This window comes from Aythya ferina, assembly GCF_964211825.1.
Source record: "Aythya ferina genome assembly, chromosome: 5".
NCBI classification, from domain to species: Eukaryota; Metazoa; Chordata; class Aves; order Anseriformes; family Anatidae; genus Aythya; species Aythya ferina.
Window position 1 is genome coordinate 29,449,359 of NC_140301.1, and position 118,537 is coordinate 29,567,895.

Consider the following 118,537-nt stretch of genomic DNA (forward strand, 5'->3'; position numbering starts at 1 on the left):
TGTGGAAGTTACATGGCTAATGGAAAGCCGCCTCCCAATACACTATTAAGGAACAAAATCTCTCTGTATTTTCATCCGTCTATTGACTTTTAGGCACGAGGTGTGACCTACAAAGCATCTTGGCGCACCGACGCACCCAACCTACACCAAACCTCTCCAGTGCGTGCTGCAGACAGCGTGCTCAGCCTGCCAAAGCAGCGCTCCCTCTGTTATTCTGCGAGACCAGGGCCACTCCCCACCACTCCCCCAAAACCTAGAAACATCCCAGGCACCAGTAAGCACCAACCCATTTTCCCAAAGCACATGGGAAAAAGGGATTTGGGGGAAAAAGCAAAGTCCCTGCACAGCAGGTGCCAGGGGGCTGCTGAGTTGCTGGGCCCAGGCTCTCAAAACCCTCACGATGCAGGGACACAGGGTACACAAGGACACAGGGTCCGTGCCCCAAAACACCCTGCTGGGACCTGGGTGAGGTGAGGGAGGTGGGCAGTGGGGATGAGGGGGCAGCGATGCTGAGGGGGCAGCGGGGCTGAGGGGGGAAGCAGGATGGGCAGCGGGCTGAGAAGGGACACAGGGAGCCTGTTAGGGGCACTGGGAACCTGTTAGGGGCACAGGGGGCCGGGTAGGGACACCAAGGACCCGTCAGGCGCCCCGAGGCCCCGGCTGCCAGGCACCCTGAGGCAGGACGCTGCCCTCAGGCCCGCGCCCCTCGCGTGGGGCTGGCGGGGGGCGGCGGCGGCGCCCGCTGCGGGCGTTGGGGGCGGTCGGGGGCGGTCGCCCCGCGGTGGCGGAGGAGGAGGAGGAGGAGGAGGAGCGGCGGAGGGCGGCGGAGGGAGAGGGCGGCGGAGGATGGGAGCGGGCGGCGGAGCCGGGGCGCGGCGCGGGGGCACGGGCGGCGGCGCGGCGGCAGCGCCCGCGTAGGGCGGCGCGGGAGGCGGGCGGCGCCGCGGCCATGGAGAGGGCGAGCCCGGCGGCGGGGAAGCTGAACGCCGGCGGCCGCGGGGCGGGCGATGGGCACGGCCCCGCGGGGGGCAGCCAGCCCCGGGCCACGGCGGCGGCGGCGGCAGCGGGAGGAGGAGGAGGAGGAGGAGGAAGCGCGGAGCCGGGCGAGCTGATCGGGCGGGCGCTGGATTTCAAGAGCGAAGGGGCGCAGTGCTACAAGGACAAGAAATTCCGCGAGGCCATCGGCAAGTACCACCGCGCCCTGCTGGAGCTCAAGGCGCTGCTGCTGCTGCTGAGCCAGGAGCCGGGCGGGCAGCGCCCTGCCAGCGCCGGGCTGAGCGAGGAGCAGCGGCAGGCGGTGGAGGCCATCGAGGTCGACTGCTACAACAGCCTGGCAGGTCAGCGGGCACCCCCCTAACCCTCTCCTCCCGCAGCGCCTTCCATCTGCACCCCAGACCGGCGGCAGGGCCCGGCGGCGCCCCCCGGCCCTTCCCTTCCCTTCCCTTCCCTTTCCCTTCCCAGCCCTTCCCGGGGGCTTCCCCGCAGCCCCCGGTCCCCTCGGCACGGCAGGGGCTGGCACTGGCACCGCAAGGTGCTCCCGGCCTCCCGGCTGCAAAAGTTGCCAGCGGCCGGGGCGCTGCATCTTGGCAGGGGTTATTTTGGGTCCCAAGCGGTTTTTTCTTTTTTTATTTTTTTCTTTCCGAGCCCAAACGCAGCTCCGAAACAAAAAGTTGTGCCTACGTACGTAGAGGGTAAGGAGGGTTGTAACCTGGAGAAGGTGCACAAAATGCCACGGTAACGCGGCTCTGCTGCTTTGCACAAGGATGAAGGGTCACTCGCTTCCCTCGGGGGGGAAATGGCAAAAATCAGGGCGCTGGTGTGTCAGCTGTCACCATCGCTTGGCTTTTGGCTTTCGAGACACTTGGCTAGCTTTGCTTCCTGCTGTCTAGGGCTAAAAAGGATGCAGCATAAAGCAAATGGGGTTTGAAGCGCCAAGCCAGGATCTTCCCTTGGCTTAATCCATGCCAATCTCAATGTGGCTTTTGGGATGTAATGGAAGGCACGATTTTATCACGTTTTCAACTGTTCTTCCTTCAGAAGCCTGTCGAAATCCTGAGTAGGGAGAGGCAGGCGAGATCCCCGAGTGATAGCATAATTGCACAGCTGTAATTTCGTCTCTCTCAAAATTTCTGTTCGCAGGTTTATTAAAATCCATTGTATCTGGCAAGGCTCATTTAGGTTGGCAGGGTTATACAAAGAGCCCGCAATACGATGAACATTACCGCGTAGAGTGGTGCTGGGCTTGCACAAGTACTCGCAGGAAACGTCTCCGCCAGCCCCCGGTGCGGAGGTACAAATGGGACGTGGTAGAAGGTAAATGAGGAGGGAGGGAGGGATGGGCTGTGCTGCCGTGGCTCTTCCTGCTGCGTACACAAGTTCCACTTGCTGGAAATGTTTACACCCGTGGGGACAGAGCAGTCCTGCAGAATGGCCGCTGTCCACCGCGTTTATTTACTGCTGCTGCTTTGAGCAGGGAGCTTTTTTCGCTGTTGATTTGATCTTGCCGGCAGTAGCAGTCAGACAGCGTGAGAAACCTGCTCCATCTTCAACCTAGATGCGAACAGATTTTACCTAAATTTAACTGGTGTGAACACAAGAGGAGATGAATGTGATTAACCCTGGAGAGGCGAGCAGTGCTTCTCCTGAGATAACCTCAGAGCGGGTCAGGGTGTCATTCTGCACTCAGCTGTGTGTTTTCGGTAGATGGGCAGGCACAGAGCGGAGGACAGGATTGGTCTTGGAAATGTTTAGTTTTGTGTGTCTGCTGCTCTGTCTGCAAGCAATGTTAAAGCAATGCCCTGCTTGCTGAAGAAGGGAGCGTGCAGTTAAACAAACCGCAGCATTGCTCCTCCTAGCCCAGCTCCAGAGCTCCCATTCTAGCAGGAGGATCTGTGAATTAGCATCTGAAGGAGAGGAAACCGATGGGAGGGAGCTTCTCCACAACTGTCACAATAATTAGTACGCCTTTCTAATAGGAACTTCAAGGGGTGCAGCAGTGAGACTATTTTGTAACAGCGTGGTGCAGCAGAAGCCACCAGCTTCTCTACACGGTGGGCTCTAGCGCAGGCACCAGTGCCTGTTGTGGCAGCAGAAGTCAGCGATATTTGGCTGGGGAAGAGAAGAGATGCAGGGCGTTTGGCTTCCAAGCGCTGACTGGATGCCTAGAGCTGTCTTTAAAATAAATAAATCTGCATTGCCTAGTGCAGAGAGCATAACAGCCATGCATGTTAATTCTAGAGAAGGCAGTTTTTCACTGAGCTCTGATTTATACCCGATAGCATGAGCAGCTGTCATCTGAGTGTCCTTATTACCAAGTTCTTTTAGCACCTCCGCGTACTGCCTGAGCTTAGCATTTAGGAAGCCCACCTTGGTTTTGCACTGCCGTTTTCACGTGGCTGCCACACACGCACCTGTCAGAGGTGTTTTGCATGGCAAAGATAGAAGCGTGCACACAGTTACTTATTTAGATCCAGCCAGAGGAGCTCATCAACTCTAGTTAGCCGTGCACTTAGCCAAATAAGCAGGTAGGAAATACACACCCAAAGGGGATCTGGGGCAGTCTTACAGGTGAGGACTGTGCACACACTGAGTACAACTGGGGTTGGTTTTTGTTTTAATCTGACTGATGACATGAGTAAGAATGTGTGGACAAACACAGATCTGTTGTCAGTACATTTACCACCTTGCAGAACGTAAATTACAGCGCAGATTGGTTTTTAGCTCTGCTTCTTCTGTTTCAGCAGGCGATTCCCATACCACGAAGCAGGGTGGCTGACCCTTGTATTTACTCAGAGCCCCACAATATTCAGTGTATTTTCTAAAGTGAACTGTGTGGCACCCCCATGACCTAAACTATCCTTAGCCCATTGCAAAGGACTCTAGAACATGCTGGTTTTAAAATTCTTGTGATTTTTTTTATATATATTTTAAATCGGCCTAGGATTTTCACCGCTTGCCACTGGCAGTGTCACTCACATTTTTTTCGCTAAGCCACTAGCTGGGCTGCCGTGTAAGCTCCACGAGTTTTGCCTTAAAGGCACTCACCCTCACATCTGCAAAATCCAGCACTGCTATGTTCTTGCACAGGCGTGCCGATAGCCCTTCGTTTTGCCATTTTTGCCGTAAGCCCCTTTGACAAATGTCACCAGATGCAAGGGCAGCAGCGTGGCCTGGGCCCCCAGAAATTGCTGGGGCGGGCAGAGAAAAATCCTACCAGCAGCACAGAGCCTCGCAGAATGAATGCAGGGCTGTGAGGCAAACAGTCATTTCTTTATGACTCACTGACGGGCTCTGACCTTGAGGAAGTCACTTGACCTCCTTTTGCCTCTCTCAGCCCAATTGAAAAATAAAGAACAGGAACCACGAGCCGATCCCGATGGTGCATTCAACCGAGTTTTCCCAAGTCAGTGGTTTGTATTCTTTGAAAATAAAGATGAACGTAGGAACAATGCCTGCAGAAAAACAAGCGGGCCAAATACCACTCATGTCTTAGTCTCCTTTCCACTCATGTAACATCTTGGATCTAGATGAAGCTCAAATGCCTTATGAACTGCAAGCAGGTAGGGATCATCCACCTGCTACTAACGCAACCACTACCTTCATTAAATGCAATCATCATTTTATTCCAGCATTACTGCCTAAAAGTTTACAGGATCAAAAGGACTGTGCCTGCTCTGCAGAGAGAAGCAAGTCCTGGTCCTTCCAAAGCAGCAAAATGCCAAGGGTAAGCAGAGTTTCAAGCCTTTTTTTTTTTTTTTTTCTTATGAGGGAATGTTGCAGTGCGATAAGCAAACCTTTGTCAGTTTTCCTAAGCACGCAGAAATAGTAGAGCTAATCCTGGCAGGAAAAACAGAACCGGAGACAGAACCAGGGACGAGGAGTGATGCTGGGAGATAGAGATTTTTCATCCTGCCTCTCTGTGCTGACTAACTGTATTATCTTCACCAAATCTTTCATTCTTTGAACCTCAGTTTATTCGTCTGCGTTTCTGACCTCTTGGGAGTGCTGGAAGGCTTTGTTAATTACACAAATGTCAATTAAACGCAACACGTTTATATCCCCATTCAGACACGTGCAGTTTTGTACCTTGGCAGGAGGGCACACATACCTGCAGAGCCTTACAAAGCGTAGCTGTCCGTGGTAGATCTCAGCCTAAGCAGCACGGGTTGGCCTCGTGCCGTGGCAGAAGTTCACAACTACGCAAAGGTCACAGCCACAGCCCCACCACACGCAGCACTCCAGCTTGCTAACACCCTCGGGCTCTGGACGGGGTTGTAGGTGCTGCTCCCAACAGTCACCAGTTGTGTACAGACTTCAGTGAGTAGTTCCACTGAGACAAGGAGCCTTAATCCAAGTGAAAATATGACTAAATAGCAGAAAAGCTGCTAAAACTCGTCTCTGCTGACCACCCACTAGGACTCCTCAAAAGGAGTTTCTAAAATCCCATCCCAGTATATAGCAGTTAACAAGTACACACTCTACCAGGGCACATGGTGCTGTGGGTGTTAAAGCAGGCTTGGATTGTTGCTTGATGTGAAGTTGGTTTTTTTTTTTTTTTTTTTTTTTTTATGTGCTGCATCAACAAAAAACATGCTCTGTAAGGCTGCCATGCAATGGGAAAGAGAGACAGCAGCAGATGACAGCAGGACGGGGCCTGTGTTTTCACTAGCTGAGGTGGGAGCTTCCTGACACCCCTGTTTTAGATGCATCTGCCCAGCCACAGTGCATGGGAATGTTTTACAGGCCTGATGCTCCATGCACGTGCAGTTGCAGCAGAGAGTGAATGCAGGTGACCAAAGCATTTTAGCAATAGGCCCAATCCTCATTCGCATTGCCATCGCAATGAATTAGTCTGTAAAATACTCTGTATTTGCCTGTTCCCTTTTATTTTGGAGGACAAAGTTCATCAGCTGGAGAAGAAAGCTCATCACTGGAGGTGAAGCAGGAAGTATGAAAAATCAGAAAGCTTTTTCAAGAGCACAGAGTAGTGGTTAATCTGTTTACCTAAAGAGTATTGATTGTTCTCCGCCATGAGATTTGCACTGGTGTGCTTTCTGAGAGGTCTGTAGTAGCACCTCCCGCCAGCTTTACTCCATCCCCTTCTGATCTGCTGTTTTCATCAGAAAAAGTCCCACAGTGTGTCACAGCCTCTTACACCTCCCCATGTTCCCATCAGTGCTGTGCTGGAGATGGTTCAGGTGCTTCAGTAAAGCCTTGTGTGACAATCACAGCTGGTTCCCCATCTATTGCTAAATACACCCATGAGCCCCATGGTTACCTTATTTTTTTTTTTCCTGTGAGCTCTGCCACCTTTCCATGGTTCAGCAGGTGGAGCATCTTTCTCTTCCTCCTGTTCACTTGGGCTCAGACCCAGAAGTTTCTAGCCCGACTCCAGCCCTGCTTCTCCAGCCTTTCTCCTAGAGCTGCCTAACAATTCAGCAGCGCATCCCTGGTTTCCCCTCAGCATCCTGTGAGCAGTGGAATTGATGCTGCAAGTATGGAAGGTCATCAGAAGATTTCACATTGGGATTTTAGATCTATTGCACACCCAGTAAAGGAGATTGGTGTAAAGAATGAAACAGCAAAAGAAAAGGGTATAAATGAAAGGGGAGGTCTAAATGTTGCCAGATCCTGGTTTCTTCTTGACATCATGCCATCTTACAGAAAATAACATGACAGAGTATGACACTGAGGAAACAATTAAGATAGGGAGGAACTACATAATGAGGTTTTGAGGAAATTTACTGGCTTTTTTTTTTTCCTTCTGTCTTCTCTCATTTCATGGGTAAGAAACTGATGTAGAAGGAAGACAACTGTTTATTAGTCTTGATTTCAGCTTACTCAGGTAGCCGTGCCAGTGACTAATACTGAGGGTTAAGAATGTTTTGAAGAAGTCACTGTGAACCATCATTAACCAGGAAGCTGTTGCTCGCGGCTGCTCAGGAATCCATCTCCTTTTGTTCATTCCTGCTCTGCATCTTGGATGGGAAACAGTAAACATAAGACATTGATAGATGAATGCAGGTAAATCCTTTTGTGGTGGCTCAGAGTGTTACTGCTCCTCTTTCTTTAACCAGGACTGTAGAGTTGGTGTGGTTTCTGGGAGCCTGGCTGGAATTGCTGGCGGTACCTTCAGCTGGGGCACGCTCGCGTTGTGCAAGGCTAGGAGATGGCAGGAAGGCCCCGTGGCTGGCCCTGTTCTTGTACACTTACTTGCCTTGCTGGCCACTTGGCAGCCGTGTAAGCTGGGGTCACATCTTGCTACAGCCATTCTGAGCTTAGGACTGTGCTGGAAACCATACTAGGACAATTCATGGAGTGAATTCGGCGCGGTCACGTTTTCTCTCTGCAGTAACCCATGGCAGAAGGGCCAGCTGGGAGCGATGATTTTATCTGTCATAGTTTGATGTGCCAGAGCTCATCTGTTACTGTCCATAGGCAATAGCTAATGTCACGATCTTTACTTCAAAATGCACTCTGCTCTCCCCACTCTCCAAAATTCTTGACACGCCGTCACCCCGAGGCTCATCGGCTGCACAGCACCATCTGCTTCTCCTTGGCTTTGTCCTGTGTTCCCAGTTCCCCCATCGCATTTCTCAGCTCAGGAGCCGGGGCTGCTTACGCACTCGGTGCCTTTTCTGCTTGAGTTCCTCTGCTGGCTCCCCCAGTTGCACTGCAGCTGTGGCAGACTTTCTGACCTCCCAGGCAGAGTTGTGGCCCTTTGCAGGCCCCGTCTGTTCTGCCAGCATTGCCCTCTCATCCCCTGTGTTCTCAGGCTCTGCCCCACAGCATCTCGGTGCATCTGATTCATTGGAGCTGATTTTATTACCTGTTGTATATCAGTTCAGGCTGGACCTTTTCTCCTCCCTGGCTCTCCTTAGGACCCATCTCTGCTGTGACACCCTCTCTAGCACATCCATTTTTGACGGGTAAAACTTCTGCCTTACCAAAGCACATATTTCCCTAGCCACTGCTCAGTATTCCCGATCGTGCTTTAGTGGGAGCACTGTCTGTTGTGTCTCCTTGCTGCCAGTTTAGGGGGCTGTCACGTAGATTGTTCTGCATCAGCGGCAGCAGCACCTCCTTTCAGATCGGAGTGGCAGGCAGCAAAACTCCGCTAATCTAGCCGTCGATCTGGTTTCCTAGGAGCTGCTGGAAAGGAGCAGCTGGGTCAGCCAGCAAGCAGCCACCAAACTCGTTTTCCTCAAATTTTGATTCCAAATCTCCTCTGATGCCCTGATTACAGCTGTCAGTCTTCATGCTTCTGGTGTTAGCCTGGCCCGGCAACATCAGGGACTAAATGGCTCATTTCATACTCGAGGAAACTCAAGTGAGGTCTCTACCTTGCTGCAAGCCTCCTTGCTCTGTAAAGCAGGAGCGTTGGGGGCCCTCTTGGTAGAACCTCATCACGCAGTGGTGAAGATTTGCTGCCCATCTTACAGATCTGTGAGGCTCTGCCTAACATGCACAGGCTGATCTCAGGTCAGCCCAGCTGGATACTGCTTATCCTAGATCTTTTCCAACTCAAAAGACTTCACTCCCAACTCCAGGCAGCAGAATTGTTTACTGCTACCTGAAGCAGATGGAGGGAGAATAGAAGACATGCACTAGTGTATCTTTGTCCTGCACACTCCCCAGTGTGGTGTGTGGGAGAACAAACTTACTCCCGAAAGCAAATTAAAAGCAGAGGAGGTGTCTGGGACTTGAAAATTTATGTTAGACCCTTAGCACTTCCTTTGGCTATTCCTGGGCTGGTGTGACTAACCAACTTGTACCTCCAGCGTGCAGTGCCATCCCTGCAGTCACCATCTAACCCACCAATTCACCCCCTATGAACAGCATCTTTATGATAGAAAGAACAATCTTTCAATCAACTGCAGGGAAGAAGCAGTGAAAATTCATATTGTTTTGCCCCACTCCTGCTCCCAGAGGGGGGGAAAGGTCAAAGACCTACATTTCTTCCACTCTTTCAGAAAACAGGTGGGCTCCACGCAATAGCCATAGCCTCTCCCAAACAGGAGCTACCTGTGGAGGCCATCAGTTAACCTTGCAAAAGCAGAACCACGAGGGAAGGAGTCTGTTATTCTTGGATGATCATTGTAAGTCAGCACTAGCTGTTGCCCTGCAATAGCACCTTTTTTTCCCCACTCATATTTCTAAAAAACAAACAAAAAAAAGAGCTTCTGCCCCATGCCACTAGGAATGATTCTCTCATCAGACAGCATGGTGCAAATAAAGCCTCAGTGCTCTCTTCAGTCACCATATGTTTTAATACCAGCATAATTCAAATCCTAGATTACTAGCCTCTTAAATGATTTGCAGTGATTAATTGCTCAAGATGCAGTAGTGCATTCATGTTGCAAAGAAACCAGAGCAGCACAAGATCCTCACCTATGCTGCAAGTACAAAGTAAATACGCTCACTTTCCTTTGTATGTTCTCTAACAACTGTGATGGAGCTCAAACTGAGGCAGCTCAGGAGCTTTGCTCATGGGGTGGAGGGTAAATTAAATTAGTAGATGAATACAAAATAATTTTTAAAACCCAGGGCTGATTAACTTGGAGCGCAGTGCCAGAAGGTATCATGGAGTTAAAGACCCTAATAAGGTTAGAAAAGAAGGCTTAGACACATAACTAATCAGCACATTCACTGCTATATTAGATAGGATAAAAACTGTAAAGCAAATATTACATTTTCATGCTTGAGAACCACTGCTAACTGGTTTGGATTTATGAATAAACTTCTCAGAGATTTTAATTTCCCTGTCCACGGTCATGTCACATAAATGACTCAGTCATCCTGTGACCAACTAGCATATTCAGATCCTTTTCCTCTTTGGCTATTTCCAGCTCATGAGCTCACAAATTCTAGCAGAAATCCTTGCTTTAAATCCCAAAGAGTATGATTGTAAGTTTTGTGTTACTGATCTCCATCCCAAATAAATTTAACGCTGTCCACCAGGTGATGTAGCTCTTTTTATGACACTGCCATCCTTATCCTTTTTGAGGATACCTTCCAACTTCACAGTGTCAGTAGGTGCTCTTTCTTTTACATCAGGGCAATTAACAGAAGCATTAGACAAGTTCAATTGTGAAATTAATTCCTGCAGCATTCTTCTAGTGGTCTCTAACTGATATGTCTCTCAGCAGAACCCACTACAAATTCTTTAGCCATCACGTCATTCTTAGTATATCTTCATATCCTCTAGCTTAATTGAAAAGGCACAGTCGAGACAAGGAACTGCATCATTGGCCTGAATCATTACAATGATTCTCGTGCTCCTGGTCTGAAAACAAACTCCTTACCTGGGGTAAAGGTTCCCCTCCATATTCTTCAAATCAGACACACAGTCCTACCTCCTCCTTCCACTGCCAGCAGCACACTGCACTGACCTGGTTTATGGAAGGGTTGGGAATGATCTGAATGAACTTAACCTGAAGCACTTTGCCACAGCTTGTATTAAAGAGCAGTTATCTTATTAGAGGACCAGCTTAAGCTCCTGCACATTTCAAACCCTGGCCTTCTCAAGCAAATAATACACTGAATCATTACTCAGGTCTTCAGTTTATTTGTTTTCAGCCTGATTTCCAAAGGAAATGAGTCATAAGCAAGTATGTTTTCTGTAGTCAGCCCGTCAGTCCACTCTGGGTAACTTTCAAACCTGTTGACTAGTTGGATTTGATGGAGAGGCAGATATCTCAAAGGTACCAAGTTCATACGGTCTAACCGGAGGGCAGGAAAGAGGCAAGGACACCAGAAGCCCAGCCACACAAGAGGGCAAAGCTTAAGCCCAGTTTGCATTGGCAATCGGAGCTCAGCCAGGTGACACAGCCTGACACAACCAGGGTCAGTCAGCTCTGTGGCTGAAAAGTCACTCTTCTTTAGCGCATTTTTAATGCAAACAGTGTTTTCAGAGCTCTGATTAATACCTCTCACTCTTCAGTTAGTTAGAAAACAGTGACTTTGGCATCCTCTGCCTCTGATTCTGCCTGTTCTCGTTCTCTCCATCTCTCCCTCAGAGGCCATAAAGGCTGCTTTCTGTTTCAAAACATCATTAAAATGGAAGGGCTTTGGGCTATGCAGGACCTGGATAAAACACCTGATAGGGTTATTATTGTAATGAAGGAAATGTTCCTCCCTGCTCAGCCTCTCCCCTTCTTGCCAGTAAGAGTCTTCAACTAGGGAGAGCTCAGGAAAAGAAATACAAAAACCATTTCAGTCCCTATCAATTATACATGGGATGAGGACACGAGGCGGTGCCCTCAGCCAGCTCCCCACCCCGTAGCAGACTCTGCAGCTGTCAGCTCTTCCACGTGTCCTGGGAGGCGAGCCATGGCTCAGCACCGCGGGGCACAGCACACAGATGTTAGGCAGCCACGTCAGCCAGCCCTGCCGTGGCACAGGATAAAGCACTAGCTTTCATCCCGAACCGAGCACGCTGCAGTAAGCCAGGCTGGAGGCAATCGTGGCATGCACGACCGTCAGTGACTTCATCTGAGAGCCTCCAAGCTGCTCCAGCCGCATTTCACGCTCCCGCTGTCAGTTGTTTATTTGGTGAGCCCCCAAGCAGAGGCTTCACCCCTCAGCAGAGAAGCAGCTTGAGATCCAGCTCTTCCTCCAGAGCTTCTCCCTGCTCACAGAAATACCTTCCTGGTCGCAGACAGGGTTACAAAAGCCACCTTTCCACTGAGACCCAAATTTCACTGCATAGCATCTGATATTACTGATCTCTGAGACAGTTGTGTGCGCTTTTCCCCCATGCAAACGACCCAAGAGACCAGATTCCTCCTCTGGTGGGTGTCGATAGCAACAGAAGGCCAGAGGAGGAAAGATCCAACGTGGAGAGGGCACAGCAGTGCGAGGGCAAAGCAATGCAAGGTGAAAGGCACGACAAAAGCAAACAGCAAGGAAGGGGCGGTGGAATAAATAGCACCTGGAACAGCAGATCTGAAGGTCAGACATCTAAAGGCACATTGACTGGACCAGGCTGGGCCAGCTGAGTACTGATTCTAGAAGATAAAGGCAGGTCAAAGACCACTAGGTAAGTACAAAGCCAGAGCGGAGGAAACCTCCAGGGGATTTAACCTGGCAGATCCACAACAACAGCCTTGGCAAAAACAAACGGGACAGATTCCCAGCTCCCCTAACGCGGCTGCAGGAGGAGCAAGCATTTGTGGAGGTTGCAGAATCAAAACGATCCACGCATTAAAAGCTGACCGAAGCTCTTGTTCCACCACCGGTTTGCTAGGACTTTGCTCCTACATCTCCTGGCTGGGAAAATCAAAGGCATGGAGATCAGAAGGTGCAATATGGAGATCTCTTCATTTTAGTTGAATAAAGATTTGCTGATCCACAGCTGAGCATGGATTCTAGCTTCAGAAAACACTTCTTGTTTGCTTGACATCTAGGCTTCTAATACTTTAATTTTACCATTGCTAAGAATTTTCAGTAAGCCTCTCATTTTAATTTGAAGAACTGCAGGAACTAGGAGCTCAAAATACTCTTTTAAAACAGAAGTTATGATGATCAGATGAAAAATTGTCTGCAGGTCTTTGCTTCCCAAAGGTTTGTCCCTTTGAAGGAAAACTTCAGTGTTATATCACGGGATTTGTGACCAAAAAAAGCATAAATCACCACTAATTTGCCTTAAAGCAGCTTAGGAATCATTTAGAAATAATGAACACTCCTAAAGAACTGCACTCTAGAAAATTAGAAAAGAGTGAGATATGAGAACATAAACACAGCAAAGGCAGGAATCATTCATGCCTGCTGTTACTTAAGTGCTTATGTATTCAAATGCCTAGCCTGGGGATGTCACAGCAACGTCCTTCCACAGGACCTTCTGACAGGAATTTGCAGTAAATGGTGGCTCTCAGGGAGAGCCAAGGACCGTTCGTGCCCCGGGTGTTAGAGCACAATCAGTAAGGGGACTGCAGAGCTGGACAGGAATTCAGGAGTCTTCTATCCATACCACTGCATGGTACAAGGGTATAGATACTGTGTATCCCAGGCAGCATTTATTCAGGCTGTTCTTACACACTTCCAAAGCTAGGATCCTTCGCAACTTCCCCAAAGAGTCTACAGTGCTTCTGCCTTGTCGCTATTAGAAAGTTCTTCCTAGTAAGATTCTTCCCTGCTGAAGTTTAAGCCCTCTTCTGGTTTCCCCGAGCACAAGAACAGATTGCATTCTGGTTATGCCCTACTTTGTATGACAGGGTTTTTACTTTTTTTACATGTGAACTCTGTAAGCCTGCCTTCCCTCCCTGTCTTCTTCAGGGCTTACAGTCTGTGTTCTCCATTCTGCTCGTTATTGTCAGGGTCCTCCTGGCATGCATCCACATTTTCTTTCAAGACTAGGATCCAAAAATCAGACACAGTACTCACACTTCTTGCAAATTTCTTGTCATACATGCTAGCGCGCGTTTTCCTTCATTAACCAAGTAGCCTTGCTAACTTCATCTGGTGATCTACACTGCAACACAGATCATCTTCTGCAGAATTATTTCAGCCAACCATTCCTGCTCTCTATCAGTGGTTTTTGTTCATTTGTTTCCTGCCTAACTTCAGTACCTTTTACTTGCCCCTGCCAGATCACATCCTGTTTTTGTCAGGACACTGCTCCGGTCTGTGAGGACCCCTTGGAATTGCAGCCCTGCCTTCCAACATATCCCAGCTGCTCCCTGCATCGTGGTGTTACCTGCCAATGGACAGGCAGCCCACAGTCAGTCATTGAGGTCTTTATTGAGGATGCCAAATACCATGGGACCTAGGACAGATCAGTGCAGAACCCCACTTAATATTGCCTTCTGCTTTGATAACAGAGCTAAGCCTATTCATTTAGACTGTTCTCCCTCAATTTGCTTAAGAAAATGTCACTAGAATTTGTCATTTGACTATTGTAAAACCAAGATACGTAACGTCTACTGTTTCACCTTTATCTTCAGGATTGCTTGCCCTATCAGTCTGAAATTAAACTGATTTGTTTTGACAGCTCACATTATCTGTTAGGTATCTGCTTGTTGTCAACCCTGTGCTCTCCAAACCTCTAAAGGGGTGGCAACAGGAAGGGTCCCAGAGTGGGCTGTCAGCCACAAAAGGCCTCACAGAGGCTTAGCAGCTCCCCTAAAAGCTGCTAGATGCCTCTTAACATGCATGGTGGTGGAAGCATCAGCATAGTCACTACATCAGTGTCTCTGTCCTAGAAGTCAGGATCCTTTTCCTGGAAGAGGTGTGAAGGACAGGGGCAGCAGAGAACTGAAGGAGACCACACTGTGTATTGAAAGGAAAGCATGGCCAAGAAGGCAGAAAGGGGAGGAAAGGTTGGCATCTGTTTACAAGTTGGGAGTCAGGCTGAGAAGAAGGGGAAGGCAGCTTGGAAGAGGTGACACCTTGGGTTCTCCAAACATTTGTGGATCCACACCTCATTTAGCATTAATCCCTCCCTACAGAGAGGGGCAGCCTGTCATATAGTTTAGTTTTTAATTTTCCACACATTTCCCTGCAAGCAGAAACATACGGGCATATTTAAGTCTTTCTGGTACCTGGAGAGGAATAAATGAGGGCCGCTGACTGTAAAGTTGTGCTGTCATTCTGATATTCCCTTTTCATCCCATTAAGATTGTCCGGGAACTGGGAGTCAGCTGATCAGATTATTGCCAGACATTATCAAGCTGTCTATAATTAGCTTCTTATTGGTGAGAAGCCAGAAAATCCTCTTTGTTTGCAAGCTTGGACTATAGAGAAAAGAGAAATATTTCATGGAAGAGATTGTTTGGAAACTGCAGATCCTAATTAGTGTCTCAGCCCTGTAGTGAAACTGTACATGGCATTTCTCTGAAAAAAAAGATGCTTCCAAAAACCCCCTTTGGAGGGACACTGGGTTGCATTCTTGAAAGGCACAGCCCACAGGGGGCTCAGTGCAGATGTGGACGGTTTACAGTGTGTTCTGTTCCTTGGTTTAGGCTTCTTGCATTCCCTCACATGATACAGCTCCTGTCAGTGCCAATTAGGGAAATTTAACACAGGCTAAAAACTGTGCTGTGCCATCCTCTTCACCTGTGCAGTCTGCACCCGCTAGATGAGTAACTTCAACATCAGAGAAATTTGGATTGAAGTATTGCAATAGTCCACATCTTCTTATGCTGTACATGAAAATTCAAGTAGTTTAATTCCAAGGTGACTTTCAGTCTCAGGTAAACCTTTACATCCTCAGCATCATCTTATGACAGATATGTTACCTGATATTAGAAGTTAATTATAATCTAAATTACTAACACATGGCTGAAATTTCCAATGTCATTTAGTAATGGTATCCACTTTAATTCCGCCAGTGAACACCATATACTCCACATGCTTTTATAAAAACCAGTTACAGAGACTGCAGCACGCAGATTAATGGTACATCCATCAGGGGCATTATTAGAAGACTGCTGTCTATTCCAAAGCAAACCTTGTTTTTAAGAAAAAAAATCCCTGATTTTTTTTAGTTACGTCCTAACAATTTTTCTTCCCAAATGCTTAAACCAAGATTTATTGCTAGCATGTTTTTTCTTCTGAGAAAGAGCATCACTATAAAGGATGCCAAGCCTTCTGAAATAAAAGAAGTATTATGAGACTCTCGTAGTCTGCCCTATTATTTTGAGTCCTAAAGAAGTAAGAGGACGAAGCCTGCTCAATGATACATCAAGGTCTTAATCATATGTCTGAATAAAACCCTGAAGTAGTTATATCAAAGCATCAATCATGTGTTTTCCAAAATAGAACTAGAACAAGAATATGTTCCATCTTCCTGTGATTTAAACAGATTTTAAGTGAGCTGTTGGCTGCTATACTTGGGGTGAGATCATATCAGAAAGCAAAGTATTTTGCAGAGTTTAATCATGGCTATTTCTGGGAATGACACTGTCAGTTTGTGAAATACACGTCGAGTTCATAGTGGTTGGAGTACCTAGCACTCGTTAAGGAGTAATAATCCACACATAAGCTGTTAAACACCAATGTTAGAATCAAAAATAAATACATCAGGTTTGAACAGCAATGGGTTTAACTACTACTCCTTGCTGTTTTGAAACCAACCAAATCAATACAAGTTGGGTTTTAGGTGTTTTTTTTTTTTTTTTTTTTTTTTCCTGAACCAGTGGCTATCGTAGAACAGTCATTTATCCTGTTCACTTCATGGTAAACTCTTCAAAGTAGGTTAAATGCACTCACATTTTTTTGAAATATAATTCTAGTATTCCCTAGATTTTCATTTTAAGGAGTGGAAAACAAAGATCATTTGGATTCAGGCTCTTGCCTGAGCATATGAGTGGTTCAACCACAAGACCTACTATTAGCTCTTGCACAGGACACCTGTTCCAGACTCCAGGGGATATTGGCAAAGGCCAGCTTCAGGCACTGCAGATCAGTGTCCCTCAGTTTTGTATAATCAACAGAGAAAGAACTCTGAGCAGGAGTGCAAGGGTGGGTAAGTCATTTGCTAGAGGAGCTGCTGTCATGCACACCTAGCGAGACTACTCTCCTGTGCTTCAGTTTCATAATTAGAAATGTCACTCCTGCTCCTCAGGCTGGCTGCCCTGCACCTCTGTATTCCCAGCACCTCATCCCAAACTCTTAACTCCACTTCTGCCCTCAGACTTTGCCTCCTGGTAGACCTCAGCGCCCCACTCATACACCCCTCTCACCACCACAGCCGTTCTGCATCTTCATCCCCACACAGCTCTCAGCCCCGATCTCCTCTCCTTGCCAGCATCAGTCTCCTTGTCTTTCTGTCATAGGTAAGACAGCTCCTCTCAGCTTGATTTCCACTTTCCACTCCTCTTTCTTGTTGAGAGAGAGCAGGAAACTTCTCCTGTTGGCTCAAAGTTTCTAAAGTCCCACTTTTCCTAGACTGGGTTGTGCCCAAGGTAGACAAAATATTCAGTGGATTTGGGTACCAAATTCTAAGGCACCTCTTCTGAGTACTGTACACAGTACTATATTGGTTTTATTTTCAGAAAGTTATCAGTTGGCCGGCTCTGGATTACCCCAGGGATAACAGAAGGCACCTGCTTGACACAAATGATATCTGCCAGATTTCAGTTTGCAAAGCCAAACGTTGAGAGGACATGAGACAAATCCAAAGAGACAGTCACCAGAGATCTTTAACAAGGGAAAAATAAGATACATTTCCCTAGCCTGCTTTTCAAAAATACCTGAACAGTTTTGGCTGACATTTTCTAAAAGCAGACTTCAAAAGCAGACGTCGCATATGGAATATTTTAGTCCAAAAACTTAAAAGACCGAAGTTACAAGCAGTTGATTCGCCCCTAAAATGGAAGGGACGAGGCAGTCGTAAGAACAGGCAGTGCTACCAGCTTACCTGGGTGTCAGTGAACTGCAAACAAGACTGGACTTTGTGAAATACAAACTTGCAACCCAAGACATTCCTGAAGGGCCAGGGCAAGCTCATTCCCCAGAAAAGCTGTAAATGGCATTCCTGTTGTGACTAACGCCACGTGCTGAACCAAACGAGCGTGCCACAGGGAAGGAACGCGCTAACACTGCCTGCGTGGTGATTTGGCTTAGTTTTCTGTAGCGTGGATAGGTGCTGAGCCTTGCCTACAGTGGGACTTTGGCCACTGTTACAAAACTGTGTCTGCAGGAATGTTCCAGCACGCAGATTTACCCTTTGGCAAAAGTTTCCAGGTAGGCAAGGCTTCTCATATTGTTTGAAATTCCACATTAAAATCTATACACCCTACTTCCAGACTTAGATCTTGGTCCAGCCAAAATTAGAAGCCAAACGTTTGGGCCAAACTGAGCTATTTTCATAACCTGGAGAGGTTTGCACACAGGAGAGGTTTCCCTGGCAAGATGCTAACCAACAGCATTTTCAGCTGAATTTCATTTTGAAGGTTCACACAACAGCTATAGAAGTGATGAAAGCTGAGAAACGTGAGGTGTTTAGTAAGCAGCTCCAGGCACATCTTCGTGCAGGCTATTTAAGAGTTACCTCCCTAAAAGATATACTGGAACTCAGAATTAATTCAGGGTACAATAAACTAGTAGCCAAACCCCTGAACAGTCAAGAATTCAATTAAAACTTCCCACCACTGCTGTCCACAGCTAAGGGTTAAAGGAGTAGATGTATTTTGGCTCTACGGATGTTTTAATCTTTGTTTTGTCTAACCTGGTGCTAAGCAGGGTCACACAAGTTAGCTCTCACGGTACCATTTTCTAATGATAACAGAGCTGTGCTGCAGCTCTCAAATAGTTGTAACTCAGAGCTGGCTGGCATAGATTCAGTCCAGGAATTAAAATTTAGAAACCTGGATTTAATACTCTGAGGAAGAAGAAAAGCAGCCAGGCTACCTATTTCCTTGCTTAAACATCAGCAGTCAGCTGGGAAGTGAGATGGACAGGGATCCTCCACCAGAGCTAAAAGGAATAGCCTTCTCTGCTCCCCACAGCACATTTCACACAGGAGTTTCAGAACTGCTTGTTCTTACAGCAAATGGGGGCTCCTCATCACCATGTGACATACATAATTTTAAAAATTAGGAATTATTTGTTGCTCAAGCTGACACAGTACATCACTTGCCAAACTGAGAACAGTAACACTGAGACGCAACAGGACACCCTGAGGTCTGAGCTGGAGAGATGTAGCTGCTGGATGGATGCTGCGTTACGGGGTAAAACCCGCAGGGGCTGGGTGACTGGAGGTCTGCATCTGCTTGTGAAAGGCACTCTCCTAATTGCCAAAGAGCCACTAGAGATGGTGCTGCGTGGGATCAACCCCATTCTCCTTGAAGAAAGCAGAAGCTGGATAAACCTCTCTTGGTTTGGTCTTTGAGTTAGCTCTGTTCCTCAGAAGGATTCACTGGGGGCCTATTATGAACTGAGAAAGAGGGTGATAAGTGTTTGATGTGCTAAACAAACACTACCAGCCAGAGACACATGTCTGTTTAGGAAAGGGATGCATTTTCAGAACAACTCCTCTGACTGAACTGGCTAGGAAGTACAAGGGTACCACGTATCTTCCAGTTTTGAGAGCTGCATTACGAACCACCTCTGTATTCAGGGTGAATCACAACCACTAAGGTCATTTCAGTGCACGAAGAACCAAAAGCTCACACCTCTAAATATTTATAAGTGAGGTTCTCCCTCCAGGTTCCTTTGCAGCAGCCACTTCCAACGCTGGCTCTCCAAATGGCCAGCTCTTCCAGCAGAACTGTTACCTGCACATCCATCTGCTCGTTTTGTTCAGACAAACGCATCTCTCCTGCTAGCCCAGTGGTACTGACTTCTCTCTGCCACGTGCAGAGTTACAGCAGTGCCTTGCAGAGCCTTTGCTGTGAAAATGAGTCACAGAAAGAACCCAGCTGGATATCTGGAAGCCCATTTGGGCTTACCAATCAGCAGGATTTGGGATACTTTATAACCAATCCATGAAGCAAGTCCAATATGGAATTATGGAGTTAATATGCACGGTCTGACTGCCTGTCATTTTCAGGGTAATTTCTGTGACTATAGCTGGAAATACCAAGTAGTAAACAAACAGAGACCAAAAATCCCCCATCTAGTTGCTCTGCAAGGCATTTCCCCGGGACGTGAAAGGCCGGAGCAGATTGGCAGCATGCAGAAAGCTACTGCCACTGCTGTACCTGCTACTGGTCAGCAGACAAACAAAGCAATCCAGTTTCCAGGGCTGTGAAGCCAGCAGTAAATTTACACAGCCATCTTTTTAATAGCTTTGAAAAATAAAGGAAAACAAAGCACAGTCATTTCAAGCTCCATTAGAAACAGAGCGAGAAAAATCAATGTTTGACAAATAGGAGGGGACAAATTCTCGGTAAGGAAATGCTACGAAGCTTTTAGAAAGCTGCGTTTTTTAACTGGTGACCGAACAGCCAGATGCCTTTGTAATACCTATGCACTCCAGTGTCAGAATCTGTTAAAATTCCTAGGAAGTCCCTCATTACAGTAAATGGGACAAAGATCTGATTTGGAAGTGCTGTGTCACTTAACCAAACTCAGCAGCAGCGGGGCTGGATCTGCAGTCCTTGCCCAACACATCTGTACCGTGAATTCTTCACTGGCAGAAGGCTGTTTGTGGTCGGTTCCAGTTCGCTATTTAAGCTGTAAATGCACGCCTGGGTGAGGGATGCATTCTGCCCGTGTTAACTGATCAAAGGCTCAGACTAATTTAGGTTGGAAGGAATCTCTGGGGGTCAACTAAGCTGTCCTCCTGCCCATGAAATGTAAAGCAAGCTACAGAGAGGGTGCAGGGGAAGGGGACCAAGAACTGTCCTATTCCTGATCCAGCATCATACCCTCCCAGCAACAGTTACCATGCAAAAAATGAAGTCTGGCTGTTCATTGGTGACATCTGAACTGTGACTGCTTGGGTTTCCAGGAGCAGCGAGTCTCCTCCTTGCCAGAGACACACTGAGTAACACCACCTGCCATGGGAAGTTTCTCTCCATGCCCTGGCACTGGGCACTGCCTGCCCCTGAACAGATCCTTGCATAGCATCCTGCCTTCCTTCCCCTTCCCTCCTCCCCAAACCATGTCATTCCCAGGGTTGCCTTGGATTGTGGCACCAGAAGAGCTTGTGAATAGAACAGCTTTCTTCATTCCCCTTAAGACTGTGGCTGCAGCACGTTCTTTTCTCACCAGTGTTCCCTAAAACCTTTCTTAACACCCAGTAAGCCTAAAAAAAATTAGCCCAGAGTGCACACTACAGTCAGCCCCGGAGGCACATCCAGCACACCATCCACCCTAGCCCAGGAATTCCTGCCTCCCATTCAAGCTCACTGCCAGCAAAGGTGTTTCTGGTGCCTAAGTGAGGACAAATGTGGCTGTAAGGCATGTCTCAGGGATCTCCCCCTTGCTCCACACCTAGCTGTGGGAAACTCACTTTGGGGATTTTTGTCAGCTCCTTGACATTTATGCAGCAGTTGTCCTTGGGCACAGAGCCCTCAGCAGGCTGTTTCTTCACCGCTGTTTACCTTTTCCTTTGGGAAGTCAGCAGAACTGACCTCTGGTGCTGAACTTTTGCTGCAATACTTTGCAAAAAGCACGCAGCCTAGCACATTTTTTTACCCTGTGCTTTAGCTCCAGGTGCCTCTGGTTTGCTAACAGCGCATTCCAAGGGAGCACAGACCCCGGGTGCTTCCTACAGCAAAACTCCACACGGGACCTCCTGCATAAAAGGCAATACGTTATGTTTGTAAGTCCAGCACCTTTGGAGTATTAACCCCAATACAACATCTGGGCTAATTTAATTCCCCTGATAACTATTCCTTGACCATCTTTTTGTACTTTTCTGAGCCCTAGTCCTCAGCTGAGAGGTGATTTTACTACATTCACTACCATGGGATCATGTGGAGCTCCAGAGGGATGTTTACATTCTCGCTTTCCCCCCCAGCCCCCCAGAACAAACACAATCCCATCAGCTTGAAACGCCAGGAATAGAAGCACGGGCATTTAAATTGTGAACAATCAGATTTGGCAAACAATCTATAGGACTGCACCCGTTCTGAATCACGAGCCTGAGTCACTTCCCTCACCTAGGCTGCTCTCCTCGCCCGCGCGGATGCGGGAGCAGAAAGGCAGCAGTAACACTCCCGGCTCTGTCTCTCTCCCCTGCAGCCTGCCTGCTCCAGGCCGAGCTGGTCAACTACGAGCGCGTCAAGGAGTACTGCCTCAAGGTGCTGCAGAAAGAAGGAGAGAACTTCAAGGCACTCTACCGGTCGGGCGTCGCGTTTTACCACCTGGGTGACTACAACAAGGCACTCTACTACTTGAAAGAGGCAAGATCCCGCCAGCCAACAGGTACGGGGGGCAGGAGCCTGACCCAGTGCTGAGTGCTTGCACATTTCTTTTCACGAGACTTTGTCCCTGATTTGTTTTCATTGATTACCACAGGGATGAGCATGACCCCGCCCTTAGTCCTACTTCCCATCAAGGACTCTCCCCTAGGGCAGCAGGTTTGCAGTGACATTGCCTTAAGGCATTATCTGTTAACTAAATATTGCAGAGGCTACAGCACGAGCTGGGTGCTATCAGTGCTGCTGGAATCCTGTCTGTGGGGAAGGGATCCTGCCTCTTTCCCCTCCCATCTTATTTTTGGAGAAGGAAGCAGGATGAGGAAGAATACATCCCAACCATTAAACCATTATATTTTCTGGATCTGAGATGTTTTTCCGCTTAGCAAAATGAGTAGACTGTTTGTAGTTCCCAACAGCCATGCCTGCCACTATCTCAGTAAAGGAATAGTATCTTTCTGCAATAAAAAGACAGACATATACTCACAAAGCACTGAACAGGATGCTTCAATTTGTGCCATGAAGGCAGTCACATGCCTTGTTCAAGTACCTGCCATCCATATGGCAAAAACAAAAAGAATTCATTTCAGGCAGCAAAGAAATTGTGTATGCAAACAACTTAGCCCAGTCAGAGCAACCTCCTTCGTGCTAACCCACCCCAACTCGGAGGGCAAGTAGAAGGCCACAATGCAGTGCTTTGACTTTTTGAAAAATACTGCCTGATGAGATAAAATCCACACGGTTGTTCAGCCCATTCCTGTTAAAGGAACTTTACAATACATGCAGAAAAATTAAAGGACTGTGAGAAAGCCAAACAGAAGCCGCACACAAGGGGAACCCCACAGAGCAGCTCTTCCACCTGCACCTGTGTGTGCAGGGAGAGAAAGCTGGGCACGAAACAGGAGCAAAGACAGTGGGGTTGGCGTGCCTCAAGCTAGAGGAGGTGAGGGAGGTGGCCAGAGTGTGTAGTGTCCTGTAAGCACTGGGCTCCTGCAGTGACAGCGCCCCAGAGGGGCACCGGGATCGCGCTCCGCTCCCAGCTCCCATACAGGCGGCCGGTCCCATCTGCTGTGCCTGGCCCCGGGCAGTCTGACAGCACAGCTGCACACCCCACACTCGCTGAGCAAACGTGCCTAAAAGCTCAGTTCAGCCTGTTCAGCTTACAGTGCGCCCTTCTGCTTCCAGCCTGTGCCAGAACCAGGGAATGGCGAGACCTATGTAGAGAAAAACAGTTGGAGGCAAATAAGGAAATATCTTAACCTTGGGCTTCTGATGAGGCTCAGATGCGAAAAAGTCCTTTTAGCTCAACCACTTTGTTTCTATTTTTAAAATATGTATTTTTATGCTTTTTCCCCCCTCTCCCTCAGTGATACTATTTATTTGGTATCTCTCATTCCTTCCTGAAATAAATACTAATGTATTCAACAGCAAAAGCTTCAAATACTGCTGCTTACTGCAAAGACATACCAGAAACTGTCCCCAAAGGCCCTTAATGTATACAAAAAAAACAATTCTGGCCTTCAGCTCTGCATCAGAGGCTTCTGTCTGTTATTGTTAGACCATCCAAGGCCATTGTTGCACTGTTTTATTTATGATTATTGAGATCTTAAGGAAAGAAGCGAATGCGTGCAGCAAGAAAGGATGCGGCTGCTAAAACACAGCAGTAGGAATCAGGTGACACTAGCAAGAATTATTTTGTGACCTGGAATAACTCAGTGTCTCCATCTGCAAAATGCGATTGTTTTCTGTTATCCGAGGTTTTGCTAGGCTCACTGGTAAAGCACTAAGTTATTATTACAGTCATGCTCTGCCTTTTTTCTCCTTCTCTAAAAAGGAATGTTTTGGGCTCAAATCACTGTCTGTCTCTTTGCTGGGGGGAATTTTAAGTGGTAAAGAGGAATTAGTTAGGAAAGGGGCTTACAGCTCTACAGGTCTGTCACCACAACACGTTCCTTATGGCCATTTACTGTCTTTCAACAGTGAGGGTAGGGTCTGGCCCCAATTCTTCTACTACCTCCAAACAAAAACAACACAAAATCACAAAAGCAGGTGGAAATAATGCAAGATAACTGTACAGCACTCCTTACTGAGCAGGATCTTAGAAAGGAAGAGGAAAGCCACTGTTAAGGTTCCCACACTGCACAGAAGGAGCTGGCGTCCCAAATTCCCAGTCCTCAGGAATAAGACCCAGACCATGGTGCCTGCCCAGCAGATAAACAACCGGGCTCTGAAGCCACTGGGAGAAGCAGGAACAGCCTTCAGCGCAGCAGGAACACAGGAACACTCAAAAGAGCCAGGAGACACATTCCTTTGCAGCACTGCCAGCATCACTTACTGAGCTGTCCTTACCTGCCATTCCCACATCAGCACTTCCTCGCTGAAGGACCAGAGCCTTCTGCTCATTAACATTTAGCTTTGAAATACTTCTGCAGACAGAGCTGTGGTGACACAGTATCATTTTATGGAAAAGACTTGGAAAAGATAGGGCTCCTTCCACAAGCAAAGTGCCACTCACCACTCCTCTCTGGTGAAACAGCAGCCCTCAAAGAGAAGACCCCACATGCCCAAACCTGCCGGGAGATTTTTTGCTAACTTGCAATCAGAGTTTCTCCCGCCCCCTGTCAGCTGCACCTTGTTTTGCCCCTGGCTCCCCGTGCATGTGGCAATCTCCCAGGTGAGTGAAGCCGTGCCATCAGCAGCTCGCTGCCTCACCCTCAGGCCCAAGGCAGCTGGCAGCCTTCTGCTGCCCTCCTCGCACCGAGACCCACCTCCTCCTCCTCTGTCACTGTGCACACAGTCCCTGCAGGCCCGGGCAGGTGCAGTTTCCTACCATGCCTCCTCAGTTACTGCTTGTCACCTGCACCAGGCAGGCCTCCGACGTGAAAATGCAGCTGCAAGGACATTCACCTGTGCTGCAGCACATCAGGTGCTTGGAGGGTACAGAGCAGGGACATCAAAAATTCAAAGCCAGCCCCTCAGCTGAGTTGCTGCATTCCTGGAGGCTGTGCAGCTGAAACCATTTCTGGTACAAAAGGTTCCTTCAAAATTCATTAGGCTGGTTTGAAATGCTAGCACGTTACCAGTTCTGGATGCTGGTGCTCCTTGTTTAACACAAGTGAGAGCAGAACTCCTCGATTCACTAAAAATCCCCCAGATGGGGAAGTATCTTAATCACTGACTGCCACCCCCTGAAGGGACTAGGATGATACTACTGAACCTGCAGAAGACTTAGCAGGGAGACCTACCTCACCAGGGACAGCTTGGAAAATAACAAGAGCATTGCTACAACGTGTTTGTGCAGAGTTCTATGTGAAGGGAAGCTAAACCATCTCCCATTGCCTCCACTCCAGCTGATGGCATGACAGAGGCCTCCCCTTCTCATTTTTACAGGGAACTCTGCACCCACAGCTCCTCTAGTGGGGGCAATACCTGTGCTTTCTAGCAGTGGGCACGTGACCAGCAATGTACTCATCTTTTGGAAGCTCAGGCACCTACTTAATAGCTGGTGTGGGGCAATTTGGATGAGGAGGAGGTGAAATTGCTCCCTGACTGTGGGCAGAATGGATTGCTGTGTGCATCACATTGATTTTTGAATCTCTAATAACTTATAATGGACAAAGCTGGCCGTGGCTGGCCTTCTGAGCAAGGCTGTGAGTAAAGAACCATTTTAAAATTAATACATAAGTGAAAGCAGTTATTTTCTTATGCTTGCTTGCTTCTGATACCATATGGTGTTTTCCACCATGTTGACGCCGTGCTGGTGGGAAGTTGCCCTTGTGAAAGTAAATCAACACAATTTGAGAAAGGGGTGGCCGTGGCTGCAGGAGCACGGGGTCTGTCTGGAGACACACACTCATCGTGCACATCAACCTGTGCTTCAGGGTGAACGGGCTCCCTCCCTGCAAGGGCCTGGAAGTAAAGCAAAATTCACGTGTTGTGTGTGCACAGTGCTTGTACACTGAAATACTGGAAGGAAGAAGAGGGCTGAGCTTACTGCCTGCACAGGATTGGGGTCTCACAGCTCTGTACAGAGATGAAATGTGGTTCTCTGCCCCCAGGAACTTTGTTAGGATAGATAAGGCAGTGTGCAGCAGACAGTGAATGACAAAAATGCAGATACAGTGTCATTGTGGAAGGACTCCCAAACGTGAAACTTACGGAGAGCAAGGTTGCTGAAAGAACATGAACAGTGCTCTTCCCACATCAGCTCATCACAGAAAATTGTGAGAAGAGTGAAATAGGCTGTAAAATGAATAGGAAGATGAAAAAGAAGAGCATGTCTGTAGAGAAGGTGCCTTTAGAGTCTTGTATCCAAGCACTGAGGGCAGGGAAACCAGGGGAGATGTTGTTCCAGAGGAACAGGCAGGGATGAACTAGATGGCTTCACCTGTGTGAATTCAACTGTGGTGACCAAGAGTAGCCAAAGAGAAGGTAAAAACTGAGGCAAGATCGTGAGCAACAGGGATGGTGAGCCCAAATCAGAGCAGGTTCACCAAAACCAAATCAGCAGGGTTTGGTTCAGAGCCGCCTCCCACTGGGGCTGTTCCTGCAGGCAGGACCCGGAGGTGCACCACGGATGAAAGGTGCGGTGTGTCCATCTTTCCAGGGAGTTGTAACCACTGTGCATGTGTCTGTGTGCTCTTTCCCTGCAGATACCAATGTCATACGATATATCCAGCTGACAGAGATGAAGCTCAGCAGATGTTCCCAGAGAGAGAAGGAAGCCTTGTGAAAATGAAGCTGCTTCAGCTGAAGTGCCCAAAGGGGAACATTTCCTTCCTAGAAGCCCATTTGGTGGATTTTCCTGTTTGCTCTGCCTCATCCCCATCTCCTCATCCATCCACTTTCCCTCGCTCTTCATCGAATCCTGGTTTTGAAAAAAAAAGACTCAGACACTGGATATGGCTGCGGCAATTACCATTGCCAACCATGGTAATCCCCCTTCCCCATGGCAGGAGAGCACAATGGCTACGGCCAGCCTCGTTCCAAGGCAGCGTCACACACCTGGAGCAGGCAGCGCTGGGGGACCCCTCTGGTCCTGAGCTGCCTGCTTACAACCCGTAGGGAAGCAACCCCCAGACAACTACTTCCTGGCCAGGCAAGCTGGAGACAAGCAGTTTCCACTCCGGGTGATCACTGGAGCTTAGAAGAGCCAAGAAACCAAGAGAGCCACTGGTCATTTCACAGGGGATAGCAAATGCCTTTTCACCATCAGCTCCCCCTGCCTGCTTCTCCAGTGTGTGCTACCAGTCTCCAGTGAGAGCTCACATGCTCCCAGTCCAACGCCAGTGAAACTGTTTCTAAACATCCTCTTAACGAAAGCACAGAGCACCCTACGATACCCCCGAAGCTGTCCCAGTACCGGAGGAGAAGGCTGTGGGGTACCACAGAAGGCTGAACAGACTGTGAAAGCGTGGTGTACAGTATGAGGGAAAAACTGTGAAATAATTCATTAAAGGCAAATAAAAATTATTAATAGGCAACAAGTCCAGCCATTGCTTTTAGAAGGGACCTGTGGGTTCCCCGTATCCAGACAGGCAACATTGTCTAGTGGGGGCAGCATAGGGTGGGCAACAGAGACGTCTCCATTCGTGTATGGGCTCTGCCATGCCTTGCTGTGTGCTCTTGGGCAAGTCACTTAGCCTCTCTGTGCCTCGGTTTCCCCATCTGTACACTGGGGATAATAATACTTCCCTACCTCGCAGGGGTGTTGTGAGGATTTACCAGTTAATGTCTGTAAGTACCAGTACAGTGATGTACAGTGCAAAGTATTATTAGTACATTGGATTGAGGTCTCGATTCTCCCACCTCGTGTTGGTGCTTCCTGTGTCCTGTTTTCTTCTTTTTTTAGCAGAACGTGGTGCTGACAAACAGGGCAGGACCAACAGCTTTGGAGGCTATTTCAGCAGCCCATATGGCCTTTTAGACCTACTGCAGCAGTGTGATCAGTTCTGAGAGCTCGGGCTCCTTGGCTCAAGGATCCTTTTCTGGATCTGCCAGTAATGGGCTCAGTAAGCGCCACAAACACATCTCCAGTGGCCCACAGGGAACTGCTCCCAGCTGCAGGGTGAACATGTGTGCTTCTCATCCCACGGTGGTCAGTGTGAAGCTCATTGTACCCATAGTTCAATCAGCCCTTTTGGATGACATGTACAGATTGAAACACAGAAAGCTGAACATGTGAAGTTCAGTTGAGTGCTGTGTGCTCTGGTCCCAGCAGCTATGGCATCCATATTCCTGCTGTGGTACCTTGCCACAATTTTTTCCAGCCAAAATTTGGAAGAGTTGATAGAGAAACATCAAGGGAAAAGACAAATCTTTATCATTGTCTCAGAAAAAAAAAAGTGAATTTGTATTATTCACTCCCCATGTATTATATCACTCCTCTAGGAGTGACCTGAGGGTTCATCCTGCAGGCCATGCAAGGGGAGAGGACACCACCTACACAGTCTCTGTTGCAGGAACCTGCAGGTGAGCAGAGGCAGGCTTGTCACTCATGGCTGTAAAATAAGAGGAAAGGCATCTTCCAGTCACTGGAGATGGAGGTCCATGGCCCTGTCACTTTGTCTGGAAACAGTTTTAGCCCTTGAAATGGCTTCAATTGCGTACTGTCACCACGTCAGTCCCAAGCTTATGTTAGTATAAAGGCTGCACAGCACACTCCCAAGTACAGACTCCTCAGTTCTCAGCCACTTTTTCTCCAGGACTATCACAAAGTATGTGAAAAAGTAGGAAATTTGTGAATGTGCATATGAAAAAGATCTCCAAGAGCCTCCAGGTGCTACGCAAGAAGCTACTTTCTTCAGGAAGTGGTTGTCCCTATGTACCTTGACACTTGGTACCTCCAACCAGTGCACACACACCAGAAGCTAAAAGAAGGAAGTCAACAGAAAGAAAACAGAGTCAGGGACTGTTTTGCCAGCTACATAGCATCTGTGTGCTTCCACATAACATAGAGCTTGAGAGAAACATGCACAAAACTCCGTGTGGTAGCCCTGTGCATGTCAAGGAGGGAGAGAGCAGCACTGCCACCAAGGCCACAGAGCTCCTGTGGACTGCACTCTCCCCACAGCGGCCAGCTTTGCCTTGTAGAGTTTTTTCCAGTGCGCAGTCCTTACCTGCCAGCTGATGATGTATGGGCAGGAGCCACCCAACCCCACAAAAGTTTCCTACCCACAGCTGTAGGGAGTTGGTGACACCGTGAACAGACAACCTCTGCTGAAGGTTGCAATGTCTACTACAAGTTGATGGTATTTTTATGTTGAGCAGTCAAATGGCAATGTAGGAATACAAATCCCCAAAGCCAAAACAAGCAAACAACGCTCCAGCTCAGCCAGGTGGCATATGCAGATGTCCTCATCATGCAGTACATGGGGGAATGGACACAGGCCCCTCCAAGTACCCAGCAGGATTAAAATGTGTCCAGTGCAATAGGAAATGAGTCCATACACCCATCACATGTGAAAACAGCAGGAACAAAATGACATGGCAGGTGCCTGGCTGAACAGGAGGAAAGCGGAGAGCAAGCAAGAACTGAGGCTGAAATGGGAGAGGGCTGAGCTGATCATGAGATGCAAACTACAAGCCAAACCCAGGTTCATGGGCAGAATGAGAATGAAACTATTAAACAAAAAACAAAAACAAACAAAACGAAACAAAAAAACTACCAAAGGCTTAGCCACATTATTTGCAGTTAATAACAGGACCCAGTTTTAATTGGCAGGATACAGAGCAGGAAAAAGGACAGTAAGATTAGAGGTGATTTTCCAGCTGGAGGGGGCAACGAAGGGGGAGGCTTCCTTCCTCCAGCAAAATCATTTTTGAAACTGTGAGAAGACAAACATATGCTGGCTGCAGAATTTTTCCAAATATGTGTTAACCACACTGCAGTTGGAAAAAGTGGCCTGGACAGGGCAGAAGCCTTTGTTTAAATTAAGAAGAGGGTATGACTGGTTTTCAGGATTGATGGGAAGGCAAAGGTCTGGCTGTTCTGGCTTGCTGGAGAACCCAGGTGCCTGTAAAATGAAAATGAAGATCTTGAGCAGTGTATCTCCATTTCACTTTCCCAGAATTTCTCTGCAAGTTTCACCTGTGTGATTGATGTCCCCAAAATTCAGCCCAGCTGACTACAAAGTGGTTGTGTTCTTATGGTAGTTTATGTGAGATCTCCAGAGGCTTTGTCTGCCTTGTTTTCTTTATGCTGAATCCCTTGATTGTACCCTCTCTATTTCTGAGGGCAGGAGAAGGGAAGGGAATGGCTATGTGTGGGCAATGGGAATTCACACCAAATCCACACAGGACCTGCTGACTACCCCGCTTCTCCGCCTGTTTACTCAGCTTTGCTCCTGCATCCTGAAGCACTGATGTTCCTCCCGAGCTGCTTCTGTGAAGCTCCGTGCAGTGGTTGGGAGGCTCGGGCAGGAGTTATTTAAATAAAGAGGCACAGTGGTAGGCCAGTATGCCACCCATATGGGATGCTTGGGAGGGTGCAGTTAATTATAAGGTTCCTTAATACTATTCATGGATTTGCATAACCAATTAGTAGGACTTTGTATCACTGCAGCTGGTACGAGGAGGTTTCCAGAGGTTGTTCTGAGCGGATCTTTGATGAGCTCCTCAGCTGCTAAATGCTGCAGGCCGTGCTGCCACACCGGCAGCCTCCCTGCTGCCTCAGTGAAGGTGACGGAAAGGCAAGCTACCCTCCTGGCTGCATGAGTCCTCCCCCAGCTACAGCTTAGGGAAGGTACATTCACAGATAGCAGATAAGAACATGAGAGGAAACCTGTGTTAACACACGACTTAGAGGCAGTTAGCAGCCTGTGAGGCGGAAGGGGGTGTGAGTGGTCCCACAGGTGCAGGGAGGGGATAAGACTCTTTTTTTTTGCATCTCAGAGACCGATCTCCCTTTGTCACAGCGAGGGGCCAGCTCAAACTCGTTCAGCTCGGAAGGCTGTGCCTGCAGCAACTGTTTCCAGCAGTGGTTATGGTGGGGAATCAGGAAACAAATAGATTGCGTGGTGCCCAAGAAATTGCCTTGCTACCCTCGCTTCATTCCCACTCATTATCCTATGGAAAACATCTGTTGCGTTACATGGACAGATAAGAGAGCAAGGGGGAGGAGGGGAAATGAGGCAGGATGGAAAGAAACACAATACGCCTTTTTCTCTTTATTCTTAGGACAACTGTATAGCAGCAAACTCACTGAATGAATTCCCAAATCTTTTTCACCTGCTGATACAGGGACCGCTTTAACAAATTGTCCCTGCCGCCAGAAATGGGGAGCAGGAGAAATCCCTTCCGAATTTCCCCCTCCACTCTGCAACGAGCAGCACATGCCGGGGCTCACTCTGACAGAATTAGGTAGCAAAATTATTAGTGGTATTAGATGGGGAAAAATGTCGTGGCTGTAGCTGTGAGCCCCACATGCTGCGCTATCCAGCCACGGCAGGGGAAAAGGAAGCCGTGCTGCCAGAGAGGCTGGCTTCACAGGCCCGACCTACAGCCTTTCTCCTTCCTTCATCGCCAGCCAAGTTTTATAAATAGCGTCAGTCCTGCCGTAACTAACTTCCACAACCTCTGCTTCCTTCCAGAGGGCTCCCCTTCGCTCCCTTTGCCTGCCGGGGCCTGTGAACCCCTGCCAGCTGGTAGCGGCCCGCCACTGGTGAGGAAATCACCCGGAGCGCAGCCAGCTGGAGCTGGCGAGGGGATTCGGGGAGACGAAGGTGGACTTGGCTGGGACTGTGGATCCCACATGAATCCTCATATGATTCGTGCCACCAGATTTTCCCTGATTGCCCGTGCTCTGAGTCCTGTCACACACACAGGCCTTTGTCCCACGCTTGGGTGGGACTCGGGGGCGTCACACGCCCTGACAAGAGCTCCCTGGTGCCCACCGCAGCCTGCAGCAGGGAGGGAAGATGAGCTGAAGGAAGGGTGAATCACCACTGTGCTCTCCTCATTACGCTGTTTTCCCCTCAGAGCTGGGCTAACAGAAGCATCTGAGCATATGTTCTCTTGTCTATTGTCAGGTCTACAAATCAAAACTGTGATTCATATGAAACTGTACATTTTCTGTACCAGGCCCCAGCTTACCTCAGTGCTGTCAAAGGCTCGGTGTTGACTGCTGTGAAATGCTGACATCCATAATGCAAACTATGGGCACTGAAATGGCAGAAAAGCTTTACATAAACTCTGCCAAGAAAAAACAAAACAAAACAAAACAAAAAGCCTTATGAGGGAGAGGAAAAGACCTGGTTGCATGTAACTGAAACTAGATTTAATATGAACACATCTCACCCAACTACGTTGCTTCCATCACTTCTGGAGGCATTCCCCAGCCCATGTGTGTGTGGGGGCACAAGGTGGCTGTGGGCTCAGCCCTGCGGGCAGAGCTGCACAAGGCAGAGCGGGACCAGGCCTTGTGAGGCTGCCCAGCCCAGCCCACCACATGGTATTTTCTAACCAAGCTGGACCAGCTTGACAGCCAGAAATGTGCCCTTGATTCTTCTGTGTCTCCTACAACTTTTTATCTCACAAACACTGAGCAGACACCAGGCAGCAGGACACATCTCTTGCTGAGGGGTGGCAGCATCACAGACCCTCTGCTCTGCAGGGAGGACTGAGCCCAGCAGTCACCGCAAACAGATAAGGTCACTTTCTAAAATAAAAGGAGTATTTTTCAGGTAAATGGGGAAACAACAAAAATCTCAAGCTGAAATGCCATCCTGGCAAAGTCTTGAAGTGCAGGAAGTGTTATTGTTGTTTTGTTTTTTTGAAAGCTTTTCCGATGGGGGGTCATTGTTAGACATTAATATCCAGTCACCGACGTTTCCCCACAGTAACTGCTTTTTCATGTCCCAGAGGCCTACTGAGTTCTAAACCGGACAATTCAATGTGAATAGCCTTAGTCTCATCCTCTCTCTTTCCCAGACAAGGGAAATTTTGGAACAGGAGACTCAGCAGGGAGTAAAACACAAAAGAGAGAGGAAATAGGGAAGCAAAATATGGTAGAAAAAAATAAAAAGATGGAGCTGGTAGCAAGTCTTCCTGCCTGTGACACACTTACCCGCCAAGTAGGACTTGGTCATCCAGGCGACCAGACCCTACCATAGCTGAGACCCTGGAGTGAGACTGACTGACATCTTCCTGAGGACATGAGTAGGAGACCTCAGGCAGCAGCTGTCTGCTGGATCTTTACATGCTGAACCCTTCAACTGGCCTTTGTATTGCTTTTCACATGGTGAACCAAGAAGCAGACCAACTGGCCTCATCTTACTATATTTTTAAACACATTGCAGCAGCACTGGGGTGAGGAGATATGCAAAAGGTTGCTATTTTAAAACCTGTATTGTCTGGAAGTGGTAACCCACCTTTACTATCTGCTTTGAGGGCAGAATTGTTTGGGGACCTGAAACAAAACAAATGAGAGCTTTGTTTTTCAAGGCTGACAAGCAGTGTGATTTCCTTGATCACTTCAGCCCTTTTGCCAAAGTTGTCCATAAAGCTGGCTGCTGTTTCAGTCCACTGGGGAGAAAATTTTGCTGTCATTCCTGTTTCAGCAGTGATTCAAACTCAGATGCAGTCCCACCTCATTCCTTTTCTGCAGCAGTGTCTTCAGCTCTTGAACTAGACAGAAGCTGTTGCCATGCTTATCATACTCAATTAAAATGTGTTTTAGTGGTCACTAGGAAAAGTACACGTTCAGATTACCCAGAATGACACATATGGACTAAGCGTTTCTTTGATTGTGCTTATCCAAGACAGCTGGGGGATTTACAGCTGGGAACACGAGGATTTTCACTTCCTTTAAGCAACAATGGGTGGTTTGTAGCCAGCCTGGCTGCCAGAGTTATTCTCATTCAGTGATGGCAACCCAGAGAAGGCAGCTTAGCATAGCCTGCAGCAGGCTCAGGGGACAGTGACGGGCTGAAGGGACTGTAGCACCAGCTCCCCGAAAACGGCTGACAGAACTGCAGACTGCATCTTCCCTTCTCCTCACACAGTAGCAGTACTGTGCTACAGCAAATCTTTTGGCATCAGATAAAACCCAGCTGTCTCATACTGCTTCCTACAAACTCCTGGTTAGAAAAATGGCCACATGTAAATGGCATATTCCCTCACTCAGAGCTGGTCTCCTGAATCTTGCTGGGGCTGAATTAGATCCAGCCAACAGCTTGCTGACTTCAGTAGGTTATCTCTGAGGCTTGGCTGCCTGTTGGCAAGTTCTGAGCATTGACTCAGGGAGAAATCATAAGCCTGCTCCCTGAAATAAGCGTAGCAAACCAAACTGCAAGCCCTTTCACAGGGCTCTTTGAATCTCTGGTGAGGTCTGGATGCTCACAAAATGGGTCCAGAAGCTGGTGTCTGACACCAGCCCCACATGCTGGAGGGGTGGCTCAGAAAGCCGGGGTGACCTCTGGCTGCCATATCCCCATTGCTGACTCCCAATTCGTGACTCTCACAGTCTTTGGGACTACACAGCCATCCTGGGGTAGGAATAGGTCAATTTTTAGAGAAGTTCCTTAAATCTGAGTAGTAAGGGCTCTCCCTTATTTTCAGTGATCTGGGGCACCATTTCCTATTCCAACTGTTATTTGTCTAGAAACTGATGTGGAGCTCGAGGGATCCCAAATTTTTACATCTCTGTGATCCAATGTCAGATGGACTTAGTTAACTAATAAAGGAGGGCTCTCTAATAAAAGATGGAATCTCTCCTTTCACTCATCAGCAGTGTAATACAGATTCCCTGCAGGAATACCACAGCTCTGTTGATGATGTGCCAGCCAAGCCGTGTCATCTCACACCATAAAGCTGAGGCAATACTAACTCCGAAAATAGGACTGGAAAAGATCCTCAAGAGAGCATCTACATCACCCCATTGCCTTAAGGCAATTAGGTCAGATTAAGTTAATCTGCTCCTGAGAGATGTTTGTCTAACCTGTTCTTACACGCCTCCTGTGACAGAATATCACAGCCTTCAGAGATGGAAAGTTAAGAGACTTTTTACTAAAGCTTAAAATAAGTCTCCTTTGCAGTGACTTAAACCAATTAATTCCCGTTTTGGCTACAGCAAATACAACAAATGTATATTTTCTCTTTGCAGAAATCTCTGATATTTGTGAAAGACTCTTCTCTAGAACCCTGATCTTGCAGCTTTTCTCAACATTTCTTCAACTGAGCGAGTTTTCTGGCTCTCTGGTTGTTCTCCTGGCTTGCCTCTGGATTTCTTCCAGGTGGTTTCCATCTTTACTGGAGTGCGCTGCTGAGAACAGGACAGTCCTCCAGGTGGGGTCTTCCAGCACAAGACAGAGCAGAAGCATTATTTCAGATGTCCTGTATACGATAGGCCCACTTATACATTCCAGTAGGAAGTTTTGCATTCCTTGCAGTAGCAAGACTACTTTGGCTCACATTCAAGTCTCACCCCAAACTGCTTTTCTTATCCAGGTTTAATTCTGTCTTTAACACTCCTTACTGGGTTGCATCCTATTTGACTGAGAAACAATTACATTCCAGGAAATGCCAAATCACGATTCTTTTTCCACACAATGAACAGATCTGTATCTCTCTCTATTTTTAAAGGATACACATAGTTAAAGTTTAAGACAAAGCAAAAGTGAGATTCTGTCATAAAGTACCAGCTTTTGGGTGGGGTGGGGAGAATCAATATACCTGTTCCACTTTTGTGGTGTTGCTAAAAAGATCTGCACTTAAAAGGTCTCTGCAGTCCTTTAGCATTTAAGAAAAACACTGCTTGATGGCTGAGAGTCACAGTCTGTTGGGAACATCATTTGCAGTTGTCTTTCACCAGGCAAAGCAATTCCCACTGCTCTTTTAGATCACCTACAGAGCCAGGCACATTCAGATCATCCAGATCAAGCAGGACTAATAAAGCCTTAGCAAAATGTGAGCATTTAAGAATGGCACAAAAATCCAAAGGAATTGTGTTGTTCTGCAAGTTCTTTCCCCAGCATCTCCCAGTCAGACAAAAGATAGAAATTTAGGTCAAAAAACTTCTAAGTTGAAGGCACAGGCAGTGCGACCCACAGGTCTGAACCCCCAGCTCTCTTGGGTGTCTTGTTTTGTCAGCAGCTCATGCTCCTGATCACCAACAGAAAAACAGAAGGTGCCTGATAAAAGTGAAGATTAAGGGTAAAAAGTGGAAAAATGGGGAAACATTAATCAACATTTGTACAGATTCCAGTGAAGATTATGTTCTGCATCCTCTATTTTTCCTTCACAGATTTTTATTCCACACTCACAGGTAGTAAGTACCACAGACATTTGCTTGCAGTTTGCTCTTTTTCAACAACAGAAAGTGTGTACAGCTGAAGACTGGGCTTGGTACTCTGTAGGATTTGAATACACACATTCCAGCGTTTTCTTCTTTAAAAACACCAAAGGAATGTGCCATGCACAAGTCACAAGCAATGTGAGGTTTCTGAGGACTTTGATGTGATCTTAGTGATCTAATATCATTGAGTATCTTAAGCCCAGGGAAAAGCCAGCCTTGAATTGGATCTGATACTCTATAGGAGACCCATGGCAAGAACAAACTCAAACCTGTAGCCGCTTAGTTACATTGAACTGTGCTGTAGGATGCAGCCAGAACTCCCTACCCACTGCAGGCTCCATGCCTAGGTTCATGCTTAAAGGTGTTGATTGCTGAGTCCAGATCATTGCTTGCAGGGTAGTTAAGTCCCTGACTTTCCGTATCAGTGATGCTATAAAGCCCACTATGTCAGATCTTCAGGCAAGCATGAGATCTAAGAGTACCTCTGAAGTGCAGGTGAAGTGGCCAGGCACAAGCATGCATCATTCATCTTCACTGAACAACCTGCTGCACATGCAAACTCAGCCTGTCCTCATATGCCAGCTTGGTGGGGTTCAGCTTCTGCCCAGAGAGGAACTAATCCAAACACTCACCACTCTTGATGGCAGCAGTGAGCTAATGACATCTAAAAGATGTCAAGTTATCCATGGGAAGTCCATGGGACTTCAGCCTGAAAATGTGGGCTGGATGGATCCAGACAAAAGCTGCCATTTCCATGTGGCATCCAAGGCAATAACGCTGATTATACCAGCTGAGGATCTGGCTCATGACAACATTGCTGAAAAGTAGCTCAGAGGGGTAGAAAAACTGTGCAGAGCAGTAGAAGCTGGACTCTTCTCCTAGATCTGCAGCTCGCAGCGTTACTTGGCCCATGTCACAGAGCTGAGTCTCATTTCTCAGTGCACCGAGCTCACCCCATCTCACGTCGCTGCTTATGGAATTAATGCTTCCAGCACACTTCTGAAGGGACTCCATGAGCATGAAGTATTGTTGCTGCTGTTGTTAAAAACAAGAACACAGTCTGCTGCTGAATAATTCATTTGACGTGAGAAACAGCCAGCAAGTTGTTGAACAAAAAAGCAGCACAATGAGGCATAATTACAACGCGGTTCCGGGGAGCGGGATGCAGATGGAGCCCTCAGGTTGGCTGGCGGGGCTGTCACGCCACAGCCGGGAGTGAATGCACGTCGGGTTGCCTACCTCGTTCTCAGATTTATTGTAACACTTTGTCGTTAACCTCCGAGATCTCAAGGCGTGTAACAGACCGATTACATCCTCACAGCACCCCTGCAGGTTTTCAGTTCTGCTTCACAAATGAGCAAAGCCAAGGTCCAAAAGCCTAATGCATGTGGTGGTAGAGAGAGTTGCAGCGCAGAAAAGAAATATCAAACCCTGGCTCCTGCCCTAAGATCCTGAGCCTGTTCCCACTCACCATCCCTCCTCATGGCACATTTTAGGATTTCAGGGCATTGTTAAGCACTGAGTTGCTTTGCTTTCCTTCTCCATGCCTTACAACACACAGGCCAATTAGAGTCATCCCCAGGCTCCTTTCCCTGGCTGCCTCAGTCCCTATTGCTACCCACCTCTGTTCACGTTCTTACAGTAGACCTGTCACATTGCACTTACATCTTTATACTGTTGCAAAGTTAATATATTTGATCTCAGAACAGTTAAGGGAACAGCGGCACATCCATCAGCAACAGAAAGTTACGCTCTTCTCTCAAGCACCGCCTGACTTGGAGGGACCATCCCAGGTGGAGAAAGGGGTTTCAGTGTCCCCAGCATTTCTGGTACCTGATCTCTCTTGTAAGACTGTAGGAGACTGGTACTGCCTGGGAGGTACTGTCCTGTCCCATCAATATTGGCTTTCCTTATGGGAGAAATGGGGAGAGCAGACCATTCCCAACAAACACACCACATTGGGACACCACTGAGGACACCGTGTCATTTACGGGCACAGAGCTGTGGTGCCCCAATTCTCCTGTGAGGACCACAGAAGTGATCAGTGTAGCAGCAGAAAACAGACAAGAAAACAAAAACATTAATGGAGACCTACTTCAGCTCACTTGTCATCATGAAATAACTGTAAGACAGAGCTTCCAGATAGCACTGATGGATCCCAGCCTGCCTTAGGAGATGGAGAGGCAGAAGTCCCTCCCACATCCCAGTTCCCTGGTGACTTCTGGCCGGCGAGGCTGAGTGTGAGGGCTGGGCAGCCTGCGGGATGCAAGGGGCTTGGAGCCAGGGGAACAGAAGAGGCTCTAGCATGCATTTTCCATAGAATAGCCAAAATGCCCCTCTGTTCTTTCTCATATATCATAGAGAGAGCAGAACTGAAGTGTGAAGAACTGTTTAATGGATTTGGTAATAGTATTGATCTTCTGTCATTTAAAAAGGGACCAGGAGCTTAATCAGATCTGCAGAAGTGTCTCATTATTTACTTTGCCAACGGAAAGGATTAGATATCAGAGAAAGAAAAGGCCCTTCAGCGAGCATGGGTTTGCTCTGCAGGATGAAAATCCATCCATTTACTCTCACCCGTACACGCATTTAAACGGGAAGGAATCCAAACAACTCTCCGCGAGATGCTGCCTGCAGGAGCTAATACAGCAGCAATAAACAGAGGTAGCCTCAGCAATGCAGCAAAACTGCTCTTAGCTTTTCAACATCCTGATTTAGCTCTGTAATCTGGTCACCTAAGCCTGAACATTAGAAATCTTATTGCAGATAACAGTCAGAGGCAGATTGAACAGGTTTTCACTTTCTGAGTTGCCTTCCTGCTCAGATCCAAGGCAATGTTTACTTGCAAGCTGAACACATTTGATGGGGAAACGGCGCTGAGAAAGAATAAACAAGAAACCCTCGGATGGCATTTTTACAGCTAGATTCGAGACAACAGAAAATGAGCTCATCACCCTGTCGCCTGTAATGCCTGCTCAAGAAACATGGAGACTGTTTCATCTCCTTGTCTCCCGAAGCCATAACTCCCTGACCTGTCTTTCAGAGTGGTACAGAGGACATGGCTTGCTTTCACCTGTGCTGTGGCACTCCTCAGGTCGTGCTGCCAGGGCACAGAGGCTGGCCGCAGCAGAAGAGAGAAAATATTTCAGGCTGAACACAAACAGTGACTTTGCAATGAGAATTTTTCTGTTAAAATCTCAGAAATTGAGTGTATTATGGGATAGGCACGCACACACATATGCCTGATGAATAATCTGTTTTGATTTGGCTGGCAGGAGATACCTTAAACAGCTAATCCACTTCCAGGCAAATATTGAACTCCAAACCTCTGCACCAGTTTCTATTGCTGAATCCCACAAACAAGTGAGGGAATCCAGGAACCTCTGCATTTACCACCACTGGAAAGGTTTCTCATCATTTTTCGTCCATGTACTTTTGGGAGACTTTTTATTTAAAGCCTCTCACCATGTAATACAGGAAGATTGCAGGTGGTTTTGCTGCCTTGGATTGTGACCTACCTTGGCCAGCTCTGCTGCTGTGCTTGCTCACCCTGACCCATGCCTGCATGTTTTCGTGGGTTTGCCATTGTCCTGGCGGATCTGCAGGCACGATGATGGCATGTGAGAGATGATTATGGCCCGGAGGTTTGGGATATTCCATATCTCACAAACATGGACACGAGCAAAGGAAGCCGGACAAACCCAAGTGACCAAGAAGGGGTTAATCCCTTCATTTTGTGGCAGCTGGGACCTTCCTTCCCGAAGGTGAAGCAGGATATCTGCTCGGAATAGCTCACGCAGGACATCCAAACACGGTCTTCCAAGGGCAGGTTTATGGGCACGCTGCTCTGTGAATCAGAGGCAACCTCAGCACGGCAAGAAGAGCCACTTTGAAACTTTCCAAGCAGCCTGAAAGCGACCATCAAGCCTGCAGCCTGCTCAGCCCAGCCTGCTGTGTGAGCCCAGGAGCAGGCAGGAAGAGTGTAAATTTTTGCTCCTTGTATAACCAGTGGATTTCACCCAGGCATCACTGAAGGGTGATAAATTTAGCAGAAAAGGAGCACTATTTTTTTTTCTACTGTTCCTATTAAGAAGGTGACAGCATTGGAAAGATGTTATTTATTATTTACCTACGCTGCAGTATGTTACATACTTCAGGCTGACAATACAGTCCAGCATCTCAGATATTTTAAGCAGCCTGTACTTTTGAAATTCGGATGTAGATCCAGAAAGCTCAGAGGCAGGAGGATCCAGCTGCTACAAATGTATTTTCTGATTGCAGAAGTCCCAAGTGAAACGCAGCTTCATCTAAAAAGAGAACTTTCCCCTTATACCCAACCATCTATTTCAAACAATAATTGAATGTCTGCTGAAAAACCGTCTTGTCATCTGTTGCAATGAAGAGAATGTTTGATCATAATGTGGTTGTGCTTCCTGAAATGCTGCAGCCCGCTGAAAGGCTGACAACTTCCTTCCCAGAGCACCCTCGCTCACACAGAACCATCCCGATCCTCCTGCATGCTTTGCCTGCAGTGCCAGAGCCCTTTCTGTCCTAAGGCAGAGGTCTTCAAGCTCTCCTTCCGCTGCCAGAGCACTTCTTAGAGGGGTGCCTTGGGTTTTCTACCAGGTTTGTGAGCTCCTCCCCAGATTCCACGCTCTTATACCACAGTCACTAGCAAAAATAGATGGGATTTTTGGCTTCCAGTGTTCAGTCTGAGCCCTACTGACTGCAGGAGTGGGGCAGACGTGGTGAAATCATCTCCACTGGTCCAGTCTCTGCACTGCCCCTTTCCAGCTGTAGGAGGACCCACCATGTTATGGAAGCAAACTCCTGAAGCATGATCCAGAAAGCTGCTAAATCCTTTATTTCTTTTTTTTTTTTTTAATTCTTTTTTTTCCTGTTTGTCACCACATTTAATGTAAATGAAGTCTTACAGCCTGAAAACAGACATTCCCTAGAAGCGTAGAAAAAACAGCAAAAGTAAACTGCCTTTTTAGAATTGTATTCGATAACAAGAGCTGCTAAGAGTGCTAACATTATTAGGAATGAGGAATTTTGTTTTAATTCACGATGTGTTGATGTGTGATCTTTTGAAAAGCATAGCACAGTGGTTGTGGGTTGTTTTCTAGCAGCTGCTGTGACACCAGCTATAATGCTCTCTTGGAACCCACACAGAATTTCTGCTGTGAGCTAGGTGCAGATGCCTCCCCAACACACACACGCTGGTGTGCATATGTGGGAAAGGACGTGGATGCACAGGTACGTGCACACTTCCATGGTGTTTTATATATCCCTCAACCCTATTCTCTCTGCAAAAGGAAAGTGTTGAATCCTGCCTCTGCAGCTCAGTGTGCAGCTATCCCAGACTTTCCTTAGACATTTGCTCCCTCACTTCAGCTGATCTTAATTCTGCATCTGACTTCCCCTCACGTAGGTCAAGTTTCACGTTGATGGGTGTCACAGCAACACCACTAGGTCCCTGTGTTCCTGTACGTCCCAGAGCAGCAGGTGTCTCCTTGGCCAATTTTTCACCAGCTCAGTTATTTCCACTCTGCCCTCACTCGTACTCCAGGCAATGTTACTGGAGTGCCAAACCTTCTGCATTTTGCTGTTCTTTGATATGAGCCTGAGGTATTGGAGCGAGGCTCTGAATATCATCTGTCTCAGCAGAGAAGTCTTTATTGAAAGTACAAGGGGAAGAGAAGGCAATGGCATAGGCAGAAGAGAGCATGCTCAGGAAGAGAGGGAATCTCTTCTTCCTCTTACCATTCAAAATGAGATGTTTCTTTTCTCTCCTTTAAAGTTGTGCCTTGCTTCCCTCTTTCCTATCTACATCTGCAGTGGGAAAAGAGGATGCTACCTAGCACAACCACCACCTACCTGCTAGGGAAGGTGAGAAATTATTTTCCTCAAATAATACCCTCAGCTAAGGGTAACTTTTAGGAACATTTGGTTCCTCACAAAGTAAAGCCCATCTCCAATGTGCAGAAGAGCATTAAGGACCAGCTCCTGGGATAAAGACACTTCCAGGGTACACCATGTGCAAAAGCAAAAGCCCTTTTCATTCCCCAGGCACCTACCCCCTCACCCATTTCCCTGTTGGTGGCAGGCAATGTTCAACTTCAGCTTGCAACTTCAGTCCCCCGCTCCTGAAGCATTCACCTCCTTTAGCTGCTGAGTGTGGAGCTGCAGAACAGAATAGGATTTTCTTCCCCAGGTTATGCTCCTTTCTCCACCAAATGGTATTTTGACATTTCCACTTTTGTGTTAGTATTATTTGCTAATCCATGGGCAACTCTATTTCCAGCCTCAGATCCCTTTCAGAGGTTCTGCTTCTCAACCAGCATTTCCCTGCTCCTTTAATGTCTGTAAAGCTTATTCCTTCCCTCTGAATCAATACAGCTTTATTTAGGACGGCATCTTTCATAGAAACTGCATCCTCAAACGCCTGTGAATAACTCCAGACCATGGCCTGTATCTGGGACAAACTGCTGCAAGAGGTAAATATAGTACAGAGGGAAAACATTTGACCACTCAGTATTTATTTCACCAAACCTCATCTTATTGAGTCCATATCTTTTCTGCAGCTCATAGATTTTATATCTGCACACTTCTTCTCTCCCCTTGAAGAGTGGCATTACCAGCTTTGACCCTTAGCAGGTCTGATTACACTCACATGAAATGCTGAGAAAGGAAGATGCACTTAATCAAAGTATATGCCCAGCCTCTGCATGCAACAGGCCTTTGAGATGGCCAGCTTGGTAGCTCTCTGCCTCCCAGTATATCCAAACTCATTAGATCCGCCTAATTTATCTGAAGTATTTTTCAATCAGAAGGGGTTCTTGAGCACTGACCTCTGGATGTCGGTACTAAAGTGTGTGATGTGCTACTGTGAGCAGCGCGGGTATCACTCGCTGAAGGACTAGTACCTGCCCCCTCACATGCCCGTAACATCAGGCAGTCAGCCAAACCGGAGCAGGAGGAGGATGGAAAGCAAACAGGCAGCCTCTGGGTCAGAGATGCTACATGAAACGTACAGGACCTCTGAGGGATGCTGGCACTGGCTGGAGGTTTTAAGCTTTGACCGAGGGAAATGTTCACTCATCCTGCACTCACACCTGTCAGTAAGCTCTGTTTTATTAGCTGGAGACCACAAAAGTCAAAACAAACTGCTCAACTGATCCCAGGGGTAGAATGCAACATTTTCTTTGGAAACTATTATCAAAAACAGCCTCAACTTCTGTACATAATTTTTCTCCTTAATGGGCCATTAAAAGGCTGGTTCTTGTGCTCTATTACTCCATACCTAGCCATGGCATTCATCACTTTCCTGGTAGTGCTGCTCTTACTGGAGCATTGCATGCTTCCTTGCAGACCTCTAGAGATACCTAGCTGCTTTGTTTTAATATCATTATCCTTGCTAACAACTGAATGTAATTGTCCAAGCCTACTGTATCAAGCTTAATGTACCTCAACCAAAAAACCACTTGCAGAAGATCTAAGAAGAGAGCTGCCATCAGAGAAGAGAATTAAGAGGCAAGACTCCAAGGCACTACTTTCAGTTCTGCTTAGCACTTGCACCTTTGGAAAGGTTTTTACCTTCCTTTTGCCTGTTTCTGAATTGCAGAATGACCCACTTAGGAGGCTTATTTGGAATACTAAACAGTGTTTGCAAAGAGCCTGGATTTAAGGTGCTAAGTGCACGTACACACAGTAGAGTAGGTCTGCACTGCTTATGCCCCTTAATCACAACACTTCTATTCCCAAACGACCATTTTAACCATTTCCTTCACTTATCTTCCTTCCCCCAGTTTTAATTCTCATGAGTTTTTCCTCCTTTTTTGGTCGTTACTTGCACTTATTTAAGAGGTAGCCAAAGACATCCGTGATGGATACTCAAGAAAGCTATTCCAGCTGTAAAGACAGTGAGGTGATGATTGTTTTCCCCATCACATACTTTAAGGAAAGGAAATTAGCACCTAGAAACACCTGCCATGCACTTCTTCTGTGTAGCTGCCAGGTACTTCTGATCACCTAGCTACACGGCTGGGAAGGAGCTGAGGGCAGTGCAATCCCATGTTTCCACAGCCCCCTTTCTTGAAGGAAGGCAACTTGTTTCAGTGATCTGCACTTACCTGCCTCTCTCCTTGAATCTAGAGAAAACACAAGTTCTTGCTTTGGAAATGTGTTATGGCTTTACTATTTCAAAGATGTGCAATGGTAGCCTAATTACGGTTAATAGCTCATCAAAGTAATTTAGAAAATCAGAGAGGAAAAGCCATTACAGAATCAAAATTTAAGCAGGAGCCAGAGGAAAGCACAGTTCTGTGATGGTCATATGCTCACCTGGCTTATTATTTGGTACCTTGTTACCAGCTTGTGATTGGCTCCTATAAACACAAGGAGTAAGCTCAGATGGAAATAGATGTGGTCTGTAGCAATTAGTATCTCATCCACTAGAAAATAAAGGAAAAAGTACAGCTACGCAAGCTGCAAAACTGAATGACAGCAGATGATGCCCTGGAAATGCACTTGAGAAGGCACATAACAAGGTCAGGTGGGAATCAGGAAAATGATCACGCCCTCGTGGAAGCAAGAGGAGGAAAGGAAGGGCGTACAGGGAACACACAGGGAGCTCCTAGCTCGTGATGTTGGTGACAGGACACAGGGCTTCGTGGTGTCCAGGCACCAGATTGGGATGGGACCATTCACTCCTGACCTACGTGTAAGGTTGCTTTAGAAGTAAGAACAAGAAGCACCTAAAGCTCGGTGGAACCCAAGAAAGCTGGCACTTGGCAGCTCTTTGAAGGCAGTAGCTGCGTGCTGGCAAGCTGCCGAATGCCTGCTGTAAAAATTGAAGCTTTCTGTGAAATGCAATTTCCACACAAGTTGTACGCCCAGTGGTGAGAGGGCAGCAAGTGCTGAATCCCACTGCAGAGACAAAGTGCACACTCCTTTTCTGACCACCTGCTGGGGTGACACAGGTTGGGCCAGAGCTTATTTCTCCCCAGAATCCTTTATAACATCACCTTTCTCTGTAGAGCCCAGCTCCAGCATGATTCAGGCTGCAGAACCCAGATGGGAGCTCTGGATATTTCCCTTCCTACACACAGAAGCCCTTTTATCTTTCAGCTGCCAAAGATTCACAGGGATGCTGACAGGAAGACAATCAGCAAGTCTCTTTATCAGCCACAGACATCAGGGACACAGGCACACGGGAGCCTCACTCCTGTTTGCAGCCCTTATCTGCCCGCATGCAGCTGGGTGACCCTTTGAAGAGCCTGAGTTGTTCCCTCACCGAGGAACATCCCCACCGCGTGCTGTGTCCGGGGTGGAAGTCAGGGAACTGCTGTGAGACGACACACATGGTGTTGTCTCCTGCTGTTCAGAGGTGGTGCACACTCCTGGAGTTTTCAGCCCTAGGACAGACGTCTTCAGCCCCGTCCAGGCAGCCTGCTTCAGCACTGCCCAGGAGCAAGGCAATTTGCAGTAAAAAGAGCATGCAACCTGTTGTAATTACAAGGCACCATCACACCTACCAGCAAGGGAAAAGGACCGAGAGACAAGATACGCCTTGCTCCCAGAGAGCTCTCCATCCTCATGCATCTCCTGGGAGGGAGCAGGACTCCTCCTCCCCTCCCTTTTTTTTTTTTTTTTCCAGGGAGAAAAATTGATAGGCCAGTCTATCAATTACACCTGAAACAGGTGGTGGCTTCCGTGTTGTGGCTGACGCTCTGAGGGCTGGAGCACCTCTCCAATGGAGAGAGGCTGAGAGAGTTGGGGTTGTTCAGCCTGGAGAAGAGAAGGCTCCGGCGAGACCTTATTGTGGCCTTCCAGTACTTGAAGGGGGCCTGTAGGAGAGCTGGGGAGGGACTCTTTGTCAGGAAATGTAGCAGCAGGAGAAGGGGTAATGGCTTTAAAAAAGGGTAGATTTAAGTTAGTTATTTGGAAGAAATTCTTAGAGGGTGGTGAGGCCCTGGCACAGGCTGCCCAGAGAAGCTGTGGGTGCCCCATCCCTGGAGGTGCTCAAGGCCAGGCTGGATGGGGCTTTGGGCAACCTGGTCTGGTGGGAGGTGTCCTGCCCATGGCAGGGGGGTTGGAACTAGATGATCTCTAGGGTTGTTTCCAACCCAAACCACGGTGATTCTGTGTGCTGAAACCAAATGAGCATAGCACGCAGCCCCCCAGTGCTCGGTGCCCAAGAAGGATGGCTGCTTACCAGATGGCCTGAAGCAAATTAAAACCAATGACCTGCCTGAGTGAGGCTTCTTTTCACATTGTCTAATGCCCATGCAATAAAACAAACTGGTTTATTTTTGGCCTGTTACTGACTGAGCATAGTGCAGAAACATTGATGTGGTAAATTTTCTCCAGCATTAAAGTGACAAAATGAAAGAGTCATTGCAGCAAATTTTGTCCTTCAAGTTCTTAGTCAGGACACAGACCATCACAGCCTGAGTCATCCAGCCTCACAGCAGCACACACCTGCTGCCTGTCCCCTGGGTTGTCTTTTTCCACAGAAAATCCACCTCCTTACAAGCCTGCCACAGCACAAAGCAATTAATAATATTTCTGCACCAGTAGGAACATCCCCTACAGTTCGAGGATGCAAACAATTTCTTCCTGGCAATCTACAGCTGCCAGAGGCTACCAATCCAAGCCAGAGCCTCAGTGTTATTTTAAGCCCTGTTCCTAGCTGCAGCAGCATAATGTTCACCAAAAACCTTCTTACTAGAAAGGAAGAAAACTATGGAGGCAGGATGGTGAATTTCAGGGAGATCTAGTGCTGACTCTTTCCTAGTGCGTCACGAGCATGAAATTTTATCACAGATAATGAATCCTGTACACCCTGCATGTTCAAGACAATATATTTTGTCTGTCCCTCTAGCTATAAAATGCTTAATGCACATACCTTCAACTCCAGCCTGATGTCAGGATGCAGATTAAACCCTTGTTCACTCCTTGCACAGGGCAAATAAGTAGCACTGTCACTGATCTGTATCAAAAATCAAAGGCAGGGACACACCTGTAATTGCAGATGGAGGGGATCTTTGAGGGATATGAGCTAGGTGTGAGACTCAGGAAGGCCACCAAGGGGAATTTGCACATTTGATTCACCTGTGGCTAGGCAGCCATCCCCCTGCACACCTGCATGGACCCAGCCATCAGCCTCAGAGTCATTTCCCAGTCACGTCACTTTCCTGATGAGAACTCGGGCCCAGGCTGGGCAGTCTGGACAGCCAGAGGGAGCAGGCATCTGGTTGTGGCAGGCAGGGGGAGCACAGGCTGTGAGCACTGCTCCAGCAGCCCCAGCTGCAGAGCCTCCACACCTATTAATGTGCATGGTCTCAGGAGGCTACTAGAAGTTTCATCAAGGTGTGCGGTGGGCTTCTAAAGCACCACTTCCATGTGCTGTTCCCAGCACGTCATCAAGGAATATTGTAACACAACGTGATGATTTGCTCAATTGGGTTTATATACATACACAGCTAAAGGCCAACTAAAATCTGTGCCATAGAATCTGTATACCCAACCCTCGCCTACATATCAACAAAAGAAAATCTAAGTTACTCAGCCTAAAACATCTGCTGGCATGTTTATTTTGGATCTGTGCTGACCGTGGCAGCTTTCATTTAGGATCCTCACTTTCTACAAGAAGTGGTTAGATTCATCTACTGAGAAAACTTTATTTTTATGTTCTGCTGCACTGCTTAGTGTTCCTGCTGTTCTCTACAGAAGATGCATTCGGTAGCAGAAATTTATCTGCCATGATGCATCCAGATTTTTGTTCCTGATGAGGTCAGCCTGAACATTACAACAACCTCATGGTTGTGACAGGCGAGCAAATCCAGCTAGAAAATCTGATTCTTTTACAACAGAAATGCATTGTGCAAACATTACAGAAGGTAGAAATACCAGTCTTAGACTGAAGCATTCAGGAATTGGAGGGGAGGAGGGAATGCTTGAAACCATCTATTGCAGGACACACTTGTTAAAATGAGTGAAAAGGCAACTCATTTTGCACGTCATTATTTTCAACTAAACTTAATTGACAGCCTGTCCACTCTCTTCTCAGCCTATGACAAAAACCACCACTCTAGCACTTTGAATAGAATACAGGCAGTGATACTATCTATGCATTGTTCCAGTCTCCATACCTGCTGGAAGGTTGTCGGATTTCTTGCACATAATCACATTAGAGAAAAATCTCTTCTCAAAGGAAATTATGAAACACAGGCTCTTGTAGTGCATAGCCCTTCATCAGTGCAGCTACGTTCCTTAAAAAAGAGAAAGTTAAATGATGGTTTTGTATCAGACAACAGCACATAATCCAGGACTCAAACACACAACCTCGGAATCAAAACCATGTAGTCTTTCACACTGGCAGTAAATGAAAGATCTTGAAGGGGTGCTGGTTCCAGCAACAGAGCCTTATTCAGTAAGGTGGCAAGGACAAAGGCATTGCATCAGAAGTGAATCTGAACCATCTGTTAAATGTCATCATGCAAAAAATGTGTTACTGCATTCGCCCCAGATCCAGGCATTCAGATACATCTTCTGGCTGTGATGCTAAATACAGAGTACGAAAATCTTAAACTAACAGAACAGAAATATTAACCTTAATTAAAATGGTATGCAATTAATTACCCTGTTCAGAGCTAGAAGTGTGTTAGCAGACAGGTACTGTGTGCCAAGTCTGATATTACACTGTGTGGGGTTTAGCACAAACAGGGCTGGAACAGCCCATCAGAACCAAGATGACTAGCAAAAAAAATAAGCCTGTGCTGGCACTAGGAAAAGAAGGTGTTCCTCGTAGCAAGGTAATGACACCATTGTTCTAAATACCTGTTCAAAATTATCCGAAGCACAAAGACAAGAACTCCAGACCTAAAGATGATCACTTTTATAACAGTTTTATTCAAGTCTGTGTGCTCTAGTGTTGAGACAAGGCCTAGATCAGCATTACACTGTAATACAATAATTTTAGCCATTGAACCAAGCCTGCTTGGCATCCTTGGTTTACAATTTACAGTACATCCAAAAAAAAGCAAAGAGAAAAAAAATCTCAGAACGCCAACAACTTTCATTAGCTCTTTGCTTTGCTTAAATATTGTTCTATAACATAAAATAATTTAATACAAAAAAAGAACTGTAATCCAAATACACATAATACATTGACACAGAACAGAGGAAAGATACAGTAGATTATGCACAAGAGTATTCAGTTGATGTGTTACCTACAGTGAAACAAACTGGACATTAATATAATTTAACTATTTAAGCCCAAGAGGGTCAGAGGCAACAAGGCCGGGTCACAAATAAAGCTTTTTAAAAAATAATGCAATCTTATTTTCCCCTAAGCTTACTGCTGTACAGAGGTTAAAGGAAGGCTCCAACAAATCACTTCATTTGACAACATTTCATCACACAAACAAGAAAAACTCGGTGGCTTCCATTAGTTTACTCAACTCTGGGGTACGTTACCACTTGCTAACGCAACTGCTTCATTGCAGGTTCTTCAGGCAAAACACACCCTCAGGTGCTACTTCCATAGCAAAGACTTTTGAACACCGTGAACAGAAGAGAAGACGTACAGGAGGTCTCCACAAAAGGACTGAAATACTTAGCATCGTAAGATGAATCCCAGTCCTGCAGAGTTTGGAGTTTCTTACAAAGTACCTAACACGCTCCACAAAGGAATTTCAACACAAGCAGGAACTATCCCATACCTCAAAAGAATGGACATGTGGGCATGATCTTACACTGGGTGTAATCTACTCACCTGGTTCTTCAGATTTACAACATTGTACCTAGGAAGTCAGGTCACTGATTTTTGCAGCTGGATTTAAACAGAAGCAGGAGCAGATCCACAATTAATAAGGCAAAAGAAAGACGTAGCTTATAAAAAGAGGGAGGAAATACATTCTCTGGCTTAGAAATTCTTGGACTTTCAAAGCCACAGAAGAGACATTGTTAAAAGCACAGGTAGTTTCCCTGATTTTTCTACCACTGTTGCCCTCCCCACTCCATATAAGCCTAAGTTACGCAAAATATCTCCGAAATTCCCAGCTTGTTCTGCATTTATAGCAAAGCAATCATACACACCAGCACAAAATGCTGGGCCAACAGCTGACAAACGAGAACCCAAGAACCTAACAATGGTGGTGGATGCTGATCACTATCGAACTTGTCAGGTCTGTCCATCAGCCTGGAAGGATGCGTTTTTGAAATGGAAAAACAAAAGTGAGAAGAAGCCTCGGGTTTAACACCAGCATTTGTATGTACAAACTCCACACACCACTCATTGCCCCTTTGCAGCTAGCAATCTGCTAGTGCAGAAGCCATTGCTCTTTCCCTCCTGTGTCAGAACATTCTCTCAAAGCTTCCCTTGTTTATGGTTAAGAATTAGCAGTCAAACAGGCATGGCAAATGCAGGCATGGAAAGGCCACACGAATCAGAGCAATCAAACCCAGAAAGCTGTGAAGGAACTTCCTCTGACGAAGTATGGAGGCCGGTCCTTCACCATGAATCTCTACAGACACCCCAGTTCAGATTAGAATAGCTTTGCTGACTTGGGGTCTCGTGTATTTGGACCCAGATACATTCCATTGATTCCAGTGATGTTTAGTTATGAGATGAATAGCTTCCTTGAATTGAGGCCTCTTGCCCTTCTAGTTAAAAGGCAGTGCCCCAAATACGAATTTTTACTACTACATGTAGATGTTCTTAGCTTTACATGGTTTCTTATTAAAACTGACAACTATGAGGGGCACTGATTTTAAGCAGACCTAGGTATATTCTCCACTTGGAATTTAGCTGTCTCTCCGACAGACTTATGCCGCACAAAAATGGCTTTTACTCTCTGTAAAGAGCACTGGCCAAACTCAACTGCTCCACTGGCAAACACTGGTATGCTTTGTTTTTTATTTTTTATTTTTTTAATTATTTTTTTTGCTGCTGAGTTATTCTGTACAGCCCACGATTTCTGGATGTTACGGTTGCCAAGATAACCTTGAAAACAGCAATGGCAGAACTGATGCAGTAACATCTGCTTTAGATGCAGAGTGAACAATCAGCTCAGAGGTACTAGCTGCCCTATTCAGATACAAATGCTAACCGTGGTGACATTTCAAGAGCTGCTCACTAAAGCATGCAAGACAGAAATACAAGCCTACTATGAATATCTGGGCAATCAGTCAAGAGAACTCATTTTGTGACACAAACTGTGTCTGGGAAGAAACATCCCAGCACCTTACCCCCAAGTTGAGAAGTGGCCACATCTATGAAATTCCAGAAAAACCCAAGGAAAAAGCTCAGTTCACCTCCAAGATCAGTGTGCAACTGTGCTAAGCTAAACAGTAATCAGAGATGCCATTTGTTTTGAAACTCAGTGACAAGAAACCAATTACAAGGGTTCCCAAAGAACTTGATTATATTCTGAAATCTCATGTTAGCAGCATTCTTATCAATGAAGCCTGAAAAAGCACTGGTATGTCTTTCTGCTCCATTATAACCTCTGCTACTAAGAGAAAGCACTAGGGCATGGCTAGAGCAATGCTTCTTCTTTCTCACACCCGTGTCTCTCCCCCTCCTGCTTCAAGGCAAGAAGGTTAGTTTTACCCAACCTCAGCATCTGTTCTCAAGAAAATACTAAATCAGAACAATCAAGGTAGAACAAGGAGACAGTGCTAATCACTCCTAAATAGCATAAATAAATACTTTATCCTGGTCTTATGCTGGGGCTTCAGCCAACTACTTTTAGAAACAATGTGGGCTCTCACTAGCTGGAAGCTTAACTTCAAGCATGGACAAGATCCTAGAAAAGTACTTTAGGTAATGAAGGAACATTTTTCCTTAGCATTATTATTTTTCAAGTAACTTATTCTAAGCAACTTCTAAACAACTTTGGCATTCCTTCTGCAGATCTGGGCTAAGCCTCCATTTGTTAGCTGGGCTAGGATCTAACTGACCCATAAGCTACAGACCCGAAAGCTGCCCACTTCAACCTTATAAATCCACTATATTACACACTAAAAATGTGTCATGGTTTTTTAGTATTAGCTATATCAGACTGTCTGCACATTGTTAGCATTCAGACATGAGAACTACATTAAAATCAAATATATTAGGAAAACAACTGCGAATACAGGAAAGCAGGACTGCATACAGGTTCACTTAAAGAACACAAGAGTATAAAAAAATCTGTTTCAAAAAACATACTTTCCCCTTTAACAGCAGCAGTGACCAATATGAAATCACCACCTTTCCACACTGCAGACGTTCAGCTCTTCCACGGGTTGAAAACCATCAGGAAACATGCCCTCTGCCTTGTCATTTACTGTTTATTTTGGAGACCTACATAGTAAAAGCAAGCATAACCTTAACTTATCAACCTGAACTGCTGGTTTCGTTTTTCCATTGGGAATCTGAGTGCCAGAGAGCCAAAAACAAGTGTTTTCCTCTGTCCTCTCATCATTCCAGCCTCAACTGCCTACCTAGAACAGTTCCCGTCAAAAAAACACCAACACCCTTTTATCCTTTCTTCACACTCCAACTCTACAAATGAGGTAGCTCAGGGTAAAATAAAGACAACCAGAAACAAAGTCACTACACAATCCTCAAATTCTTCTTTAGGACCCAACTTACCTATGATGCCCAGAGATTACCAAGCAGCTAGTATCCTCTATCCTCCAACTGTTTTACTACAAAAGAATGATAATTTTACCCATGTATTGGTTATTTTCTGTCAACTTCCACCTTCACTTCCCCTAGCTGTGTTTTATGTTTCTACCTTGAAAATATTTCAGGTCAAAGAACACCTAAAACAAGTGTTGTTTTCTGCCTTGGGCCCCATAATATTATAGTACCAAGAATTAATAACTGATTAAGATGGGAAAGGGACAGCCACTGAAATAATGTGTTTAGAATTCTATCCAAGAGATAAGGAGAGCTAATGACAGCGCACTTGTTTCCACAGGGGTGTACGCAAGTCAGCAAATAGGAGGACACAAAATGTTTGCAGTGCTGGTGTTTGGCCTGATGTATGATAACACTACAGTACTGAAAGCCAAATCCAAGAGTTCCCTCCAAAAAAAACAACCTAAGGCCCTAGCAAGGATGCATGTGAAGCAGAAGGCACCTAGGAATACAGATGCACCTAAATTACACATAGGTGATTCACAGGCTTAAAAAAGAGCAGCCCCAAAAGTCACACTCAGTAGGAAAATGATGTTCCTGGTAATCATTTGGAACAAAGGAAAAAGTTTGTTTGTTTTAATGTACAGAAAGAGGTGAAACGTGTTTCTTGTATACAATGTTGATGAAGTGCTGAAGATTCTCTAGTGGGGAAAAAAAAGGATACTTGTTAGGAAGGAACAAGAAGACTGGTAGCTACTTGAGATCCACCACCCAGTCACCAGTGGGAAATTACCTTATAATCAAGCACATGCTTCTTAGCTTGGGAATGAATGTTTTTAAAATACAAAAATAAAGCTGATGTAGGCGATTTCAGAAGCTGTATTCATCTCTGACCAATGGCAAAGCTGCTTAAAAAAAGCTGAGCACGAGAAAAAACAAAAGCAAATGCACATTAACACTGCAGCATGTGACATTCTACTAGTGTGTTCATAAGAGGGAGCAGCAAAATAAGCTATAAATGCATTTCAGTACTGCTTTGTGAAACTGTGAAAGCAGAGCTGAGGAAACCAACACAAGTCCTTCTTAAGACTCTTTTGTTTGCTAACCATGATAAAAAAAAAAGAAAATCTAAACCACAATACTGGATATAGAAATAGAAAAGTGATAAACATCTGATTAAAAATACCTTCTCTCCAGCTAGATACAGGACCACTGGCTGTCCTAACCACCTTATTCTAGTCTTACCATAGTAAACTTAAAAGAAAAACACAGGAAGGCATTATTTCTTAAAGATATCTTAATTATATAATGAACCAAAGGTTTAGGAAACCTTAATGTTATCCTCCGTGACAGCATGAGTGTGTTTTGGTTCTGTTTGAACATACACGCTGTACTTATTGCTGGTTTGCAACTGTATTTTAACACATGCCTCTCCCCTCAGTTAGTATCCAGTTTTACCCAAATTATAGCCTTAAGTGAGTTATAAATACTGAAGCAAAGCAACTACCCTGTAGCAACATGGATCATATATCTTCATTTCCAAATATAGATTTCTTTGTTTTATGTTGAAAAAACTGAAGCTAAAAGGAGGATTTATATCACTGTGCAAGATACAACTTCCTATTTGCCACAGAGTTGAATAGTTCTTAAGAGTAGTCCCAAAATGCATGGAAAAGCTTAGAAAGCAATAAGCATCTTTTTCCAAGAGGAAAGGTTTCAAAAAAAAAAAAAAAAAGATACTAGCTTAAAATTACTTACAAAAGCAACAAGCTAACACTGAATTTGGGGATATTATATTAGGTTTGGTTCTATATATGTAATGGGTCTCCAGTTCCCATATTCATCCCACAGAGATGAATTAAGTTTCAAATAAAAGTTAGGTAAAAGATAGAAAGGTGGCTCATGTTAGGAGGTTTCCTGTCATTTTCTCCTTAGTAAAACACTCCAGATGGTAAAGACCTTTCTCTACTCAACCATTACTGCCTCACCTTCAACAGAATGAGAGGTATCCAGTTTCATGACAATCGAAGTAACATCTCTACGCAGTATTGTCCATAAAGTCTTAAGATAACAGCATGCTATGAAGAGGAAGGCAACTACTCCCGTTCCTAGAGGTACAGAAAAATACTTCATCATAAAAGCATACCAAACCAGAACAGGTCTTTCCACATCAATAATGAAAAAATCACTTTGAAAATACTCATTTTGTTAGAAACCCATTACAAAAAGAATATTTTCATTGAGGTTCCCTGCCCCATACTGAATATCAACCCACTGCAATAATAATCTGAAGGAAAAAAGATACCTATAAAAAGTTACATTTGCACCTCTGAAAAGGATCAAAGGAGATGAGACCTCCTTGATGGCAAGACAGAGCATTGTGCAGTCCATAGGAAGCAACAATATTACAAAAAATCCATAACTATTACCGCCTTAGTTTTGACACAAAAGCTTTCTTCTCTCTACATGTCCCACATTCAATTTCTGTGAAACCAGTAGAAATTTAGTAAAAAAACTGTATTTTTTTTTTTTTGCATTGTCACTACATCTGTGCTTTCCCCTCTATTTTACAGGAAAAACAGAATACAGGGATAGCGTATTTTGAAGGGTTGGCAAAAATATTCTAAATTCCTAAATCAGTTACATAAATTAGTGACATATATTACCAACGAGCTATTTAAAAGAAAATACATATGTATTTCCAAACTTAATTTTTTTCACAGCAACAATCTTACTACTCTTAGTATCAGTTACAAAATGTCATTTCCTCTTTGTGAGCCCTGTAATTACTTTAACACATTTTATTCCATTCTTTTCTCATTGTTTTAAAAACAGCTCAGTGGTTTTGTGATTTTGTGTTCTCTTTTTCTGCTTCATAGCAAAAAAGTGCAACTTATTCAGGTATTTAAGGAAAAAATGCATTTATTTTTATAGCAAGATTTTCACCATCATCTTTCTCAAGAACGCTGCTAGGAAGGTGTGTCAATAATGAAACTTTTGTCTCACTGAGAAATGGGAATACTAATAACCAGTAAAAAAAAGATCTGAGCTTCCTGACCGGCTCGTTTCTTCTCAGTACCTAGTGGGCTATAGTGAAGCACTCTTTTGGGGATTTGGGGAACCTCGGCACCCACAGCTGGGATGGAAAAATAACAAACAGATGAAGGCAGGAGAGAAATCAAGCCAGGATGTCATGCCAAGATGGATATAGGGAAAGGTTCCGCCTGGCTTTAACATGCGCATGGCCTCAGCTTTCAGGTTGCATACAGTAAAACAACTGACAACTCTTTGCCTTGAGAGCCCTCTGCCTGTCAGAGAATATCCCACCACTTGCTAATGCCTACAGCTTTGTTTGACAACAGACACCTCGTGCCTGACACCTCAGGTTAGTCCAGGGATCGATCACAGGTGGAAGACTCATCTATGGGTTGATGCTCAAAGAGACTACCTTGTTTTATTTCACATGCTAGATTCAATTAAGATAACTGCATCATCCGAGGAACATTTGGAAAGCATTATGATCCTACCCAATCATTCTGGCAGCTCTGGAATACGGAATATCTAAACTGGAAACCCTAACCTGGATCCTTAAACCATGTCACCTAGCCTACCCAGTTCTTTTGCTGTCCATTTGGTGTTAGGGAAGATGCCCTTCGGAACCAAATACTTCTAACAGGTTAGCTACACACCACCTTCACCAAGTGATTATCTAAAAGAGAGAGAGAAGGAAAGGATTTTGTTTCTTCTTTAACTTTCCTACACAAAAGAGCTATTCTGGATGATGTCTTCGGAGAGCAGAGGCCACTTCCTATGACTTTTGTAGTGACACTTCTTGCATAGAAAGCTAAACTCTTCAGAACAGCTGATCCAGTTTTGCTTCAGACTCTCTAGAAGGGTTAGGGAGACCATGAAAACTCAGTAGTTTTAATCTCTTGCTTTAAGTCCCTCTGACCCAACTTCTGACCAGGCTTCTTTCCTTGAGTTTGTTTCTATAGCACAATGGAGATTAACCATCTGTTTGTGGGGTTCCCCTTCCCCTCCTCCCTCAGGTTTAAGAAACCCAAAATGCTTAAGCCATACGTTTAACACAAGTGCCAGAAACATAAGTTTTCTTTTTAAAGTTTCTTAGCCCCACACTAGAGTACCTTGCCTACGCAGTCAACTGTCCATCCAGCTTCAGCAGCCATCGTAACATCACCTAGGCTAATGCTGGATCATTCAATGGAACAGGCAACAAAGAGTAATTCTGCCATAAAACAAGTTTCATGGAACGAGATGAGCAAAGAAATGTGACTTTTCTCTGTGGTAACATACTGTATTTGCTTGATAAGAGGGTGCACTTGACTAATGGCAACATGCTGGGTTTAGCCCTCAGAGAGAATTAAAAAATCAACTAAAGACAATACTTCCCCACACATGCTGGTTTTTAACATAAGGTTGCAAACATCTGAACAATCATGTTGTCTGTGCTGCTGCAGGAAAGCCTTCAGCTACACTGCCTTCACTACAGGGATAGACTTCCCTAATGGGGTGGGTGCAGCACTGGCAGCACCGTCAAGTCAGTCATTTGCACCCGAGTGGTTAGCAGATTGGCAGAATGAGCAGAGATCTGTACAAAAAAATGAACAGATACGCTGCACCCTGCAATAAAGCAGACTACCCTAATCATCTCACGTAAAGGCCACATCCCTAATGTATGATGCTGAAACTGGGCAAGAGTGAAACTCTCATTAAAGTTGTAAGATAGACTTGTTGGGCACAGACACACTTGCAGTCTCTAAAGAAAACTGTGATCACAGGCACACCTTAGTTGTGTGACTTCCTCCTGCAAGAGAGGGGTCTGTTCCTTGACCAGAGTTAGGAGTTTCTACAGATTTAAACAAAAATGTTTTACATGTCTATAATGCCTTCCACGCAAAGATGTCAAAGGACTTTATACAAATTACATAGGTCCCATCCCCCCCCGTGAGGTAGGTATTAACCCTATTATTTACAGATGGGGAAATTCAGGCACGGAGAGGTTACATTATTTGCCCAAGGTCACACAGTGAGTCAGTGACTAAATAAGACAGAATCCAGATGTTCCGATTCCTATTTGCACAATCCAACTACTAACAACACAAGTCTCAATTTCAAAAGAGCCTGCAACAAATATCAGTGTGCACAAGAGCAGTCTTGGGTTTCAAGGGCCACTCCTTAAAAAGAGTAAGAAAGGAGGAAGAACAGGAAGAAAAAAAGAACGAAGGGACATAACTGACTTCTGCAAGCCAACACAGCTTTAAAGAAAGAATTCCTGCCAATTCCCTTCCCAAAGCTGATGCAGCTTGACTATGAGCCTGCAAAACAGGGGGAACAAAAGGAGGCTGATGGAACCAAAGCTCAAAACAAAAAAGCAAGCTAGAGTGGTCATACTATTCCCCTTCATCATTTTGAAAGCAAAGGGTCATGGAAAAATAGGGCTGAGAGGGACCTCAAGAGATCAAAGTCCATCCACCCCACCTTGAAGCCAGGATCAACTTATCTACTCATTCCCAACAGCCTGGACTGCTCTCAAAGACCTCCATCGATGGAGATGCCATGCCCTTCCTCGGCAATCTGTTCCACTTTGCACTAGCACATGAGCAAAACGGGGCAAGCAAGTGTTAAGATAGCTATTTCTGCTCCTTCAGTGGGGACACCACGATTTCCAGGCCTAACTAATGATACATTTTAGAGAAGGTAGTCTCCAGATAACAACTTGTTTCTGTCCTGGAATCTTTGGGAAAATAAACACTGGTGTCTGCTGTATTATAGTACTTGAGTTTTGAAAATACTGATTAATACCAGGATAGATACCAGTATACTTACTGCAAGTGCCAAATCCTATAAGGTCAGTAACAAAGACTTTGATATGATAATTTTAGCTTACTGCAGATACAAACTGCAATAAGAGGACAGGGAAGACTACAGAAAAACCCCACAGCAAAGGTCAGCAGCTTTGAGTTGCTAAGTTACATCCAACTGCAGACAACAATCAGGCAGTCGAACAACATCTTCAGCAGAGGCAGCACCATATGATCTCCGCAGCATCCCTCCATCTCATCTGTCTTCAAAGTGCATTCTCAGTGCAAAAAGTAGGAGTGAATTTAGAGAGGCTTACTGTCCCCAGTGGATTTCATACTAAGACCAGAATTCTTGCTTGAGTTCATATGCTGCAGCTTTGTGTGTGTTAAGTTCACTTCTGCATAGCGGAATGGTGCTGTCCTGGCTCTGCCCCTCAGCATCTATGTCCAACAGTGTCCGCTCCTCTACAGGAAGACCCACCTGGAAAGGAAGCAGTGCGGGAAGTCCGGGTCTCTCTTCCACAGTGCTGCTGCTACTCGCAAAACAAGAGTCCAGATTGCTTGGAGTGTCAGTACTTGAGCTGTTGGCAGAAGATTCACCCTTGGCATTGCTGGGTGACACAAACCACCAGGGATCGAGCCGCTGTCGGCTGGCTGCGGGACGAGGCCGAGGCAGGAACTCCAACGTCTTGGGTCTTTCCAGTGTGGGGTCCTGCTGTGCATTCCATCGTCTCGGGGTTGGAGGAAAAACAAGGTTGGGGTCTGGCAGGCGAGGGACCTCATTTGGATCTCTACTTGGACTAGGTGTTTTTAATACACCTATCCAAAACGGAGAAGGTGAAAGAAGAGGGAAACATGTTAGATGTCACTGCTAAAAGGTTCCAACAGATCTTATTGTATGTACACTGTGAAAATATTCTGAAAGCAGAAAGCCTCCATTCAGAACCTAAAACCTCCACATCTTCAAGACTGAAGCGAATAACTGGTTTCTTTATTCCTACATCATTCTCAACACATTGTGGAACACCTGTTTCATTTGCCTAGCATAGGCAAAGTATTTTGTTCGTTCCTGATTTGTTTTCTTCATCCTCAGAATGGAGAGCATGGATTTGGCCTCCTATCAGAGGTGAGGACTCTCTAAATCCTTTGGAGGGTACTTTACCATTAACAGCTTGAATGGATCAGGGAGACACTTGCACAGCAGGATGTGCGACACCTGTTTGCAGTGAGCTGGACAAATTCCCTGGAAGAGTCATTTAACAAAATCTACTGCGGACACTTCCTGATTTTGTTTGGTTGTTTTTAAAACACAAGATAAACTTTCATTAGAATTTTAATGAGTATTCTCGGCTGCATTAACCCACATTTTACTGCAGACTGCCTTTCAACAGACAACCTCATATTTTGTTCTACCATTGGGAAAAGTCTAATTAAATCAGGCTTTAATTTCATATTCTAGTCCTCTTTTTCCCTAAATTACTAGGGCAGAAAAACAGGAAAGCATTTATTAACTTATCAAGTCACAGCCACTCCTAAAGACTGCAACAAACAAAACACTACCTACCTAGGAAAATCCCTCTTGCTTGCAAAGCAATAAGAGCAACAGTGGCTCAGCCCCACACTACTTTAAGAGATTCAGTCTTCACTACCATAAAGATTAGAAATTATGCTTTGAAATTATAACACCAATACAAACAAGTGTATAAAGGCAACAGATGGAATTCTGAAGAACTTCTAAAAATGAACAGCAGTTGCACCTTGATATCATCTTTGTCTAAGAAACAACATACTCTACCTCACAGCATCGTGAAGCAGAGTTCCTTGGTGTAGAGATGATGGAACAGATTGTTACTGCATTGCTCCATTCATTATTTGTGTAAAGACAGCATCCACGAGCCCTTCTTGTGGACTGGCCATCACCACAGATGCTGTATAAGCAACACGTTTACTTCCTAACTTGTAATTATACTGTTTGGGCCCTTCTTCTGAAGAGGAAAAGGAAGATGGCTGAAAACCTACCTGCTCCCAGTGCTCCAGTTAAACAGCTACTGGAAGGGCATCCACTGGTTGGGCACCCATTGACAACTAGTCCGGTCCCTTTGATGGCCCCATCAGAAGGTGTGCGCCTGTGCCCGCCTTGCTGGGTGTGGGAAGAGACCGTCACATGCGTGGGAGTCAGGGACTGGTTGGGGTCTTGTTTGAACCTCTCAATCTGGACATTGACTAACGGGTTGTTAATGGCTGGCAAGGGAGCCTTGACCGTCACAGGGCTGACAGGCATTTCATACACCACAATCTCATCACTGTCTGAGCGCAGCAGGGACCGGGTGGAATTACATTCGGAAATGGAAGACAGGGAAAGAAGGGTGAGGGATGTGGATGGCTCGCCTAGCAACAACATGGGCTCGTCTTTTTTGAAGATTTTTCGGGAAGGTGGGCTAGTGCTCCTGCGCGGGCGTCCAGCTCGCTGGAAAATGCTATCACGCTTTTTCTTCTCCTCCTTGGGTGGCTCTGGCTCCTCTTCAATCAGCAGCTGGCACTTCCCTGCTTCTAGCAAATCAAACCCCAGGCCTGCAGCAGCCAGCACCGCTCCACAGCCAAGCAAGGCAACCTCACACCGTTTGTGGTGGGAGCCACTACGTTTGAGGCTGTTGGTGGGTGTCAGCTGTGGGGTGCTAGTAGCAGAGTTCACAGGAGTGGACTCATCATTGGCATCACTAGAAGGCCCATCCCAGTCTTCATTCTTCTGAAATGGGATGCAGAGGTATGACTGGTTGTGCCCAGGTGAAGGGTGCACTTTGCCCTCCCCATTAAGACATTCGCTGTCTTCATCATCTGAAAATCAAACACAAGAAATACTTTGCATTGATATAAGATTCATGGGCAAAATTCCATGTCTTACAAATACACATGAGAAACTTCTTCTCAGAAGATGCAACCATCCTTCTCTTCACAAGCACCATTCACCAATTGCCAAACACAAACTACTGTCTCCAAACAGGTAAGCCGAGACAAGTAGCTGGAAAACGCTATCACAGTGGAAGTTACTGGCTTGCTGATCTGTTCAGGATCAATTAAGGAACAGCGTATCAGAAGAAATCCGCACTTCAGTTATTAGTTTGGGAGTCAGGAGTGAACAGGTAGGAAAATGATAAGGATCTCTCCCAGCAAGTAAAGGTGTAACCATACTGCTCACCTAAATATTAACAGCAAATGAGTTGAAAGGTAACTTGGAGTTAAGGGGGTATTAAGAGAAGCTTGACAGATAAGAAATGCAAGAACAGAGATGAAGAAAAATAAAATCCAGAAGGAGGAAGTTATTTCACACAGAATAAAGAAAAGCCAGATGCCACCAAAATGAAAACACTGCTGTAAGATACCAGGTAAAGGTCAGGAAAGGAAAAGTTCATTCAAATGTGAACGGAAGTGGAGATAAGAAGCCCAGGGAAATCCTTTACCCATCTCCGCTAAGCTGGTGAATCCTGGAAAAGCAGGTGCAGTTCTCTGGATCTTCCCTAGGTTTGGTGCACTGGATGACCACTGTTTGTATCCTTCTACCAGAGCTTTTAGACTGAAATAATAGAAAGACAGGATAAAATGTACAATGCTGACAATAACCTTTCATTCCTTCCCTCTATATTCTCTACTGCTCTATTTAGGTCATGCATGTATCTACCTTAATTATGTAGACTTAAGGTCCTCCATAGCAAGGCATTTTACAACAGCTCCCTCATTTGTAATAGCATAGCTGCCAAAAGATCACTGCTGATAAACAACAGCTATGAATGAAGAATAATACAAAGCACCACTAAAGAAATTAGATATTTTCATTTTAAATCAAGGCAAACCTACCATGGCAAGTACAAAAAGCGCTCAGCAGGAGGAGGGAAAAAATATCTACAAAAACATTTCCATGTGAAATACAAATAAACAATGAAAATCAAAGATAACTTAATGGGAATGCAAAACACTGAAGTCATTAAAACAGCAGAGTTAGATGCCTCTATATTATAAGACCCAACACTTTCCCTTAAAGGAAACACTGCATTCAAGTACAGGCAGTTAAAAGCATAAGCTACAGATTATGGAAAAATAGGTAACTAAACACCAGATATCATGCCATTGCTTTTTAGTTATAGACCAAAAAATCAAACCAAACAAATAATAAATAAATAAATAAATCCCTGCTTTCAAGTCATCTGAGTTCAAAGGCATTTTACTTTGCACCTGAGCTCATTAGTAGTCCCTATTCATAGATCTTCATTATCACCATCCTATTCGTTCCCTGCAATACTTTCATGACATCAGGAACAACCACAGTATGTTGCACAATTTTTTGAGACATCAACAAGTCAACAACATTTTATTCTTCAGTTAATGTTCTCTGAACTGGGTTATCTACGGTGCCTTTCTACAAACTCCAACATGAAACGTGTCAGCGCTGGCGACAAGCCTAAAAAGCACTTTGGGCAGTCAGCACTTGAAGTGAAAGGAGACAAAAATATCCATGTATAGTCTGAATGATCCCAACTGGACATACTACAGAATCTCTTTGTCACTGAGTGAACTGAAAAATTAGTAAGAGAGACCTCTTGTAGCTGCGTGACTAACTTGTATTGTTCTTTGAAAAGAGACAGCTTGTATACACTCTTATCCTCCTTTCTCTGTAAGGGAAGGATTGTAATGAACTCTCTCATGATTCTAATTTTTCACAAGAATCATTCTGCATGTCTAAGATGACTTCCATGCCAGGATTTCAAGGTTATACATACTCGGTATGTATTTTTTCCTCTATTCTCTACCTAACCGGGAAGCCATGCTTGTCATCAGACAAACAATATCACTATAGCAAGGTCACAAGGTTTAAGCTTGATTCAGCATGAGTTCAGTTGGTTGATCACCATTCTATAGACATTACTTTTCAAAAGTACTCGCTGTTTCCAACATTCTGGAATAGTTTTAGATTTCACTAAAAGCAGCATACACAGGTCTCACTCGTCTCCAAAGTTCGTCATTTTCCCACCATTAATCGTTCTGGCATATGCAGTACCCTGCCATGAACTTGAACCCAGACAGCACAGTACTGAGTCCTACTTGTTGAGAAAGACAAACCACATGATTTTACAATTTTGCAATTTATTCCCTCCACACTACACTCAGCTATGTAATGAAACACTACCAGGAGACCCTGAAGACCTGTGCAGAGGATATCCTTGAGAATATGCTACAACTTTCTGCTGCTCATTACTTCTTATGCTACTTTCTGCTGCTACTATTTCTTATGCCCAAAGATAAATGCAGAAGGGTGAATATTGAGTCTAATCAATTTGTGACTTTACTTAATTATAGGTAAATTAACTCACGCTAGAGAATCTCACAGCAATTGCTGTAGTGTAATTCCTGCCTAAACTTTTGATTACATCCTATGGAAAATACATTGAAAGGGATGGTAAAGATGAAGATTCAAGTTGGCTTCATCACAGAGTTGCATAAGCAGATGGAACAGCAGCAGTGCTGTTACCAGCAGTGTCATGGGGAAAGCTTACACTGGACTTTTCTGTGCTAAGTTTAGCTCTTTGATTAACTTTTTATCCCTATTCTCCCAAATCGGACAAAAAAAAAAAAAAGAATAGCAAGCACTCTATCAACCAAGGTACTAATATTTACTGCAACCCTATTCCTTTTCAATAATCTGAGTCTGGCATGAAGTCAGTGAGAAGCAGCAGTTCATTGTATGCTAACCACACTGCCCTCTCAGTAACACTATCATATTTCAGATACTTTGCAAAATGCAATGGTCTTACAATGCCTTCCTCGAAAAGGTGGTGAATAGTACAGATCATCACAGTTTTCAAGAGAACAGGATAATTTTAAGAGCAGGCACAGTTAGCATGTACCTCCTTTTCAGCTGTCTGTACTCAAAAGCAGTTCTTCAAACTGCACAGGAAGGACCAGAAAAACAGAAAAAAAAGATTTATTCCCCAAATTCTAATTATTACTTCAAGGCAGAAGTGTTTCTCTACCAGCTTCACTAATCTCCTGACCTTTTTATTTTTTGAATAATTAATGACTGTAAAATATAGCATGTTTTAATTCTGAAGAATGCAATGCTCTGTCTACAGTACAGATAAAGCACAGGCAAAGAAGTTTCCTCCACATTGCCCTGTTAACATATGTCAAGAGTACTGCGAATGAAGAAGGTGGTTCACTGGAATAGAATAAAATAGTTCAGTTGTAAGATCTTAAAAGATCCTCTAGTCCAACTGCACCACTGACCACTTCAGGGCTAACCAAAAGTTAAAGCCTATTATTGAGGGAATTATCCGAATATTTCTTCAGCACTGAATGCTTAGATTAAGCCCTCCTGCAGAATACTGCAGTGGTGATACATTATATAAACATCTATTTGCTAAGAGTTTCACACCTGAGCACATAATATTAAAGAAAAAATATCTTATTAGTTACCTTATTTTCCCCTGCTGAAAATATGGCAAAGGTCAACCTATCAATTTAGCTGTGGAATAAACTTCAAATTCCACTAAAAATCACGAGGTATTGAAACCTCTCATGAGTCTTAGATCATTAAAATATTCCTCTTTTTTAAGCAGCATTTCAGCAATAATCTGAGGATGGGTAGAAATAATTCACAGGGGAAAAAAATGGTGCCATAGAACAAGAATCTACAAAAAAGGGCCAGGTGCAACTCACATCTCTGTAGAATATCACTTTTAGGGCATATTCACTGAAGGTACATGTGTCCTTTAAAAAAGCTGGAAAAGACGATGTTTGACTGGCTCTACAGATACCTTTTAAACAGCATCATGGAATATCTTTCTAAAAATCATAGTTGAGAATTGTAAAATAAGTATTTGCAGATATGATATGAAATTACAAAAAATTGAGCCTGAAAATAAAGAAAACCTAGAAAAGAAATAGTTTTACGCAGCTAAGGAGCTGTGTAAAAGTAAGTTTTACTGCTTAAAATAACACGTAAGGTAATAGTGGGCAGCAAAATCATCAGGTCTGCACTGGATCTCTAGCAAAGCAATGAATGCAACATGGATCTCTGTTTTGGATCTCTAACTCCTCAGGCACAGCACATCTGTAAGCAGAAAAGTGCTTGCAAGAAGGCAGGCAAATCTCCTGTGAGCCAGCTCATAACCAGCTTCAGAACCTGGACACCAGCCTGACTCCAGGCCCTCTCTTCTTACCCATCTTCTCCTGCACCTAGCTCCTTGTGACAAAGTGAGCTTGGTCCCCACGTGCGCCCTTTCTTCTTCTGGCCTCTCTTCTCTTCTTCCTCTCCTTCCTCCTTTGGAAAGACTGAGTTTCGTCCCCATGTTTTACTGCTTTCAGCAGGAGTCACTAAACAAGTGGGAAAAACAGAGAGAAAATGGGGAAAAAAACAGATAACCAAGTTGGTCCCAAAACAACACAAAGAACACAGGCCAGAAGAATAGTAACTAGTGTCCAGTTGGGGTTCTTCCACATAATTCTCAGCATGTATCAACACTAATCTAACAACCAGATCCCTTCAAATTACTGTAGACAGGCTTTATGACTTTATTTCTCCACTGGTTTCCCTTTTAGAAATACCAGTTTGATACTAGAAACACAAATGTGACACTATCTGATACAAACACTACACATCCGCTAACATTCCGTTCATACTTCTGGTACACATTTATCTCCCTAATTCTGTGTTATTATGGGAACACCATTTTCATGGCAACATCTTTGTTTTTCTGTCCTTCCAGCAGTAACTTAATCATCTTCAACTGCGTTTCACAGATCTACTCTGCAAATTTAGTCTTCTAAAGATCAGCCTGTACATCCAAGGAATGTATTTTCTGTACAGTACAGCAGCAATCTTTCAAGAACATAGGTGAGGCTTAGACTCCAAAGAACACAAAACCCAACTCCCCACTCCCACTTGCCAACATACGCTATTTTTCTCTCTAAATTCATACATGCAGGGCACAAGGCCAACATTTTAGGAACATTTTTTACAGTCCTGTCCTAGATATGGAATCTTGGCATCTTACCACGCTGACAGACTGCACATTTCCCAAATTCAATACTACATTGAGCTCCTTACACTGTATGGCCCTGAGTCTGGGAATAATGGTAGGACTTGCAGGAGGGCTGGAGCAGCTACTGATCAAGCTTTTCCTTTTATCCATCGTTGGAGAAGCCTGCACAGTGAATTTATGCTGGAAATCTGTTTATCAAAAGAAAAGAATTCAAAACATAAGCAGAAAGACACAGTTACATTTTTTAAAATATAAGAAAGAAGAATAAATCGTTTATCATAACCTTCAAAGTGTGAAATTTACAGGACCCACGTAAAACTGTGTACAGCTAATTGCTGCTCATTTTTCACACAGTTCCTTCATGACAAAGACATGCTCACAGTCATGAAGACACTCTGACATACCAGATACCTCAGCAGTAGCTAACGCTTCTTTCAGGGTTGTGTTAGAGATCACTTGTGTGTTGGGTTCACGTATGAACTAGCTGTGTAGTGCTGTGGTCTCACAGCTATTAAGATGGTTTTTGGTATTATTTTTTCTCTTTTTTTAAGATTCCTGCAGCAAAAAAATCCAGTAGCTTATGGTTTCTGCTGCATTCTGTAAAATATTCCCAAAGCAGCAACGTACTTTTTTTTTTTTTTTAAAGAAAAAGGTACAATCTTTATTAAACTGATCATTTTGAGCTGTGACATGCTAAACTGCAACACACTATACTGCAACATCAACATTTTTGCTATGAGCCATATACAGCCTTTCAACTAAAAGTGTAACGTCTCAAATTCACTTTTTTCCTATATACTTTGAACTGTTGCCTTTGGGGAATGCTAACAAGAGCATCAAACTTAGTTTCTTGATGCCAGAGGTATTTTTTCTCCCAAAGTACATCCAGTACTTCCTAATGCTAAGTGTCAACACAAAGGAGGCACCAAAGTTACAGGTTTGCTTGTTCCTCCCATTACACCTGACATTGCCTGCATCACCAACCTGAAGGCAGGCTGATATTATTGCCATCTTTTAACTTGAGCCGATTCTTCTTGAACTTCCCCATGCGTTTCTTCACCCGGGGCTTCTCCTGACACAGCTGGTGGATGATGATGTTGAGTTCCCTTTCCAGGATATCAATCTCACGCTCTGCTAGCTCCTGTTCCCGCCTTCGGAGCAACTCCTCATGGTTCTTCTGTTCAACAGCAGCACGAGTCAGCTCTTCTTCCCATGTGCGAAGCTCCTGCAGGGAGATCAGAAAGAAGAAAAGAAAAGCTACCTCATGATCTGGGCATTTAGACTACTACTACCCACTCTGAAGGTACAGCAGCAGTGACTTATGTTCACTGCACTGCTAGCACCACTGTTTAAAGGCTCAGCTGAAAGCCAAAAACCTAAAAATAATGCTAAAGAACTCAGCGCTTGCCATTCAAGGCCCTTCTAATCAGTATTAACATTTTGCATTAAAATTTCTTCAAAAATATACGTCCAAATTCTCTATTCTGTGGTGAGGCCACACCTGGAGTACTGTCCCTCATTTTGGGCTCCTCAGCACAAGAGAGGCATGGACATAATTGAGAGAGTCCAAGGGCCACCAAGATGCTGAAGGGACTGGAGCACCTCTCCTATGGGGAAAGGTTTAGAGAGCCAGGACTGCTCAGCCTGGAGAGAAGGCTCAGGGGGATCTCATCAATGTCTATAATTACCTGAAGGGAGAGTGCAAAGGTGACAGACTCTGCTCAGGGGTGCCCAGTGACAGTACAAGAAGCAATGGGCATGCACATGTTATTCAAAAAACACCAGTATTCAGAAGCTGCCTGGGCATGGTCCTGAGCAGCCTGCTGTAGGTGGCTCTGCCTTAGCAGCAGGGCTGGACCAGATGACATCCAGAGGTCCCTCCCAACCTCAAACACTCTGTGACTTTGTGAAAAGGCACTAAATCCTAAATTTAACGTCATGACAAAAGATGCTGGATATCCTGACATGCACATGTTTTCAAGTACCACTGGAGAATACCATGTACACGGGAACCGATTTTGCAGTATTTATTTTTAACTCTGAAAAGAAGTAATCCTTACTTTCTTGTTCAGTAAGTACATATGTTAGCTTCAGTATTGACTTAAACTGTTTAAAAATAACCTTTCAAAGCCATGCATCATAAAATAGCACAAAACCCAACTCTAACATAAAAATCAATAAAGAAAACATTGTGAAGAGGCCATTCCCATCAGTTTCCACCAAGCATGGTTGCTTCTCAAGCATAAAGAACCATATTGCAAAGTTTTTGACCTCTCCTTTGTTGAGGAAATGAATCAACTGAAATGGTCCTTGAGATCTCAAAATATTTTGCTCTTCTCACTGCACTCCTCTCACCACAAGCACAAAAGAATTCAGCACTCAGAATAATTATCTCCAGCTGGCTACTTCCACCACAGAAGGTAAAAAAAAATAAGATGAAGTTCAATTTGAACTCATTTTGAACTCATCTTCAATTCAAAAACAACTTCAATTTGAACTCATAACATCAGATAGATGTTTATTTTTTAAATAATTTCATTGTTACCTGTGCCATCACTACAAAGGTACTCACGGGGTGAATAGGATATTAAATCTCTTTCCCCACTGTTGTAGAGGAAAACAGTACTCATAATATGAGAGCAGTCTAGATACTTCTGTTTTTGTCATCTGTTTCTCTGTTGCAGTTTCTGTTTTTCAAGAACTGTTCCAACACATTTACGCTAAGGGACCACATTGTGCAGCAGGGAAACACCTATTACCTTTTCTTTTTCCTCCAAAATCTACTATAGTATATGCATAGAAATGTTTTAAGAACTATTTTGGGGCTTTTCTCCCCTAAACTCAAGATCATTCCCCTCACACACATACCTCCTAAACCCAACTTCTGAGCCTAAATCAAGTTGGGTGTTAAAAATAAATGTTTTCAGGTGAGAGGCAGCTAACTACAACTACTTCAGTAATAATTCCACTGCAGTGCTTCATTCCAACATCTGCACAGTCTGTAAGGACCTTAACGCAGATGCAGCAAACTGCATTTTCTTTCTAACAGTATTTTTGAAAAACAAAACTTCATCCTCTTTGCTTAACTTCCACTCCTTGAGGCTGATGATCACAGTTCCCTTTATTCCTGCTAGGACCTTCATTCCCTGCTATTTACCCAAACGGATTTCAGTTACAGCAGCTGTTGGACCATTCCCCTATTAGCACTCATGTTTATTACAGTTAACACACTTTGGCTGTGCCCACAGCCTAGGAAACACAAACCTGACAGAATCAAAGATGCAATGCTTGCTGGAGTATATCATCTGGAATTATCCCTCCTATTTTTATTAACAATTATTATTGGAGTTCTTCATTAAGATACCGTAGTGAAATAATTATCAGATATATTAAACAATGAAGACAACTCATCACAGCAATTTGCACAGCGTATAATGGACACAATACTCACCACAGTATTGAGCAGCAGCTAAGGATGCAGCCGTGTATTTAAAGATGCAGACATGTATTTGACTTATGATTCTACACTAGTGTGCATCATAACCTGCTATTGACACAAGGACTTATTACAAGCTGCAGTAAAGCATAAACAAATCTAGTACTGGGATGCACGAAACGATGATCCCTGTTTGAATGATGAAATAGAAGAACTATAATCCAGAGAACATAAGCAAGGACTTTTTTTTTTTTTTTACTCACCTTTTCTTTGGCTCTGAGCTGATCAAACATCTCTTGGATCTCTTGTTTCCAGTCTTCCTGCAGGGAGTGGAAGGAATCTTTGGGCATTTCAAAGAAACCAGACTCTTCTATGGCAGTGAGATGGCCTAGGATACTGGTAAAGGAAGGTCGTGAGTGTGGGTCAGGGTTCCAACAATCTAGAACAGGACAAAGACAAGCAACTATTAAGCATCTCTTAGTAAGAAGATTTGAGACTATGAGTAGTACTTTACTGATCCCCAGTGGCTGACAATGGCATGCACACTGCGTTACTCTTTCTTATTTCTCACTGTCACTGACTATTCACTGATCATAAATCAAGTACGGAATTCATGCTTTCACGCTTATACAATATCCAACATCACTTAAAATTTTGAACTACCTGGTTACTAGGTTGTATTGCAATAAAGCCTCAAGTAAAACAGAGGTTTACCAATTCTACAGTTACGTTTCCAATTTTGTATAAAAATTAGCATATGATTTCCTTAAATACTTGGCTTTAATTTATATGTGCTTAGCAAAGATGATATTCAAGACTCTCATACACAGTTCTTTTAGCATCCTTCCTCTGCGAAGTTAACAGCCATATTGTAAAAGAATATCTATCAGAGCTATTTCTAATGCTAAGCTGAGTCATTATGAATCTCCCACAGAACTGCAAAACTCCTGCAAAGCAGCCTGGGCATACTGGAGTGAAAATACTGGGCAAATTGAGTGAAAATAGGAGGTTCAAGTAAATAATGACACCAAATAGTACATTTATGATTCTTCAAACTATCCAGAGAAAAATGATTGGGATTTTTTCTTTTGCTTTTAAGAGAAACCATAGATAAACAAGCTTTTTTTTTTTTTTTTTTAATTTACAATCTAATGCAATCAGTGACTTACCCAATTACAGACCTCTAGAAATACAGACTTTTTGGTTACTCATTTGAATTGAACATTGAGAACAGACATGGAAATAGAAAATGGTGTGGAATAACATCTCCATCTATGAAATCATTAAGATCATGTTTTTAAAAGCTACTAGGTCAAAATGTGTGACTTTGCAACACTTTTGAGTAGGATATCTGTATTCATTCAGTCTTCTAACTTCAGCCTTATTTCAACTCCCGTAGCAAATATCACTCCCTCATTCTATATTGTCCCATGTTGACCCTTAACACAGGTTCTTGTTCAACATATATCTTTAATTTACTTTAGTACTGCAGGATACCTACATGACAAAGTTTGACAACAAGGAAACAGGAAAACTTAACATTCAAACACTTTTCGCACAGCTAGGGACAACAGCTCTGTGAGTTGGAGTAACTAGTACATGGACCTCTCTCAGTATGCTCATACTGTACTATCAGTGCTCTAAATGGTCACTGGATTCGAGACATACATTGCTACGTTAGGAAGCAAGAATTATAAACTTGTTCTAAGGTTTTCTAGGCTTTGCTGTTGGGAAAAAGGTAGCATTATTCTTAATTTCTGGCGATGTCCTAAGAAGTACGCACTCATCATTTCTATGGACTGAAACACAACAAGGAGCAGCTGTAATTAAAAAAAAATAAATAACATTTTGCAAAATCTGTGCAACTGCTGAGGCTTGGTTTTGCAGATCTTCTCTGCTTTGATTTTAGTGTTACTGACATTTGGGAGCTTTGTTTTTGAAACTGCTGGTATCAAGATGCTGGTATTTAAGTATCTGATCAAGTTCCAGGAGGCATAAGCTGGAACACATTTGTGTTTATGGATTTCAAATTGCTTCTCTTATCAAAATAGAGAATTGAGGATATTAAAGAGTGCTCCCAAGGTCCCCTGCTGCTGACCAATTAGCAGCAACGGGTGATACAGCTGGACTGTCAGTGGCATAATCCCTACCCCTTTAGCCCAGGTTTTAAGCATGGCAAAGCAAACATGACCCAAAGTAAAACAAAATGCTGCAACCAGCCAAATGCATGAATGAGTGAACAGGATAACTACGCAGGTGGCCCGTGGCTTTTATTTTCCCAGGCCTAGATCTGCCATTATTTGCACTAATGAGGACAGTCGTAACATACAAATCTTTTCTGTGAAGAGGGAAAGTTCAGCTTTGTTGTCTCAGTGAAGACCACCAGAGCAGTAATTCAAAAGCAAAAGCAGCATTAGGGGAACAAGAGTTCACCCAGTCGAGAAACAGCCAGTCTGAAAAACAGTTTTGGTGAAGGGGCAGAAAGTAATTGTTTTCTTGTTCTCCTTTTCTCCCCGCACATGGAGAAGCTGAGCATTCCAGAGCCAAATGTGTGCTTACCCCTGTGCTGCTGGGTTCAAGCACGGGCCATACGCCTCTACCTGACTTTCCCAATAGAGGGCATTATTTTTAACCCCATCAGCAGATACTTATGTTTAAGAAATTCAGGGTCCTTGTTTTAGGGAGCCATGCCAAAATAAACTACCCTGGCAAAACACTACGTTGTCGATTCCATCAGTTGTTTCAGATACAATTTCTTGCTTTGCATTCCTTGTGAGCTACTACACCTGCAGCTCCACTGCTGTCTACTATGCGGTAAGATACCTTTATAGCAAAACAGTAAGTGTGATGTTCTACTTTACTTAACTGAAGCTTGTCAGATACAGAAAAGATCAGAGAAATGGAAAACTATTCCCAATGCAGACAAATCCATCAGAAACATTTTCTTACATGAAAAATTCCTTTCTTGGGGTTAAAACACCACCGGAGGCCCCAGAATATAAATTCTACGTTCAGTCTCACTCTTTGCTCACTAAGGCTATAGAACATGCTTGATTTCTCTAACTCAGCTTTTCTTTCTGAGAAATAAAGACAAAAATGCTTATATATAACCATTTGAAACCCTTGGGAATAGAAGGATGGAAAAAACCAGAACACTAAAAGTTCTTTGTACTCAGAGAGAGGGAGGGAGGATGAGGAAGGGAAGACAGACAGAAGCATATAGATTGGGAGATACACAAGCAGTTGCAATCGCCAGAACACCGGGTCACAAAGGTGCTCCCCAAAAGCTACCTCACTGAATCCTTTTTAAGAACTACAGAAGCTCTGCTGACAACATTTGATTTTTTTCATTCATACATGGGCTGCTTTGGGCACAAACTATCTCCACATGCAAGGCAGAAAAGACACCATTCTGAAGGAAAATCTGGGTTATTTTCAGTTGTCAAAGCCACATTTAAAACCTCTCCCTGAAATGTCAGTAGGACACGGCTTCATTCTAAATCAACCTGACAATGCCTAGCAAAGTGTTCAAGCTATGAATTTCAAAACAAGTTGAAGGTTTCAAACTAGAGCCAACTATGTGAAGCTTTAGTGCCATTGCATTTTCACTACTAGAAAGCAACAAGCTAGATGATGACAACAGTAGCTCCCATTTTCACAGTTAAGCCTGCTGATAAAAAAGCAGCAAGGGAATTTCTTTCACATACTACTGTTGTAAGAGATTAACCATCACAGCATGCTAACAGCCAAGCTAGGGTCCCACAATAACTTGCAGCATTGAATAAAGCCACAAGAGAAATCTGTGCTCTTACGTATCAAACCAAAACCAGGAGGCAATACTAAACAGCACAAACCATACTAACCATACTCACAGGAGAGCTGGCTTACCTTCCATCAGTTTGGCAAAAGGCTCTGGACACGTGGAAGGGATTGGAAGGGCAAGTTTATTCATGGCAACACCGTATGCTACTGCAAGTCCATCAATTCCTCGGAATGGTACTTCCCCTGTTAGCAGCTCCCAAAGCAGCACGCCGTAGCTATCAAGAAAAGATAAAAGAGAGTAAGTGACTTAAAGGTATTCTTTGTTAGGCAGCAAGACAGCACACAAACCTATCAGAGTGATTCTGGTACGCTGAAGAATTTGCAGTTTTCTGGGTAAGCTCATGGTGGTTGTCAAGCTGGTAAATTGCCTTATTTTACCTCCTTTTAATAATAAGACATGGCTTAAGATGACCTCAGTGTTTAGTTAAAAAAAAAAATTGGAAGTGGGGGCAAATAATAAAAGGTCACCCAAAGTGTATTTATTTGTATTTGTAAAAGCTGTGTGTCAGCTTTCCTTTTTGTAATTGCTAGCACATTTTCAAAAAAACTCCAGTGAAATTGTCAGGTGGTAATCCAACCTCTACATTCCTAATTCTGAATTTATGAGGTGAATATCAAGCAACAGAAACAGGATTTTTGCTGATTTGATTATGATAACTATTATAATGGAGGCTGATAGTAAGATTATAATAGCAGATTCTTCCTCTGGAATCCTGGGGCCATGAAGGAATGGATTCCCATTCTTAGTATCTCCCCTCTTCAAGATCAGTCACTCTTAAGCCCAGGAGTTGCACTGTACGCTTCTGCAGTTTCTAACTTTGCTTAGGTTTAAAAACAAAGCAAATGAGACTTACGTAAAAACTTACTGTCTTTAAAAAACATTATCTGAATGTCTTCACATGTATACAACCTCAGAGGAATTAATGTATTGACATTCATTTTAACTGTTTCACTGAGCAATCCAAAACTGTCCCTACAGCAGTCACAACGTTTAGGAAACTTTGCAAAACTGAACATTTTTTTTCCATACAACTGGGTAACTTCATTCTCCTGAATTCAGGACATGATAATGTAAAACACTTCAGTGAAAATGGACACTGCCAGTCAGGCGGAAATACATTAATTTTAAAAAGTAAATCTACTCAGCATATTTAATAAAAATCACTGCAAGGGTTTTATCTTCTCAAACAATTCTTCAAAAAAACAGAGAAGAAAACCATCTGTATGGACCTGTACATCTTAAACTTTCTATCCTCTTTCTCCAGTTAGTAGTCATGCATTTCTGTGCCAAACATTATTAATTCCAACACTTTTACGTCATCTGGATCCTAAAAGAAAGATGTTCTCCAGAAATATAAATTTTTAAAGATTGTTACAAATTAAGCTGCCAAAGTCAAAGAAGCAATTATGTATTAAAAATGATTGCTGTTAAGGCAGTTTTCAAGAGCTGAAGAGAACAACAGATCACTACAAATTCCTAGAGTGTAATGTTAATTTCTTCAGCGATTTATTTCATGAGACCTTAAATACCAAGCAGCTCTTGTTGTTCAGGGGTTTCTTTAGTTAATTCTACCCCCACAACATGCTGTGCTATTATTTGTAAAGCTAGAGGAACTTCCCACCCCTTCTGCACCACAGAACCACATCTTCAAGGCTCACCAGTAGCATAACCCCTGCGGCAGCCTGACAGGGAGCATCTCAAGCACCAGGTTGGAGGTCTGCATACGCTTCATAAAACCTGGTGAATCCTGGCAGAAACCAAGACAAGCATGGCCTTCTCCCTTGTGTGCTAGCAGAGGGGTATCATTGAGATCTGGCCGTGCTTCTGGATGGCACATGCATCAGGTGAACTGCAAATACATTGACTGGCTGGCCACGCTGCCACAGGTGGCTCAAGCGCCTTCCCTCAAACAACCCAATCCCACTACATTCTCTCTGCTTCTAGGAAACCCTAGCCAGAGACAGCTCCTTCAGAGCAAGCTGACAAGTGTTTCTTCCATTGACCCGTCCTACTCTTTTGAACCCATTCGCTCTTCTCTAATTTCTGTGGCAACGAGTTCAACAATTTAAGGATGCAATGCTAAAAAATAGTTGCTTATTTGTTTTGAGCTTGCCATTTGATAACTTCATTTGCTTCCCTAGTTCTCTCAATGCCAGGAACAGTGAGTATGTTTCCTCTTAGGTCCTTCCGTGCCACAATTTCAAAGGTTCCCACTACATCCAAATCTTCTTTCCAGCCCCCCAAATCCTGATCTAGCTAAATCTAAATCTAGTTACTCTCAAACAGAAGCCATTTCATCTTTGCTTGACATTGATGTCTTTTGTATATTAATTCCATATTAACCTTTTTGTAGGAATGACAAAACCTCAAAGTTTGACCAATTTGAGGAGAGGCACAGTATTTCCTGTTTAGTTCTCTCATTCTTCCCTATTAAATTTTAACTTGTCCCTTACCTTTCTGAGTCCTTACAAAACGAGCTAGGTTATCCACAACAACTCCAACATCTTTTTATTGAATCTTAATAGAATAATTTAGAGCCCATCATTGCACAAGTAAAATTCTCCTGCACGTACTATTCTGCATTTATTACTTTCATCTGTTTTATCATTCAGTATAGCATATTTTTTCCTCAGCTATCTGCAGTACATTATTTTTTTTATCCTGAATAACTTGGTATTAGTGTATGTCGTTACCTAACCATTTATCGCTTTTTAAAATCACTTTTGATTATATTTAACACATTTACTTTCTTTAAAAGCTTTTGATAAAAGGTTTTAGAAAGTTTTTAGAAATCCAAACACAATATAAGTATCCAAAATCCAAACACGATAAAACACTTCCACAAAATTAGTGGTGTTTTAATAAAAATCACCCCAACTGATTAAGCAGTGAGAGAGCGGCTGCTGAGAAGAGTGTTTTCCATTAATTCTGAACCAAGGGACTGGGAATTACAAAGTAAAAGAACAGGGACAGAGGAGATTTATACAAAAAAAAAAAAAAAGGCCTGGGAAGAAAGATTCAAGGAGCTCTACACATTGTCAGCTGGGAAGAAAAAAATGATCAAGCTCATTTATTCTTCTGGCACTCACTAGTGATTTTTGGACTTCAATTACAAAAAGAACCATGTGATAACACACCATGTGTTCAAGTCAACTGACACTTGTATGAATAATTAACCATCTACCAGCGATCCAGTAATCCCTTAAGCCATTTAACACTGGGTTCAATCCTACACATTGGATTTTCAGGGAGGAGGCTGGAGGTCGGCAGGATTTCACGTGTGATCTTCCCACCTCTCTTGCAAATGTGTGAAATTAGAAAAACTACTAACTTCCTCACACCATTATTACTCAATGGTATTTGTACTGTAGGTTCCTCTTCTGCAGTGTCCCAGGTCCAGCACTTTCCATAAAAAAGGGACTATCAGCACAAGGAGATTCTAGCAGCAACAGCAACCAAAATATTGCTTTTGTTATGACAAAAAAAAATAACTGTTATATTTTTAACGGCAATTAACAGTTAGTATTTTTGTATGTTATTCAACTGGTAGCTCCAGAGATGACATTACTTATATCATAGCAGTTTACTGTGTATGCTTCTATATTTATGAAATATTCTAATGACCAAAATTTCTACACCACCGAATGCTTGAAACATCTTGATATGCTAATCAGGTATTTTTGAAGTAGTTCTAGTATTCCATTCCTAAATTAAAATTTAATTCTTAGTTATTTCATTGGTCTCAGAGCAGGTGCATCTTTTAAGTGTCTGAACTAAAGAACACAGGGAACGCAGATGAAGGTTGTATCATGGCCTTACCTTCTTCATACCAATCATATTGATATGTTTTGTGTTTTTTTTTTTGTTTGTTTGTTTTGTTTTTTTTTTTTTAACTGCATAAGTCAAAAATGAAGTGGGCTGTAAACAAGAACTGTATTTAAGCATTTTAAATGACGTGGAACTTCAAATTATATGCCTACTAACATTAGCTTGCTGTGCAACACTGAATAAGCTGCGATATCTGTCCTTCAACTTATCCCCTAGAAATTCAAAAATTCCTAACTCTCCTCTCAAAAACATCATTAGACTCACAGAAATTGTATGTTAAATTGCATATAAATAAAAAGATAGTTTCTTTGTTCTCTGTGCAATATAAGCACAACGGTTCTGCTATCCACCTAAAATTTGTGGGTGCAGCACAAAAAAATCATAGCAACACATTTTTACTATCAAGATGTACGAAGTGCTATTACCAGCAAGCTTTAAAGTGGCCAAAATCATAGTGATAAACACCAGCACATAGGATTCTTCTGCCTTGTTAAGATCTTTGCCAATCCTCCTGTATATTGGTACAAAAACCTGATCTTTTTTATTTTTTTTTTTAAACAGAGCTTGATACAGTATTGAAAGGAATTGCATGAAGCAGTTATTTATGATGGAATAAAAGACTGACTCAGGAAATTTCAGTTCTGGCAAGCATCTTCACCAGCAGCTATTTGCATTTGTGCAGCAAGAACACAGGCAGAACAAGATTCTTGTTGAAAGGCTAGGCAACATTTCAGCCAGCTGTATTATTCTAATGAGCTTTTCAGAAAAGGTGTTGAAATAAAAGGGTCTGTCAATGTCAGAGACAGAAATATCCATTTCTGTTGATGGTAGACACACTAACTTGAAGGTTGGTTATCAGGCAAAAAGCTCTCTCAATGCCAGTGATTAACCAAGAGGTTGAAGGAGACAAGAGGAAGGGCAAGCCTAATAGGATATAAAAGTTCATCCTGTTACGAATTTCAGGTTGCATCCTTGGGGGGGGACAGGATTTGTTATACATGTCCATTGCTGCCTTTATAAAATCCAGTGCTTATAGTCACTGACGAGCTAGTAGTGACTGCACTGGCACGAATCTGTCCTCTGCATACATGCCTCAAGTGCCGTGTTCTTTCCAGCAAATTTAACTATGATTCAAGGTTTTGGCCACCTTGGAGAGAGGTCTTCTGTTCAGAGACAATATATTATAACTCTCTTAACGGTGATGGCCCTCTGTTTAAGGAAGAGCACTGAGAAGAACTCAACCTATTTTGAGGGAAAGACTGGTAACTGTACAGAAATAAAGCAATGAATAAATATTGAAAATATTCTTCTGAAAAGCTAAAAAATATTTAAGTGATTGACAACCTAAATCAATGACCAAACTAATATTTTTGCACAGGTATAGAGGCTCTTAAACTATCATGATGAAAATCATCAACTGACCCTAATAATTCTTATCTTTTTAAAAATTAGGTCATGCTGGTACAGAATATCTACTGACCTGTTCAGCTTGCCTGGATTAGTAAAGTTACAATCACCGAGGAGTTGTGATTGTAACTTCCTTCCCCTTCCTTCTCCCTTCCTCCCTCCTCCCTTAAATGCCATTCCCAGCACTGCTTTTCAGAGGTGAAAACTGAGGTTTGGGTATGGAAAGCTAAATACAAACCAGTATTGTCAGGTTTTCATTTCTACCAGGCTTCACTCAGAGTAAAAGCCTGCTTCTTGCACAATTCTTCTCAGGTTAACTACACAGGCTACCACATTTAATGACAGTCAGCGTTTAATCCATACTATTAGCATGCAAATTAAGTTCACACATTTATCCACAAGGCAATACATTATCTATTCTGCACAACTAGGTAAGGACAATGAAAATCACCACAAATATCTTCCATAACAGCCAGACAACTCTTCCAGCTGGGATATTTCTTTATCCTGACAGATTTCACAACATGCACACACTGCGTGTGAGCACTGCTGGCCAACGACAAATTCTTATTACCGTGAAGACCCAGTCAGCTTGACATTTCTATACCTCTCCCCTCACAAGAAAAAAATATTCATCTACTTTGTTTCTGATGTTCAGTACTAATTCTGTATTTCACAGCATCCAGGAAAGTCAATATCCTAGGACAACAATAACAAGTTATTTACTGAATTCTGGATTTACCAATGCACTTAAGAGTTACATTCAAACTCTATTTTTGCAAGTCTACGAGCGCAATCTTCATGCTCTTTCCTACCAAAATAGCTCTTACTCTCAAAATCTCATTGCCTGAACGGAGAAGACAACACATGCATTCAAATTGCTACTTATGGATTACATACTCAGACTGACTTACAGAAGAGATTTATCACTTTATGGAAAAGTCTGAGAGGGTAGAATTAATTTAAACTTCTTAACAATCGCATTCAGGCTGAAACTGCAGAGAGAATTTCATGAGGTACAGTGTGCTCGTGTACATAAGCATCAGTGACAGATTACTATAAAAAAATGATCTTGCTCTTAGTAAAACATTAAAAAAGTAGCAACTTCAAGGATTTCATAGCTTTGTTTTATGGCCTTTGGTTATGTCAGCCAATAGCTGAAGGGAGGCTCTGAATCCTAAAATAATCTGAATGCAAATGTAAGGAAGAACAAAAATTTGTAGGCGTGCAGGAGCTGGTCTACCACTTCCTACAGAAAAAGCATTTACAATTAATACCAAAGTAGTCTTGGAGTTAGGTGGATGGAAAGCCAGTGGATAAAGTTTTCTTAAACCCAGAATATATGGTTCATTGTTACTCATTCTTAAACATAACATCGGTTCCACGGCAGACCTAGTTACTGTTTAGTACCCAGTCACTTAACACCAACTCAGTACCTCCACACATCGCTGCCTTTGGAGAACATGGAGGAGCGAATGACTTCAGGAGCCATCCAGGCGTATGTCCCTGCTGCGCTCATTTTGGTAGTTTTATGCCATTCCCTGGCCAAGCCGAAATCCGTGATCTTCAGTATCTTGTTGCTCAGATCTCCATTTTCCACCTTTTCGAGTATCAGTACTGGAGAAGAGGCGGGGGGGGGGGGGAACAAAAGATATGCAGAGTAAGGCTAGTATTTATGCAAAAAGATCCTCCTGGAGATCTCCCCAAGTTCAAAATTCTCCCTGACTTTAGTTATTCAAACATACTGCCCTCTGTTACAAGATATTTCAAGCTAATCCCTTCATGTAATAAATGAACATCTGTCTAGCAAATAGCTTTGAATTTAACCAAAATATCAAACCCCAGAGAATAAACAAATAAGATGACAATTTAATGCAGTACCTACTGTTATTCTATATAATAATTGTCTGCTAAAAGGAAGTGAACCACTGTAACTTCTAGAAATCCAGATAAGGGAAGACATTTCCTAATTAATCCTCTCTCAGCAAGCCAGTAATAGAATCTTTTTCTCAAACTGCTTAGAGGACTTTTTTTTTTTTTTTTAAACCCAAGTACGCACACAGGCTGGATATACCTTTCAAGTAAATGAATTAGAAGTGCAAGCTCTACATACGCAGATTTTTTGAAGTGCAAATTAAAAAACTCATTGATGATCAGTAACAGCACGGCCAGTCCAAGACTCCATAAACACTCCCATGTTACACTCCCCCCCATCATTATTAAACATTTTTTAGTTAAGCTAACAAAGTTTCTACGGCATTGCAGCAGCAAAGGAGTCTACACTCAAGAATTTAAGGCAGGGGGAGGCAGAACTCAAAAATGCTTTGGTACAAGGCACACAGGCACCTTTACCCAGCAAGCTGAGCTGTCACACCACTGTGAAATGGGTGGAAAAGCAGAACAGCTACTTCTGGTTAACAGCACCTATTATCCTCCTTATCTTAAGATGAAACGACCACACAAAGTGCAGAGCAATGATCAAGCAACAGAATATAACAGCCTACTAAACTTCCAGACATAAAGTAGCCATAAACCTATGAAGTGACTTTCAGCCACTTCATTAATCTAATGACTTCAGAGCAGGAAAAAAAAAATAAAAAATCAAGCCACTAACACAGCATCATTATGCAGCTACCCTGTTATTATTTTTAATGTCATTACAGATACCAGCTCTTGGAAAACAAGATGTTATGGTGTACTGTATATGCATGAATTGAAAAACAAACAAAACCACAGTCATGGAACATAATGAAACAGCTAAAATGCAAAAGCACCACAAAAAATAGAGTACATAATCATCTTCAGGACCATTTTTAGCAACTCATGAAAAAACTCCTGTGTCAGCCTAAAGCTAACAGCTTCTTTAAATTTAATCTGTTTATTTTCATACTCCCCTCTAATAACCAAAATGAGATTTCCAATGAAATAAAAGCATAAACGTTATTTGAATACCTTCTGTATAATATACATGTATAATACATCTAAGTGTTAAAATATTACATTCACTGTAATGAAGCTTACACAGAATCTGTTCCCTGAAATTTAAAAAAAAAAAAAAAAACAACTACCCTTTCTATAAGACATTCATAAATCACAAAATACTACTTTGTTAAAGGTTTTTGTTGCCCAACTCAAGTTGTGAATAAACTAGACTTATGGTTAAGCTCTTGGTTCCTGCTTCTTTTGAAAAATTCCTTTCTAACATTACCGAATGCTCCATTTTCCTGTTCACAGAGGATGGAGGAGTTTGAGCACAACCCTACAGAGAGCACAAACATTATTTGAAAAAAACATGTCAATTACTAGAAATCAGCTAGTACTAGGGGATGCTGAAGTGATCCATTTCATGAAGCTTTCTGACAGCAATAAATAAGGCTGCAAGAGCTGCATAACTAACATCCTCTTCAATTGGGCAAAGCCAGATGCACTTTTAGAGCCATACTTCAGTATGGACCACAAGAATTGGAGGTACAAAGGTAGCTTTCCTTTGGGTCTCTTCTAGCTAGATTTTTTTTTCCCTTCATTTTCCCTAGCAGCCAAAGAATTATTAACAGCTATTGCAAACCAGTCTCTCACTGATTGCAAGTGTGAGAAACTTCCTAAAAGTTTTTCTTTCTAGCCTGTACTCATTGTGCTTAAACAACCGGCAGAACAATACAATCTAGTTTTAAATTTAACTGCAGCGATCCAGAGACATAACGAAGTTGTAAAGGAAAAGCAGCACTCTGAAACAAAAAAGCGTAGGCTTTGGGCGTGCTTTTGCTTCCATTCAGAATCACAAGTGCAAGCAAATTTGCTCTTCACAAGGCAGCTCGTATTGTCTGTATCTGCTCAACAGCAGGACAGAGCACCAAATACCATGGTTGGGTTGGACACACCTTCCTGGCAAGAGGTTATTTAAATCTAATTGCCTTTATTTGCATTAAGACCTAACAAAATAATTAGTACTTACACAGACCTATTGTATCCATGAACTTGTTCTTTTGTCAGATGTACACTGAGATAAATTACCATAACAAAAAAAAACACAGGGAAGGACAATGAAAGAGCTGCATATATTGCAAGTCCTTGATTCCTTAGTTACATCCCCCATTATTTCATTGTAATAACTGCTTGAGATAATAATCCTGCAACCCAAAAGTGTAGAAATTAATTTTAAGGATTATAGCTCTCTCCAGCATATTTTCAATTTCTCTTCATCTTGGTCAGCATCAATAAGCTCACTTCCCATTGCTAGGAGTCTCCCTAGTCTATTTGTCAGATTTTCAGACCAAAAGCCTTGACTCTTCCTCTTGTGCTCATTCAGATTTCCAAGAAGCATCTTGTAAATAGGTGAAATATCAATTCCTTTCACTTTCCACCTTAATCTCCCTTATAGTTAACACAGGCCAGGTTGCTAGGACACGGCAAATGCATTTCACTCTTGCAAATCAATATGGTCTCCTTCTTGTGAGCTTGATCTATAACCAGTTATTACCTCCCATTTAATGCTATTAGTGTAGGTTCCCTTCAGAAGGCACTATTCCTTCTGCACTTGCTAGAATCCAGCACAGCACGTAGCACATGTAAGCGCAATCATTCGTACATTTACAGCAATTGCAGAGTTAACATAACTGTCCGATTTGAACAGATGTGACCACTCAGGACAGAACTAACAGTCGCCAAATTTATCAGAAATAATCGTTTATCATCAGTCTGGCAAAATCCAGAGAGATATAAAGCACCTACACCAAAACCTTAGCTGATCTACCAAGGCAATATTCTCATTCCGGTCTCACGTTTAAAAAGATCTGATAAGAGCAAGTGCTTAAAAGGAAGGAAAGCAAGATATAAAGTGAAATTAAAATTCTCTTAAAGAAAGGAGCTGTTTGGCAGTCAAGATATTGGGCCTTGTTTTCAGGCAACTGGGGAAGAACAGGAGCTGCATCAGCAGGCACATGCAGAATGCGTGTCAGCTGGTCGGCAGTGGTTCACTGCTTCCTCCTCCAGCAGGGTCTGGGCGAGAAATCTCTTCCTGCGGGCACACAGAGCCAGCCAAGCTGTAGGTGAAGGTATGTTATGTACTACTGCTTGTAACAACTCAAAACCACTTCTCTCCTGCCTCTCTGTACAGCACAGGTTAAATGCCAATTGTAAGCAGCACAGGTGGGAAGCAACTGGCAGTGTGCAGAAGGGACTGGTGAACAGAAGCGGGTATTGCAAGCACATCAAAAAGCTTTGAGGATCCAGCCACTAAACAAACAACTTAATAAAGCTCGGTTGATCAGCAGCAAATCACCAATACCACGTCTATTGCCTAATGCAAGTACAAAGCAAAATGTGGTGGCTTCAACTAGCTGCTAGCAACTTTGGGTAAGGGGTATCATGAACATGTATGCTGACAGGAATAGCAATCCAGAAGTGCTCACATGTATCTGCATATATTCCTGAAAGACTCTGAACTTGTCCATCAGAAAAGAAGTGCTTGCCAGTGAGAAATTAATTACAAGTCAGATGAATGCTGCCCAGCAGACAAGCCTTCCATATCTGAGGGTGTCCCAGCTGAGAGAATAAGAAAGGGACATGACCCCAGTAGGCCTCGGCATCCTCAGCAGCCCCTTTCCTTGAGCAGGCGATCATCCAGACACAGGTACACCACTCAGATGGGTAATTGCCACCGCTGGGGTTTTATTAATAAACTTCATTACCGGCGGACTCTCAAGAATCATTAACGTTAGTGACTCAACCCCACCACTTGGTTTCTTGAGAGATGGGCAAAATGCAAGTCCTGAAAGACAACAAACAAGCCAGGCACTTTAGAGGACAGCTTAGGGAGACAGAACAGGTACAAACTGAACACTGCGTCTCCTCTTATCTAGGTCACGAAGACCAGTCTTCTTTCTCTGAAATGAAAAAAGATGGCTGTTGAGGTTGTCATGTATTCTTTAAGAACTTATTTTGTGCCTCACAAGAGGCACCAAGGATATTTTTCATGTCACTCTTGTGAGAAGGCTTCCTGAAGTGCAATGAAAAGAATGCACCATATAAATGGAGAGGTGGGTTAGGTAACGAGTCAACATTTATTGCTTTGACTGTAAGACAAACTGGCAGAACACAAAGACCACTTGAAAAGACTCTGCCTGGTGAAGTTCCTACTCATTCTGTCTAACGTGACAACTTACTGTTTTCAGTGCTTTTTAGCACTGAAAAAGTTCTGTCTGCGTGATACATTCAGTACATTCTGCAGGTGCCCAAATGGTGGCCATTAACCCGACCTTGCACCATGCCCAACAGTGTTCAGCTAGTAAGCAATACCAGCTGCTGCAACAGAAGTGTCATTAGATACTTTCCTGATAGAGATGCCAATCTCTGTATAAACCAAGAGTGATGGGGAATTAAATTATCCAGTACTGGTACCATTTAGAGATGTTTTTTTAGTAAGGAGGGAGGAACAACTGATGACATACCTAAGATCTTCTTGGTTTATCCTTGTTTGTGACCTGAGCTAGCAGCTTTTCTAGCAAAGAGTTAGAAGTGATAAAAATGGGTTTCTTGAGGTCAGGTGAAGCCAGCTTACTTTCTCCAGTTTAAGTAACATTTTTTACATGTCTTAAGAGCTAGCATGCTTTTGACAGAGAACGTCAGACTTGCTGACAGTAAGCAAGTCTTCAGAAGCACACAGATCCCTCCCACTGGTAACGGATCCCAAAGGGAACAGTTCTCAGTTTTATAAGGCACAGTTGTGTATTAGTGACATTTTCTAGAGCCAGGGCCAACTCAAATGCTTTTGTTTAAACCAAGATTTGTACTGAAGTTAGACATGACAGACATGGACCGCCTGAAGTATGACTGACACAAGCCCTTCCTGCTCCACACAGGATTCCATTATTGTGTTTCACAAAAGACAGAAACATCGGCCTTTGTATTCAAAGCAATACAAAAAGCAACTTGATTGAGATTTCTAAGATACCATTATATCCTTCGGCCTTCACATAGCTGCAAGTACAGATCTGCCAGTTCTGTCTTGTCATTACAAGTCATTACAGAGATGCCTGCTCCATGGGGCATTAGACAATGCAGGATTAGCTCCCGACAGAATGGCCTTAAGACCGCTGTTGTTCTAATGAGACATTTAAGGACAGTTCCAATGGTTGGGTTTCGCATTAGAACACCGAACTTTCCCTAGCAACTTACCAATTTTCACTGCAATGTTTAGGATCAGGACTATATGTATCCAGGACTATTCTGTGTCCATACAGAATGGGGTATCACTGCAGTAAAAACAGTGAAACTTGCAGCTTTAAATTTTCTTACCACAAACATCCTGTATTAGTTCCCCAAAGCAGTTGTCAGTTCTAAGTAGGCAAAACAGAGGAACAAATGGATTCTGAAGGAATACAGACAAACTAAAAAAACACACAGATAAAACACTAGTAAGGTTTCAACTCTGCTATGAACTATAGAACTACAGAAGGGTTGCCCTAGAGGCAAACGATGTACGCTTTTGTTGAGATAAAATACCATCTTGCATACATGACAGAGATGCACACCTCCCATAACCTCACACGTGCAAAAGACAATCGGGAATCAGACAACCTGGAAAGACAAAGCCTCTCCAGAAAAACATTCAAGGCCTACGACTAGTATACATAGTCTGAATTACTCTCTACAGGAACCTCTCAACTAGAAACATTTCTGCGTTAAGTGCCCAGACTCGCACCGCGTGAACCTCTCCTTAAGGCCGCTCTAAGGAAGCAATTTCAATTAGAGGAGCTCTCCAGCACTGCCAAGCCTGGAACACCAGATGTTAGAGAGCCATCTGGTGAAAACCCAGGTACTCATCGCTGCAAGATTATGTCAGCACTCTGAAATTTTTTAAATTAAGTTTCCAGAAATATTTTGTACTATTAGTAGGACGGCTAATCTAAGTCAGAATGGTACTGCTGTTAAATTAGTCTTAAATAAAACTGTCCGTAGGCCCATGCTGGCAGCTGGAGGTCATAATTCATTGCTTTTGCACCACTTGCCTTAATGACCTCTGAATTGATTGAAAAGTCAGTGGTAAATACCTTTGTTAAATGCACAAAACCTGACTGCGAGGAAGAACTCATTTTCATTACTCACACATCTACCAGAAATACATGAGATACAGACTGACAAGGTAAAGGCAGGGGCATAAAGCTGTATGATTTTTGATCTACTCATATGCAAGAATTCTGCATGCACTGTAAGCAAACCCAGAGCTGGCTAGGTAAATCACACTCAATGCATCAGCACCCACTCCTGCTTATTAGCCATCACAATAAGGAGGACAAAATTGCTGAGCAAACTGATTTGGGCATGTTCTCATCTTTACATTAGCGTTCCAATCCAAGTAACTGCACGGTTGATACATTTTTCCTCCTGTTTAACCCAACTCATTCCTGTTACACGTTTTTTGTTGTCCAATTATTCTGGAAGCACTAACTGGCGTGGGTCCCTTTCCTTCTGCCAGAATGTATGCGTTTCCTATCTCTTTCCTTTTGTTGCCTTCAGATCTCACGCCCATCAAATCTTCTTCCAAACACACTCCCCTAAAAAAATGATTAAAAAAAAAAAACATTTCCACTGAATCTTTCAAACTGATAGCTTAAACAAACACGGTAAAACTTTATTTAGCTTCTGTGCTGCTCACTTTATCAAACCCCAGTAAGACAACAACTACGTTTTCCATCCTGCACTACGCTACCTCCAGTATCCATGAGAAGCCCTAAGAGGTAGATTACTTTCACAGGCAGCAAGCCTTCACATGGGCAATCCAACTTTTCTTGGCAACCACATTAACAGCTGCTGTTTTAATCCTCTGTTCTTCGCATATTATGCCAGCAGAACACACCTCTCAAACAAACTTCCGGGGGAAGGCAGTAACACTGTCACCTTTTTCACTTGTTTGGAGGGTTTTCCAGCTACACTTTTGGACAGTTAGGTCAGACAAAGTTGCATTTTTACTCTCCATTATGACAAAGTATCGTGAAGGAGCAAGAGGGAAAAAAAAATCAACACTTGAACCCATGCTAGTCCATTTGCTCCTAACATCAAAGAACTGGTAAAAAGTAGCTCCTCATTTCACCTCACGGTCAAAATTAAGTGGCAACGCAGCAAAATAGGGTTATGTAATCTCTTTTTCTGTTTTCTCTGCACAGCGTAGTGCTGAACTGACTTGTGCTAAAAGTAATCATTTCAAAAGCAGAACATTCCAGGAAAACCACTACAATGATCATTCACAGTAAAAATACCACACATTTATACATGAAGGTAGAGAAAAGGGGCTCCTGCACACCAAGAAAATTGAAAAATTCCTTCCTCAGAGAGAAAAATTGCAAGTCAGAACAAGGAAATCAAGATTATCTTGCAGTACTGCCACAGTAATTAAGCAAACTGCCCATCACTCCCATGGATCATGACACAGTTCTATCAGCAACTGCCTGTTCCCTTTCCCAGGCCAGATCATCTGTTTTTAAGAAACAGGAGAGAAATTACAAATAAATCCAAGACAGTCTTTTATATGGTCCAGTTTACAGTTCACTCCAAATCATTTGCCTGTGCATGATGCTACTCAGCCTGGCACACAAAACCAGAAATCTATTAGCTAATGAACAATCAAGCCTGATGGGAATGGTTGACAATCATTAAGTGAAGGAGGTAAAATAATGAGGTACAAAGTACAACGTGAATTACAAACACACAGGAAGAAATATGGAAGGAAGCAGGCTAGAAGACCAGGATCCCTACTGCGGGTGCAGAAAAAGCAGGGCTTGTCGCCTGTGGTACACTGATTATCACCGACTTGATGGATGATTGATGGCTTCACATTTAACTTCCATATCGTTTTTCCCCAATTAAGACAACACGGAATTGTAGTGCCAGCAGACCTGCCACTCTTACTTAAATTCTACAGTTCTGGGCAGATCACGAAACAGCAGGACTACTAATTAGTGATAAAACAACATTAAGTCATGTGTTCTATTGTTACATTTTGACGTTATCTTTGTCAAGTCTTCATAGCTGCTGAAGAGATGCCTGCCATTAACAGCGCTTCTGACATGCTTGGAAGGATGGTGGTGCTTTCAAACAGGCTGGGAAAATCTGAAATGTCAAAACTTGTTTGCCAGAAATGAAAAAAAATGATTATGGAGTTACATCAGATTATCCTGCACTTAAAAGGAGCTCGTGGACCTAGGAACAGAGGGGTGATGGGGATCCAAGGTGAAGTCCTGACTGCAAACTATCAGAATTCATACACAGTAGACAATATTACTGTGCCTGCAAATTCCCTGGTGTGGGCACAGATACGGAGGTGTTACTGATGTCACACTGAGAATTGGTATTAAAGGTGCCAGTGGTAGCTCCTGGGTTATGTAAACTACATCTCCTCTAGATAGAGGCTCTGCTGACAAACACAGAACCACGTGATGTAGAGCTTAGAAGGCCTGAAATATCTAAAAACGGTAGAAATCTTCAAATACCTCTAAGTGTCAGTGCACTTCTGTAGTACTGTTTTGGTCTTTGCCAGTGCTAGCACTGCCATGGTCGAATGCTTTGCCATCCAAGATTCCAAAAGAAAATTTACTCAGGAATGAGGAAAGCAATCAGACCAAGTCACAAGGAAGAATTCTAGCAGAACTGCAAGCACATCCCACTCACATCCAGCCCCAACTGCCTTTACTCTTGATTTTGTGCTGTACTGCCTCCTTGGAGCCATTATCATCTGGTTACACAGTAAAAGAGCTAGATGGCAGCAACAGTGGTGGGTGGAATACACTACTCAGAGGACTATAAATAAGATCAGAAAGTCATCTTTGTTATGTTACTCGATGCAGAAATATTTAACTTCAATATTTAAATCATTAAGGAGCCATCCAATTACTCACGCAGACTTAGTGAAATTTATTCCCTAGTCCCCCAGATTCTCAACTGGGCTCTTAGCTTTCTCCCTTATTTTCACTATTTCACCATACTTATTATTTCTTTAGGCTGAAAAGTGGGAAGACCACTTTTTAGAAACTGGAAGGCTGAAAAATGGCAGAGGAACTCAACCCATACAGAACAACACTACTCTGCCTAAGTAGCTCTATTTTTTTCCCATCTCAAAACAGTACCACAAATTTTTGCTGTGGTTGGATGTTTTTGCAAATCATTCCAGAGGAACTCAACCACCTGTACAGATAAAACAGCCTACTAACAGATATTTTTCCCCCAATAGGCCTTTGCTCATCTGTGCATATCTGACTCACTGTCACCGTACGATCGCTGTTTTTGACAGCAGTAAAGGTCAGCAGGAAGCTACAAGTGGGGAACTAACGCTTACCCAGTAAAAGCTGGGGCATGAAAGACCGCTGCTGCAGATGAGCACTCACTGTGGGTGGGAATATTGGACACATTTTATTTCTTCCTCCAGCCTGCAAACAGAACAGCTTACCGAGGTGTCACTTTCCAAAATGCAAAATGACAAGTTTCATCAGATAGTGGATAAGCATCAGCCCATTCACTTCCCCTGTTTAGATAATTCCAGTAGCGTAAGGAAATGTATCAGATATTGAGGCCATCAAGTGCCAGGTGCAAGAGCTTTGTAGAAATAAAAGAACAGAGTCCAACCTTTAAGGAAAACAAGGCTGTTTCAGTTTGAAATCTCTAAATGCACAATATAACCAAGGTTCAGTTTAAAAGCCGTAAGGCTTTTCCATGGACAGATTTAAAAACAATCCAGACCACTATGAGGGAGCACTACAATTAAACTTCTGCCTGTCAGCAATAGAGCAGAACTCTCCTCAAGTGCACAAGAGTTGAAGAAAACAGAGGATATTCTGTTTCCTTCTCCGAAGGAAGTTCCAAGTTTATAAGAAAAAAAAAATACACAAGTTTCAGAAGTCAGTTAAAGGCTGACTGAAGCTGAAGGAATACCAGAGGACAAAAAATCTAATATCACAGGAACCAAACCCTCCCACCTAACCCATAGCAGAACATGGCAATCCATTACAGGAAGCCTTATGTTGAACAAAATCTCCTCACTCAATTCGGTGTGTTTTCTAAGGACTTGTTCTCCAGACTACAGAATCCAAGCTAGGAAAGCTCTCAGGGCACTTTCTGAGAAGTACCACTCCCAGCAAAGGGTCCACAAACACTAATGTTAAGCTCACACTCAAATTTGACACATGCACACTGGAATTTTACAATTGGGGCAGCCAAGTTCAGTTTATTGTATTTTCTGTACTCATCTCCCTACAACCTAGGTATAAATTTCACTCTGTCCAAGTCCCTCTGATTGCCTTCTCTATTTCCTTTAAAGTTTTTGAAGTCTTTAAAGTTCATTCCCATATGGTTTTTCCAATATGGTTTTATTTTTATTAAGTGGAGACCAATTCAGAAAAATTATATAAGTATCTTTTGTGTCTTGCATGGGCCAATTATGTCTTAATGTTTGCTTTTACCTGAAAAAAGGGATAGAAACTTCCACTGTACTCTGAAGAAATGCAATTCATTCTGACAAATCTTCAAGGCTCTTACTTAAAAAGTACTATAGCAATGGCAACTATAAATTTTAGTCCCATACTTTTTGAACAGTCCTTATTTGAAGGAAAAAAAGTACCTATAGGTCAAATGAAAATGCTTTTGCATAGGAAAGGATGGTTTCACTCAACTTCCTATGATTGTTCCAGTCCCATTCTCCCCTCCCACGAATAAGCAAAAGCAAGATAAATATCAGCTCAGATGGGGTGAGGGGAGGGAAGTGCATGTCAGACAGTTAAATAAAAGGACAGCCTTAATATATTTCTTCATGCTGCTGTGTTCTCTGAGAGTCATGGTCTCACAGCCAGCAACTTGTAAGCCTGCAGTTTGACTAACCAGACAAAAAAGCACTGTTACTGCAAGAGGGACAAGGAACTAAGCCTGCCAGGTGTTGTGTTTTTTCTTTAATTATTAAGTCTATTGGCAGTATACTGGCATAGTGTCCTGAGCACAGAACTAAGCTTTTGGGAAAGGCTTTCAAACACTTGCTCCAAAATAAGATCTTGTATTGTAGTGGTTTGCCAAAATCTAGACTGCAATTTTAGCTCTACTTTCCGCAGTCAGCCTGCACAGCTTTGCTTCACAAGTATCCAGATAATGAGCAATCTGCTCTTGATCCTGCATTCAAAGAACTTAAAGCGATTAACAGATCTGCACGTGGACTGAGTCCGGGCTTTCCGCATGTAGCCTTCACGCACCTTCTGTTGGGTACTCTGCTGCACAGCTCAGAAAAACATCTTCATTGTAAGATTTGTTTGTGGTGCAGAAGGCTAAGTGTTGCATAAGATCCTGTACACCACAAAACTCAGGTCTTGCTCAAAATCTTGCATCTTGGAAGGAGAACCAAATGTTGCCCCTGGTAATACGCATTTTTGCTTTTATTGTTAACCATTCTGCAAAATCACATTAAAATACACACACACACCTTTGAAGCAAAAGCATTTTAATTATTGGGTATGCAAGGGTTCAGTAAAGCCATAAAGCTGACCAACTGTCTTCTTCTATCAACCTAGAAGAGGTGATGGATGTGACAGCCCAGCAGTTCTCGGATTTTAAGCCACGCAGTACAGTTACTCTACAGAGCTAATGCATAATGGGGGAGGGGGTACGAAAGGCCTCCAGAGCCATGATATATTTAGAATCGATCCCATCCCCAAGCCAAGCTGAAAGAAGCCTTAACACTTTAATGATCTGGTACAAAACACTGAGTGCTCCTGGAGAACACTAAGGTGAGTTTCCTGGGAAAATGGGGCTGTTCGGCTCTGGTTTCAGATTAAATCCGACTACACCGCTTACACTGGGACAACCCATGCCTGAGAAAGGTTATTTTGCTCTTCATAATCAGTTAAATGCTCCAAGGAAAAATATAATTAAATCTGTACCAAACACCACGCTTTGCCAAATCGTATCAGTTTGAAGGCTTGCAACAAATCAAGTATAAGAACAGTCCTAGGCAACAGCAACGGAGTGGGGAAGAGGAATCACATGAATGACATTCATACTAATTGTCACCCGAGAGACCTTCTGAGAAGAGGATTAATAATAGTGCTGGTTCAGGGGGAAAAATAGAAACATGAAACGAACGATGAAAAACTAGCACAGAACCATTCCTTTGGCTTCAATTAAGCCATTTCTATAAAACAGTCAATAATACCAAGTATTCATTCATTTCTGGAATCACTTCTCCAAAACAAAGACGGTATGGGAGACCTGAAAACTCCATAGGCTGCAACAAAAAACACATGAGAAGTTTTTTAAAGTCAGATTTTAGTGCAAACATTAAGCAAACACACACATATTGCCATTAATCCGAGCAAACGTGAAAAGGCTCAGAGAAGCACCATCACCACAAAGCTACAGCTGACTACACCGATATCCTGACTTCCTTCAGTAGTGCAATTTTACATGACGCTGAGCAGAACACCTTGCCAGCTGCAGAGAGAGGGAAGTCCTGCACTGCTGCATGACTCCATGCAAGACAACAGCTCATAGAGCAAAACTATCAGAAAGCTGCCACTTTTTGAGCTGTTAGATTCCTGTTATTTCTGACTTAGACTCTAATTACAGGGTGAGCTACACAGTACCCTGACAAAACATTAGGCACATTAGTCATTAGGCACATTAGTGCCTAATAAAACATTAGTCCCCCAGTCGCCAGATGACCATAACCATAACCATATCATTATGTGAACAAAGCAAAAAAAAATACAACCAATAAATCCAAAGGCGAGACTGATAACACAAGTAGAATTAGGCACAAAATTCTACTTATAAGAAAAATTCTGTAACTGATTATTTTCAGCATCATTTAATGACGTAAAGTCAAAGGCAACTAAAGGCTATTCTCTCAAACATCTTTCCCTAGGCACATACCCAAGCAGGAGAACAATAGGAATCCTTTAATATTGTTGAGGCAGATGGATCACGTGGCCTCTTGGCCCATTTCTCCAAATTAGAGGGACCCAGTGTCCACAGCCTTTCTTCACAGCTCATGCTTTCCAGCCCTTTTACTGTTATCCGTACCAGCAGTTCTTTGTAGTGCCCCTGGCGTGCTGCAGGAATCCCCAGTTCAATCCCCAAGCGCTGCAGTAAGTGTAGTAGTGGCAGAAATACTTCCCGCAGCCACTGGAGCACAGAGCAATCCGACACTATCCTTTGCTACACAAACAGCAAGTCCCTAAGTCAACAAGGCTGAAGTCACGCTCGCATTTTAAGTGAACATTTCCAGTTGTAACACGAACAGCTAATCCATTAGTATTTCTCAACAGCCAAAGCAAACTCCAGAAGCCTGTCTGAGGTAGGATCAGAGGAAGATGTGGTATAGCGAACTAGGAGCCTGGCTTGTACCTCCAAAGTATCACCCTGGACTTCACTACAGTATTCAAAGCACACACAGGATTTCAGGAATTATTTGACATCGATATACTCATAAGCTGAAGTCTGACATTCAGAGAAGCTTTTTAAATATTTTTTTTTTTTAATTGGTGTTACAAAAAATGCTCGAGTAATGTAAGAAAGTTTTTAGAAAGGGGAGGTGGAAAGTTTGTAACACAAGCAGATCACAGGGAGGCTACCTATCCTTTGACTAATTCCTTTTGAAAAGATGAGGAAACAATGCTGCACCATGCTGCCATTAACGCTGTAACGATTATTCTGCAGGCTGGGATCCAAAGATTTACTATTAAGCAAATAAGCATTCTTCTCCCTGGTTTAAGAAATAATGATTAAACCACACGATGTAATTATAAATCCTGATACGTTGTGGTAATTTCTCCTCTTAGTGTATGCTTTTGTTATTACTTTTTCATATCTGGAAAAAGCCTAGGTCTGCCAGGGAGGCTGAATTTAGCTTCCTATTAGTTGACTGACAATAAGCAATTATCAGCTATCACAGTTAACTTTGGCAACCTTTTGGAAATCAAGGTCACACCAACCTAAGAAACTATCTTTGACTCAGAAAGCAAGCATGTAACAAAAAGAAACTACCTACATCACATCCTGTGATCTTTCCAGCAACATAACGCTTTTCTTCTCTCATCATAAAAGACACACCATCTCTAAAATGAAAGGGTTATTGCCAAAATCAAGCAATCGTCTTCAGTGATGATTCATCATTTCAAAAAGCAAACCCGTGCTTAAGTTTTGATCCTTTAAAAGTGAGTTTGTTTGCCTTGAATCTGTTGAAATTCTGAAAGAATTGTTGGATGAGAAAAGCAAAATGAAGCTGCTGACAGAAGTCTCTCAAAATTCAAATCAAGTTTATTGATGTTGAAGCAACACAAAATGATGCAGCTGAAAAAGTTATTCTAGCTTCCCTGAAATGCCACAAAGCTGTTCTCATTCTTGACTTACTGCTTCAAGAGAGATTTCAGAAAACCAGATTTATCATAGCTCTGTCACAGATGGTCCGATGCGAAGCCAAGGGATCAGCACACAGATGCCTAGGTACACTTCCCACATGAGGGGGGTTAAGTCTGTTCCTATCTGCTCTATGGTTCCAACAGTTTGGAGACAGTGCTTGGTACACAACACGTGGTTACATTCTTCTTTGGGGGGGGAAAGAACCCTGCAGAAAAATATATACAGTGGCATAGAGACATGGAAAGGACATTACATGAGACTTCTTTTTTAAAGGAACAGACAGTTTCACTTCTAAAAGTGACAAACTCCATTCTTGTCTACAAAAATAGGGGATTCCACTTCGAAATCTGATTTTTTGCTGCATGGTGGGGCAGGAGTATCCCACAGTGTTCTTGCAGATGTTACAGTTATTTAAAAAAAAAATAAATCACTCTTTTTCTGAACTGCAATGCACAGTGAAGACAGCAATTAATATTCAACTAAAATAAAACACTTCCAACATAAAAACATGTCCTGTAGCTCTCAGAAACCTGCTAACACATACTGAAAGATGTCTGCAGCATGAAAACATCTGTCCAATCTCTGAGAAAAAAGTGGCTGCACTGACTTAAACAAGCTAAGAAAAAAAAAAGTAAACCATCTCCCTACTTCTGTGAATTCTCAATGTTTCAATAGCTTAAGAGTTAGCATTGCCTTCAAGGATGATTTACCTCTTCTGAGCTAATAACACATGAAATTGAAATACTTTATTGCATTCTGTTTGACAGAAAGTTGTAATATTACTGGCACGAATTGCATCGTATGAGCGCGTGCAGCAGGTTCCCAGTTCTCTGGAATTTGCTAAGCACAGGAGAAGCGAGCAGAACGTCAGCACAGCGGCTGCTGCTCTGGGGAGTCGGAGGAAGGCACACGGCAGCCAGCACCAGGAGTAACGCACCATTAGCAGTATCACAGAGCGTGTCCACAGAATCTGGTAATTGCTGAAGTGCAGAGCCTGAAAAGTCATCCAAGTCACCTTTAAGAGGATATTCTGACAGTTTGAAAGGCTTGATTTCTACTGCATGTACTTTTTTAATCTTAAAAAAAGCTTGATTTTTATGCTCCCTGAACTAAACCTGAGAATGTTTGCATAAAATTAATTTGGTGTTGTCCAAAAAATTACATTCTTTCTTTTCCTCTCACAGGAGAAGGGATCAACCAACTAAGGCCAGATCAATAATGCACCTAGTATAATGCACTTAGATGCCCTTAAAATAGTTTCACTATGATTTACATGAAGCATTACTCATGCTCAGTTAATTGCACTGACAAAGGAAATCCTTTCTGGTAGAAGGTACAACATTGGCGAGTTAGTCAGCAAATTACACTCAAGTACTAGAAGCAGTGACAGGAGTGCAAACTGCTCCACCAACATACTTTAACCAGACCCTGTGAAACCTCTCTTCTGTCAGAACGAGCAAGAGGTTTACATTAAGCACTTTTCTTTCTCAGAAAAGACCAGCGAGAACAACGTCATTTATGACTGGATTGGGATTCAAATACTGCAGCAAGGAATGACATAACTAATCACATTAGCAAGACTGCTTTGTAATATTCAAGTCCTGTTGTCCTGGGGTTGGATTTGAACTAGTAAAAACGAACAAGGAAAATTTTAAGACTTAAGAACAACTGTCCAGAGACCATAACAGAGTTGATTCTATCAGCATTTTGCAAATAGAAAAAGGCTTAAACTGCTTAAAAGAAACAGGCAAAGCTATAGTGGACTTAGTAGACCTTTAGAAAGCTTGAGCTTTGACTCTTGAGCTACCACAGACTTACCCTTGGTGCTCCAAGAAATCAGAGAAGTAAACACCTTCAAAGAACTAGAAGGGAAAAACTACTAACTTGACTGAATCAGCACTGTTGGACTTCCTTTTGAGCTCTGTTCTTACCTCTTTCTTTGACCTTGGCCTTGTCACTTTTCTGCTAATCTTCTGTGCCACTTTGAGGAACACAGAGGCTTTTATAACGCATTTGCTAACTGGCATGAACACCCTCAGCAAAATCTTTCTGTGTAGTGCAAAGAATAAACATGCTTTGCTGAGCCAACCAAAAAAAAAAAGCAAATGTTCTTGCTAGTTCTCTGCAGCATTAGTTAACTGGCATTATTCCTAAAGCAATGCTGGCACATCTAACATTGACAGACAAACAGAAACAAACAGAACCAGCTTCGCTATTTACAATACTTCCCTAAAACCAACAGGACTGCCCTTTCTGATCCTAAGCAAACACCTTTCCCTGGCCAGAAATGAGATTCAAATCGGATGAGAGAAGTACAGGGAACTCCAAGAGCTGTTCTAAACACAACGATGCTGACTTCAGCAGGTATTCCCAGTTGCCCTTTTTTTTTTTTCTTTGCCCTCCTCTAGTTCAGTATTTACATTATTTAGGAGCCTCTGCACTGGGAAAGGTCTACTACCAATTCCGTAGCAGATGCTCAGTGAAGCACCAAAATGCAGGCGAATAGGCAAAGGTTAGCAGTATCACCAGACTAAAAGAAGGAAGCCAGAGATGAATCTGTGAACAGATTAAAATAATTTCTTACATGAAAAAAATTGAGTCTCTTGAATCAAATGCCAAGGAAAAAAAAAAAAAAAATCATCTCCTCGCAGCAGAACTAAACAGCTTTCCTGGGTTATCCTCTTTCCCTTCTGTAGTTATATGAGTAACATGTGAAATGGTAATTCCACTGGAACTGCCAGACTCGCTGCCAACTGAACTGACACATAGCAAAAGAATTTCAGTTCTCTGTAATAAAATAAATCGCAGGTATGCAATTTGTTCCGTAAAGAGTTTACATACTCATTTCCTGATAACATCCACAAAGCAATGAAAACAGGCAGCTCAGAACCTGCAAAGTTTACATTAAAAATCGGCCTCAAAAGAACACTGCATTTTAAACTTTCAGGACACTTCCTACACTGTAAATGCATTAGAAAGCCAAGATAATAAAAAAAAAAAAAAAAAAAGAAAAAAAAAAGAAATAAATGAAGAAAAAAATGTGGAACAGAAATAAGATGCTCACATTTTTGATTAACAGAAGAGACAATCAGTTTGGAAAGTGCTTTTTGATTGAATATTCCAGGTGTCTGTTCCTTGAGACTTTTTCAAATAACCCCACAATATTCAGCCTCTCTACAAGTGGAACTTACTTCCCAAAGTCAATCAAAACCTTGCTATACATTCTGCCATCCAAAAGGTTGAGAACTATTCTGAGACTTTTTTGGGTACCTACTAGTTGAGTGCACGCATAAAGCTGCAATAACTCAGGTTAAAAAGAATTTTTTTCAAATCCTACCGTGTGTATAGTGGGGCAATTTCTCAGACTTCCATTAAGGTGCCCACTTGATTCATTCACTGTTAAAAATGTAACATATTTTTAGAAGGTTCAGCACGAAGTACTGTCCTCGTGCAATCTGTATCTGCCTGAATACAAGCAGATTCTGAAAGCAAGCCATTCTCTCATTTTCTCCTATTCCAGTAGAAAATTTGATTTTAAATAAGGCAGCTGTTCTTTCCCACTCCTCCATCTTGTTCCCTAGCTCTCAGACTGACTCCTCCTGCAGCTTCAGGCAGACAACGCAAGTCCCGGCTACCAGCTGGTACTTGGAGGTGAGATGCATCAGTCACACAAGTGCCTATTACTAAACCGAGGTGGTACAAATCAGTAGACCAATGCAGCTGATGTTCCCATGACAGCTCTACAGCACTTGTAGATGTTCAGTATGTGACAGAAGTTGCCTGCAAGTATCTTTTCCAAGTTCTTGCAAGCAGAAGCTGTTCCTTCTCCAGAGACACGTTAGTGTCTATCAGTCGGCGGGTGGTAACTTGGCCAAAGAAAATGCTACAGGCTTGTAATTCTCCAGCCACACAGCTAAAAACCTCATTTGTTCTTGATTATCCACAGTAATGGAAAAAAAACTAAGTACATTAGAAGAACAAACAAAATGCAAACCACATATAATATGCAATAACATGGTCCACTAATCTTTACAAAATTTGCAGAAAGCAAACAGGGCAGAGCAATTCCTACGATGTGCATTATGTACAGTGGGAAAGGAACATTAGCACTGCAGTAACATGGTATTCGGGAAAGACGTGAGTTGAAACTCCAAAGTTGTAACCTGACCATGAGTTACTAACCATGAGTTAAGCCTACCTGAACATATAGGTAATATAAACTTAGGGGGCAATTTCCCACCAAAAAAAAAAAAAGACCAACACCCAGCCCAAAAAGTTCCACACCACCATAGCAATCTACTGATACAATTCTTGTCCTCTCTGCTCCAAACATGTCTTTGAAGTCTCCCACAGACATTCCCACCCACTGTTCCTCTTCTTTTCCTATCGATTCTTCCCAAATGAGAAAATTTCCAGTAACATATTTAGCAAAGCCCTCCACTTCTCACTGAGGATTTGCAGTGCAGCACAAGCCACGTACTGCTGAATCACTGTGACAGGAGACATTTACTCTTGTTGCTGCCAAAACAGATGTTTTCTAGCACCCATGCATGGGTTTGGTTGGCAACATCGTGCACTGGTGTCCCTTTGGTTTGCCCAGTTACTCTGCTTGGTACAGGTCCCTTCCACAACTAGCAGTCTCTAGTTTGAATGAACCAGTGCAATGCCTGGAACTAACAGCACTTTATTTTAGAAATACACGTAGCTTTTGTTCTAAACCTCAAAAATGTTTAGCAATAAGCTCTTAACAGCCTATTAGGGAAACAAGCCAGTAAATATTTACTTAGGTAAGGGTAGGAGGCCCCATTCTTAAGTCAATTATTTCTGATTCACAGATGAAGCCTGTCCTCCGTTAATCAAGCCAATCAATCACTCCCTCTTCTCCATTTATCAACATCCTCATATTTTATACTCATACTGCCATTTGTAAGGGAAGGAGAAAGGTCAGATATTGGGAAATCCTAATAGATATTGAGATTGCCTTGACTTTTTAATGAAAAGGGAAACTTTAGTAGTATAAAAATAATATTATACAAACCAACTTAAAAACTCAAGAGTTCCTATTTTCAAACTCACTAACTGCACTTATTTTTTCCTTCACAACAAACTATGGAAATTCACTGCCACAAGACCTGATGCCAAAAAAGTGTAGGGAGAGTCTACGTGGACTGGAAATTTATAGCATTGTAATGGTTAATGCTAGCTCTGGCAAATCTATTTAAGATATTAAAATTCCCATCTGTCAGACCTCTTTGCTAGATGTTACTGCCCTCAAAGCAAAGGAGGGCATGCACCTGCATCTCAGCCACCCAGTTCATAGCACTTCATAACTCAAGCTGTAAATAAAAATGAATTCTCACTAGCACACCTACTACACCACTGCAACTAACACGCAGGGATCTCTTTCCTCTTGCCATCTAGACAGAGACAAGCAGAAAGGAAGTCCAAATAGCTGCATGCAGGCATCAGGAAGGGAGATCTTTAGGTCACTGCAGCAGTTTGTTCCCACATCACAAACAGTGGTTCTATAGGTGCATCTGACTTCAAGGCAGTTTTAAGCTTGGAAAAAATAGATACATTACCAAAAATACTCAGATTGAAGACGACAGTGCCATTATGATCATGGAGTGAAATCCAAAACGATAAGCACCAGAGCTTTAGGCCCCACGCTCTCATGGGTCAGCTGCATCCCGTGTGAAGCATCACAAACGTCAGCTCACGACATAGGTGTACTGGTTCATTTAAATCATCTGTCAACACCAGTCCATGAGGGACAGGGAGAAGTTGCCATCTGGCAGAGATGGCGTAACATCTCCCAGAAGGAGATCAGGCTTATATCTCATCTACACAGAAAAATCTAACAAGTAAAATAAAAGCTTGGGTGCATTCATCTTTCCAAAAGGAGCCCTCATCCTTCCAAAAAAGCAAAAGGAGGATGCACATTTTAATTTCAACAGCACATTCCAACATATCAGAGTCTGCTGAAATGCCAATAAAACTGAGACATCATAAATATGAGGACTACGACAGAAGCATGCTCCAATTATAGCTGCTTTTGCATTCAGTCATTTAAAAGTTGCTTCTATAAAGTGCAAGCATTTGTCTGTTTTCTGTGGTCTACAGCACCATATTTTACACAGCTAAAGCCCTCTGGGACTGAATTAGAGGATACAGTGGTTCACGAGAAAGGACTGTGAAATTAACATTATTCCCCTCTTTGCTACACGCTATTTCTTCCCGAAACCCTGCCTGCTCTCTGTGTAGCACTTACTGTTGCTGGACTTCAGGTCACGGTGAATAATGGGAACAATCGCTTCCTCGTGCAGGTAGTTCATTCCCCTCGCAATCTGCACTGCCCAGTTCACCAATATGTCCGGAGGTATCCTTTTACCAGACAACACTCTATTTAGCGATCCTCCACGGGCAAACTCCATGATCAAGCAAAGGTTCGGTTCCTTCAAACATACACCCCGGAGGGCGATGATGTTGGGATGCTTCAACATGGCAAAGAGCTTGGCCTCTTGGCGGACATTCTCAATGGTCTGGCTGATGTCCTCGTCGGGGTCATAGCGAGCTGCCTTGACGGCAACCTCATCTCCTATCCACACAGCTCGATACACTTTCCCGAAGCCCCCTATGCCAATGATTTCCTCCAGAACAAGCTCTGAGAAGTCGATCTCCAGGACTAGAAAAAGAGAGAAAAAGAGACGTAAACATTTAGCAACTATGCAGCCTGAAGATCAGCTCAAGGTCCATGTTGCCCAACCTCACCCTTACCCTTAGGAGAAGGGCCAATTTTTATTCAAAATAATACAAATGAAAGTAAACGTCCTTTCTGGCAATCTTCCATTAAGAAATAGAGTGGTAAGACAGATCCTGCACTATGATAAAAACCAGTGCAAAGCATTCCCTGTGAATGGTGATGGCTTTGACATCACAGTCGTCAATGATACACTTCAAATATCATCATCTTAACACACTGAAACCCTGTTAAGGATAAACCCTCATTTCTTGCCCTCAATGACAGCACAAGATTCTGAAAAATAGCACAAGAGACACCCACAGCCTAATCTTCACTGACAGGACTACAGTACTTAATACAATAGAGCTGAAAGTTGACCCCAAATGAATCTTCTGCATTTGTCCTGTATTTTAATGTTGGTTTTTTTTTTTCAACTGTCACTAGCGATCTTGTAGTCCTTCCCAGACCAAGCTGATTCTTCCACACTTCTACAAGCTGTGCAGACTTGTTCCCCATGAGCTCTGTCAGCCAGCTCTGACATTACGTACAACAGTGCAACAAACAGATGGATCAGACTGTGCATACTGAGTATTCTGGGCTAGCAATAAGAAAAACCTTTTTGACTAATACATATTATATATAGCGCATAATAAGGATGCCTGGGTTCTTTTAGTGTTCCATGAACAACAGGTTGGTGGGAAATAAGGTAAAAAACTGACCAGGAAGTTTTCCAGAAGGGGAAAGACCCTTCCTTTCCCACCTAGAACACTTCTTGTCCTCCAAGGATTTACACGCTGATTTAAAGGCAAAGAAGGTTTTGCGCCTACAGTAAGAGTCCTGGTGTTCAAAAACTCAGGAGCTGCAGCTGAGCGAAGACAAAGGCGTAGGTTCTGACCAGAAGCACAGAAATTTTAGAACAAGACTATGACGACAGTAACTACGGACACCAGAGAGAGGACCGTGTTGCTGAAAACACACAAAAGGAGCTGGCAGTCCCGGGCAAAACAGGCTCCGAGGACAGCGGGTGCTCTCCCGCCGCCTCCCGCGGTGCTGAACGGACAGCTCCGGGCACGGCTCCAGGAGCAGCTCCAGGAGCAGCCCCGGACAAGCCGCACCTCAGGAGCACCACGCTCCTGCTGGGTTCACACAGGAACCAGAGTCACTCCGGGGCACCAGGCCAGAGGTTTATGCTTCCATGTGAAGGCAGATATGTTGCACTGAATTGTATGCAATTACTCTACAATTTCTTTCACATGCAAGCACGCTCTTTGCTTTAGCTTGAATATGTTTCTTTAACGCAGACCAGCTACCTCACCCTTACAGGCAGCTTCACCAGGTAAACAGGCCATATGCTGCCAAGTTTTGTTTTTGTTTGTTTTTTAAAAAGGTATTTCACGTTGAGTTAGTTTCTTTATCTTCACAGCTACTACCCTAGTGCATAAACGACTCGTTTTCCTCACATTTCTAAGCACTCAAATCCCTTTTCTAAACTCCAGTTTCATTTGTCGGACATGCTGCACTAGACTGTCCAGGCAATGGGGGCATTTAACACGCTGGTTTTATTGCTGTAGAATTTAAGTGAAGTGCTATCACTGCTCTGGGGACTGATAAGGAATCACAGCCATGAACCAGTGGCCACATCAGAGAATGGTTCAAGGTGGGAGGGGCCTCAAAGCTCACCCGCTTCCAACCCCCTGCCACGGGTAGGGACGCCACCCAGCAGAGCAGGTTGCCCAGGGCCTCACCCAACCTGGCGCTGAGCACCTCCAGGGATGGGGCATCCACAACCCCCACCACCTCTCCGGGCAACCTGTTCCAGTGCCTCATCACCCAACTGCGAAGTAGCTGCTATTTAATTGTTATTTATTGTACTGTGTGATTAAGCTATTTAGCACGGTCTGCAGTGTGTAAGAGCCCACAGTGCAGACAAGGGTCCTCCAGACCTGCCCACTGCTGACAGCCTCGACAGGCACCGCAGGGGGAGCACACTTGTACCGTCAGGGTACCCTTGAGGTAAGATTCAAGCGTGCTACCCTGACGGCTGAAAGCCAGCACGCCGCTACCTGCTATCACAGCTCTCAGCAGAAACAAAATCTCAAGGACTTGCACTCCAACACCTTCACGAAACATGAAGATAAACTTTAGGAAAGCAACTAAGAATAGCATCTCCACGGAGATGTACATCTCTGGAGTTACTCCCTGCACTACTGCCACAGAAGACTCTTACTCTGTAGTCCAGTGAGCCAGTAGATTGTTACTCCAAACAGCTTTCAAACTAACTACACCAGCCCTAAAGCGAGCCTCAGTCCTTGCAAAGGACAGAGAGGTTTATAACGTTAAACTTGGAAATTCAATTCAACAGCAACCAACCTAACCACCTGTCCAAATCATTGCTTCTATAAAAAAAAAAAAAAAAGAAAAAAAAACAACACAACACCACAGCCCCTTAGAATATTAAAAAGTCACTGCAGGGGAACAAGTTCTATTCTGTCATGAACATATGGCTGCTGACTTGAGAGAACAGAGGTAGTGCGCTCCTGTTAGGGCAGCAGAAGGGTAAGACAAGGGTAAAGGGGGAAGGTGCAACTCCACAACTGCTCCTGAACCATCCCCAGCCACGAGAACTGTAACAGGGCAGGAAGGCCACGTTTACAAAGGACTGTGCAAAAGCAGGCAAAAAAAAAATAAAATAAAAGAGACAAAATAGGAAGGAAGCTGAGGCTTCAAGAATTTCTGAAGAAAATGGTTCTTCACAACTACCTCAAAGACTAAACCCACTAAACGTTTGCAGTGTTTTCTGCATATGGGGAAAGGAAAATCTATGCTGCTCCAGCAGGAAGGAAAGCACCCCCACTGCCCAACCTAGTCCCTTCACAGTTCCAAGGGCAATGTTATGAATTACTGAGTTTTTTACTTAAATGCTTTCAAGGAGACAAAGAATGAGAAAAGCAGGTATTAGTTGTATTCCTTGGAGATATGTCCTAGATAGGACAAAGCATCTTTTTACTCTTTTCACTTTCTAGAAAAAACTACTAATCTGATGATTTATCTTCACCTCACACCCCCAAAGCTTTATTTGTGCCTGAATTGTCAATATTGATAGAGAAACAGGATCTAGCAACATTCATTCCTTACTGTTTCTCTTTCCACAACCGTACACAGCACTTAAAATCAGCAGAAAAAAATGGCTTGAAGCCTGGCTCCAAAGGCTTCAAAACAGCACTGAAATTAGGAACAAGCCAATCCCTTCATGCCTTCAGCATCACACCTGAATCAAGCAACTCTCAGGCCCAAAAATCCCAATTCGTGTAAGACTCATTGGGTATGTTTTAGAACAGAATTTGTAAGAAGGTAAATGGCAACTGGGAACCTGATAACACAAATTAACATGGGGCTTCTTTTACATAAAAAAAAATAATGACTTTTGGCTAGGAGCAAGGAATGTATTGAACAAATATTAGCAGTGAATCAACACTGCGGAAAGCAACCGTGTCCCATCCAGCAACGTCTCCTTAAGGATGTTCTTGAAGGGAGAGCCCCCGGCGCCTCCACCACTGCCTAGCCACGGAGCTTCATTCATTTCGTGAAAATTCACCAGCCCCTAGAAACGCAGCGCTTAACAAAGGGAAACAGCTCCCGGCACCAGCAAAACGCTACCACGGGGATCCAGCTTTGGCCTCCCCGGAGAGAACGGCGAGCCTGCAAGACAGAAGGGCGCCGGAGGGGTGGGAAAAGGGCCGGGCCTTCCCCCACCGGGCTGCTGCCGGGCTCCCAGCAGGGCCAGGCCGGGGCCTCCCCGCTCCCACCGCGGCTCATTAGGGCCACACGGGTCCCCCCCCCCGCCGGTGCCCGTCCTCCTTACGCTGTATGGCGGGGGGCGGCGGGTAGCGGGCCCGCAGCTCGGGGCCGGCCCCCTGCACGCCGCTGCTCACGTAGTTGCTGGGGAAGATGCCGACGCGCTGGTCGATCTTGCCTGTCCACCAGCCCTCGTCGCCGGACACCTGCGAGTCCCGGGACAGCACCTGCACCACGTCCCCCGGCCGCAGGCTCAGCTCGTCCTCGCCGCACGCCTCGTACTCGAAGACGGCCGTCCAGAGCGGCCCGCCGCCCGCCGCCTCCCCGCCCTCCGCTCTCAGGGGCTCCATGGCCAGGCTGCTCCATAGGGGGGGCCGCCCGCGGCAGCCGGGCGCGGCGGGGGGCGGCGGGGCCGGGCGGGCCGCCTATTGTTCATGCGGCCCCGGCGCCGCCGAGCTGCCGGGGGGGGGCCGCCTCAGCCCAGCGCGGGGAGAGGCGAGGCCGGGCAGCGCCTGCCGCCGGGCCGCCGCCACCGCGGCCGCGTCCCCCGCCCCGGCCGCCGCCGCCGCCGCCCGCCGCCGCCGCGCATCCCGGAGCCACCTGACTCTCTGGCAGCTTCGGCGGGCGGAGGGGAGGGGCCGTTCCGGCTCCTCGCCGCTATTGGGCGCCGCCGCCGCCCGTCAAGGCTTCCTCGCGTCCGATTGGCGGGAGCTCGCCCGCGCGGACACGCCCGCCCGCCCCCCTCGCGCCGGAGTCGCGCACTCACCGGCGGCCTCGCGATTGGCCCCCGCCCCGCCAGCCCTCGCTTCCGATTGGCCGCGCGGCGCCTGTCAGTTAAGCGCGGCGAGGCCCGCCCACCCCGCCGCTTCTCATTGGCTGCGGAGGGGAGCACGGCGCGGGGAGGGCTGAAGGCGGGGCGCGCCGAGGGGGCGGGGCCACCCTCTCCGGTCGGCGGCGCCGCTGGCCAATGGCAGAGCGGCGTTGGCGGAGGGGCGGGGCCAGACCTGCGCGCGACGGGTCCCGCTGGGGGGGGGCGGCCCCCGGTAGGGGGCGGGCGAGGGGCCGTGTTCCCGCCCGCCGCCATCTTGCACCGTGAGGCGCCGCGGCCGCTGTGGCGGTGACAGGAGGATGAGGGCCTTAATGGGAGCGTGCTCTGAGTGAAACGTGGCGCTCAGAATCCCTACTGGTGCCTGTAAAATACATGAATTGGCTAGTCTTGTGTTCTGGGAAAGCACATCCATCCCCTGAAATATAGTAATAGTTTAATAAAGATTTAATTCCTTTAATAAAGAATCTTAGTAATCTGAGAAAGTATCTCAGAGAACCCTGCATGGAACTGAGGACTTTCAAGTGCCTTTTTTCACAAACAGCCTTTATTTCTGACAGGAAGCAAATGCACCTCACCTAGAGAAAACAGACACATCAACATCCTTATTTTATAAAGGAATTGAAAAGCAAAAAATACATGCTTGTTGGAAGGGACCCCTGGAGAGAGCTGCCTCCCCCTGCCAGGCAGGGCCACTTGGAGCAGGCTGCACAGGACAGCATCCAGGCGGGTTGGGAATATCTCCAGAGAAGGAGACCCCACAGCCTCTCTGGGCAGCCTGTGCCAGTGCTCTGCCGCCCACCAGCAGAGAAGTGCTTCCTCTTATTCAGAGCTGATGCTGAAAGGGACTTCCCTGTCCCCTGTCATGCTTGACCTGCTTTCCTGATTCTACCAGCAGTGACTGCGTGGCTCTAGAGTCGTTTCAGCTCATTTATCTAGCTGAAAGCTAAGCCACCAAGGAAAGGCAGTGAGATTTCAGTCAGCATTTCAGGTTGATCTGACTCACGTTACGACTGTACGTACACATGATCATTAAAGCCAGCACAATGTGGGGAAGTAGGGCAGGATGGGGAAGGGGACAGCAGACCTCTCCCTGTCAGCAACAGCCTGCGTTTAGAAGCTGAGGGTTAACAAGTAGCTGTATTTTAATTTTTGGAGTTCAAATAACAGATGATTTAGATGAGATCTGAAGGACTGATTTTAATGTCCCTATTTAAAAACAGCCACAGTTGCATGCAATATTTTTCTGTGCAATTACATTTAAGGAAAATAATTAAAAAAACAACAAAAACATACAAATATAATTCAAAGCTTTAAAAATTGTAGTATAAAAATTTTAGTGAGATATAAAATAGAAGTCTCCTGTCTTTCAGCTGTTTAAAACTTATTTAGATCACCGCTGCGGAACACTGAAAGCTTTAAAGTAGAGAGTTACATTGCTGATGGTGAAAATGATGAGAAAAATGGACTTCAGGCCAAGCTCGGGTTGTCTGCTGCAGCGACCTAACGAGACAGAACCCTGCCCTCTTGTGGATTGCCTTGGTATTGTGATAAACAGTCGTCTTGTAAAAGAATCACACAGAATCACAGAATTGTCTAGGTTGGAAGAGACCTCAAGATCATCGAGTCCAACCTCTGACCTAACACTAACAGTCCTCCACTAAGCCATATCCCTAAGCTCTACATCTAAAGATCTTGCTTTTTTGCCTTTTTTTTTTCTTTTCTTTTTTTTTTTTCTTTTCTGCCCCCTTTTCCTTTCCCTGCGATGTGTTTGTTTCTACGGAGACGGTCTGGCTTGTTCAGGGAGCCCAGAACAAGTGCCTGGAGCTGGGAGAGTGTCCAGGGAAATGCTCGGGAAGAGCCCTGATCGGTTTTTACCCTTTTCACAGATTTCTCTTGGCATCTTTAACCAGCTGTGTCAGAAAGTGGTTTCTGAATGAAAAGATTTGGCCAGATTGGAAAGGCTGTTCTTGTGATCAAGGTAGAAAGAAGGATCAGAGTAAACGTTAATATTTCTGTAACTGGCAAAAGGAAGAAGAAAATAACACTAAACATTGTTTAGAGGAGGAAAAAAAAAAAAAAAAAGAAAAAGAAAAAGAAAAAAAAAGGGCCATTCTACTCCTAGTTCTTGTTTTAAGAAGCTAAGGAAAGTGCTCTGCTGACTCCATTTCATCATTCATATATATTTAGGACAACCTTTGCTGTATCTTCTCTGGTATATTTATGCAGACTACTAAACTAGTACTTTTTCTTTGAACTGAAACCTTTCCTCCCTCTTCACTGGACCTAGCTGCTCTGTAACAACATCTTACTACTGTGCCAGTCCATAGTTATAAAACTACATTGGATATCAAAAACTTGGCACTCTAGGCTCCTAATATGTGTGCTCTGTGAGAGCAAAAATCAAGATGTTACCAAAAAAAATAAAAATAAAAATAATTAAAAAAAAAAAAAAAAAAGAAAAAAAAAAAAAAAGAGAAGATCTAAAAGGAAGAAAAAGTACTGGAACAGAAACAGTCAACAGTACAAGACCACTACTGTTTTACCAACTATAGCTTTGATGAAAGCACATCTCTACCAGCACAGTACATAAATATAAAACATTAAGGAGATGCTCCTTGGTGTGTCTCCTTAGTGCAGCTCGCTCCTTTTACATTCCATGGTCATTCATATTTGCATCTTAAATTACCTCAGCACTAATGCTCTCATTCCCAGAGATGTATCTCAGCTGTGTTCCATGGTTATACCCACAGCTAGAGCCACATAAAGCACTCTGGAGATGTGTGTTATGCCAGTAGACAGTTATTTGATCAATCACTGATAATGTCTCCTCAAATAATGTAATCTCTACTGACAAATTGATTCTTCTATCACTATAAATTACTTTTCTGCATGGCTGTAAAACTGGACTGTGGTTTTTTTCCCACTTTAGAAAAGAACTGCTTCGCCAATGTCACTGCAAGGGAGAGAAGTAAGCCACTGGCAACATCAGCTTTGGAAACTGTGCTGTGCTGGCTAGGAGCGAGGCTGTGAATCTGTGTCTTTAGCATCTGAGTCAGTAGAAGAGAGAGTTCTGCTCTGCTTCATAAAATATATATGCTAATCTCCCAGATGGCTGTATCTTCTTTCTTCATGGAACAGATGACCTGAAAATAAAACAAGACTAAAAACATTGGATAGTGGAAATTCTGGGATAAAATCTCGGACTTCCCTATGGATATCACAGACAGATTCAGCTTTTAAATTCACAGGTCATAGTATAATTTCACACATACCACATAGCACTGATACATTTATCAACCTCCATAGAAGAAAAAATGAAACAGAGAAAGACTTTCAAATGAGCTTTCTGCCTACAGTAAAACATACACAGTTAACAGAAATTATGTGTAATTTTGGTTTAGTAATTATGTCCATTTACATGCTGTATATTGTTCCAATCCAAGCCACATTTATAGCCATTATTTCACTTGGCATTGGTGAGCTGCCACTCCTGCAGAGGAACACCTGTACTGCCACACGGGTAACATCTTGCCACAGTTTCGAAAACGTGCGGAACAATAATAAAACCAATTTGAATAGTGCAATCAGTGCAATGCAAATGGTCCCACTGAAGCTCAGCAAAGACACTAAAGCAGACCTTTCAGGAAAGAGCCCTGAAATCTGTTAAACCACAATTCTTCCCTTTTTTATTGCATGTGAAAATTGAAGCAGCAGCACGATACACTTCAGTGGCACTGTCAGCATATGGTTCAACAGTCCCTCAGCGTGTTCAGCTTCCTACCACAATGCCAGCACTGCTCCTGGTACCTTGGCTTCCCCTTGAGGCCTTCAGCCCAAGGAAAGACCAAGTCTCCTTTGTGAGGGCAGTGAGGTTTTGTTTGGAAATAACAAAAACAAGATCAAAACCAAGATATGAACTAGCCCATGGTTTTGTTTCAGATTTAACTTTGTCAGACAAAGTGTATGGGCCAGTTTTCAGGTTGCTGAAGCCATCCTTGAATAGCTTCAAAAATACAACACAAAAATGAAGAATCCTGCATGTGAACTCAAACCATAGCAGACGGATGACCTTGTTCCTAACTCTAATGGTGCTTTAGCATTACAACATATAAAGACATGCAACATCCATTAGAGATACCAATATTCATACCTAAATCATAACTTTATACTCAAACCATAACTCTAATAAATCTCCATTGCAAAGTAATGGAGATGAAATATATAGCCTTTTCATTTAGAGTAAAACAATCCTTTTGTTTATTCATGCTGATGTATGTGTGTGTGTTTTTTTCTTTCATGTGTATTCAGTAAGTTAACTTACTATTCAGAGTAACAATTCAATCTAAAATAAAACCAGATAGGTCAGTGCAGTAGTAATTGGTTTTATTCATGTTATTTTGCAGGAATAAGCAATATTTGCCCGCTGTTTCCTTTTATTTGCAATCATGGTTTTAATTCTTAGAAGAATTAGTCAGAGCAGCCTCTTTCAGAAAATGTATCACTCTTCACTGGAAAATTTCCTGTCTACATTTTCCTATATTGTGTCTACCCTATATCTAGTGACTAAGCTCAGATATGACTCTGTATCCATTTAGTACTTCATAAGGCAACTGGAGGGGGATTTCCTTGTACTTACATGGAAATGGACCTAATTGTATTTTGATCTTTCAGTAAGTGGGCAGAAAGACACATAATGTCTTTATTAAAATGCCATCTCTTAGTACTGGCAGCACCAGATCCATGGACAGTCAGAGACATCAGCTCAGTGAGCACGAATTTCATGTTACACTATTGCAGTTATCTGGAGGCATGTACCTTTACGTTCCAAAATTAATTTACTTTATCTATTTTTTATTTTTTTTTTTTTTTGCATTCCCTCATTGGTTGGCTCTGGTTCTGCACACTGTGAAGACACTGTACAGCTCTGTACAGTTGAAGCTTCTGAAGAACATGAGAGAAATAGGATTCATGGAGGTATCCTACACAAATCAGCCCCAGACTGCAGACTCCTGAGTGCCTTTTACTCTAATTGGTACCTGAGTAGTTTTCAAAATATAATATTAAACAAAATTAAGTCCTGAAAGATACATGCCTCCTAATTTCTCATGGTGTTGTATTTTGCCTCCAAATGAACGCCTATTGAAAGGCCCCGTATGATAGGCTTTCTTCACATAACTATTCCTCAAGCATAAGTTTTTCTGCTCCACTGGTGGTAGCACCTGGAATTTTGTATCACAGGGAAGTGGAGAGTCTCAGTTTCTGTTCCCAAAAGTCTCAGTTAGACTCCAGAATTTTCAGTTTATGCATAGATAAGTAATAATCAGACCTTTCCTGAAGTCAGCTTTGACACTTCTATTCAAAACAAGTAAGACAGCTTTAAAGGAAGAAAGGATTTGGAAAAGGGACATAATAAAAGCTTTTACAGTTCTTAGATTTTTTTTTTTTTTTTTTGTAATATCTATTTTTCTGTAACTTACATCAAACTAATTGCAAATGGAGTAAAGATGAGCCAGAACTCAATAGAATGAGCTATGTAATTCACTCACAGCTTTAATGCTTGTTAAGCATTCACCTCAAATTCATGCCAGCAAAGACTACTCCACATCAGTATCCACTCTTGTTAGATTGCACGGTGCTGCTATGGAAGATTGAAATGCTCGAAGCCTCTAACACAAGGAAGCGCCTGCCAGGGATGGTGGACAGGTACCTAGTGGGATTAAAAATCTGACCCAAATCCACCATTTTATAATAAACTTCGGGAAAAGCTAGTATGCTATTTGCTCTGTTTTTTTTTTTTTGTTTGTTTGTTCGTTTGTTTGTTTTGTTTTGTTTTGTTGAAATCATATGCAAAACGTGTCACAGTGAGCCCATTTGGATAGCTACAAAAACTTCATTTCCCCATTTTCAGTTACCCTGTCTAGTACAGAGTAGTAGCTTCTTCACCGCAGGCAAAGAATTGGAGTAAAAGCAGTAAGAAATGATTCACAGAATCACAGAATTCTATTCATTTTATTGAATTCAATCCATTTCATTGAATATTAGCACATGAATTGTTCAGTCTATTCCTAGCAGAAAGCATCCATGCTTTAACTGCCAAATTTTCGCTCTCCCTCACACGCCCCCTGAGGGCACTGGGCCGGGGCCGGGCCTGCCCTGGGCCCGAGCGCGGCCCGAAGCCGGGGCCTCGCGTGGCGGCGGCGGCCGGCGCCGCGCAGCTGCCGCCGGGGGGCGCCGCGGAGCCGCGGCCGGTGGGGCCCGGCGGGCCGCTGGTGCTGCCCCCGCCTGGACCGGGCCTCGCCTGCGGCCTGAGCCCCGCCGGCCCGCCCGGGCTTCGCATCGGCATCGCAGCAATGTCGTCCCCTGCCTCATATGCCGCCTGTTAAACGCGGTTTTATTTTTCCATTCTGCGGTAACAGCGAAGAAATTCTTGCCCGAGCTATTTTTGGTCCTGCTGGAGCCACACGCTGCTTCCTCAGGCCTCAAGGCTCATTGTTTTTATTCACTCACATGAAACAATTGCAGGCCTCATAGAACGTATTTGTTTTCCAGTTCCTGAAACCATTATCACCTTTTCCTGTTCCCCTTGAGAAAATGGGCCCTTGGTACTGGGCCAGGCTGCATTATTTAATTTCCTGCACACTTTGGGTGAAATCATGACAAAGGCGGGCACTTTTACTGAAGGGAAACAAAACCACTGAAAGAATGTAGAAGAAAACCTTGCTATGGAGGAAAAAAAAAAAAAGGCTAATTGCGTAACCCTGGAGGAATGAGGCAGTGTGAGTCACAGCACACACAGGCTCCAGGCTCCTTGGCTGGCCGAGCTCTTGCCCATTGTGGGGAGGTTGCCAGGCCCAGACTGTATCTGCAGTAGTGAGCCCTGCTGGGGGGATAGCATGGGATATAGAAGGGTGTATCGAGCTCATGGCAGCCTGCAACAGAAGCATTAAAACTCTCCTTACCTGCATTTTATTGCTAACGACACCACTCAGTCCAGCCTCTTCTAGGTCCACCAGGAGGCTTGGGAGATGGGAAGACAGGCTCCCTGCAACACTCTGTGCCTCCTCGGCAGACCTCTTCGCATGGTCCATACTTTTTACTCCTCTCACCATAATTTTCTTCCAGCTCCTCTTCAGTCCAACGCCTTTCACCCTCTGAAATTGGGAGTTGAGTTCATCTCTTTCCTGTTTGTCTTCCAGTTTAACCTTTTTAGTCTATGGGTCTTCTATGTGCTATTACAAATTGTGATAGTACTGTATGGGTGAGAAAAAAGAAACACATGCTTTGGGGATGTAAACTTGTTTATTTTCCTTAAAGATTGTGTGGGTTAATAAGTTTTCATTTTAAGTTTGAATTAATTGTAATTCAGATGTAACTACATGCACGTCTAGGACTCCTGGCTTTTTTCCTCAGCTTCACTACCAAATGGTTCAGAGAACATGACAGTTCCCAGGTTTATATCCACAACAACCAAATAATTCTCAGCACACTTTTATCCTTATTTTGGATAGAAGTGTTAGAAAGAAAGACGACAAAGAGAATGGCGGTTGCTATCTTATCAGTGGGAAGAAGAAGAGACGTGTTATGATAAAGGATAGGCTCTCAGTAATGCACTCTCTCTTCTTCCTGCAGACTACACAAGGCCACACACTGCCTATGCAGCCACCTCCTACATAATTTCCTTGAAGGTCAATCTAGCTAACTAAATTTGATGGTTTTTCCGGAGCTATCAGTCCCACTCCTACTAAACACTTCTAGCCTGGAGCTGATGTTCTTCCATCACTCCATTAAACTCAGTCTCTTGCAATTTATCTGTTGTATTTATGAGCAAATCTGACAACACTAAGCATGTGTTTCAAAGTTTATGAGCTGATGGGTTTCACAGAACCGGGAGATGCAATTAGCTATGTGCATAGCATCTGACAGCAACTCCTCGCAGGCCTGCCAATCACAACGAAGCCCTTTTGAGAACGTATGTGTTGTTTAGATCTGGTGTCAGGCGTGACGCATTAGGCAGGCTAGTGAAAAGTTGGATGACTATGAACTCTGAACTGTTCACTTGGGAGACGCAGATCCTACAGACCTTCTGTGTGGGAGAAAAAAAAAATGAAAAAAGAAAAACAAACAACAACAACAAAAACTTGTTTGCAGTTTCCTGATGTCAATAGAAATAACAGCTGTGAATAAAGATGCTTTTTAGTTACTAGCTTGCAAAATTATGCCTGAAGCTTTGACTTGCATTTTTTTTTTTAATTTTTTTTTTCAGTTTAGAATGTTCTGCTCATTTTCTATCACATGCCAGGTATAGATTTACAAGAAAGCATGCAGCTGCATTGGTACTAACAAAACTGAAGCAGCAGCGTGTACCAGAAATTCAAAATTCAGTCCAGGAGTCAAAATACTTTGGCCACCTGTGCTTAATTGTGCTGTTACCACAGCAAGGCTGTTTTTCATATGATTTGTGTAACACTCAGTATTGAATTAAATCTTGGAAGTACATTCTCTACTGCAAAATAGCTTTTTGTGGTTCAAATACTGTTTGCAAGAAAATCTCCTCTTGTCATGTCATGTCACATGCTGAAACAATGGCAAAAAGATAAATCACTCAAAATCTAATTTTAACTGCTGCAAATTTTGCAATAGGTTCACTAATTCCTATAAGTTTAGAACATTTTTTTTTTTTTTTAATAACATACAGGCAGATATCTTAGAGATTTCTGATGCAACCTTCCCTGGCATTCCTGGGCTCTATAAGCCTAATGAAGCAGGGTATGAATCTCTCCAAAAGGGTTGCTTACTCCACCCTTCCTTTGTTTCAAAGTCATTTCTGATTTTTTGCCTTTAGGGTTATTTTTAATGTTAGATCATTTCCATTGTTTATCTCCAGAAAAGCGTTTCCAGGCCATTTTGCAGTCATCACTATTCTGGGAAGGCCTATGAACAGATAAAGGTTATATGTTTCCCAGGAAGATGTGGTCAGAAATTTATGAATAACAGTCATCAGCATCACACACCTCTGCCTAATTCCTTTACTCTTTAACAGTTTTCTCCCTATTCATTTTCAATGCTAAATCCATCAAAGATTTCCCTAGGGGCTGAATAGGTCTTTCCATGCCAAGGTCTGATAAAGAGCGCACCAAGGAAATAAATAGGGTAATGCTTTTAATGTGGACAATGCTCGGGAGCCAAACTTGGAGCCAAGAGCCTGGCAGCTGCACAAGGCATCCCTACAAGTGGCCTCAGGAAACACAGATCCCTCTGGATGCCTGAAAATCCCGAGGAATTTGCCATAAAAGATTTACGAGCTGCTCCATGATGGGCATCCCTCATTCCTGAGCAAATGGTCAGGAAGGAACTCTGCCAAGGGTTGTTCCCTTTTAGCTACGCCCTCTCACAGCGTCTCTTGTGGGGATGGACCAAGAAGTAGTGTTTGTAGGAAAACCCTTTGGCTGGCCAAGACTTGGAATGAACCTGCTTGCGGTTCTCTGATCTGTACACGCCACCGCTACTTGATACGAAGCGGGGAACAATCTCATGTGACAAACAAATATAGAGGAGGAATGAACAGCCTGAGCTTCATCCCACCGGCTTGCCTCTGTACCAAGAAAAGGCTTGCAGTATTAACACCGTTACAAAGGTTACAAAGTGTTGTATCTATGTACGTGCACGAGCGCACACGAACAAGTACGTGTGCTCTGTGTTCACAGGGATCATCTTGCTGGGTTGTAGCCAAAAGGTGTCTGAAAGTAGGGGGTGCAAGAAGTTGAGTTGACTATGTGTGTATATATGTTTTATATGTTTTATATATGTGTATGTATATATATATGATTTGTTTGACAGTAAGAGCTTCCTCCTAAATCAACCTAATCTGAAATGTTGTTTACAGAGGGTAGGTTAAAACCAGTTGCCCACTGAAGGGCTGCAAGAAATCTATTCAGCCAGCAGGGGAGGGAGAAGGTCTTGGTAGCTGCTGTTGTTTTCCTGATGAGTAATTATGCCACCTCCAGCTGACTGCCGAAGACCCTTTCTTTAAAAACCATATGTCCTCCCTAATAAAGCTCTCATCACACCTCCTTCAGGCTTGCCTCGCTCTGCTGTACTTATGCCTGATTTCACTTGGTTTGTGCAGCGGTGTGGCTGCAGGATGATGGCTTCCCTTAGCTAGTGCTCAGTGAAAATGTGGCCTAGAGAAAAAGGCACGACTGTCTGGGACAGCCTGGGTCTGTGCTTCAGTGATTCATGGAATGCTGCTCACTGGGTAGCTCAGATGGGTTTTCTTTTTAAATAGCTCTTTAAAGGGTTGCTGGAATGCAGGTTACGTTAGAACTGCCATAAAGTGGCAGTGTTTCAGGGCACTCCCCCCCAGATTAATCATTTTCACATTCTGAAATCTGTCAACTGGTACCTTCAGGCATTGCCAATTCAAGCAAATGCAAAAATAGTAGTCACAACACCTCAGGGGATGATTTCATCAGATCTTCTGCACTAAGCAGGTCGGACTTGCTCAATATTCATCTGGGAGACCTCCAGAGAACAGAAAGAATACAGGAAGGAGCAGATTTTGTGATGCGGCTGAGATCTCATGCCAGTATAAATCATAAGACATCTCTGGGAATTTAAACCTGGCTGCTCAAAAAATGGCACTGCTTTTTCGGAGGCTGACCTATATTGGTGATGAGGCGGTGTGTGACTAAAGATGCTACCTTCTGAAAGGGATTTCAGACTGAGATCCTGTAGTTCTTTTCTCAGATTCAGGTTGTTAACTATGGCCGCATTCCATCTCAAGGCAATGAATTACATACTGTTTCCAATAGTCTCGAATGTCAAAATTGTTCTTCACACCTCCTACTAAAGCACACAGTCACTGCCATATTCCACTTCAGACAAGGCTGTATTCACTGAGGAGCCTTACATACGCAGTTGGTAAAGGCGTTGAAATCAGACAGAAATGTAAAGTTAGTGCTCTGTTTATTCAGAATGAAGCTGAAATCTAAGAGAGATCCAGGGAAACTGCCGAGGCATCAGGGCCTTGGAACTAATCTGCCTGAGCAGGCCCTTGTGCTCGTATGAAATCCAGTCAAGTGAAATTGTGACTTATGTTCCTAATACCATGAACCTACAACATTTCTGCCCTGCAATGCCACTCATTCTGCAGATTTCCTCAGCTCCCATAAGTGCGCGTTATGCTCAGCTTCTTCCCGGGCCTCCCCACAAAGTAATGGCTTCCTCCATAGCTCCCTGCAATAATATCCCCACCCCACGTTCTCTGTCCACGTATTTTTAGCCTGTTAGCTGTGCAAGACATAATCCGTGCCGTGGATAACATGAAGTTACATGCCTGTTGATAAGACAGCCATTTTATGACTGTTCTCCACACTGCCTCTTTGTGGGCCCTCATTTTGGCCTCTTTTCATTACCCCAAAATTCATAGGCATTTAATTTAATTTAATTTTAAAATTTTCCCCTTCTGACAATTGGTTTAAAACTGAAACCCTTTCCTAGGCTGGGACCCACCAATTCTATAGGAACAACTTTCTTAGAGAAATGGCTAAAAAGAGCCACGAGAGAGAGGAAATCCTTTAAATGGAGAAAATGGTCTTGGGTGGACTCATCCTCATGCTATGAGAGCTTTGTACTTCAGACAGAGAGTTTTAACTGCAAACAAAGATCTTAATTAGAATTTTATCCCAGTGGTATC

The 118,537-nt window shown here is 43.8% G+C and overlaps 2 protein-coding genes and 1 long non-coding RNA gene across 8 annotated transcripts; 1 reads left to right on the forward strand and 2 right to left on the reverse strand.

The window, feature by feature from the left end:
- Positions 1 to 894: 894 nt before the first annotated feature.
- Positions 895 to 27,608, forward strand: TTC9 (tetratricopeptide repeat domain 9). The gene is made up of 3 exons (XM_084521675.1): positions 895 to 1,337; positions 21,634 to 21,816; positions 26,462 to 27,608. Exons 1-3 carry the CDS (start codon positions 950 to 952, stop codon positions 26,539 to 26,541), a joined length of 651 nt encoding a protein of 216 aa, XP_084377801.1. The 5' UTR covers positions 895 to 949; the 3' UTR covers positions 26,542 to 27,608.
- On the reverse strand, positions 19,679 to 24,682 carry LOC311437873. Of its 2 annotated transcripts, XR_014693774.1 has the most exons (4): positions 24,325 to 24,682; positions 24,159 to 24,247; positions 21,552 to 21,695; positions 19,679 to 21,184 (listed from the first exon to the last, which is right to left on the reverse strand). It is a non-coding gene; the product is annotated as an uncharacterized lncRNA (long non-coding RNA). The 2 variants fall into 2 exon arrangements; XR_014693775.1 differs by having other exon boundaries at positions 24,159 to 24,682.
- On the reverse strand, positions 27,223 to 106,582 carry MAP3K9 (mitogen-activated protein kinase kinase kinase 9). 5 transcript variants are annotated; one of them, XR_014693770.1, is made up of 15 exons: positions 106,081 to 106,582; positions 101,748 to 102,161; positions 80,527 to 80,707; positions 73,921 to 74,069; positions 70,296 to 70,471; positions 67,581 to 67,821; positions 66,662 to 66,784; positions 65,775 to 65,928; positions 62,022 to 62,134; positions 60,583 to 61,398; positions 54,730 to 59,382; positions 48,261 to 48,380; positions 47,015 to 47,098; positions 31,902 to 32,000; positions 27,223 to 28,678 (listed from the first exon to the last, which is right to left on the reverse strand). XR_014693770.1 is itself a non-coding variant. In XM_084521670.1 (12 exons), the coding sequence occupies exons 1-12, from the start codon at positions 106,361 to 106,363 to the stop codon at positions 54,838 to 54,840; spliced, it is 3,000 nt and encodes a 999-aa protein (XP_084377796.1). In that variant the 5' UTR covers positions 106,364 to 106,582; the 3' UTR covers positions 49,001 to 54,837. The 5 variants fall into 5 exon arrangements, 2 of the variants coding, with proteins under 2 accessions (XP_084377796.1, XP_084377795.1); XR_014693771.1 differs by lacking the exon at positions 27,223 to 28,678 and adding an exon at positions 29,549 to 29,824; XR_014693772.1 differs by lacking the exons at positions 27,223 to 28,678; positions 31,902 to 32,000; positions 47,015 to 47,098 and having other exon boundaries at positions 48,265 to 48,380; positions 54,730 to 54,849; positions 59,045 to 59,382.
- Positions 106,583 to 118,537: the final 11,955 nt, after the last annotated feature.

Bases quoted from the DNA above. Each gene is read 5' to 3' on its own strand.
- TTC9 (XM_084521675.1), top strand. From the start codon at position 950: ATGGAGAGGGCGAGCCCGGCGGCGGGGAAGCTGAACGCCGGCGGCCGC. The intron at 1,338-21,633 runs GTCAGCGGGCAC...TCTCCCCTGCAG, and splicing joins CTGCTACAACAGCCTGGCAG to CCTGCCTGCTCCAGGCCGAG. The intron at 21,817-26,461 runs GTACGGGGGGCA...CTTTCCCTGCAG, and splicing joins AAGATCCCGCCAGCCAACAG to ATACCAATGTCATACGATAT.
- MAP3K9 (XM_084521669.1), bottom strand. From the start codon at position 106,363: ATGGAGCCCCTGAGAGCGGAGGGCGGGGAGGCGGCGGGCGGCGGGCCG. The intron at 80,708-101,747 runs GTAAGTGCTACA...CCTCTTCTCCAG, and splicing joins TGACCTGAAGTCCAGCAACA to TACTGATACTCGAAAAGGTG. The intron at 66,785-67,580 runs GTTGGTGATGCA...TTTGATAAACAG, and splicing joins TAATATCAGCCTGCCTTCAG to ATTTCCAGCATAAATTCACT.